General features: G+C 37.9%; 6 protein-coding genes, 1 long non-coding RNA gene and 1 other non-coding gene across 15 annotated transcripts; 4 read left to right on the top strand and 4 right to left on the bottom strand.

Moving 5' to 3' along the window:
* Nucleotides 1-67: 67 nt before the first annotated feature.
* LOC124628638 (uncharacterized) lies at nucleotides 68-3,267 on the bottom strand. The gene is made up of 3 exons (XR_006983231.2): nucleotides 3,180-3,267; nucleotides 447-2,956; nucleotides 68-334 (listed from the first exon to the last, which is right to left on the bottom strand). It is a non-coding gene; the product is annotated as an uncharacterized LOC124628638 (long non-coding RNA).
* A 21-nt stretch (nucleotides 3,268-3,288) lies between these two features.
* Nucleotides 3,289-11,179, top strand: serbp1a (SERPINE1 mRNA binding protein 1a). 4 transcript variants are annotated; one of them, XM_017479814.1, is made up of 8 exons: nucleotides 3,289-3,651; nucleotides 5,690-5,870; nucleotides 6,658-6,798; nucleotides 6,909-6,977; nucleotides 7,322-7,396; nucleotides 8,409-8,580; nucleotides 8,857-9,042; nucleotides 10,156-11,179. In XM_017479814.1, exons 1-8 carry the CDS (start codon nucleotides 3,396-3,398, stop codon nucleotides 10,213-10,215), a joined length of 1,140 nt encoding a protein of 379 aa, XP_017335303.1. In that variant the 5' UTR covers nucleotides 3,289-3,395; the 3' UTR covers nucleotides 10,216-11,179. The 4 variants fall into 4 exon arrangements, with proteins under 4 accessions (XP_017335303.1, XP_017335301.1, XP_017335302.1 ...); XM_017479812.1 differs by having other exon boundaries at nucleotides 8,409-8,625; XM_017479813.1 differs by having other exon boundaries at nucleotides 6,906-6,977.
* Nucleotides 11,180-14,897: 3,718 nt separating this feature from the next.
* il12rb2 (interleukin 12 receptor, beta 2a) lies at nucleotides 14,898-33,407 on the bottom strand. The gene is made up of 16 exons (XM_017479815.3): nucleotides 33,020-33,407; nucleotides 32,719-32,850; nucleotides 29,796-30,035; nucleotides 28,075-28,189; nucleotides 27,744-27,916; nucleotides 27,203-27,345; nucleotides 24,285-24,426; nucleotides 23,126-23,205; nucleotides 22,510-22,702; nucleotides 20,866-21,048; nucleotides 19,345-19,443; nucleotides 19,115-19,264; nucleotides 18,598-18,741; nucleotides 17,692-17,791; nucleotides 17,461-17,548; nucleotides 14,898-15,717 (listed from the first exon to the last, which is right to left on the bottom strand). The coding sequence occupies exons 2-16, from the start codon at nucleotides 32,786-32,788 to the stop codon at nucleotides 15,256-15,258; spliced, it is 2,382 nt and encodes a 793-aa protein (XP_017335304.1). The 5' UTR covers nucleotides 32,789-32,850; nucleotides 33,020-33,407; the 3' UTR covers nucleotides 14,898-15,255.
* Nucleotides 33,408-36,195: 2,788 nt separating this feature from the next.
* il23r (interleukin 23 receptor) lies at nucleotides 36,196-60,398 on the bottom strand. Its single transcript, XM_017480603.3, has 15 exons — nucleotides 60,277-60,398; nucleotides 59,323-59,379; nucleotides 58,383-58,492; nucleotides 58,208-58,296; nucleotides 57,849-58,121; nucleotides 55,739-55,878; nucleotides 55,444-55,606; nucleotides 54,206-54,282; nucleotides 51,361-51,565; nucleotides 49,310-49,498; nucleotides 48,984-49,079; nucleotides 45,467-45,538; nucleotides 42,220-42,304; nucleotides 41,500-41,590; nucleotides 36,196-40,317 (listed from the first exon to the last, which is right to left on the bottom strand). The coding sequence occupies exons 4-15, from the start codon at nucleotides 58,269-58,271 to the stop codon at nucleotides 39,724-39,726; spliced, it is 2,049 nt and encodes a 682-aa protein (XP_017336092.1). The 5' UTR covers nucleotides 58,272-58,296; nucleotides 58,383-58,492; nucleotides 59,323-59,379; nucleotides 60,277-60,398; the 3' UTR covers nucleotides 36,196-39,723.
* Nucleotides 60,399-65,337: 4,939 nt separating this feature from the next.
* LOC108271594 (uncharacterized) lies at nucleotides 65,338-73,531 on the top strand. 4 transcript variants are annotated; one of them, XM_017479260.3, is made up of 9 exons: nucleotides 65,338-65,433; nucleotides 65,632-65,722; nucleotides 65,828-65,985; nucleotides 66,148-66,287; nucleotides 67,452-67,552; nucleotides 68,994-69,111; nucleotides 69,212-69,320; nucleotides 69,406-69,511; nucleotides 71,736-73,531. In XM_017479260.3, exons 2-9 carry the CDS (start codon nucleotides 65,648-65,650, stop codon nucleotides 72,672-72,674), a joined length of 1,746 nt encoding a protein of 581 aa, XP_017334749.1. In that variant the 5' UTR covers nucleotides 65,338-65,433; nucleotides 65,632-65,647; the 3' UTR covers nucleotides 72,675-73,531. The 4 variants fall into 4 exon arrangements, with proteins under 4 accessions (XP_017334749.1, XP_017334748.1, XP_017334751.1 ...); XM_017479259.3 differs by having other exon boundaries at nucleotides 65,338-65,529; XM_017479262.3 differs by lacking the exon at nucleotides 65,338-65,433 and having other exon boundaries at nucleotides 65,643-65,722; nucleotides 65,878-65,985.
* Nucleotides 73,532-74,125: 594 nt separating this feature from the next.
* On the top strand, nucleotides 74,126-89,365 carry slc35d1a (solute carrier family 35 member D1a). Its single transcript, XM_017480176.3, has 12 exons — nucleotides 74,126-74,329; nucleotides 77,237-77,270; nucleotides 77,360-77,446; nucleotides 79,371-79,438; nucleotides 79,894-79,965; nucleotides 80,106-80,174; nucleotides 81,809-81,911; nucleotides 84,286-84,378; nucleotides 87,426-87,493; nucleotides 87,580-87,658; nucleotides 87,806-87,888; nucleotides 87,995-89,365. The coding sequence occupies exons 1-12, from the start codon at nucleotides 74,220-74,222 to the stop codon at nucleotides 88,101-88,103; spliced, it is 975 nt and encodes a 324-aa protein (XP_017335665.1). The 5' UTR covers nucleotides 74,126-74,219; the 3' UTR covers nucleotides 88,104-89,365.
* Nucleotides 89,366-93,810: 4,445 nt separating this feature from the next.
* Nucleotides 93,811-103,821, top strand: mier1a (mesoderm induction early response 1a, transcriptional regulator). 2 transcript variants are annotated; one of them, XM_017480413.3, is made up of 13 exons: nucleotides 93,811-93,882; nucleotides 95,910-95,937; nucleotides 96,190-96,329; nucleotides 96,582-96,731; nucleotides 96,823-96,931; nucleotides 97,028-97,083; nucleotides 97,171-97,243; nucleotides 98,577-98,728; nucleotides 98,820-98,901; nucleotides 99,087-99,181; nucleotides 100,593-100,636; nucleotides 101,451-101,581; nucleotides 102,749-103,821. In XM_017480413.3, the coding sequence occupies exons 1-13, from the start codon at nucleotides 93,874-93,876 to the stop codon at nucleotides 102,955-102,957; spliced, it is 1,278 nt and encodes a 425-aa protein (XP_017335902.1). In that variant the 5' UTR covers nucleotides 93,811-93,873; the 3' UTR covers nucleotides 102,958-103,821. The 2 variants fall into 2 exon arrangements, with proteins under 2 accessions (XP_017335902.1, XP_017335901.1); XM_017480412.3 differs by having other exon boundaries at nucleotides 96,820-96,931.
* Nucleotides 95,022-95,094, bottom strand: trnaf-gaa (transfer RNA phenylalanine (anticodon GAA)). Its single transcript has one exon. It is a non-coding gene; the product is annotated as a tRNA-Phe (tRNA).
* Nucleotides 103,822-110,000: the final 6,179 nt, after the last annotated feature.

Here is a 110,000-nt window from a genome sequence, read left to right as displayed (position 1 = left end):
TTTGGAGGTGGGAGGAAACCAAAGAACCCGGAAGGGCACATGGAGAACATGGGAGTAACCCGAGCTCATTCTATTATTGTCAAAGAAGTGATGTGTATTATAAGAATGAAGAGACACCTTACATTTAGCATTGATTTTTTTTACCACGATAGCCTTTCTATAACCAGTCAACAAAAGTACAAGGGACAGAACAAAGCGCAATTTGTAAAAAATATTGGCACACAACATTAAATGATACTATGAATACAACACTGAAGGAAGAGACGGATATCCACTAGTGATCTTTTGAGGTCCTGAATTTTGGCAAGTGTGATATTCGGAGAGGGTCTGCCACCTAGCGAAGTGACAAAATGAGAGGGAAAAAAACATGAAAATCCAAATAAATAGGTTAAATAAATAAAATAGAAATGCTAAATAGCAATACAGTCCCAAACATGGTGTCTTACCTCAGGAGTTACAGTATATTTGTCACTACTTCACATGAAATTGGGATAAATTGTTGAATTTGAAAGAAAGCGACAGTTAATCCACGTCATAAAAGTAATTAATATAGCCGCTGTAGGGCTGTATGTCCAGCATCACCGGGCGATCATGTGTACCACCTGGTGTGTATGCTCCACAGCCTCTCAGCTCTCCATGCCTCACACACAGCTCCAGTGAAACTCCGTCACTCTGTCCCGTCTCGCTCACGCACTCCAATGCGATGTCTTCCTCCTCTGCACCACTGAGTTTCGGGTTGCAGAACGCCCAGACCATACCACAGAAGTACACAAAAAACGTCGCCATCACCAAGATCATCAAGGCGTAGGACTCGATCATTGCTTCTCTAATTAGACTCGACATTTTAGACATTTTTATAGAGCGAATGTGATGAAGGTGAACTCTCCTTCAGGCTCCAGGGTGATATTAAAGGATAATGATTACGCTGGCAAAAAAATGTGCTATCTGAGCTGGCCTACTGCAAATACACCTCAGGAGAGTAATGGGTCTATATTCCTGGATTTACTGACATTTGAATTACTTTCATTGTTTTTCTTTTTATTCCTCTTGCTTTTCTTTCCTTCTCTTCCCAGAAAATTCACACGAGCAATTCACAGTTCATTTATTATACACGTTATCACATGTACTTTTTTATTTTCAAGACGTGATTTTCTGACACGATTCATTCTTTTCACATACCGTCACACATTTGCATGTCACGTTAAATTTGCACGTGCGGTAGTCAGTGTTTGCGTGTCCACTGGTTAATGTCGGTGCCTCCAGGATTTCGCGATTTTGCGACCGCAGAAATCAACGGAAAATCGAGCAAATTCCACAACGTTCGGAGGAGCTTGCAATTTTTCAAAATTACTGTGTGATTTCCTGAGAGGTTTGGGCCAAGACGTGTCATGTGACGTCGTTACAACACAAATTTGGTGCAAGTATAAACAAAATGGGAAGGTTATAAAATGAAAACATACGAATAGACCAAGGAAGACGCCAAAGCGTCAGGATAGAAAACTCAAAGTAATATTCCTTGAAAATAGAAAATGCACAACAAAACAAATGAAAAACAAATAGAAACAGGAGTGAGTCAGTACATTTACATGGACAACAATAATCTGATATTAACCTGATTAAGACGATACTCTGATTAATAAACTAGCATGTAAACAGCGAATATTGATGACCTTAATCCGACTAAAGTCATCCTCGAAGTAAACACAAATCGAATTAAGACTTGTGGAGTATTCCTGTTTTAGTGGCATTATCGACGTGTATTACAGACATGTACACACCTTAATCACACTATTAACGCCGTGTGGGAGTTTTCACTGCATTTTGCCACAGGACACGTACACACACGGCAGCGCTCAACCGTTTCATAGCAAACAAGAGAGCACGGCTGCGTCCCAAACCGCGTACTTACCTACTGTATAGTAGGTGAAATATGTGTATTTTGGCTTTCAATGTATTTCAAGCAGTCGTTTATTTGCACGTATAACATGACAAATAATTAACGCCACTTGAAGCTTTTAAAAAGGAAACACCCAAAACTGTATACGGAACCATAACGAAGACGAACTGTATGTCGATACGTGAAATTCTGGAGGAACGTCGGACGGCGCGGCGTGGTGACGTAATGACGTGTGCCGTTAATCGATCTATGTTCTATAACACGTAAAACAGGAACATGAAAAGAGTATTCTAAAAGCAACTCATGTAAACACCTTAATCAGAATATTGTCTTATTCAGAATAAGGTCAATAATTAGATTATTGCTGTTCATGTAAACGTAGTCAGTTGTTTGTGACGGAACTGTAAGCAATGGGCTGAATGAAATGGGATTTACGTATAGAAAAGCCAAACGAAAACCAGCACTAACACCTAAACAGAAGAAAACAAGGTTACAGTGGGCTAAAGAGAAGTAATCATGGAGCGTGGATGATCGGATGATAGTGATATTCAGTGATGAATCAGAAATCTGCATTGGCCAAGGAGATGATGCTGGAACTTTTGTCTGGTGTCGTTATAATAAAACATATAAAGATGACTTCCTGAAGAAAACAATCATATTTCCCCACTTGTTTATGATATGGGGTTGCACTGAAATTTTGGACACTTTTCTCCTTCCATCGAAAGAAAATATGTTTAGTGATGATGAAGCCATGTTTCAGGATGATAATGCATCTCGCAACAGAACAAAGAGTGTTAAAGCTTTTCTTCAGGAACGGCAGATCAACTCAATGACTCGGCCAGCAAACAGTCCGGATCTCAATCCGATGGTGGAAATGTAAATAAATGGGTCCATGACTAGGCTCCATCCTGCAAAGCTGATCCGCCAACATAAAAACCAGAAGAGGAGCAACAATGTACTAATTCTGATTGTTGTTGTTGTTGTTGTTGTTGTTGTTGAAGATTCCATAATTTTTTTTCTCAACATTGAGTGATTCCATAATTTTTTCCTCTACTTAATCTGGAAAAAATATGCCTTTAATTAAAACTATTTAATATAATTTTGTTTGAGGTATGTTTCATAAAGCCAAAATGTTCAGCTATTAAAACAAAAATTGTTTTGTGTCATATCTGTGATTTGTTTATTTGCTACAAAGTAAAACAAACAAATAAAAAACAAACAAATAAAAAATCTGGGTGAACATTCCTTAATTTTTTCCCCAGTTGTTATAGAAACCACTTACCTTGACTTTGGTGAATACTGTACAGAGAGAACATGACTTCCTTTAAGCCTGGTTATGACTACATAACCCATGAGCCTCCGCGCACCAGGCCCCGGATGTCTATCGCGCCGGAAGAGAAGCGAAGGTCCTTTCCAGCCATCTTGTGGCATCTAGCAGCGAGAAGTTCGCACCAAGCCTCGTAGAATCGGAGGAGAATCCTGCTGAAGGGGCGCCATCATGCCCGGACATCTGCAAGAAGGTTTCGGCTGTGTCGTAACCAATCGGTTCGACCAGCTATTTGATGATGAAGAGGATCCGTTCGAGGTGTTAAAGCAGGCCGAGACCAAGAAGAAGGACGCGGCCGTTCCGGGGGCCGCTAAGACCGCGGCGCAGGCTGCCAAACAGCCCAAGAAGGAGTCGCAGAAGGAAAGAAAAGTCACCGCTCCCGAGAAGAAGGAAGAGACCACGACGCCTGTTCCTCTCAAGAAGGAAGGTGAGAGGGTTTTGCTTGTGCAGTATATTTTATTTCTACTGTTTCTCTGTGCTTTTATCCCCTCCACACGGCTGCACGCTTCGAACACGCCATGAGGTGTTTTTTTTAACCCCCTGCACTTTCCTATTCACAACCAAACAACAGTTTTAAAAAAATACTCTCCTACATCTACATTCAAACTCCTAACCGAGTTAAAACTCATCGCCAGTATAAATTAACTATTTATAATGTTTTGACGCGAACCTGTTGCTAATAAACCTGTAAGTTCGGGCCTTCTTTATGTTGTCACGTTAGCCTTGTTTAGCCACTTTCCAGCTCGGGCCGTATCCTAAACGGATGCGTGTTTGTCCATGAAGTGCACTAGTCCCAGCGTCGAATCCTCTTTCCATGTCGTAGTGCACTTGTGTGGAAGGGGTCGCGCGCCATTTAGGAATCGACCTCAATTTCGTTGAAATGGGAAGCTAGCTTTGATAACACACACACGGAGAGAAAAGACGTTGACGTCCATTTTCTTTTCTGTCGACGCTGAAAACGCACTTTTAGGACTGTTAAGACGTACACGGGTTTATTTATGACGTTTTCGGACCAAAAAGGTGTAAAATTAATTTGTTTCGTTTTGGGTTTTTTTTTAAACAGAAAACCGTGCTAGCAGCACACACACTCAGACCTCGTGGCTGGAGGGAAAGCGTTCGAGTCAGCTCAGTTACCTTCTCACTTTGTTTATTTAATTGTGTTACATTTCAGACACCGTTAACAATTCAGTTTTGCACCCTGGAAGCTTTATTAGACTTTGTAGCTTTTTAATTCTGCTTTGTAACTGGTTTAATTCGTTTTTAAAATAAACAAAAGCATCATTTACCTCATTAATGAGAAGCCTTTAATGTTAGGTTAAAAATTCTCCCTGTTGATGATGATGATATTTGAAATTTAGAAGACAGGGCAAAATAGGAAGGTTTTCACCCTACAAGATGTACTGTATAAAGACTTTCTGGTCATACAAAGTGCAGCTGTGCATTTATCTATAAACATCTGTCTAGCTATAAATTGCACTTAAAGGGAGGGGGGGGGATGAACTTCTAGCTACAAAAGTACAAATTGAAATCTCCAATCAGCTCCTTGTCACTTTGATGAGCGTTAAAGATGTTGCTCGGATCATGTGTGAGGTCTCTGAAGTGGTAACTTTATTACAATATGAGTATTATCTTGTCCTAGTGCACAGCCTGTGTGTGTGTGCTGATATCTGCTTTTTTCTTCTTCTTTTCATTAAAAACTTTCTCGTCCAAGTTTTTCGGGTGTGACGAGTTTCCTGCCTCAAGCAGATCTTGTAAAGCGCACACACCCAAAACCTCGAACACGTGCTTGGCCCCGGTATAAACAAGTGCACACATGTAGTGCACACGCAGACAATGTGTTATAAAGTGGCTTGGTTTCATTTTTGGTCAAATGCCACAAAGCGAATGGTTCAGACATGCTGGGGGTCCGTGCGTTTCTCTACGTTTGTGCGGGGTCCGGTTTGATCAGTGTCAAACAGGTGCAGGGACGACGGACAGCTGCGTTGGCCGCACAAGCTATTTTAGTGTGTGGAGGAAACCTTTCCACCAACAAGCTCTTTTCCTGTGATCTAGCGCTGCACTATTGCATCACCGTCCCTGCGTCATGGGAGATGTTCAGCTTTTGAGACGGATCCACAGAAAGCTCAGTCGTTGAAGCGACTTAGTCACGCTTTCTTTATATTCTTCAATGAAGTATGCTAAACCCCTGTTCAAAAGCAGCTGTTTTTTCAGCTTCCTAGTTTACCTGGGTTTAAAAAAAAAAGGTTTGGTTAAGCCTGTTTTTATCTTGCAGAAAAAAAGTAGATAAAAGACCCACCTCTTCCATGAACTGACCCCTAACTAATCCTGTGCTTTGCTTCTCTAGAACTCTATTAAAGTGGCACTACTTGTATTAATCTCCACTTTGGATATCGTTTTGCTTGTATTTGTAAGTTGCCTTGGATAAAAGCATCTGCTAAATGAATAAATGTGAATGTTTGTTTCAGGCATGAGGAGGATGGGCCGGCGGCCGGAGCAGCAGGCTCAGCAAGGCTCGCAGCAGGGGGGTCAGGGCGAGGGTCGCCCCCAGGCAGAACGACGCACCGAGAGAAGGCCTCCACGCGAGCGCCGATCAGATAAACCCGCCGAGGACAAGCCAGCCGAGGGTGCAGAGTTCTCTGTGGACAAGTGAGACTTTCTTCTTATCGGTTTAACTGAGACGTACATCTGTTATTACAGATGGGATTACACAAGCATACCTGAGGTGTCATATAAATTGACTAATTTCTCAACATGGTTAACCACATGAGCAGTAGTGTGTACATAATAATGTATATTCTTGTAGCGTAGCCGTAAACTGGCGATATAGGAAATAACGTGATGCCTGTCATCGAGCCTAATCATCAAACTGAAACTTTGAAAATTTCCAATCTTTCTGTTTTACTGTCAAGATGCATAAAAACAGCTAAAAGACTTCTAACGTTTTTAGTGAAACCGTTAACACGGACGTTAACGATTGACTCTGCCTCCTCTGCTGTAATGTGATTTGGTTTGCCTTTTATGGGAAAGGATTAGAGAGGAGCAGCTGTATGCTGGCTGTGGGAGGAGCTACTTTCTGGGCCAGAAAAATGTAAATAGGAGTCTGAAACAACTAGTGTGGTCTATTACCACACGAACACTTCAAATATAAATAAAATAGACTATTCAGTCTAAAAACTTTGTAACGTTACAAACGGTCCCCTAAGGAGTTTGGGTATGTTCCCGCTGGTTTTCTTCGTCATTTTGAGTAACCCTCTTTTTGCTTTTTAAACCCAGTGCTGTCTGTAGTCAGTCAGAATGTTAAAACTCCTGCAGACGGATTGGTAAGGAGCTAAAGTCTAGAGGATATGTAAATAATCGAAACTGCTAGTGTTCCTCAGGACAAGCCGTATATTATTATTATTATTATTATTATTATTATAATTATTTTTTTCAGGTCTGTTGGCGAGCGGCCGTTCCGAGGCCGCGGTGGTGGCAGAGGAGCCCGCGGAGGTAGGGGCAGAGGCATGGGCCGCAGCGACGGATTTGACTCGCGTGGCAAACGTGACTTCGACAGGCACAGTGGCAGCGACCGATCGTAAGTGATACCAGCGCCTTTAAAACCTCTTTAAATCTGTCTCCTGTCACAAGTTGATTAACAAACAACTTCTTGGCCTCCAAGTTAAATCTGAGTGTTTGTTCCAGCAGCCTTAAACCAGAAGAAAAGCGAGGTGGAGGAGGACCTCATAACTGGGGCACTGTCAAGGATGAACTGAGGTCAGTGCAACCGCAGGAGAACATCACACTCGTACTCGGGGTGGAAATATTACTAATCTGGGACGAGTAATTGTGTGTGCGAGGTGTCAGGGCTATATGTAGTTGTCCTGTCGAGAGGTAGGTTGGTCCACTGATCAGAAAAATAAAAAAAATCACTATTAATTTCTTTTTGAAAATCGAGCTTGCACGGCGTGTACGTTTAAACAGAACACACTCCAGTGCAAGTCGTGCCGCTTGATTGATTACACACACCAAATGAATTTCAAAACTGTTAAGCATTAATGTGTGTACTGTGCATTATGCATCTTCGGTCGGTGGATTAAGCCTTTCCTCTTTTTTTGCAGCGAGCTAGACCAGTCGAACGTCACAGAGGAGTCCCCCGAGGGAGAGGAGCACCCGCCCGCCGATTCTGAGAACAAGTGCGTAGATGTCTTTTACGTTCATCCCGAGTGTATTATTCTATTAGGACTCAAATGACTGTGTGTGTCGGAATCTAGGAAATATTTCGCATTTTGAATGTCCTACTATTTGAACATTCAGCTATGCTGTATGGTAGGGCCACACGGTTATGGCAAAAATCATAATCACGATTATTTGACACCTCGATTATTAAACACGGTTACTCATTGACTTTGGAAACATCATGCATTTATTGATCTTTTAAACAAAACAAAAAATCAACTTTTAATTGTATTTTTGACGGTGGATTTCTATGAATATAATTGAACTGGAAAAATATGTAAAATAAATTTACACACACAAATATAAAAATTAATTGGATCACTATGCTTCGATGCACTAACGCTTGTTTTCTTCTCGCAAACAGTCTTTTTCTTATATACACATTTTCCTTACTTATTCAAGCTATGGTTAGCTGCGTACATTCGTGTGTGTGTGTGTTTTTTATGCTTTTGCACGAAATTTCTGCGTTTTCCGCATCTCTTTTTACTGTATCGATGTCTCTTGTAAGCTAGTGGAGCACGTCACGTGGCGTGTTTCGGCTACTCGCATCGCCAGAAATGAACTTTAAACCTCCTTAGCCAATGAAATTCTGTGTCCTAGTTTAGATCAGTCTGTAGTTTCAGCATGAGCTCTAGAAAGGAAATGACTGTATTCAGACCAGCTGTCATGATGCTAGAGGAAATGAGTTTTCCCTTTATACCAAACGTTATTTCTTTTTGCTCCATGTCGGACTCCTCGAAACCAGATTGTTTCCAAACGGCTGCAAAGAAAAATGTCGCGCGGTGTTTAAAAAGATGAAACGGGAACGTTGCGTGAGTTTGTAATATAGGTTAGGAGGTGTATGTAGCATAGATAGAATCGATTGTAATTTCTAATCCTGTAAGATCTGGATCGTTGTTGTGATCCATTCACCCGTTAATAATAAACTCACCAGAGGCACACTGACCTCCCGACATGATCGTGTTTCAGGGAGAACGAGGTCGAGGAGGTGAAAGAGGAAGGGCCTAAGGAGATGACATTGGATGAATGGAAAGCCCAGCAGGACAAAGAGAGAGCTAAGGTTGAGTTCAACCTTCGCAAGGCCAACGAGGGAGCTGACTGGAACAAAGGATACCTGCTGCACAAGTCCAAGACCAAGGATGTAAGTGCTGTGGCTGAACGGCACCTGTCCGACTCATCCTCCTTGGTAATGTTGTCTTTGTAAAAGTATCAGCAAAAAGCCTGCTAGAGGATAGTGTTTGATTTAATTTTATTTATTTGTGTGTGTTGCTTACTAAACAGACAAATATTTAAAGCATGGTAATCTGTAATGTGTCTCAACCTCAAACCGCTAATTGATTTGCTTTAAAGGTTTTTAAATGGTCTTGTTTAATGAAATGAAGTAAAGGGACGGACTGCTTTTTCTCATTCATATCAGGCTCAGTTAGACGACGCCTCTAGCGATCACCACTTCCGCAAGCCCGCCAACGACATCACGTCCCAGCTGGAGATTAACTTTGGGGACCTGGGCCGCCCTGGACGTGGCCGTGGAGGACCCCGCGGAGGAAGAGGAGCCCGTGGGGGCGGACCTACCAGACCGCCTCGCGAGCGCAGGCCTGATAAGGTGGGCGGAGTCATGGTTTGATAGCGAATTACACTGCATAGGCTTCGAACACTGGGATGTGTGGTAGAGTTCTGTGGTACAGGAAAGAAAACTCCAGAATAATCTTCCACATCTGTAGTCAAGTTTAGACACAGCTCTGCTCCTCGGTCTTCGTCTGTACTCCTGCTGTTTTCACATAATAATGGTGATCTGGGCAGTGACGTATGAAGTGAATAAGAAAATTGTTAAACAAATCAAAACTATTTTACACTTTAAATCCTGACTAGTATTTCTCTAGACATCATCTCAGCCGGCTTCATGACGGCGCGTCACGCTTTTATTAAAAGTCCTCAGATGGGCTGGACTTCTCACTGCTAGATTGTTGAAACCATTTTGTTTTAAGTAAAAACTTGTTCTGAAAGTGGCAGCTACGAATGTATATTTGATTCAGAAATACGTTTATATTTGTGTTTTAAGTTCACTTAACGTTAAACGTATTTCAACCCTAGGCTTTTATGAAAATATGTTTGACAGTTTCTCTGTACTGAGCAAAGAACCGGTTTACTCCGAACTCCCCTAAGGGAAACTTGTTGGGGCAGAAAGTATTTTCAATGGAATTACAATGCATATTTTCGTAGAACCAGTTTTTGACATAAAAAATAAACAGTACTGACTGTTACATGTAAATGTACTGTACTTTTTAAAATGAAATAAATATGAATATATTAACTATTAATAAATATTAAAGTAAGAAAGATGCATCAAAACTGAACCCAAAAGTAACACTCCAGATAACCAATAAAAATAGACATCCAACATGAATTGAAAAATGCTTCAAATAACAACAAAATTGGTCAGTGATGGTTTTCATTCTGCCTCTAGAGGCCGCTCTCGTGCTGTATAATGACAGCGGATCCTGCGACTGACACAGATGGTAACCTATAGTTCTAGCGATCGGTTATCTGTGCCGATTAAATCAGCAAAACCGATTGATTGGTCGACGTTTTATTCCTTGTAAGGTCACTTTTTCTAGGAAAGACCTATGTTGTGTCCTGTATCCAGACAGCTTGATGATTTGTGATTGAAATGTTTTGTGCTTCCGTGTAAACGTCTTCACGTCTCTTCCCTCTTTAGGCGGCCGGAGGATCTGCCCCCGACGTGGACGACCCGGAGGCTTTTCCAGCTCTGGCTTAAGCGTCCTGATTGGTAGCTTTGATCAGCCTGCCACTGAGCCCTGCTTCCCCGGGCCCTTCGCTACGAGGCTTGCATGCTAATGGATCCTTCAGCAGATGATATGATGGAAGACTGTCATCCATCCCACTCACCTCTCGTGGACTGAATTTTACTTGTTTTAGAAAAAAATGAGAAAATTGTACAAAAAAAATTGAAAGGACTTCTTGCTACTTGGAAGCAAATTATCGGTAGAGGTTTTGTATTCAGAAATAAAGTAGCAGGGATGTTTTCATACAGTGTTGGCTTTTTTTTTTTTCCAGACATTATGCATTCTCCATGAATACATTTTTTTTGTACTGCTGTACTTCTAATGTATGTGTGAAGAGTGTGTTAGGTTGTGGTGCCATTTGGCTTGCTTTCTATTTAAGCCTTAGATGCACTGCTAGGAATCACGCGACTGTTGTAGAGAGAGATTTTGGTTAAAGATTTTATCTTTAGCAGCTTCTGCTCTGAAATCCTCAGTGAAAGTAATATTTGATTTGTTGCTCAAGGCCAAAATAATCGATTTGTCTACCTTCAGCATCGCAAATGATAATCTGAGATGTTTCTTTTTTTTCCTTTTCCACCGGGTTTGACTGATTTGGCCATTGTGAGATTCAGTATGTTGTATTTGAGTTTCAGTAGCTTTGCTCTGAGGATGATCTTCACTCATCACAGCCTTTATTAGTTTTTCAGGTCGAGTTTACATCGCGCAATCTTTACCCGAACCAGTAGGAGAAATCCGTTCTGAATATTCAAAAAAAAAAAAAGTTTGGTTTCGATTTCATCTTTAGGTTTTCCTTCTGCCCCATTTGCTTTTTACAGCAGCACTACTGCATATTTGTTCTGAAAGAAATACCAGCTGTTCAGTGTGCTATGAAACTGTGTGAATTCTAACCCTGCTATTATTCAGACCTCTGTCCATAATTAAAAGACGGTCTATTCATATTGGGTCGTGTGTGCTTCTGACATAAATCCGTTGATGTCGTCCATACTTAAAACTAGAATAATCAGGATTTTTATTAATTAATTTCTTTTTTTAATTTATACGGCAGTGCTGCTGAATTGTCCTGAACCGATCGGTCAGATTAGGTGTCGATTTGTAAAAAAAAAAAAATTAGAAACGCAGTAGTACCAGCTTCAGTCGGTCTCTCCAGGATTTCAGTGTTGGTGGAAATTAACACAATCAAGCGAACTCTACAATTTTCGTAGGAGCTTGCCATTTTTGAAAAAAATTCCACAGATTTGAACAAACGTGACGGCATCAGGACGAGCATTCGTCGAAAGCTCTCTTCGAATCATGGGTTGAACATGAGTATAGCTAAAATGTCTCGTTTATCAACAGACAGCACGATCACTGTGATAGACCGTGCAAAACAATTTCGTGTCATTTTGATTTTGCCTGTTCCTCAAGAGAAGCACAAAGCTTTCTGCAAGTTGTCGTGATTTCTGAAAAAAGGAGCAAGCAAAATCAAGCCGTTTTGGCGTATATATATATATATATATATATATATATATATATATATATATATATATATATATATATATATATATATAAAGCCATGAAATCCTGTAAGGACTGTTGGAAGTTTTAGAATGATGTGCTAATTTAATGTGCAAGGACTTGTGTGGCCTATTTAGCATTTTTAGAAGGAGCCTCCAGTGTTGATCTATAACAGTCAAAAGTAGTTGTTTCTTCGTGATGGAGGACTTTGCAGTTTCTCTGTAACATAACGGGAACTAAATTGTATCGCAGGATTTTCCACAACGTAAAATGTCCCTAGATTGATTTTTTGTAATTGTCAGGATGATGTAGTGTCCGGCGGAATAATACACTTCGGAACGGCCGGTTAATGGGAAATATACTTTTGCCTATTAAAAGTAACTTCACATCATCATAGTACCCAGTCACTGATTATTTTCCTGTAACAGCGTGCCACCAGGTGTTTTATTCTCTCATTTGTCTGACTCGATGGCTCACGGAGATTATCTAAAAAAAAAAAAAAAAAAAAAAAAACCCCATTTATGAATTCTGTCTGAATCAGCATCTTATTCCGTACATACAGCACTATTTTGAGAGCTTTGCCATTTTGTAGCCATGTATGGAAATCCCATAATACACTGCTTACCATCTATTCAAAATGCAAGCAAGTTGTTTGGGGTGTATATCTGTTTTTAATCCCATCAGAAGCACCAGCAATCTCTTCAGTTTCTCTCTATGCGTTATTCTTTTTAAATGTCTCTGAACTCGCACAGAACCGTGGGATTATTGTTGAAGTCTCTTGCATAGTGCCTGTTGCATATCTGATTGGCTGCCCCCTGGTGATGCTATACCTCTCATTTGCATAAAGTTAAGATATTCTCACATGCGCATTTCTCACCCCATAGTTATTTTTTTATTTACACAAAAGCAATATCAGCTCTGGGTATCAGGCAATGTTTGATAGTGATGTCCTCTTAGTAACCCAGCAAAGTTATTGTGAAATGTCAGAGGCCTGATGGAGGCAAGCTTTAACTCCGTTTCGGTGGTATTTTATGTGCACAAAACAGATGGAAAGTGTTTCCATTCAGTATTGGATCATTGCTGCTTCACTGCAGTGTGAATGCACAGTTCGGCTTAGCATCTGAATGATTAGTTCACGGCGGGATCTTTAGCCCCACTGCTTCCACTGTCATGTCTTTGGCAGTTGAATCAGATGTGTTTTTGAGATCAGACCCCAAGAAACCCTTCCTTAGGTACTGACTCTTACGTGTTTTGCTATTTGTGGAAATGAGATCAGTAGTGTTTTGTCAGAATTTTTTTCATCTGGACTTAGTCGTGCGTCAAAGAAGTAAATTTATTCCTGTAATTTAATTTAAAAAGTGGAACTTTCATACATTCCAGCTTCATTACACATAAAGTGAAAAGTTTCAAGCTTTTTTTGTTTGTTTGTTTGTTTGTTTTATTCTCGATGATTACGGCTTACAGCTGACGGAAATCAAAAATCCAGTATCTCAACGTATTAGAATAAGGAATTTATAATACAGAAATGTCGAACTTATGAAAAGTGTTCATTTATGCACTCGGTACTTTATGTGTAATGAATCTAGAATATAGGAAAGTTCCACTTTTTGAATTAAATTACCGGGAAAAAATGAACTTTTCCACAATATTCTTATTTTTTGAGATACACCTATATTTACTCACCTTATTCACCCCCCACCCCCCCACCCCGGCATTTTAGTCTTATCTCAGTCAAAGAAAACACAAGTATTTTAGTCCAGTTTTACTCCATGAAAACTACTGACGTTTTCAGTCTAGTCTAGTCTAACCCAAATGGACGTTAGCTTGAAAGCTACTCCTCACTGTGTCATTTGTCCAAAACTACAAAAATCTTCTCCTCATGAACCGTAGGTCTGATGGACTTCAACTGTGGTACATATGTGTGGGATACATGTCTTTTTATAGGGCGATAAGCAATAAGGAATCAGATTGGTCGAACTGTTAACCTATTGGGGATTTGACAACTGTTGCACATATTTCTTGTGTCCATAAATCAATGGAACAATAACCAGTGGACTTGCCACACACAAAGACGACACTACAGTATGTTATCGTGTGCAATGGCAACCTCGTATCTCCAAAAACAATGACATTAAAAGCTAAAATAATGCTTTACACATCCGCTAGTCACAAAACGGATACTACGATTCAATCACCAGTTCGTAAGAAGACGCTTGACAATGTTGAGTAACAAATCTGAGAAACGGGTGAATGTAAGATGAAAAAGAGATTAATGCTCATGCTCAGCGAAATGCTAACGCACTCTACCAGTGGATGTCTCCGTTCCTCCGCACACGTGCTTCAAAATTCTCACTGACTCCTCAGGCCCTTTACACGTGTGCGAGCTTGGGGCCACGCACGTGGAAAGCGTGGGCCGACTGTCTATTAGGCAGACATTCTGTGGCTGATTCTTCCACCGCTAATGCTAACAGAAACAGTAAGTCTTCTTTTCAGAATCATGAAGCTTGGTCAATGTTCTACTGTGGCGCACTAAAACTAGAGATTAGACCTAAACTTCTGAGAAAGTATGGGTCTAATCAGTATAGGTGGCGCTACAGGCCACGCCTCAAAGTTGACACATTAAAAATGATGGCATTTCGACCCTGCCAGGCCGAAATGTCTGAAAGTTGGTATGCATGTCTCGTTGCTCATGGGGAACAAAAAAGTCTCAAGAACCCATGATGTGCGCACGAGGGATTTTTCTCTACGATGATCATTTGTGGAAAACTACAAAAATGAACTTAAAATCTGCCATTGATCCAAATGCACTGAAATGATCTGTCATTGGGATACATTTCTCTACCGTGTCAAGTTTAAAACGGTCCGCAGTCTCGAGGAGGAATCCGCCAGTGCTGCTTGCAGCTATATGTTTCATTTTACTTTCGATGGGAGATGACAGAAAAGAGCGATCGCTACTCCAGTTAGTAATGAATAATTTCATTACCCCACCACCACACGTAAAAGTAATCCAGACCGAATAGGGCTTTCGCGGACTAATTCACTGCAGTGTTAATCTTAACTGAGCAGGACTCGTAACAATCGATCACTGCTTGTCAGTCTTTCAAACATTTTCTGTTTCCCGACTAAAAGTTCTGCGCAAACTATATGACGAGGCATAAAATTATTTGGAAAGTCCATCATTTAATAATTACCCTTTTAGTCAGAAATTCACAAAATTATTATGTACAAAAGTATTTACACCTGCATAATAGCAAAAACTGAGGTAAGTTGTGAAGGCTTAAAAAAAAAACAACCTCGTATTAAAGCTCTGAAAACATGACGTAAGGAATCACATGACCTAAAATATCATTATGATCACATAATTGTATAACTGAGTGATGTTTTATAATTAACATGAACATACTGATTCAACTGTTAGTGTTAACTGGTTAAAAAAGGACAGTTTGCTTAAAAAACATCATGAGGATGACAAATTTATGCATCGTAACGATTTTCTTAACAGTCATTAACACAGAGGTTCATGCACAATCTAAGAAATCACTGCAGTCTATTTTCACTGAGTCCAGAGTCAATTTTCCTCCGATGGATATGAGCGGCTCCAGGAAGGGGCTCTTGGGGCAGGGGAAGAAGTCAAACGCCTCGTGCTCTTCGTCACCATCATCATCATTATCATCATCCTCTCCTCCACTCATCACTCCGTGAGTAGAAATGTAATCCACGGTAATGTCTGTGCTCCTGGAGGCCTGGGTGGCGTCCGAGCTGCTTGACTCGTTGGAGAAACTTTTGAGGTAAGAGCTGGTGATGTTATGTTGATACGGTGTCGATTCGTCCGGCGGGTTGACTGGGTGTAGTGTTTCCTCGGTGGAGACTGGCTCGTCTTCAGGTAATTTCTCCTGGGGAAATTCCTCCACCTCCACTGTATTCGGCTCCTCTTCACTCATGCTGGACTCGCTGAGGTGCAGCTGCAGTTTCATCTCACCCTGTGTGGAGAAGAGGAATGATAGTACAAGCCAGACCACGCTGAACACCTGCAAAGTCTATCATAAAGGTGAAATACTAACAGAAGTGACTATAATGCAGAGATGCCAACAGTAGGCAGGTAGAGGCAACCCCAACCCCCCCACAGAATTTTACCAAAAGTGTGTCGTTGGATGAGATTGGCACTATTTCGACTAATAGCAACTCCTCCATTTTTTACTTACAAAAAAGCCCACGGTCTCATCCACTTGTTCACCACAAAGTGAAAGCAACTACTGCCAGAAGCACATGTTCGTCTTTCACATCCTGCATTCTTTCCCTTTCAAAGAAGTGACATTTCCGCCGGGTGAATTTTGTTTGCGGTCTGACTTCTGCTCAAAAGCGTGGTTTTAAGTATCGTAGCAACGTGTCAAAAATTGTAAATGCTACTGCTGTGGATCAGGCGGTAGAGAGGGTTGTCCTCTAATCGTAGGGTCGGCGGTTCGATTCCCGGCCCATGTGACTCCACATACCGAAGTGTCCTTGGGCAAGACACTGAACCCCAAGATGCTCCCGATGGCCTTGCATGGCAGCTCTGCTACCGCTACCATTGGTGTGTGAGTGAATGAGACACAGTGTAAAGCACTTTGGAGAAAAGCACCATATAAGTGCAGACCTCTATCGCTGCCATAATTGCTACCTTCAGTCAGACCTCAAACCTCAGAGCGGTTCGTTATCAGTTTATCTAGACATGATGAATCATATCTAGCTGATAGTGACATAAAGCATTGTAGGTATTTTGACCAAATCCTTTGAGTACCAGGAACTAAAGATCAGCTGTGAAGTCAATATAGTAATACCTTTCATTTTTGAACAGAAAAATAAACAAACAAACAAACAAATAAATAAAGTGGTGGTCTGGGAAATCCTGTGCTTAAATTCATGCAAACAGCCCCCCCCAAAAAAAGATGATTTTTGAGCCCAACTGTTATAACAAATAATTAAATTTCACCAAAATGTCAATTTTTTAAAAAAAATGTACATCCTGCATATATCATGCTGTGTGAGCAGTGACTGTTAAGTGCGGTTTCCTCCTGGTAAATTTCGTGCTTCTATCATGTCGTTGGTTATCTACGTGTCATAACGAAACAGTTCAGTTTAAAACCAGACACCTACTGTCAAAATGTCTGTGATGCTCCTGCACCGTAACATCATCACAACAGTGAAGAGTGCTTACACATGATTTATTTATGATTATTTATCCTCATAATTAATACTATTGTGCTATGAAGACCTGACCCTGGTGCTGTAAATCAGTGGTTTTCAAAGTGGGGGCCACCAGGGGGCGCCCGCGGGGCCTCAACAATTTGGTGTGCCCATCCCTCCCACTAGTATGTTTTCTCTTTCTTTCTTTCTTTTTCTCTCAGACAACCACACACACACACACACACAATCAATTCCTAATGTAATGTAAAGATGTAAGATGTAATTATTAATAATAAAAAAAGGGGATATCTTCAGAAGTCTGTATTTTTAATGTGTTTTAAAGACATCTTGCGAAAGGGGGGCCTCGGTCAAATGTTAATGCCATTTGGGGGGACTCACCCTGGAAAAGTTTGGGAACCCCTGCTGTAAATGATGTACTAGAACTGTGTGTATTATAGAGGAATGTGTCAGAACAGAAAAATGTCTGCCTTCACCAATTACAAAATACGTAGTATTCATAGTATATACGTATAAATAAAGAGTATTCATTATGCCTGTACCTTCTCTCTTGTGCACTCTTTTGCCCATTTGCTGTTTGCAGGATCTGGGACGATGCTCGGCATTAGGCAGTGACAACATCTTGAAATTCTACAAGATGAAATAAACAACAACAAAGTGCTTCTTAAATCGAACGAGTGTGTTCTTTTATTATATACACTACATGGCCAAAAGTATGTGGACACCTGACTACATATGGTGTGTTTTTCGGTCATTGTTTCTTGCATTCTTACCTTCTGTGTACTGAAGAGAACTGACATAAGCACAGGAGACACAGACAGGTGAGGAAAACAGCACTTCCCACTGGGATGAGCTGAGCCAGGGGTTTCGTATCTGACAAAGAAAGACAATTAATGATGTGAGGACTGAAGTGGAACAGGTTGGTGAGACAGGTATAAAGCTGCCTTTTGTTGGTCAAGCAAATGGGTTGGAACGGCTTTGACCTGATATTACAGCATAAAAACTTTTCCTTTAAAAAAAATATGTGATTTAATCAAAATGTTCTCACTGCAGCACTCAGTATTGTTCCATATTCTAGGCTGTTTTTGACTAAAGGACAAAAATGAACACAAAGAGAAAACAATCAAGCTGACAAGAACGGGAATATGAGGTTCAACTGTCTGACTGTAGCCTCAGATTCCTGTATTTGGCTGAAAACAGTGGAACCCGATGTGGTCATCCGCTGTTGTTGCCCGTCCACCACAAGGTTTGATGTTCCGTGCATTCTGAGACACTCTTCTGTTGTAAAGAGTGGTTACTGAGTTACTGTAGGCAGCCTTCCTGTCAGCTCAAATCAGTCTGACCAGTGAATATATATAAATGGTCTGCACTTATATAGCACTTTTTTAACCCTAGTGGTTCCAAAGCGCTTTACACTGTGTCTCATTCACCCATTCACACACACACACCAATGGTAGTAGAGCTGCCATGCAAGGTGCTAACTTGTCATTGGGAGCAACTTGGGGTTCAGTGTCTTGCCCAAGGACACTTCAGTATGTGGAGTCATGTGGGCCGGGAATCGAACCAACCCTATGATTAATGGACAAACCGCTCTACCACCTTAGCCACAGCCGTCCATAATACACACACACACACACACACACACACACACATGGATTTAGGACATAATCTCTTCATACCTAATGTTTCTCTGGTGTGTTTGAACAGGTGCTCGTGTTCTACAGGACTTTCTCCTGCTGTAGTCCAGGCTGAGACCCACAGTGTGTATTTATGTCCCAGCATCAAGCCACTGATGGTGAACTCTCTCTGATTGTATGAGACACCTACAACACAGTGCTTCTGCAGTAACTTATACAAACAATAATAACTGCACATTATGCAAATGAACATGCCTGTGTCTGGGTATTAGGAAAACAATAGAATTAAGTTCAAAGCAAATACAATATTTAAAAAGGTGACAAGTGTTTCTTAACATAGCTTAATATTCATCTCGCCAACACTATTAGACAAAGGCTTCCTTAAGGGTTCTTCTTTGTTTTTAGCTTCCTAACATGATTCTTTTGTGAGAGAAAAACCCTTGAACCCTTTTCTTTAGAGTGTATGCCCCACAGGATGCTGCGTGCCTGATGAAATCACAATGCTAGCCAGACGATGACATTACACAGCATTATATACGATACACGTTTCGTTTCTTACTGTAATTCTGAATTTTGCTCGCCGAATCCTTCAGGTAGATGGTGTAGTGGTCCAGACAGCCTCCTCTCTTATTTGGTGGGATCTCACTCCATTTGACCTCCACGCTTTCACTCTTCACCACGACGCTAGGCACAGGACTCTGTTGTGGAGCTGTGGGATCAAAAAGAGTGTTATTTTCAGGCCTGTTTATCTCACGTAATGAGCAGTTCTTAAAGGAGTGACTCTCGCACCTGTCTGCCAGGTAGAGATCCTGTTGAAGATGGCTTTTTTTGCCCCAGATGAGTGTAGATAGACCACTGCACCTTCATAGCACTCTGCAGGCTGCAAACCTGAGCACACCACATATTTAAATACAGAGACAAACAGAGGGAGAGAAGAAACAAACAGACTTTAATAAAAACATGTGTCATGTCTGTTTTTTTGTTGTTGTTTTTTTTAAAACCAAATGCTACATATGGCAGGAGATTTAAAGTCCCATGACTCTGTGAGATTCATGTCTCTGTTATTCCACTAGGGGGCAAAATAGAGGAATAAAGTCATGGCTATAAACTCAGCTTACTGATAAATATGTGTTAATGATATGTATTTTTCATTAGCAAGGTACAAATTTGACACTGTAACCACATCTCTTTTCAAATTAAATAATTTAGGGGCTTCAGAGTAACAGGGGTGAATAGTTATGTAAGTACTTTTACATGCAAACTATATAGATTTTCCCGTCCAATTCTATATATTATTACGATTTTGTGTAGATTTGTTTTTGTAATGATTTGCAATCTGTTCTGTTTTGTAGAAGATACACACTACGTTCAATCCATTTGTGCATTCAGGATGTACCTTCATATCATATACGTCTACTAAATTGCTTTTTTTCTTTTCTTTTTTGTATCCAGCCCATCTGACATTGCACTAAATGTAATGTATCCCATTACCTAAAATAACAATATCTATTTCAGACTCATATAGTTTTATTCATGTAGGCTGAGGAGTTATGGAATATTTAAATTATTACAATTTTTCATCTTTTAAGAGCAGGCCGAAACATACAGCTTCACCAGAAGGTCACGCAAGCGAGAACGTGTAAGCGTAAACAGAACTTGGGTGAGAATCAGTGAGAGGTGCTATATAAACATCACGTAAACATCAGACTAACCACTTATTTACTGATATCCCAACAGCACTGATAGCATTGACTAGTCTGGATATACAATGATTATTTCAGTAGTAATTATTAAAATGTTTAACTTCTTTCTGAGTCACTTTTATTTCTGTTGATTTTTATGAGTTACGAATCCAGAGTAAACTATGGTGATTTTTTGTTGTTGTTAGGAGTGAAAGTTTTTTTTGCACCTGCTAATACATAATCCATTTCTGCTCCAATGTTGGACAACAACAGTTATTACATCCAATACCAATGGAAAACATTTTAGATCCTCTTTCCAAATTTACAGTGCATTAAAAAAAGTGCTGCGATGACCCCACGACTCTATACACTGTCAAACATGATTTACTGTGCAGGCTCATTTTTCTTCCCCCATGGTAGAAATGATGTAACAAATTCCTTTAAAGATAAATAATAATATTCCTATATGACTATATTCCCATAGTCCTTTGAGGGAAAGTCCTTTGTCCCAAGTCCCAAAGTCCTTTGAGGGAAGCACAGCGATAAGCATTTAAAACCACATTAAAAACAGTTTTAGTGCTTTTCTTTTTTGTAGATATTCTGAAGAACACCTACTAGACATACTGACCAGTAATATACGCTGTGTTCAGGTGCCGCTCCACTCTGGTCCACTGAGGTGAATGTTTCCGTCCCACAGGAAACCACTCTATCAAGAACTCTGTGACCGCATCTGCACTTCCAGGCGTCGGCCAGGTGAGGGCGACAGTGCGATTATTCACACGAGTGTGTGACACCTTGTAGGGAAGAAGAGCTGCAAAACCACAAGAGTACAACAACCTGCTCAGGTTTCTTTGAAATCCTGAAGCATTTACGTGTTCTAACCATCTTCAAAACATTTATACCACAGTGCTGTTAAGTTGTCAAATGGTTAGAAGGTGTTGAGTAATTTTCTATAACAGCAGCTTTCCCAATAGTTATTAGTATAACTATTGGGAACAGCTTTCCCAATAGTTATATAGTTATTCTTTTTCTATAGAAGTAGATCCTTAACAGGGACTTAAATGGCAAACACTCCACATAATCAAAAGGTTTACAGGCTGAGCTGTGCCATGCAATGTCACTACTGGTGTAAAATGGGCTTAAACTTGAGCTACCTGATTTGTGTCAGTTGTAGTCTATTTATTTAAGTTGTTTAGGAGTTGTACTGAGCGTTGTTGGAAATGCATTATCTTTCTTTAGGCCTACAAAATTTTTTACTGCCGCTTCGAGAGTAAAAAAACAACACTTTTTTAGTCCCATTGCACACGTCTAACTTGCACACCACTAGAGAGCCGATCTCGGGATCAAAAGTTCACCAGAAGTGGCTCTCTTTTTAATATTTTCTTATTGGCATCCTGTGAAGTTCGATGGCACCTAAATACTTACTCAACAATGCACAAATACAAATGGTGAAAAACTCATAACGCAAAACTCATTCGTTAAAAAATAGAAAGTTGTCATCATTATGTTAGACTGAATCACACTGCGGAGGCGGAGGCGGAGGCGTAGACGTGCGCCGATTTGTGAATGGAGGACAGAGCCGGAGAGTGGTAAGGAGTGCAGACCTGTGGGGAATTGTTACTAATGAATATTCTCTGTAGCAGTGAGGCGAGGATAAAAGAGGGAAAGGCACGCACCTCGAGAGAGGGAACATGACAACAAGCACAAGCTGAGCGTGCGTGTGTGCGCATCTGTGTCGCTGTGAGACCTGGAAGATAAAAGTAATAAAGCCTGCCTCTGTCTTCCTCCTCCTTCGTCGACTTCTAAGTCTGTCACACACAACAGCCCACTAGTGATTATTTTCCTATAGTGGCATGCATGCGACAGCTACCAAACAGGGAGACTGAAGGCTAACACCTGCTTCCTCCAAGACACATGTAGCCAGCCATCCGCATCCTTTCAAACTGCTGCTCATGCTGCGTCTCAGGGCAGTATAACACACTCAGAGGAAAGCGCTATCTGCCCTCTTCCACATACACGATCTTGCAGATGCTCACGATTGGTTAGTATTGCTGTGATTGACGGAGGAGAAACATTAACCGCTTTCCTCTCACCCTGCCATGCTTCCTGGCCACAGATGGCTATAGTAATGTTGGGATTTGAACTCGTGATCTAGAGAAAGCTTTTCTGTCACGTCACTCAGGAGTCCCCCCAAAGTGTTTCATTATATACTTAATCTACTTGCAGATATATACATGCATTAGCACTTGCAGGTGTAGTGGATGTGGCCTACCTATAGGCTTCAGCTGAATGAGTCGGGGAGGAGACTGGCCTTTTGAGTTCATAGCGGAAATGGACACATTGCAGGGAAAACAGGACACGTTGATTTTATTTCCAAGAAGAGCAGTCGTGTTTCTGGTTCCCTTTTCAATCACTGTCACAATATACTGCTGAATCTTTCCTCTGGCTTCTGATTTGTCCAGCTCCTAATCAAACAGTGACAGACAATAGATAGATCATGTTTTCGCACTGGTGGACCTCAATACATTTTCACTCTGCATATACTGATGCTTGCATAAACATTAAAGGCATAAAAGCAGCACTGGAAGACTTTAGTTGACGTCGTGATTTCCTCTAAAGCCTTTTTTTTTTTTGTAAGCAGAAACTTGAAAGCCTTTTAGGTTTTGCTTTAACAGAGCGGTTACGAGGATGCAGACGGCATGATACATGTCACTTCTCAGTAGTGGTTTGACCTTTATTCGTGTGATGTGATGGGCAGTGCGGCGTTCTGGAGCAAGTGAACAAATCAGTAACGGTATTTGCCGAGTACGGAAGCACAAAGCTTCTTCAATGTGCTCGAAAAATAAAGCGACTGCATTTAATATATGTATAAACTGTGTAATACTTGCCCTCCAAAATATCTGGAACGATCTGCTGCCCGTTTGTGAGGGTTCTTCAATATACCACGCATCAAGCATCGTTACAGGAGCTAAATTGAAAAGAAAAGAAAAAAAAAAACAAACAAACAAGATGTGATAAGTTTATTCTTGAATTTTGTCTGGGACTATGTAGGATTTTTAACATTTTTTAATATCAATCAACAGGACATGATTTAAAAGTAATTTAATGGAAAGTTCCAAGCTACAACATGTCAAATAAGAGATATTTCAGTGTGGAACACAAAGCATCCTCCTTGCCATCGTTATGCGAAATATTGATAAAACTAATGTATGTTGTTAATAAATCTAGATACATAATCTAGATAATTATCCAGCGCAAATAGAAAGGAGAAGTGGAACCGATGTTGCTTTGGTTACACTTTGTGTAAGCTGCTATTCTTCATCTCAAGAAGCCCTTTGTTAAGAACAACACTGATATACCTGCCAATGTGAGCATAAACCAGCTTTTTAGATGACCCTTTCTCATGGTTAGGGTCATGGTGGTGGATCCAGAGCCTATCAGGGGAACACTGGGTACAAAGTAGGAATACACCCTGGATGTGATGCCAGTCTATCGCAGAGGACCGTGCACACACGTTCACCCCTAAGGCCAATTTCACTTACTGCTATGTTTTTGGAAGGTGGGAGGAAACTAGAGAACTCAGAGGAAACCCGTGTGAGCATCTACATAGACAGTAACTAAAGCTCACGATTGAACCGGGGACACTGGAGCTATTGTACCAGAAACTAGAAAGTGGTGCCAATTGCTGACCATTTTACATTTAAACCATCAATGCATGTACCGATATTCTTTCTGATGTAATTGATCTAAAAAAAAAAAACAGAACAAGCAGCTTCACCTCCACCTTCATGCATGATGCTGACACTACACTTAGCTGTGCTTCTGACAAAAAAAAAAAATAAATCAACCAAAAACCTACGCCAGAACGTGCACTTATCTAACATGATCTAACACAATCTCTTGATCTGTTTCCATTACACTCCCCGGTCCTGAATTCACAGTGTATAACACTAAAACAGCTACGCTTTAAATGAGTCAAATAAATATAACCTTTGAGTTATAATCGGATGAACAGACTAAAAGACTCAGTATGGTTTTAATCACCACCTTCTTCATCGGTCTTGTTCTTGATCCGGGTCCACTCACTCCACAGACCTCTTGTTGGGCCCAGTTTCCATCTGACCTCAAATGTGTACGTGTGATACGGATTCAGTGATGTTATAGTCCAGTTCCTTGTCGATGGGGTGTTCTGAAGAGAGATAAAAATGCTTTCCATCATACAAAAACCACTCTCTAGACTTGTACATATCAATAATTACACTCAACTTACTCAAAGTACATCACATGACTATAGAATAAATAGGAATGTTTGCATAGGAAAATTCAACTATATTTCTTAACTGGAAGATGTTAAGTACTATGTTACTACTAGTTAAGTAAGTACTTTGTAATTTATATTATTTTTATTGGACAAAACGGGTGCAAACACTCATTTATTTTCGATTGGACTGGATTTGCAATACTTCTTCATTAAACCACAGATCTCTGAGGCCAGATTCAATTTAAAGTACGTCTGTATGCCAAACAATTCCTAAATTATTACGCAATACAAAGGAAAATAATCACAGGACAGGGTGGTGTGATGTGGCCTGATGTAAAGCAGAATTACTATTACTAACCTGACGTGGATCAATTTCCTATAACAGTACATTCTGAAATGCTAGCATATTAGAATGAGCACATTAATAAAGTATACCGACTTACAGCCAGCGTTACTATCAGAACCGCTATCAGCTTCTGACCAATCAGATTTGAGGATTCAACCGCGCTGTGGTATACATGCCTATAAATATTGCACCTCAGGTCTGCAACTAAAGTACATTAAACACACCTTTTCAGTTTGGTTTCAGTTTAGTTTTGAAACAGTTTCTCAGTCACATTTCCTCTTTGCTGCAGTTCTGCACTATTCAAGCACCACAGCTAAAAGATGTAACACCACTATTATTGTCAAGACTCTCTCTGCTTTATTTCCCCCCCTTCGATTACCGTTCAACTGTATAAATATTTTGGTCTATGAACTGACAGTGGAAATGTAGAACAGCGTTTGTCTTTTGAAGTTTGCATGGAAATGAAAAACAAACAGAAATGATGAAACAGCTCCCAATCATTTTCACAATGCAAAAGGTCTGGCAGTTGTGTCACACCATGAGGATTGCGAAAACCCCTTGACATTTATCTGTCTAGTTCTGAATCAGCCCACAAAGGTTTGCAATCTACAGACTCATCTGATCAGTAGGTTTGTGGACTGCCAGTAAGTCAGCGGTTTAATGCACTTTTCTCAGGATTTGTTTCAAGCCAGTAAATGCTTTCATGTGCTAGACTAAAAACACTAAAGATAGATCAAGAACGGCCAAAAAGTAAATAAAACTGGTAAAATTATCATTATTAAATATAGATAGGTTCATTTTTTTGCAAAACATTTTTTCTCTATAAAAGAATGTTTCTGTCATCATCAGTAAAGATAAATGAGCCCATTCCAGAAGCAGCCATGCGATGTCCAAGCCATGATTCATAGATGAGCTTGTATGTTTTGAATCATGAGCAGATCCTTTCTTTCTCCGCACTTCGCCCTTTCCATCACTTTGCTAGAGGTTTATTTTGGTTACAAAACTTTTGAAGCTCATCTCTGTATTTCTTTGCAGTTTCCAATGAGTGGTTTGCATCTAGCCTCTACATTTCTGCTCTCAAAGTCTTCTTCGAATGGTGGTTTGTGATATGTTCACCCCTGCCCTGTGTAGTCTGGTGGTCATGTCACTGACTGTTGTATTTGGGGTTTTCTTCACAGCTTTCACCACATTTCTGTCATTAACTGGTGGTGTTTTCCTTGGTTGACCCATTCGATGTCGATGTCAGTACACCCGTGATTTCTTTCTTTTTCAGGACATTCCAAATATGCTCAGTGCTTTTGCAATGGCTCTGATTGATATTCCCCATTTTCTCAGCTTCAAAATGGCTTGCTTTTTTTTTTCATCCATTGACAGCTCTCTAGTCTTCATATTGGTTAATCCTTTCTAAAAACAAATGCAGCCTTCACAGGTGAAACTGAAGGCTAAAACCAAGAGTTGATCTTCAGAGCTATTTATTGTTTATACAGTCAGTCGACACGACACGACAAACACGACACACCTGGGCAACAAGAAACACTCATCAGCCACGTGTTCCATTGGTTTTGCTTGCCTACAAATCAGGAGGTCTGATACAAAATGTGCTACGACGTTTAACGCATCTACATATAAATACCAGGAAATTCTAAACTCTCTTCTCATATTCATCTTTTGCTCTCAAACCCAAATGTCTTCACTGTATAGCAAAAGCATTGACATTGCCGTTCCAATACTTTCGGGAGGGGACCGTATATATCCAAAATTGTTCACTTAGTACTTATTTCAGTAGAAACTACATATCATTTAAAACCAAACCGTTTCATAGCTTTCCTACTTATCAAAAGACACTTTAATCAAAGAAAAATACAGCAACATCAACAACAAAAAAATGACTCCCACTCTGATAAGCAGGAAACTAATGCTGTAATAAATGCATTAATTGACTCACTCTTGACTTGTTATTATGCAACCCATTCACTAGAACATACATAACTCATATTACTTGAAAATCAAGTAATAAATAAACTGGTGGCATGATTTAAAAACATATCTCAAGCTGATATTTACATTACATGAAAATGGATATTTCTTTTGATATTCTGGTCCTCTGATTCTGGGCCCTTGACTATTTCATGGCCTGTCTTTATATTATTTCTTTTGTTTTAAGCAATACAGTGCACCGAGGTGCTGCAAGTGTACGTAAATTGAAGTAGATACACTATAAAGACCATCACAAATACCACACGCTAGTCACATTTAACATTCGGCCCTGGTTTACACATCAATAAGGTATGAATGAATCAACGAGAGTATGTTGTGTATCGTTTATAAATTGCAGCGGCGTGCTTCATGTGTACGTACGTTGAATGAGACGGTGTTCCAGCTATCCTGTTGTTCTTCATATCGGATCTCTACCAGCTGAATGTTTTGGGTGTTGTCCGGATAGAGCTGGCATTGTCTTGAAAAGCATTCCACCTTCGTGATCTTGGGGCTCAGCGGTTTCACTGTACATGAACAGAACACCAGAAGGAAGTGGGGTCAGCCTGGGAACATACTACATTTTCATCCCAGCTTACGATATCAGGTTACTTTTCTGGACATTACGGTTTGACGTTGAGGTTCTCGCCTTTTTCTCCTGAAAACTTTCCACACCTTTTCAATACATTGTCATGTGACGCTACACTTTTCAAAAATGTTGTCCTCTGGAATAGAGTGATTACCCATGAGAAATAAGCTAAAACACGTAACTACCCCAGAAATCTTGAACCCTTAAGTGTGTATGAACATCACCCTTCCCTAAAGTCTTACTCAATCCAAACGAGCTTGCTTTTTTCTTGTTTTCAAGCTGACACAACAATGAAAAATGTCATACGTACTCCAAACTATTTGAAAACTACTGCACCTATCTCATGAAGCGAAAAGATGAGGAGAGTGGAGTTCGCAGAGCCAAGGCTGTTATTCGCATGGACCCACACCGAGAAGTCGCTTTGTGTGCCTGAGACAGGAAATAAGGCCGAACGGGCCCCGTCATGGACTGCAACACTTCCATAACGTACAGGAGAGGCTCCTTGTACCCTGCAAAACAAGTAATGATATACACTAACGACTGAGAGGATTATAAAAGTGTGTGCATGTGACTGGATCAGTGGATCCGCTCAGTTTGAGTACATGCCGTGAATAATGTCATATTACTGACCCTAAGATCCTGGCGAGAAAAAGAGCTCTTTACTAACCACAGATGCGATGTGGTCTTGACGTGCGTTTCCCATCCTGTTTTCCATGTGCAGTTTACTTTGCCAAATTCTCCTTCCTGAATGCATGTGAGGTTCTGTGGAACGGCAGGTGGATCTGACAAATGAAGACAGAAAAAGTTCATGAGGTGTATTACACATGCATGTGTACCTGCATGTGCATGTCCTGTCCATGTGTATGTGTGTGCGCGTGTGTGTGTGTGTGTGCATGTATATGTATATGTGTAGGTGTATCTGTATGTGTATATACATGTCTATGTGTGTGTGTGTGTGTGTAAGCATGTGTATGTGTCTCTATGTGTATGTTTATGTGCATTTGGGTGTATGTGTATATACATGTCTATGTGTGTGTGGGTGCATGTGCATGTATCTGTACAGATCACACTTATTTTCACAGACGCCACCCTATAATCACACTCCTGCAGTGGCCTATTTTTAATCCTGAAATTCACCATCAAGTTTTCAGTTCATGTAGCACCTCTGTAATAATTAAAGCCTGGAAGTCTACTTTAATCAACATTTTCATTCTGTAACTCTTCACACTAATCTGGTAGCTACTGTATTACCAAAGTATTTAGCATAACAATACATCATATATACTTGACCAATTCTCTAGTCTCTGTATCAGCAACATTTTTTTTATTTTTATGTCTTACATAATACATTTATTATATTATGAGACAACTTCCCACCACTGGAGAAATGCAGCGAGAAGCGAGTTTTGTTTATTTATGCTTTCCCATACGTTTTGTGGCTTTCAAGTGCAATTAAAGCCATTCTATTACATAGTGTAACAGATAAGCACGAGCTGTTTTCTCTGAAAATGTAGGATGAAAGGATTCTTTCTTTTTTTTTTCTTTTTTTTTTTTTTACAGATTTAGAGCTAAATCCAATTCTGTCAATAGACATTTAATTATTATTTTTTAAAATATTTATTTTGAAAGAATTCACCGGTCAAAGTGAATTCTACAATAATATGTATCTCACATAAATGTCTACTGACAAAATTCAGTGGCCGGCCATGATAGTTTTAGATCTGGCAGATAGAGATGAGTTCAGTGTATTCCTTTAGCGTTTGATGTTAACCTTTCTCTTCAGTTTCTTGACAAAAGCCTTACTGAAACTGATTACAAAAGTACGCGAGATATTAGATGACTAAATATTTTACTAGCACCATTTCCACTTTGAAGCTTTAAGTGGTTGACTTCATTTTTAAGAGATCAGAGATTATGTTGAACAAGGGCAACAAAATCAACCAAAAACTGAAAATTAGTGAGTGACTGCGTGTTAAATTATTAAAAATAATAATAATAAATACCAACAAGAGCCATGCCCAAACCCCATTCCCACCAGTACTTTTTATATTGTGTATATTAAGTATAATACTGATAAGATAAAATGGGTGTCTTTACATGAATTTTACATTTATATGTGCTTTCAAATCTGAATAGATGGCTTGGGACAACCATGTAATTAATAAGTACAGCACAAGGTCAAATCTAGAACCCTAGTAATGTCCTTTGATGGTTCTATCTGAAAGGACTCCTAACAAGAACCCTTTTAAGATCCTAAGAAGCCTTAAATATAGAAAGAAAGTCTCTTTTGCTAAGAGTGTAGTAAACAGAATAGCAGGCTTGAAATCATTGTGATAAATATACTTTTATGAGCATTGCCATGCATTGAGTGAAGCGCTGCATACGTACACCCCGGAACGATGTCGGTGCCACAGGGTTCTGGCTCGTTTCGACATTTGCACGTGAAGGTGGTGGTCCGAGTTAGATTCACGATGCGCATAATCACCACAGTTGAGTTCAAGCTGCTGTAATTTAATAACACTTCATCTTGGTATATCAGTCTGCTGCATTCCTTCTTGAAGATGCAGTAGATATGGAAGCTCGAGCCCATGTGGACTTCGTGGTTCGAGAGCACGGAGCATATTTTCTCTAAGAAACATGAAAACACAGCGCAAATGATGCTGATGTGAGGTTGATGCATGATATTCTAGCAAACAGATTCATGAGCTCTTCATTCATGTGTTTACTTCATTAAATCTTTATGAAACTTTTTGCCACACCACAAACCACTATATCTTCATGCCAGCTGGATTATGTCACTGTGCGTGTGTGTGAGATACAGGAATGAGAGAAAGCATTAGTATTGCATAGCTTTGAACATTCGCGGGGGAGGGGGGGGGGGGGTTTAAATAGTGGTGTGAATATTCCAATACTTGGAAGACATTTTCACAATACACATTATGTATGACAATATTATTATAGGTTTAGTACAAAATGCCAGCAAAACAAACCTCTCTCACATATTTAGGATCTGTGTAAAACTATAGTTCCGATTATATTTTAGTAAACATCTAGATTTTAACATCTAATCGGCCAATCAGTGTAATTATTTAAAAAAAATATATAATACCTGTCCTATCTCGGAAAAGTGTACTTTGGTGCAGTTTAACACAATTTAGAGCTTATATAAAGAATAAACCACTTGGGGTTGTGCTGCTGTAGGAAAATAATTAACTATGAGATGGTGCGATGCAGCCTGATGCAAAGTAGAGTAATTGTTACCCCCACCACGTTGATTATTTTCCAATATCAGCATAACCCGTAGTGTATTATTATACTCTTAAACTACATCAATTAGTGAACACTACCAAAACAACACACTATACTTTTTATCTGTTTATAATTACATTAATGTTGAGGAACGTCTGCAAAGCAAGTTAGTTCCTCTTATCACCTTTATTATAGCAGCTTTAAGCATAAACAATGGTTCCCTTAACAAACTCTCTCTCACTCTCTCTCAGTGTTAATAATTAGGGAAAAAAAACACAGCTTGTCATATAACTGAGAAACCGCAAAGCCCTGTCCTGAAAGCTTTCCCACGCCAGAAAAAAAAGGAACTATTACTGGAACCGCTAACACTGCAGACTCCTTCCAGAAATGTTCGATAAACGTCTCCTTACAGAACACGTCACCATATCACGCCACGATTACACACGTAAAATCTGTTAATGTGGAGCGCCTGCCACAGAGAACCATGTGCACGTTGTTATTATACTGTAGAAGCGAGTGCATTAAGGTAAACCAGTGATTAAGTAAGTAAGTAAATTTTATTTATATAGCACGTTTCACACAGTTAAAATTATTGTTTTCACTACTTTGTTTTTAACCTTGAACGAGGGACATGCAAAAGAAACCTATCAGAAAATCTTAGATGAATGTTCGATGAATGTGGTGTAAGAAGATCCTTGAGATAGGAAGGAGCTTGATCATTAAGAGTTTTAAAAACAAACATCAGAATCTTAAACTGAATCCTAAAACGGACCGGGAGCCAATGGAGCGATGCTAAAATTGGGGTGACACGATCAAATTTCTTTGCCCTAGTCAACAGCCTTGCAGCTGCATTCTGAACCATCTGCAGAAGAGCCAAAGATGACCGAGGAAGACCCAAGTACAATGAATTACAGTAATCTAAGCACGATGTGATAAAAGAATGAATAACCTTCTCCAAATCTTGGAAAGACAAAAATGTTTTAAGTTTAGAAATAATCCGTAGTTGATAAAAAAACTATTCTTAACGACCGAATTTATTTGCTTGGTTAAGCATAATTCTGAGTCCAGAATGATGCCAAGGTTCCTAACCTGGGAAGAAATCGAGGGGAAATGGTTACGAAGCTCATTAATGAGACCATCTCTCAATCTCAGGGGGCCAAAAACAATTATTTCGGTTTTGTCTTCATTAATTTGGAGGAAATTATTTGTTAACCATTTTTTAATGCCGCCCAGACAGTCCAACAATGGCTAAATGGAGTCACCAGCTTTCAGTGGAATGTACAACTGGGTATCATCAGCATATAAATGAAAAGAGACATTGTGTGCCCTGATAATATTCCCCAATGGACTCATATATAAGTTAAAAAGAAGTGGGCCCCGAATGGAGCCTTGAGGTACACCACTAATAATAGGAGCGGAAGATGAGGAGAAATTACCCAACGCTACCGAGAAGGACCTGTCCTTAAGATATGAGCTGAACCATAGGGATAAGGTTTGTAACGTATTAGTAAGGAATGCATGAAAAACAATAAATTATTCAAATAAAATATTCCAAATGATGCTTTTCGATTTCATTATTGGCCAAATGGAGTCAAATTTCAACATCTTTGACTACAAACAGGGTCTATCGGGAAGACTTATTGAAACTCAGTGGCCCCTAGGACAGTACAGGGGTCCCAAAGGACACCTAGGCTAATACGTTTGCATATTTAAGAAGTAGGAAGGGGGCACTTATTAAAATCAAACTGCAAATTGGTAACCAGTAAAAAAAAGTACAGTAAATCTTTTTTTTTTTTTTTTTAAGTAATAACATCAATGTTCAGAACCTTAAGGCTTGCTGACTTAGAGAAAAAAAAACCTTTTCTTGCTTTTAGTATGTTTCTTATTACATTTGACATTTTTAAAGGTCCAATTATGTTCCTTTAATCTTGTCCAGGTGAAAGGTGGTATAGTAATGGTACAGTAGATAAATGACAGTGTAGTCACCGTAGTAAAATGTGGAATTGCCTCAGGACTTGACCCAAGTTTTGACCCAGGCTTTGACTCAGGAGTCGACTCTTACCTGCTGGCGCTCCGGTGGCCAGGAGCAGAAGGAACATGAAGGTGGTCCAGACGTTGCCTTCAGGAAACATCACATCCACTTCCTCCAACAGCTATTTAGATCTGCATCCATCAATCTTTACCTGACCACGAGCTGAAGAACATCACAAATAACTTCAGTCGTGTAAAGACTCAGTGACTGAAAGCTTATTGAACAACCGGACGCTACAGAAGAACAGAATGAGGCAAGGCGCTATCGAACAACTCTGTATTAATCCAGCCCAAAAGTCCACAAACTGCCCGTTTTTGTTGCAGTCACTTACCCGAAACATCTGTCCGGAGTGCTTGTGGTAGCCTTCAGGTGTGTTTACTCACACGTATGTGCTGAAAGACAGACAGCTTTTGTTAAACGAGTCCGTTTTACTACACGCGTCATTGTGAAGCGCGCGCCCTCACCGCATGCACGCGCAGCTGGGAAAGTCGTGCACGCGCCTCACAGGTGGCGCCCTCAGCATCTCGGTTCCCTTCACGGTAGGTTTGCATAGAGAGCTCCTGAAGAGAAACGCTAACTACAGTCTCATCCACACGGCTCAGACATCCAGGGCTAAACAAACAAAAAGCAAATGAGTGAACGCCGAGAGTGTCCAACATGGACACTGTAAAAGTCATCTCGGAGTGGTTGGTGGTGGATGATGTGATATGCTATGTGGGTGGATAGATAGATAGATAGATAGATAGACAGACAGACACAGACAGATAGAAAGATAGACAGACAGATAGATAGATAGATAGGCAGACAGACAGACAGATAGATAGACAGACAGACACAGACAGATAGATACATAGATAGAAAGATAGACAGACAGATAGATAGATAGATAGGCAGACAGACAGACAGATAGAAATATAGATAGACAGACAGACAGATAGATAGATAGACAGACAGATAGAGAGACAGACAGATAGATAGACAGACATATAGATAGAAAAATAGACAGACAGATAGATAGACAGACAGACAGATAGATAGATAGATAGACAGCTAGATAGATATACAGACAGATAGATAGACAGACAGATAGATAGAAAGATAGACAGATAGATAGATAGATAGGCAGACAGACAGACAGATAGAAATATAGATAGACAGACAGACAGATAGATAGATAGACAGACAGATAGAGAGACAGACAGATAGATAGACAGACATATAGATAGATAGAAAAATAGACAGACAGATAGATAGACAGACAGACAGATAGATAGATATACAGACAGACAGATAGATAGATAGACAGACAGATAGATAGATAGACAGACAGATAGATAGATAGAAAAATAGACAGACAGATAGATATACAGACAGATAGATAGAAAGATAGATAGACAGACAGACAGACATAGATAGATAGGCAGGCAGACAGATAGAAATATAGATACACAGACAGACAGATAGATAGATAGATAGACAGACAGAGAGACAGACAGATAGATAGACAGACAGATAGATAGACAGACAGACAGATAGATAGACAGACAGACAGATAGATATACAGACAGACAGACAGATAGATAGATAGTCAGTCAGACAGACAGACAGATAGAAATATAGATAGACAGACACACAGACAGATAGATAGATAGATAGAAATATAGATAGACAGACAGATAGATAGATAGATAGATAGATAGATAGACAGATAGAGAGACAGACAGATAGATAGACAGATAGATAGATAGACATAGATAGATAGAAAAATAGACAGACAGATAGATAGAGAGACAGACAGATAGATAGATAGATATACAGACAGACAGATAGATAGATAGATAGACAGACAGACAGACAGATAGATATACAGACAGACAGATAGATAGATAGATAGATAGATAGATAGATAGATAGATAGATAGACAGACAGACAGACAGATAGAAAGATAGATAGACAGACAGACAGATAGATAGATAGATAGACAGACAGATAGATAGATAGACAGATAGATAGATAGAAAGATAGACAGACAGACAGATAGATAGACAGACAGATATATAGATAGATAGATAGATAGATAGATAGATAGACAGATAGATAGATATAAAAATAGACAGACAGATAGGTAGATAGACAGACAGACAGATAGATAGACAGACAGCTAGATAGATATACAGACAGACAGATAGATAGATAGATAGATAGATAGATAGACAGACAGACAGATAGATAGATAGATAGATAGATAGATAGATAGATAGATAGATAGATAGATAGATATGCACTTTGCTTGCACAGGTGATGAAGGACATTTGTCTGAAACGCCCAGTTTCTCTGTAAACTATGATAGATAGAGGTATAGATAGACAGACAGACAGACAGATAGATAGAATTTGATAGATCAAATTAAGTGCAGTACACAAACTTTCCAGGTAAACAAATTCATTTTTGCTCATTATTTACTCATTATTTCTAGTCCCTAAATTTCCAGGTTGTTTTTTTTTTTTATTGTAAAAAAAAAAACAAAAAAAAAAACCCACATTGATTCAAATAATCATCAACAACAAAAACAACTGGAGAAGATGTTTACTTTTCTCTAACAAAAACTATCCTCACGTAAATTAAATTTATTTTGAATAGCATTTTGTCTTAAAAATATATGTGACGATTTTAACAATTTTCCTTTTCTTAACGTATGAGGGTAAGCACATGTAAAATCGTTTTGTCATTCATCCCCAAAGAGCTTTCGACACAAATGAGACAGATAGATGTTCACATAATAAAAAAGTTTCAGAAGCACTGTACACACTCATAGCCATGGAGAAAAAGAAGACCTAAAAACAGCAGTTTCAGAATTGCAAACTTAAGTCGATTCCTGAAGATGATTTTTTTTTTAATGAATATTTTTGATTAATATTTTTTAGAAAGGTTGCCAAAGCTTCTACATTAACCACTGGAGATCTAATCTGCTGCATTGTCAAATATACATAGATAGACACATATAGACTATTGGCATGTTATACCGATATGTAAAATTGAAGACAAAATCTTAAAGCCAACCATATTCATGGTATCAGTATCAATGCTTTCACTGAAGATTGGGAAAGAAACTGATCTGTACTACTGAGGATTTTTTATTTTTTTTAAATCAAAATCTGCCGCTTTTATGCCAACATCCATCACTACTAATACAAATTAATGTTCTTAATCTTCATAAGTTTTTTTTATTTTTTTTTTAATTTGACTCTTTCATTATATATCGATGCTTAATGTACAAATTTCATAGACAAAATGTTTTGGACTCATTGGGAATTTGTGAATTTGTGAATTTGCCGCTATAAACCAATAGCATGTATAATGCAAATAAAATGCACATTCTATAGTATGTTACACTTTCTCACATGCTTGGCGTGAGAATTTTCTCAGGAAGTTATAAAAACTGGCTTGTGGCCCATGTGGTTCTGCAAAGTGTGAACATGACTAAAAGTGAGTAGAGAAACAAGCCCTTAGAACAACAATCAACAAGTCTGTAATTAGTACAACAGCAGCGATTCAGTCTCACAAAAGAAACAAACAACATAAGCATGCTCAACATAAAAAAAAATTAATCAAAACACATTATACAATATCAGTCAATGTCTGGACCATTTCATTTCATTTCATCTGTCTATGGCAGATGACTGCGTCATCACATCTGTATGAATGCCTTTCACTTTCCATATCATTGTGTGAGGCAATTTTCGAGAAATTACACCATAAAACCCTAGAATGGCTAGAAAATTCAAATGTGTAAAAAAATTCACAAAGAATGAAGTAGAACGAGAACTCTTGTAGATCCTATGAGTAGATCATTATTGCCCTGCTTTTTAAACGTTACAATTGGGCATGTAAAAACTACACATACATAGAGGTTTATAAATACTCACACATACATAGAGGCTTATAAATACTCATTGAAACATACAGACGTTTCATCAAGGTAGGAATTGAGAAGAATCTGTTAGAAGAATCAGATTATGTGCGTCCATAGATTGATTACATTCAAAAGGATGACATGAGGAGTGTCAGGGCATTTTACATGAAAATGACCATTGTTTGATCCTTGATGTCTTCCAAAAGTTTTATTTTTGTGCTAAATTGAAAAAAAAAGAAAAGAAAAGAAATAATACATTGAAAATGAGTGTTATATGTGAAAATCATTCAATCAGGTCCAGTGACACAATGTTCGTAATTTTGCCTCTGTACACCACCACAATGGATTTCCAATGAAGCAATCAAGATGTGACTGAAGTGTAGACTTTCAGCGTTAATTCAATGGGTTTAACAAAACTATTGCATTAACCGTTTAGGAATTACAGCCATTTTTCACAGACTCCATCCATTTTCACAGGCCCAAAAGTAATTGGACAATTGACTGATAAGCAGTTTCATGGCCAGGTGTGGCCTGTTTCCTCATTATTTCATGACTGATTAAGGAGATGAAAGGTCTGGAGTTGATTCCACATGTTGAATTTGCCTTTGGTAGCTGTTCATAGGAACTCTCAATATGTGGTCCAAAGAGGTGATGATGCAATTGAAGGAGGCCATCATTAGGCTGAAAAAACATAACAGACCATAATCAGAGAGATAGCAGAAAGTTTAGGAGCGGCCACAACAATCTGGTACATTCTTAAACAGAAGGAATGCACTGGTGAGCTCAGCAACACCAAAAGGCCTGGAAGAAAACTAAAGCGGATGAATGCAGAATTCTTTCCTTGTTGAAGAAAAACCCTTCACAACAAGAACACTCTGGAGGAGGTAGGCGTATCATTGTCAAAGTCTACAATCAAGAGATACCTTTATGAATGTAAACACAGACGGTTTACCTCAAGATAAACCACTGATAACACTCAGGAACAGAAACGCTAGATTAGACTTTGAGAAAAGAAAACCTCTAAAAAAAAAAAAACCTGCCCAGTTCTGATGCAAGATTAACTTGTACCAGAATGATGGGAAGAGAAGAGTATGGAGAAGGGATCATGATCCAAAGCATACCACATCACCTGTCAAACATGTGGAGGAAGTGTTAGGGCATGGGCATGTACGGCTGCCAATGGAACTGGGTCACTGGAGATTATTGATGATGTGACTGCTAATGGAAGTAGCAGGATGAATCCTGAAGACTATATAGAGCTATACTTTGTGCTCCGACTCAGCCAAATGCTACAAAACTGATAGGACAGTGCTTTACAGTACAGATGTATAATGACCTAAAACGTACAGCTCAAGAAACCTAGGAGCTTCTTAAGGCAAATAAAGTTCTTAAATGTCTGATGACCTCAACCCAATTGAGCATGCTTTTCACTTACTAAGACAAACCTGAAGGCAGAAAGACCCACAAACAAACAGCAACCCAAGGCAGCTCTAGTAAAAGCCTGGCAAAGCATCTCCAGGGAGGAAACTCAGCATTTGGTGATGTCCATGGGTTCCAGACTTCAGGCAATCATTGACTGCAAAGGATTTGCATCCAAGCATTAAAAATACTCTTAGTAGCCTGCGAAAATGGAGGGACGATTTAAGGATGCAATTTTTTTTTGTTAAAAACTTGAATTCAAGCAGAAAGTCTACACTTCACTCACATGTTGATTGCGTCATTTCAATTCACTGTGCCGTTGTACAGAGGGGGGAAAAATTATGAAAATTGTGTCACTGTCCAAATACTTATATACCCAACTGTATAAATGAATTGCACTTGAAATGTTCTACAGATTCTGTAAAGAAAATTTTAAAAATACCAATATGGTATGGTATTACTCTTGCAAATCCATAACAATTCACACAATTCAATTCATTATATGATTTGTTTAGTATGAAACAGAATTCAATTCTACCACATTGTCCTCACTTCTTGGAATTCTTTTTTTTTTCATGAGATCAGGTTCTAAAATTGTAGGTTATGGCATCCTATTATCATTATCCTTTAATGCCTTATTTCAGAATTAAGTTATCTACAGAAGTGCATAAGAGATACAGTCTTATGTTTTTGGTGCACAATGAATGAACTGTGTTGATATGTGTGGTGAGGGAGGTCTGTCATTTAAGGAAGTCTCCAAGTCATAACCACCTCACTGGGTCATTGGTTAGCACTGCCTGATATTGTATTGTTATCTGATCTGTTTCTAGTCTCTGCACACCTCTCATGTCATTTCACTCTCAATGAATTCAGTAACAAAAGAACCAATTATTTAAAAAAAAACCAAAAAAAAAAACCCATACATTAATGCTGAAAATCAGTGCAACTCTTGTTTATACAAGTGACTCTATGGGGGTGGGGGCATTTCAGCCAGAGACTTTAAAAATACATTAAAATAAAATACAACGACTTCCTCAGCACAAATTTCTTTTAACCAACATAATCTGCAGTATCTATTCAAATATTAGACTCCTTATTATTATTTTTAGCTATTTGTTGGAGGTAAAGAGATTTTCATTCTTGAACGTTCCACACACACACACACACACACACACACACACACACACACACACACACACACAACACATTTCATCTAAGTTGTCATTATTTATAGGCCTACTTGTTTTTGAGTTATTGAGGTTTGGTTTATAACTCAGTAATCAATATACTATAACTTATGATGGGGGATTTTGATAGCCAACAAAAAAAAAAAACCTATGGAGGTCACTGAGTGCACTTTGAGAACCCCTGTCTTAAAGAACCTCATGATGACTATTTAGTTTGTGATGCACTTATACATAAGTCCAGGGCAGCGGTGACCGAGTGGTTAGGGCTCTAGACTTCTTATGGGAAGGTTGTAAGTTCAACTCCAGCAACCGTTGGGTGCTTTTAGCAAGTCCCTTATCCCTCATGTGCTCAGCTCAACTGTAAACTGCTTTGGATGAAAGGGTGTAGTAAATGTAAATGTTTTGCTCAGTTCCCATATAATTTGCATTTTGTTACACATGGCTGATGTAGGGGAACGTGCAATTTCGCACTCAAGGATTTTCATACAGATGTGAACCTTTTGTTGTAGAACGTTTTATAGCAATTGCTCATCAAACTGTAGAGTGTGCAGACTCTGGACTGAGAAAGGAGGTCTGTCATTAAAAAAAGGCTCTCTCAAGCATCTCATCAGGTCACTGGGTAACACTGTCTGGCATTGATGCTTATTCTGCTCACCATTTCCAGCTTCTGCAGGCCTATCGTTTGTCCACATGTTCCCATCGACCACAGTCGGAGTAAAAAAGGGGAAGCCATCAACAAGATCCATAGATACAGGTCTTCCATCCACAGTCAAGCAGCTTGGCAGAGGTGCACACATTCCTTGACTTGGAAGAAAATGTTGTTCAAACATATTGAAGACAGGTGAGGAGAAGTCCACCCAAGGAGACTCATCTTCTTCCTTCTCGTCTACCTCACACGCCGCCTCTGCTCCTTGAGAAATCATGATTTGAGGTTTATAAGAACAGACTGTCCAGTCCTGCACAACCATCGTCTGCTCTGTGGTTACTTCTTTGTGTGCAATGGGGTACGAGTCCTTCCTTTCCAAAGGCGGACTGTAGTCCTCAACTGGAGATAAGGGTGGGTCGTTGTCCATGGGTTGCCAGCACAGATCAGAACCACACCGCTCATCCTAAGAACAAAAACAAGCCTGAACATGTGTATAAACTAAATAACTTTTAACTTTTATAATTACAGTAAATAACTAAATAACTTTTAGGAAATACAAAAATAGTATTTTGGTACCCTATGGTATAAACAGTTGAGTCATATTCCAAGCTTTTTTTCTTTTTTCGGCCAAGCTGTAATTTATTTATTTATTTATTTATTTTACAAATTTAGGCTGCTTTCACATTAGACTTTTTTTTTTTTCTTTCCAGCTCACACTGTAAACATAACAATGTTCTTACCAATCCTAGCTAGTATTGGCTATCTAAGTAGTCTAGTTTGCTATCTAGATTAGATTTATTATTGACAAAAATAAAGGTTAAATAAAGATTGTTTTGATGATAAGGAGGATATTTGTGTTCAATTAAGAAAATCACGAGGAGTTGCTTTTACAATTTAATGGAAACCGTCACATAAATAAACAAGTTTCGTATCGTTCCGTAAATTGTTCTAAATCTCCTTATATTTCTTCACGGTGTAGACTCAGTTTTTCACCAGTACTCCGTACACCAGTACTAGTACTCCTTCATGTCTGTTTTTCTCATTCGCCCCCCAACATGTGACGGAGTGTTACTTCTGAAATGTTTGTACTTTTTTTTTCTTTGTAAGCTGCTCTCTGATTTGACACAGAACCCTGCAGTGGTCACATTCTGCTTGCCTTGCAACCTCTTTCCATAGGTTTTGCATGTAAAGCGGTCTCTGGTGGTTGAGAAAATACCAACTGTGAAAGCACCCTTACATAAGCTCCACACTGTTCTGTGTAAAAAAGATGAACCCCTCATCAAACACTGAATGAATTTAAACCAACAAGGCTTATATGGTTGGATTTTGTTCAATTTCAAATGACGTTGTAAGAAAAGGCACAACTGCTATCTCAAACTTTTGTACTTTTTTTTTATATGAATCACAGGAATTGTTACAAATTCAGTCGCATGAGATGTTGAAAATTGCAGAATTAAGCAAAGTTTGTGTATACATGAAAGTATTCAAGCAGATCCAGCATTTTTTTCCCCTTCTTATCCTACACAGGGTTGCGATGGAGCCTATCCCAGGGAACTTGGAGCACAGGGCAGGGGTGCCAACTCATTACAGGGCACAAGTGAAGTGAGATTACAGACATTCTAAAGCATGTAGAACATGTAGGTACCTTCAGTAATTTGATGGCATTGCTGTTTCCAAGTTTAGGTAAATTCTGAAAAAGCCAAGAGGGTCCCACTGACACAAACACCTTCCTTATTCTGCAAATAAATAAATAGATAGATAGATAGATAGATAGATAGATAGATAGATAGATAGATAGATAGATTTGAAAAAAAAAACAACCTTTAAGTAATTCCAAAGGCACAGTATAGAATTAATAAACAACGTATAAATACAATACTCTGCAGGCCGAAGAGTTTGGGGAAGTTTTGAAGTTGCATTTGATAATGTTTGGAAATGACCATTTTACTATGCAGAGACTATCTATGCAGATTATACAAGAGATTTTTCATAGCCAAATGCTTAATTCAGTAAAAGTACTGCCTTACAAACTCCTAGCAGGCCATTGATATGCCCCAAATGTTACCAATTTTATGAAATCCAGATTAAAAACATTGCTATTATCTTGTAGTTGTAACTAAGCTAGAAGCTAGCATCGCACTTTTAATCTCTCTTTTTATCATCACACTGTTAATTTGACTTTTAATCTATTTTATTTAACTTAATGATATTATTCTTAACGATATTAGTCTTTTATGATTACCTTTCATTTTTATATACTTGTCTTATACCTTTTATTTTCTTTCCTTTCTCTACGGAAAGCACTTTGAATGACCTCTGCGTTTGAATTATGCTATATGAATAAATTTCCCTTGCCTCGCCTTACCTTTGTCGTGTACATTTCAAGTACATTAGATTCACAATGATAATGATAGGAATCGCGGTTATGAGGCAAATCCCGACCAATCTATCTGAAAAAGAACACAGAGGTTTGCTTGACTTGGTAACAAGTATCTCTATGATGTATTTAACTGAGCTTGTAGTATTAAACTTATGTACATAAAGAAGAGTACTTTCAGCACATACTGTATCTGTAGCTGTTCAGATATGTGGTGCCACCACTACGTGGTTTCAGTACATAGATCTGAGTCTTAAATGACTTAATGTAAATAGGAACATATAACTGAAATCATGACCAATTTAGTTATTGCCAATTCACTTCCTGTATCTCTGTCACACAACAGCTACCAGTCGGGTAGTGTGAAAGATAAGGCTCGCTAGCAATAGTTTTCATAAAGGAGTAGTTAGTGTAATGCTAACTAGCTATTGAATTTGGCTACTGCTTTTTACAACATAACATTTAGCATATTGTTAACTAGCGTGCTTGGGCTAGTGGTGTAATGAAAATAATTTACTGCAATTTTAAATACTTTAGCAACTTTGGCTTCACTTATACAATATAATGATTATACTAATGTTACGTAGGACCTATCAAACTCGGCTGCTGGTTTGTACAATATCTTATCCCAAATACATCTAGTCTGCTAGTGCTAAATTTTATATTCAGTGGTGCTTGAAGGTTTGTGTTAGTATTGTCTATATTTCTGCATAAATATGACCTAAAACATCATCAGATTTTCAGACAAGTCCTAAAACTAGGCAAAGAGAACACAATTAAACAAATGGGACAAAAATATTATACTTGGTCATTTATGTATTGAGGAAAATGATCCAATATTACATGTCTGTGAGTGACAAAAGCATGTGAACCTCTAAGATTAGCAGTTTAATTTGAAGGTGAAATTAGAGACAGGTGTTTTCAATCAATAGGATGACAATCAGGTGTGAGTGAGCGAAAGAGTTTTTGACGCTCATCAGACTGGAAAAGGTTACAAAACCATCTCTAAAGAGTTTGGACTCCACCAATCCACAGTCAGACAGATTGTGTACAAATGGAGGAAAATCAAGACCATTGTTACCCTCCCCAGGAGTGGAGACCAGCAAAGATCACTCCAAGAGCAAGACGTGTAATAGTCCATGAGATCACAAAGGAACCCGGAGTAACTTCTAAACAACTAAAGGCCTCTCTCACATTGGCTAATGTTAATGTTCATGAGTCCACCATCAGGAGAACACTGAATAACAATGGTGTTCATAGCAGGGTTGCAAGGAGAAAGCCACTGCTCTCCAAAAAGAACCTTGCTGCCTGTCTGCAGTTTGATAAAGATCACGTGGACGAGCCAGAAGGATATTGGAAAAATGTTGTGTGGATGGATGAGGCCAAAATAGAACTTTTTGGTTTAAATGAGAAGCGTTATGGTTAGAGAAAGGAAAAATCACTGCATTCCAGCATAAGAATCTTATCCCATCTGTGAAACATGCTGGTGGTAGTATCATGGTTTGGGCCTGTTTTGCTGCATCTGGACCAGGACGACTTGCCATCATTGATGAAACAATGAATTCTGAATTATACCAGTTAATTCTAAAGTAAAATATCAGAACAATGAATTGAATCTCAAGAGAAAGTGGGTCATGCAGCAAGACAATGATCCTAAGCTCACACAAGTCGTTCTATTAAAGAACGGTTAAAGAAGAATAAATTTATTGTTTTGGAACGGCCAAGTCAAAGTCCTGACCTTAATCCAATAGAAATGTTGTGGAAGAACGTGAAGCAAGCAGTTCATGTGACGAAACCCAATAAAATCCCAGAGTTGAAGCTGTTCTGTACTGAGGAACAGGCTGAAATTCCTCCAAGCCGATGTGCAGGACTGATCAACAGTTACCGCAAACATTTAGTTGCAGTTGTTGCTGCACAAGGCGGTGACACCAGATACTGAAAGCAAAGGTTCTCATACTTTTGCCACTCACAGATATGTAATATTGGATCATTTTCCTATAAATAAATAAATGACCAAATATAATATTTTTGTCTCGTTTGTTTAATTGGGTTCTCTGTATCTACTTTTAGGACTTGTGTGAAAATCTGATGTTGTCATACAGTGCCCTCCACTAATATTGGCACCCTTGGTAAATATGAGCAAAGAAGGTTGTGACAAATTGTCGTTATTGTTTATCCTTTTAATATTTTGTTTAAAAAAATACTCTTCTCTCATGGATATCAAACAATTGCAAACACAACACAGGTTTATAAAAAAAATAAATAAATAAAATAAAAAAGCCACAATTATTGGCACCCCTATGAATTCATATGAGTAAAATACATTTAAAGTATATTCCCATTGATATCTTTTTTTTTTTTTAGTACACCTGGATGACTAGTAACAGGAAATTGTTCAACCATGACATCCTGTTTCACAGAGGCATAAATACAGAAATACAAATTCTAAAGGGTTCACAAACTTTCAACTGTACATAATATAGCTAACATTAGTGAATTTGGGTAGTAAAATCAAATAGCTACTGCTGGGTATGTAGGTTTTTATTCACCTAACCCTAACCCTAGGTGTTTGACTTGGACGCCTTCATGAAAGCTTGACTGCTCACACCATAAAGTGCTCTCTACTTTTCAGTGAGATTTGCTTTGGCTCAGTCATCAAATAGACACATTATGTGGTCACGTCTATAACCCTACGCATGCAGTTTGCTGTTTTGAGAAAGCAAATACATCAGAAATTTTAAAGATCATGTATATCCTAATATTAGCTGACTAGGTCTTTCAAAATGATTTTTTGCCATTTTGTATCTTAAATATACCAAGGTCAAAAATGACATAATTCCCTCTCCTGAGTAAAGTCTAAATCAGCATTACATTGATGCATAGCTATGTTTAGACAGCTCCCTGGCTGTTGCTAAATAATGGCATGTGAATTCTGTCATGTGCACTTCTGTTTTTTTGTTTTCTTCTGTTTTGGTGTACCAATGTTATTTTTTATCTCAAGATAATATCAAGAAGATGATTTATTACTGTGTATGTTGAATAAGGCACTGTAAACCATTAGTAATATATAAAACAGGGAATGGTTTAGAGTGAAGTTAAAAGCAAAAATATTGTGGTGATGGGCTGTATAAGTTTGTTTGCGCCCCCCCCGACAAATAAATGGATCTACACAAGGTGCCGAAATTTGTTGTTAAATCTCCACAAATCCCTCTAAAGTGACAAAATGCAGACTTACCTCTTGTTCTCCCTGGAGCAGGTTGCACTTTTAAGATCTCTGTAACAGGGACACTTTTATTCGTTTCCAAACCTGTTGGAATTGTGTCAGTGCGTGTAAATAGAGGAAAGGATGTTTAATGATTTTATATTGGTTTCAAATTATGACATATATTAAATGAGCAAATGATCATCAGTCATTTCAGTGCAACTATAGCCCTATTCGGACTGGATTAGTTTTACATGAGACGTAATGGTGTAATACTGGTCCATCTATGGGAGGTTCTGGTCCTAATCCGTCATGTCAGTCATTTTATTGGACTGTATATTACAGTGTCTGGAATACACTGTTTTAGCTAATATAGAATGACGTGTAGGAATAACCCCAGTTAATATATATGTTATATAGCCCATCTGATCTGATGCTGATATGTTGGTAAAAAATGTCATTATATTCTGTAGGAAAAGGGCTTCCCGATGAAACTAAACTGAAACCAGTACTGAGTTTAAAAGAAGAACATTAAAATATAGATGAAATTTAATAGGGCGTGTTGAGGAAGTGATATTTCTGGGCGTCTTTTGCAGGTATAGCTTACAAACATGTTAAGCTGTTAATATAACCTGTTAACGATCAGGCTTGGGGAGTAACGGAATACATCTAATGGCGTTACGTAATTAGGACACAAAAAACTGGTAACTGTAATCCTGTGAAAAAAACAAAGTAATTAGATTACAGGTACATTTAAAAAAAATAAATAAATAAAAATCGGAGTACTATCAGGATTACAATTTTTTCATTTAAAAATTTTGAAACCGATTTTTAGTGGGGGAAATAAGTATTGGATGTGTCAACATTTTTGTATATATGTATATATGTATACTATGCTAATACTGTGCTGTGTCTTTTTCAGTGTATTAAAGTCTGCATTCATAGTAAAACTGTTTTGAACGCTATCAAATGCAAATTCTTTCATGAAACAGTTGACATGTGATATATAATCATAATTACACATATACTGTAATACTGTATAATGTTTTACAATAAAATGATCCATAAACAAGTGCTTGTCCAACACATTAATGTTATACTTCTTATCTAACAAGTCTCCATTCTCCAATTATTACTTTTTGCTGAAGACACCAATATACAGCACTCACTTATTTTGCTTATTTACATACAGACTATCATGACTATCATGCTGCTTAGGAAGTGCGTACAGGAATTGAAAATACTGAGCTATTTAAGGGGAGCTTAATGCACTAGTAGTTAGAGCTCTGCACACAACATACCACAGGGAATATAGAGCCCAAGAGACACAAAACCGACACCTTCTAAAAGTACTCGAGCGTGACAGTTAGACTTTACTCTATGTTTCTACAGAATGAGTAAACAACAAAAGTCTTATAGAGGTTTTTTTTTTTTTTGGCAGTAGTGAGCTGCTAAAGTTTAACAGCTTGTTTGTAACAGTTCTTTTGTACAGAGTGACACATCACCCATTCGGTGCCTCTACTTCCTGTTACATGTTAAACCACATGCTTAAAAAAAGCATCTTATTGACATAGTCCACTCAAACGCCTGTACTGCAGTGAGGACACGCGCCTGTCCAACTGACTAAGAGTTTACTTTGTTCTATCACCTATGAAATCATACTGCTTGGAAAAGATTTGTATTAAACATATTAAACAAGTTAGGTTTGTGTCTAAGACCTTGATATTTTTTCTAACTGTGACAGAGATGATCTTCTGTTAGATGATGTTAGATGGAATGTTCTAGTAGTCTTTATACTAGCTGTTTTTTTCCCCCTCATACTCTTAAGCTGATATGAGACATAACTACTCAGTAAAGCCATCAGGCGGGTGATTCACACATTCAGGTTACTGGAAGTGGATGTAAACTTTCTCGGTATATGGTGGAAAAACCTGATGTCGCAATGTGGGTTTGAGTCTCTACACCAAAGTCAGGTAAACTCTTTCCATTATCCATGTGTGATTATTCCAGCTATAGATTTAATAGGAATTTGACAGGCAGCACAGGGGAGCAAATATTTATTTCATGATGTTAATAAGTTAAAGTGGTGTGATAAACATGCGTGTTTACATGCATGTTTGTTCAAACCATACACCACATCACACTTCCTCCCCCACAATCCTTTGCCCCCCTCCTCCACACACATTGCACGTGTGAAAGCACACAGAAGAACAGAGCCACAAAATGACATGTATAAATAACGAGGTCTATGTTTGGTAAGTCTTTCATAGAGAGTGTAGTCAGACCTTCATGACCCACGTTTTGAAGTCCACTACAGGCCAAGTTAAAAATTTTATCAATGAGATCATTTTGCCAACATCCAGTGCGACTGGGAGACGTTTTTAATGATGTATTTTAATTCTTCCATACAGTATTCATACACTTATTAACAGTACCTTACAATGATGACTTGTTTTTTAGCTCTTCACTCCAGTTTTAACACACCTGATTTAGCTAATCAAGCCTTCATAAGCATCAGACTCAAGTGTGTATGATTAGGTTTGCAATAAAACTCTACAGTTTAAAGTTGCTGGATATAAGATAAACTGTATATATCTCTCTTACACCCTCTCTGGTAGAAAACTGCTATTGCAAGCGATTTGTGGAGTGTGGGATGTGCTGCATGCTTCTCTACCACATGAATTAATCTGAGTAACAAATCAGTGCACATTAAAGCCCGAATCATGGCTATACCCCAAACCGCATAGTACGCACTGGTGTAATACGGACATATTTATCAGAATAAAACCTGTCTGTTACTGAGTACTAGATGAAAGAGTGAAACCTCTCTCCCACAAGAGCTCATCGAGAACCAACTAACTTGCCCTAACTTGCGCCTGTGTATTACTGACCTAGTTATCATAGTGTAACTGTATTTATAGAGCCAAGAGAGCCAGTTAATGACAACTACCTACCTAAAAAATAAGCTCTTGTTTTAAGGGAAACGGTTTGTTCTACAGTAATCTCTCAGCAAGATATTTGTGTCTGTAACTGGCAGTGGCAAGCTAGCTTGTTAACTTTAGTGAGTAAGAGTGTGGAGAACAAAACTCTCGGGTCATCTGTGGTGTGTATATTTTTTATGATATAATCCGTATTCTTATTTTGTTATTTGATCTGAATTGTGTTCTCTGGCCTGACCTTGTAGCAATCTAGTTAACATTAATGGGTTGCTCACTACTATGAGCTACTATGTATAAAGCCATGATTTATGGTGTATCTGGAATTGGATGTGATGTATCCATCGGAAAAAAATGTACCCAAATGCTTCGACTGTGAATTACTATTACTATAATATTTTATTTTATTTTTTTTTTATTTTAGTTTTTTTTTAAGTGATTTTAAACCCTTTTGTTCAGCGTTAATGTGAACATCACTAACAGTAATCTCATTTAAAAATAAACTTGAATAAAATGTGCACATTAATGTTGCTTAATACGTGAGACATAAAGAGTATGAAATTTCACAATACAGAGTAACACTGAAGTCTTTCTGTAAAATTGTATGAGCATACCTTTCTTGATCGTATGGATTTGTTTAAAAGAAGGACATGACACTCCGTCACTGCTCTCAACATAGAGTGAAATGTTGCACAGAGTTGGTTCTGGAGCTGAAATAAAATTATATATATAATTATAAATTATATATATAAATATATATATATATATAAAACCAGTTATTATTGAGTTCAGAATGTTTTTGATCAAGAATCATCAAGAATACATATGGTTGATTCTACATATGCATTAATATACCATACATACAGCTTGTCAGCTCAGTCAATACACATTTCAAGATGCTTGAAGGCACGACTGCTGGCTATGGAGGATTTACACTTACCATGAATGTATACTGAGTTGTAGCTTTTTTCATTTCTCTTCCACTGGACTTGAAACGGGGTGCATTGCCACTGAACTACAAAACCCAGCATTTGCTCTGAAGTCTTATCTGAGAAGTGAGGTGAATCCCACACAAGGTTTATGCCGCCCCCTGCTGCATGGCTTGACTTTATTTCTGGAGATGGTATACCTGCAGAATTTACAGAATTTGATTTTGCTTTCAATAAAAAAAGTAGCCTATAATTTGATTTAGATTCAATTCATGACAAAATAACACAGAACAGCTCCTTAAATACATAACCTTAATCACAAGATTATATCTCAATATTTGGACAAGCAAACAATTGACCCTCTTTGAAACAGTGCCTATTAATAAAGTTGATACACTCTATCAAATTACACATTAAATTGATTTTTTTTTTTTTTTTTTTTTTGGCTGCTGTAATTTTCACACGGAAAAGGAACTCTGGACTTCAGGTTCCAGCAGCCATTGCACCACTGCATCACTGTCACATGACCACCTGCATTCCCATTCCTGTTAATAAGCACCTGCGTCTATATATTCACAGTTTGCACTGTATTTGCTGTCTGGCTATGCGCTCCCGCCTCATATGTATGCCGTTGTCTTTTGTTTAGTTCCTTATTAAACTTTAAATCTGCACATGCATCCGCCTCGGACTCTCCAAATCGTGTCTGGCAAGGGATTTAAAAATATCTCCAAAGTATTTGAAATACATCATTCCACTGTAAGGAAAATCATCTACAAATGGCGCAGATTTCAAACGACTGACAATTTGTCCAGGACTGGCCATCCTGGCAAATTCACCCCAAGAGCAGACTGTCTGATGCAAAAAGAAGTCTCTAAGAAGCACAAAATTTCATCACAGGATCTGCTAGTAGGTCTTACAACTGTTAGTGTCAAGCTGCATGTTTCTACAATCAGAAACAGATTGCACAAATTTGACCTACATGGGAGGCATGCCAGGAAAAATCAGGACTACAGTTTGAAAATGAGCACATAGGCAAAGAGCAGGCCTTTTGGAATAATGTGCTCTGGACAGATGAATCAAAGATAGAGTTGTTTGGCTACAGTAACAGCAGACATATTTGGCACTGAAAAAAGTAAGCTTTTCAGGAGAAGCTCAGGAGAAGCACCTCATACCAACTGTGAAGCACAGTGGTGGAAATGTTATGGTTTGGGGTTGCTTCACTGTCTCAGGGACTGGACAGCTTGCATTCATTGATTCAACTATGAATTCTGCATCATTCTGCTTTAAAATAATGTGATGCCGTCTGTCCAAAAGCCGAAGTTGAACTGGACTTTTCAACAGGATAATGATCCCAAGCCCACTAGCAAATCCACCAAGGAATGGCTCAAAAAGAAGAAATGGAGGGTTATGGAATGGCCTAGTCAAAGCCCGGATGTGAAACCCATAGAAATGTTGTGGGGGGATTTGAAACAGGCAGGACATGCAAGAAAACCCTCAAACATCTCCCAACTGAAAGAATATTGCATGGAAGAGTGGTCAAAAATTCAAGCAAGCCTTGTGGACAATTATGCAAAACATCTACAAGAAGTTATTTCTGCTAAAAGGGGCAATACTAGCTTCTGAGGCCAAGAGGAATATCACATCTATTTATATTTCTGTTGAATAAATGATTAAAAATACCAATATATAAAACTTATGGTTGCATAAGTATTCACCCGCTTACATGGTTGCTTCTCTGAGTACTACTTTACCTGGTGGATGGCCTCATTTCTATACAGTTTCCATTTCCTTTTGAATTTGGGCACCTGCCAATTCCCACCCACCAGCCAGCTCTGCCCTATCATAAGACAGCTACCAACTGTGGAAAGTGAAGACTAACATGGGTTTCCTCTGAGGCATGTGAAACCAGCCAACCGCATCCTTTTAAACTGCTGCACATGCCAACAAACAAACAAACAAACAAACAAACAAAAAACAACTCTGTGCAAACCAGTCCAGGCTCTACAAATCTTAGGCTGTATGCATTCTATCCTATCATATCATTAAAAAAAAAAAGTCTCACCTGAACAGGTAAGTTTCACTGAAGCTGGTGGTGAACTTCCTGCTGATGTAACAGCACTGACATTCAGCTCTGTCACCTCCAGGGGCAGTTGAAGTGTGTACTGCGTAACAGCCCTTGAACAATTCAGAATGTGTGTCGTGCCCTTCTCTTGATAGACTATTTCATAATGGTGCAAGACTCCTTTATAGTCCTCGGTACCTAAAGGCTGGGGGATGAGTCAAGTATTAATAACCACAAGTCTCATGTTAATCATTTAAAAGACTAACATTTTTATGCTGCATATGCTTAGAAAAATTTTCTTAGTACTAGACATCATTTTTAATGAGGTCAGAGATTAACAGCTTCAAGTCTTTTTTTTTTTTTTTTTTTTTTTTTTTAAAAACACACACTGTGCTAATTAAAATGATGGAGAAGTAATACATACTAATGAAATGCTATAATGCACCTAACATTAGTTAGCTTGTTAGTGACCCTGGTTAGCTAGTAAAGACAATTCTAGTAAAGTCAAGCGGTAACATTAGCTAAAACTAAATACTTACTTGGCAAGTAGCAACTTCTAGCTTCACTATATATTGAATTGGCAAGTACTTATTCAGCATTAGCAAACCTAGCCTAAAAAAACACTGCAGTACGTTGTTTGGCTAATATTGTCTCTTTACTTGACTTTACTAGCTAGCCATGCTCACTAAGAAGCTAGCTAAAGTTAGGCTAATAACTGCCATGTAATTAAAACCAAACACAAGCAAGCTAGTTAAATAGTTTATTGGATAAACCAGTAGCTAAGTTTGATAGCAAGCTAACATTATGTAATTAAAATCATTGGCCCGCTTTAGTCTCAGATTAATTATATTGTGTAATTGACACTAGTAGCCAGGTTCTAGCAGTTTGCCTTCAGTGTAAATCGTAAGTAAGTATATAACGTTTTAGATGTAACAAATGCGTTATGTATCTGTGTGGGAGAGACTATCACGTACTTTAGAGATGTTATGAAGGTGATAATATGCTGTTTTACAAACATTGCTAATATGTTTTTTAAAACTGAGATCACTGTCAAACACGATCCTTAAATTCTTAACGCAGTCATTAGCCTTGACAGACAAGGAGTCTAGATATGACATAATTAACTTTCTCTGTGCATCATTTCTGATAATAAGTACCTCTGTCTTATCTTAATTTAGTTGCAGAATGTTCTGTGACATCCACAAGTTTATGCTCTCTATGCAGGTTACAAGGGTGCTAACTGACTTATGGACATCTTGTGCAACTGAGAGATAGAGTTGTATGTCATCTGCATACGATGGAAGGAGATGTTATATCGATTAATTACACCAGCTAATGGCAGGATATATAAGTTAAATAACAAAGGACCCAAAATTGAGCCTTGGGGAACACCACAGGATATTGCATGATGTCTGGAGGTGTGTGTACCCAGTGCAACATAGTAACCCCTGCCACTTGTGTAGGGTCTAAACCAATCTAGGACTAGGCCTGATAAGCCAACCCAGTTTTGCAGTCATTCAAGCATAATCCCATGGTCGACTGTGTCAAAGGCAGCACTGAGATCTAAAAGAACTAGAATTGGCAGATTACATGTCCTTATTTTGTTACAGCTCATTGAAAACGTTTAGAAGAGCAGTTTCTGTGCTATGGTTGGACCGAATGCCAGACTGAAATGTCTTATTAAGATTATTGATGTTGAGATTGTTATTGAGCTGTACGGACACAGCGTTTTCAATTATTTTGCCAAGAAATGGAAGATTAGAGATCGGTCTGTAGTTACTGAGCACAGAAGAATCAAGATTGTTTCTCTTTAGCAGAGGCCTAACAATAGCTGTGTGGAAGACTTCCTTGCTGGAGGGACAGATTATCAATGCTCAGGATGTCTGGTAATAATGAATTTAAAGCCAATTTAAGAAAGCTGGTGGGTAATGGTTCGAGAGAGCGGCTAGAAGAGTTCATAAGTGATATAACCAGGGCAAGCGTGTTAGGGCTGACCACTGAGAAAGAGGGTAGATTACATTTAACAGCAATAGGTGGAGAGTTGGAAAACATACCAGCAGGACAAGTGCTGACTTTGTTTTGGCTTATGGTAGTAATTTTATCACTGAAGAAAGCTGCAAACTCATTGCAATTTTCAGTTGTGCAAAGGTCTGATGATATTTGAGGTGAGGGGTTTACCAGCCTTTCTGTGGTGGAGAATAGGAATCTGTGGTTGTCTTTGTGGCTGTCAATTAAACTTGAAAAGCAAGATTTTCTAGCAGACCTCATTTCGTTATTAAGTATTTTCAAGTTGTTTTTAGAGAGAGCTTGGTGTGTTCCCATTGCCTTTCTGCTCTTCTGCAGTCTCTTTTTAGTCTTACAATGGAGGTACTATTTCTCGATTTAATTATCCCAGAGACAGTTTTTGTTTTTAAGGGGGCAATAGAGTTAATACATTTGGTCAGCCTGACACTAAAGCTGTCCACTAGAGTGTCTAAGGAAGGGAGGGAATGGGGGGGGGGGGGGGGGGGGGGGGGGGTGATATGAGCTCCATGAAGGTTGCAGCTGTATCAGCATTGAGATAATGCTTAGTGACAGTCCTCTTATCACTCACAGTGTTAGTACATGCTGAAATTTCAAAGAAGAAATGACAATGTCGACTATCTTTCGTTCATTAATAGCTAGACTACATGAGATCATATCAGAAATGGTGCTGTTTGTGGTTTTTGTCTATAGAGGGCGCAGTTTGACTTAAGCTTGCCGTTCCATATCTAGTTATGAATGAAGTGTGTGATGTGAAACTGTAGCTGTGGTATGCACATGGCTTCAGTCCCTCTTTTAATTACACCTCAGTGTAAATACCAACCTTCCACATGACTGTCACGTTCTGAGTGTCTTCATTTCGCATGATTACTCTCCACACATCGAGCTTGGTCGAGGGTGCTGTGAAAGAGCATTAAAATCAAATCAGTAGTCAAAGCAGATACAGATCATTTTCAAATAAATTTAGTAAAAAAAAAAAAAAAAAAAAAAAAAAAAAAGAAATGGAATAGGTTTAGAACAAGGAGAAAATGTGTAGTGATTCTACAGTTTTGTTGCCATTTGTGTCCCACTTATATTATTTACAAATGTATGCAAAGTATTGGTAAAAAGACATTTTAAACACATGTAAAGTGTCCTTCACAACAACCAACATGATCAACCATCAACCAATAACCATCAAAATAATTAATCAAACCTATTTACATCATTTTGGCCTTTTCCAGCCCACTATAACTACAATCTACTTCAGTCATTAGAATACTTTTAGAAATCGCATTATTTTTGCATTAATTTAAATCTGTTTAACATCTCATGCTTCAAACGTCCCTTTTCATGAATCATCCATTATAGATTATGAAAAAATGTGCATTTTAGTTCCACAACATTCACTCAACCCTGTAACCGTAATTAAATTCACTCCTATGAAATATTTGTAATATTCCACAAGTTGCATGTGGAAGTTCATTAAAATTTCCTGAACATCACGATAAAAAGGCAAGCAGTTCTCACATTCTTTCTAGTTCTTCTTCTTCTTTTTTTTATTTTTTTATTTTTAGTTATACTATTTAATGGTATTTTGACAGATAATTTCACTTTGGTGGAGCCCTGTTACTCAAATTATAGATTATAATTTATATAATTATATAATTATAGATAGTAAAAATGAAAAAGTTTAAGTAAATCATTGTCCTTAATGTTACTCATTTAAGAGCTAAAAACCATTCATATTTGAAATGAATAAATTAAAATCAAGCTGTTGCCTAAGATCAGAGATTGGGCATGTTTTCTTAGATTCAGTTTAATTTTTAAGTGTTACAAGGGCTAAACAATCGTGCATTCACAATTCCTTTCACAATTGTTACAGGTGGGGGCGTGATGATATCCCAGAATGACCGTATGCAAAGATAAAATCTCAAGTGGTTTACATGTTCCAAAACATATGATATGAAGAATTATATATATATATATATATATATATATATATATATATATATATATATATATATATATATATATATATATATATATCTCTGTTATGCAGGATCCTTGAACTGGCTTTACCTTTTCCAGGGCTGGTCATACTGAGCGGCTGACTCCACAAGCTGCAGTTATACTTCACTGATGCTGTGCAGACTCTCAGTTCAAACTGATATAATGTCAGTGGCTCCAAATTCCCCAGCAACACAAGTGTCCCTCTGTGAAGCTGAGTCACATTTCCCTCCATCTAATCAGATATAAACAGTAAATTTGCCTTCAGCTTTTTCCAGCTTCTAATGGATAAGCTGCTTTGAGATGTGATCATGTGTAGCAGTAATGGAGCAGTGACAATCGTCCGGTAAAACCATGCAGCTCTTACCCAGCGTGAAGTATCCTGTGTTCTAAACCTCAGACTAGCATTCAGATTCTCCATATTGTCTGAGCTGTGCCAGTGGATGGTGGGGGAAAGGGAGCCTTTCGTGAATGCAATCTCTTTAATTTGTGGAGGACTTGGAATCGCTATAAAGAGTAGAAAAGGGACATAAATAGTAACATTTTTTTGTTTAGTCTTGGAAACTCTTTACAATCCAGGTTTATTATCCAGCTATTTATCTTAAATCATGTTAAGTAATTATGAATCATTCTGTAACTATGGTCAGAATCAAATCAGTGTTTTAAGGGAATCAAAATTTAGAAACTGGTAATGCTTTACAGTAATGTTAGCTTACTACTCATTAACAAACTAAAACGTTAAGTATAACAAAGTAACAAGTTAAGGCAAACGATAGTTATTCTATTCATGAATAAAAATAAGTCTATACCAGTAACATAAATTAAATGGCAATATGTTACAAAGTGTTGATAATTGATTGAACTCAGACTTCCAAGTGTACATACTGGCACCCAGCTTTTAGTTTTCTCATTTAACCACTGTAATCATATTTAATCATTCATGTTGGTTATTGCAGAATTATTATTACTCACGGGTGGTATAAATGTTTATTACTGCAGGTGTTTTATTTGGTTTACTTGATTCATTATATTAAAAATACAGTCATGTGAAAAAATAAGTACACCCCATGTAAACAGTTTTGTTTTTTGTTTTTTTTTCCAAAGTTGAAGTTGAACTGAAAGTGGACCTTTCAACAGAATAATGATCCTAAGCACACTAGCAAATCCACCAAGAAATGGCTCAAAAAGAAGAAATGGAGAGTTATGGAATTGGATTTGAAACCCATTGAAATATTGTGGGGGGATGTGAAACCCTCAAACATCTTGCAACTAAAAGAATAAAGGGGGCAATACTTCTTCAAAGCCTTCTTCAATGGCTAAGGTTGTACTTACTTTTTCCACAGAATAATATCACATCTATTGATTTTTCTGTTGAATAAATGATTGAAAAAGTTAATTTTCTTTGTGGTTTTGTACAAGTATATCAACTTCATTAATGGGCACTAATCAAATGTTTGCTCGCCCAAATATGTCAAAAAAGCCAACAATTTCCATGGGGTGTACTTATTTTTTCACATGACTTTAAAACATTACAAACAACATAATCAAAATATTTTGTTAGTTACTTATCGTTCATTAATTCCGAAGTTTACTAAACGATTCATGTTAAATAATGAAGTAAATTACGTTTGTTAATGGAACCTTAATGTACAATGGTACACAGAATTGATTTGGTTTCTGTAGTACCTATATGTAAACTTGATACCAGTTTTACTCACTTGAAGAGAATGACACGTTTCTGACCTATTTCACTATTAAAATAGATTACATTATACCAGATGCTAATCTTATTCACAAAGAGCTGGTGTGGTTACATGTTTCTATTTCTGTACCAGTTGAGCTTTGTTGTCAGTCGACTATCAGGTCCTGCTTTGTTGGAATGAAAATCGGCAGCCACACCTTTTGCGGATTTATTTAAGCACAATCTACACCTCTATAAAGCTGTAAAATAGCCAAAGATGGTCAGATTGCAATTATCTACTGTGCTTTAACCATTCTCGTTATGATCTCGTTATAATCAGAACAAGGAGTCAAGAAAGCATAGCAACACTAACCTCATCAGTAATATACTTAATAGATTTTAGAGCCTACCAATCTGTTACATTATCTAATGTAAATAAATGAACAAGACAAACGCATGGTTGGACAAACACAAGATGAACAAATTAAACAAACACAAGGTTTTTCATCAGGTCATAATGGATGTTAATAATACCAAGGTTTTTTAAAAAAATTTTTTTATAAAGATAATGCTTAGAACTAAACTCTGTCAAATGCTAGATTGCAAACAGTTTGACTGTCTCCTACAGTAGATTAATTACTGCTATTTAACCTCCAGCCAAATTGAGAAAACCTATAAATTTGAACAAAAATATTCCAACAACTTAAAATTTTATAGTGTCCCGAAGGTCACCATGATTCAGAGAATTAATTAAAAAAAAAAAAAAAAAAAAGGGAAAAAAAAAAGATAAACATACGGTTAGCCACGATGTCCCGACCACACACAATGCGAGATATCCTTCCCTGTTTCTCAGAACAGATGATTGAGAATTTCGGTTCGTTCACAAACACTTGTGCTGTCACATTGGAACAGCTGGTCTTCCTTAGAATTTCCTTATTGTTAAACTTCATGATGAAGATCCTGCCACATTTCTCAGTGTTGGATCGGCAGTGTACGGTCAGGTTGGAGCCAATAGTTATGACGTCTTGGTCTACTGTCAGCTCACCAGTACAAGCCACAGTATAACAGACTAAGAGATGAGAGACAGAGGGTCTAATAACAGAATGTACAATAACTTAAAATGATTATACAGACAATCATGAGAAGCTCACTGACCTCTTAGTTTGCAGTTGAACAGTAAAAGAAGGACAAGTCGCAAGGCTTCGGTGAAGATATCCATGTCATGATTTTCTTTCGCTGGCTCTCTTTAACACATCATATAGAACATCAGAAATCTCCACGTGTTTACTCTTCGCAACCATGTAAAGCTATACACATCACTGTGACTTACCATAGCTCTGCTTTTCTTCCTCCTCTGATAAAGCAATTATCTCAGACTTTCCTCCATTTGACTGACCCATAGGGGAACTCAAAAACCGCTTGTGTCTTGGATTGTCACTGCTGATAAAAAAGTAGAACCAGAATACTTTAAGCAAGACGATGAGGTTTTTCAACCGTTGTGTATAGTCCTCTGATGTCATTTCGCTCGGTGGCAAAATGTTTAGCATTTTCACACAGTCTGTGTTCTCTTTTTAGGGGAGATGACCTAGTTTTGTGGTTTTATACTCATGTTTGAGCTTCAAGAGTCTGTCTTCGCACACAGGTGTCCCACTTTATCAACCTCCATGTGCAGTAGTCTACATATTATTTTCAGGGTGAGAACTGACTAAATTAAAGTCACTGGAGGACTATTTAGCTTTGAACATTTTAACACCCACACCATTTTCTGATGTTTTGCAAATTCTGTGACCACACAATAATGTCTTAGAGGGCACTCATCACCATAGGTTCTAACAGTAACATTTCCATCGCACTCTTATGTTTCCCCTCAGCGGATCTTAGGAAGAGTCAAATTAAACTAAATACATTTAGCAGGCTTAGAATCATAAAGGAAAATAATATTTGTAAATACTATTAATGAAAAAAAAAAAGAAAGAACAAAATATTAAAAAATATGTTATGCAAACTATGTCCTACACAAATTAGGAATTTATTGTAAGTTGCCTTATCGATGGAGTTATCAAAAAGTAGTATTATTTAGCAAAAGTCAGTAGTCTTGATTAGACTCTAGTGAAGACACTCTGTGTTTAAATCATTAGCATTTTTTCCCATATCTTCATAAAAACTTTTTCATAAACAGTCATTCCTTCACTTTATCTAGAAGTTAATAAGACAAACGTTGCAACCTGTTACTGACAAACTGCAAAACGCAATATCCTTTGCAGCTTTACCTCTGACTGCTGACACTGGAGACTCCTTCCATATAATCCCAAATTATCCATTTTTTTCTTTGTTAAACAGCAACATGTTCAAAGAAAAAACAAACAAACAAAAAACACTTTCATTATTAGTGAAATGAAGTCAGTTGGGTTTTATTCTCATTCCTTTACATGATGTGTACAAATTGAATTGAATGGAATGTCATCACTTCAAGACTGTGGTGCAGCATATAACAATTCAGCAGCAACAGCACACAGGGCCACATATAGTGTAAATACTCAACTGTGTGAGACAAAAAATATAATAAATACACCGGATTATACATATACATGGCAGTGCATGCTGACTAGACAGGACAGTATTTATTGGATTACCAGTGCAAACTATTTTCTGTAAATTCTGACTCTATCCTATCATACAATTAGACACGATCATAAAAAATCAATTCAACTGATGAAATTAATATAATTTCATATGAATATTATTTATTTATTATTTACTCAAAAAAAAAAAAAAAAGCTGTGCAGCACGTGGTCTTGAAATTTGAAGTTAAGTCAACTTTTCTTTTTTTTTTTTACACTGCACATTTTATTTTAAATAAAAGAAAAGAAAATGATTTGCCTTTTTTTTTATAGATAGCACTATTGAGCTGCTTTTATAGATATTTAATCAACATCTTCTGACCAATTCAATTTGAGGCTTGAACAATACTGTGGTATAAGACTTTTTATTTTATTTTATCTTTTTTTTTTTTTATCTTTATAAATAAATAAATCAAATCTTTTTCTTTTATATCTTTAAATACTGACTCACACCTAGTGTGGACATGCAGTCTGAGTAAGCACCAATTACACTGCATCCAACGATAAGCATTCGATCACTTTCCCATTCATTTTCACACCTTTAAAATATGACAGCAGTTATAAAAGTGACAATTGTGAGTGTAAAGAAGAGAGTTACTGTACCATGCCTTCACGTGTTCGCCGCCGTTAGTGTGTAAATGTGGCGAATGAGTGAAGAAGAATCAGCTTACACCAGATTTATGTTTCATTTTCATCACCATCTTCAAAGAACCTGTGGGAAAACCCCATCAGCCATGTAGATATAGAACGTCACCATGACATCATCTAATAGTGTAATTTATGCAAAAAAAAAAAAGAAAAACCCAAAAGCATCGCTAAATGGAAATCAGAGAGCAAAAGTAAACAGAGCTGATGTTTGTATTGTAATGTATAGTACAAGTGCAGTGAGATGTGTTTGTGAACAGCTTGTGTGAAAGTCACGACTCTAAACCTCAGGAACGTGATAACCACAGTTCTAAATAAAATGAAAGGGGAAAAAAGTGAAGCAACCACAAACCTGTTAATGATGTCAACACCTTTTTCTCTACTGAAGACCACTGATTTAGTGACTTGAAATACAAAATGAATCCCAAATTTGTCCAATGCATAGACAAAAGTTTGCATTTTTCACACCTGACTTTTTACTTTCCTGTTTTTAAGGAGCTCTGTTTCCTCTAAAATGTTTCCTCTTAAAGATCTGAATTATTTTATCCTAATCTCTTAGCAACTTTATACTTACTTAGTTTTCACCGGTGTGTGCCTGTGTAAGATCTTGGGTAATACCCAGGAGTACAATTGCTTCTTTTTTGCTCATACAAATATCTTTAAAGATGTTATGGCTAATAATTACTCATAGCTAGTTCAAAGGAAGTAATCATATTTATCTTGAGGCTTGCTGACGTGCTTATCGGGTCTTTCCTTGAACAAGCTTTGCAAGTTGATAACTATTAACTATTAACATTCTGGTTAAAGCATTTTATAAGGTTTGTCTTACCGTTAACTTATTAATACTATTCACTGTAATAATGAATTTCTGTTCTTTGAGTATATGGATGTACAATGATTTGTTGAGAAGGCCACTTAATTAGCCAAACTAATAACATCATAATGTCAGTGATTCATTAAGCAGTTCATTTCCATTTGCATATTTAGATCTTTATCAACGAAGCACAACAATGCATGTTTGAGTATAAATCTTAATAAAGAGACTTAATCTTTAAAGCTCATTAACTGTCTTTTCACCAGTGACACATCATCATGTATTGTTATTGGTATCTTAAGTATTGAATATACAACAAGTCAAGGCAAATATACAACCACAATTCAGAAAGAATTGGGACAGTATGGACCTTTTTTTTGGAACATGTTGCATGCTTCAATTTCAAAATAAATGTTTAAAAAAAAAAACTATGCACTTTATTAGGTTAAACATCAAACACCTTGTCTTTATACGTTTTTTTTTCTTTTGTTTTGTTTAAATACAAGTCCAAGTACATTTACAAGTCACTCCTCTTTGTTTTTATTTATTCCCTTACAGTGGAATGATGTATTTCCAAAAATTTGGAGATCTTTTTAAATCCCTTGCCAGACTCTTAGGCCCTGAAGGCCTTATAGAACTCTTTAGATCTTGGCATGATGACACCACACACTTCAATAACAAAGGGAACTCCAGACCCTAGATATGAGAGTGGTATACAGAAGATAGGTTCCACCTGCACTCCTTAAGCAGGTTCTAATCACTGGCACCCAATCTTCAACACCTGATTCAAATTTTATGGATTTGAAGGTGTGATAAATGTCGGGGTGTACTTACTTTTTCCATGTGACTGGTCTGGTTTTTGTTCATTTAAATTGTAAAAATTACTACAACAGGTCAATTTTATGTGTCGCTTGAATGTGTCAACTTTATTAATAGCCACTGAGGATCAAATGTTTGCTCGTCCAAATATGGCAAAACAAAGAATGATTGTACCCAGAGGTAACAGATACAAAGAAAAGAGCAATGGGCATAGAACAGGGCCTTGTGGAACGCCAAACACTTAGTATGCAAATACTAAATCAGTCAAATAAGACATGAGATAGGAAAGAGCTGCACCCTTATCTCCATCGACATTTTCTAGACTACCTAAAAGAATATTATGGTCTATGGTATCAGAAACTGCACTAAAGCAAACTATTACAGAGCTCAAATGGAAAGCCAATAAAAAGAAGTTGAAATGTAAAATAAAAAATTAAGAAAATGTTAAAAATGAGGGCAATGAAAATATGCAGCAGAAATAATTTGCTATGAGCTTAAAGGTAGGCACACACAAAAAAAAAGATGTTTCAACATGGATTTAAAAATAACTAAATATTAGACACACCTAAGATCTTCTGGGAGCTGGTTCCAGTAGTATCTAACATAAAAGTAAAATGGTGCTTCAGTCCCTCTTTAAAAAAGACATGTAATGCTTGTTCAGAAAAATATTCTTTCAGCAAACGAAGAAATAAGCATTGTTATTTATCTACAATATAAAATGCCTCCTTGCACAAAGCTCTTTATAGCAAAGAGTAGGTTATGTGGTCTATTGACCCCAATTCTCTAACGGAAAACCAGAATCTGTACTCACTTTGAAGTCAAGCTAGTTCACAGTCTTCAAAACATAAGCTCCAGATAAACATATTTTGAGGTTGCTTGATAAGGCTTTAAACGCACAAATCACGTACTGTAACTCACAGCTAAACTCTTTAATGGTTTAACACACATGAGATCGGGTGCAAGATCAGGCCTGCAATTTGAAAGAAAGGTTCATCCAAGCTTCTTGGATAGCTTGCTGAAGAGGTTTTTACTTGGATCCCTCTCTGATAGGGGTTGAACTCTCTGTTGTAGGGGTCTGCATCAAACCTTTAAGGTTTAGTCATATGACTATAACATACTGCATTGCTTATAAGTGCTGAATTTCAGATCACTAAATAAGCACGTGTAGGAAAGTGTTAGTTACGCTTTGGTTATGCTGTCATCGCTAGTCTTGCGATGTAGTACCTGCTTGCACACAATATACATCCTCTTATAGGACAAGCGCATACACAGAATCTGTTCTCACTCTCTCTCTCTCACTCTCTCTCTCTCTCTCTCTCTCTCTCTCTCTCTCTCTCCCCTCTCTCTCTCTATTTCTGTCTCTCCCTCTCTGTAACCTGACCCTGACTCCTTCTGCCCTCCAAACCTGCCTGATCCATCCTGAAGCTCTACTTCTGCTTGGAGCTTCCTTCACCTGAGAATCACGCACTGCCGCTGAGGACGGTAATGATTGAAATGATTACTGTGGATGGTGTCACTTGGATAGAATAATGACTGAAAACAGTTTATGTCCAAGTCTCATTCCTTATTCAATGGATATCATCATTTAGATACTATAGATTTAAAGCTAAAAGCTATAATAAAATCCAAAAAGGCACTCCTGCTTGTATGGAAGTTTCTTTCAACACATTCAGTAGTACTGTTTGACATTATAGCATATAGTTGTGGAAAAATAATGACTCATGATCACACTATCTGGTGTCAGTTAGAAGAGGATAGGTTTTCTTTTGAAAACCTTATCTCGTCTAAGGGAGTATTTTTTCTTGCCACCGTCTCTTCTGGCTTGCTCAATCAGGATCTAAATCTGCGTCTGGATTTCTGTAAAAATGCTTTGTGACAATGCCTACTGGTAAAAGTGCTAGATAAATACAGTAGAACTGACAGGTAATTCAGTCAACACTTGAGAATTCTTATAGGAATATAGGATACTGAATCATTATGGATATATTGGACAATCTGTAAAGAACAATGAAAACTTTCTACATGGGACTGAAAAATACTGTTCTCTGTAATAGAGATAATATTCTGGCATTTTAATTACAACCTAGGGGTGCTTTATAGAAAATAATTCACCTAGTATGTACAATCAGTATCTTGGAGAAAGCACCAAAGTTAGTCTGTTAGACTGTTTTTTATTTGACAAGTGGTCTATTACTTAATATGCATATTACTTTCTTGAAGGACAGAAAATGGTCTCTGTAAAATAATTAATTGACATGCAAATGCGGAAAAGGCGTTTTTCCATGAAGCTTTTAGGAAAAAAAAATCAAGAAGTTAAACAAACAAACAAACAAAATAAGTGTGTGTGTGTGTGTGTGTGTGTGTGTGTGTGTGTGTGTGTGTGTGTGTGTGTGTGTGTGTGTGTGTTTGATCATTTGGGACACATACTGTATTTGATCATATGGGACAGCATGTTTGGTCATATGGGCCACATAATGTATTTGGTTATTTGGGACGCATACTGTATTTGATCATTTGGGACAGCATGTTTGGTCATTTGGGACACATACTGTATTTGGTTATTTGGGACAGCATGTTTGGTCATATGGCGCACATAATGTATTTGGTTATTTGGGACGCATACTGTATTTGATCATTTGGGACAGCATGTTTGGTCATTTGGGACACACACTCTATTTGGTTATTTGGGACACATACTGTATTTGATCATTTGGGACACCATGTTTGGTCATTTGGGACACATACTGTATTTGGTTATTTGGGACAGCATGTTTGGTCATTTGGGGCACATAATGTGTATTTGGTCATTTGGGTCATTAGGGACACATAATGTATTTGGTCATTTGGTACAGCGTTTGGTCATTAGGGGCACATAATGTATTTGGTCATTTGGTACAGCGTTTGGTCATTAGGGGCACATAATGTATTTGGTCATTTGGTACAGCGTTTGGTCATTAGGGGCACATAATGTATTTGGTCATTTGGGCACATAATGCATTTGATAATTTAATGTTTGGATAATTTGTGTAATTTCATTGGTTAAAAACAGAAAATTAATGCTGTGTATCAATGTACCTGATGCCCCAATATACCTGTATTCACCCTGTTTAACTGTTAATATTTTTAACATATACTACTTGACCATTATTGTTACTTGTGCTAATGAAGGAACAAATCGCCATATTGTGATTTTTTTCATATTACGAAATATGAATACTTTGTTTCTCGAATATTGCTAGAGAGAGAGGGGGGGGGAGGGGGGGAAAGAGAGAGAGAGAGAGAGAGAGAGAGAGAGAGAGAGAGAGAGAGAGAGATACGCTCGCGCCGCTGTTGCTATGGTTACAACACGGCGACGCGCTGTATACTTTCAGCGCAGCTCAGGGAGACACCGGAAGTGTCAGCAGCTTAAATTCAGTCTCTGACTGCTGAACAAAAACCAACAACACTGAATGGGAACTTAAAACGTAAACTCAGAGAGTGAAGTGAGTAGTGAATCCAGCTGAGTGAGCTAAACAACTAGCTGAAAAGTGACTTAACGGACTATCTTGGTATCTTTATATAGAGGCTCTAAAGTTTGTGTAAGTTATTCCTGCATGCTTGTATATATTTATGCATGTATATATGTCTGTATGCATGTACATATGTATATACAGTATGTGTGTATGTATGTGTTATATAAGGGTTGAAACATGAAACATGACAACAAGAGTGCTCCAGGCTTTTGACACCTTGGACAATCACTCCAAGAGCACACTGGATAGACTTGCAAAGGTAATATAACTCTGACAATAATCCACTGTAGTGTTCATAGCATTATATGTGTATGAACAAGTTAAAATAGTGTAAATACATTTAAAATCTCGTCCCTTTTTTCAGAAAAATCGACAGCTGACACAAATGTCAACACAGTGCTTTGCCCATGGTAGGTCTTTTACAGGACTGGGTCTTCATCGTGAATTCAGTGCCAGAAAAAAGCCCAAAGCAAACGAGGAAATTGTCAGTGATGAACAAGATCTTCTTTATAAACGACTAAGGTAAGGTTTATCACAGATGACCTGGGTACCTTGATTGTTCCAACATACAATTCCTATTAACATTACTGTCACCATACTAGGAAAGAACTTAGCATTCTGTCAATCTGAACTGAACATGAAGTGCCAGGAATCACTTTGTTCAGGCTGATGTGTCCCGTTTAGGAAGTCTTTAGCTGTGGCAGCAAGCATGAAAGGCAGTTCCTGCAGCAAATCAGTCGAAGCTGGCAGTACCAGAGTTATCATACGTCCCGAAAAACATACATCTCACGTTAAGTCATCAACAGGACATGCAACGTGCGGAGGTAAAATGTGCCCTTAGCTAAGGAATGGATGACTTAAAAGGGTTAAAACTCCTGTATGGAAATACTAGTCAAAGAAGAGTTGAAGAGCAGAGGTTTAGCAGTTTAGTACTTTAGAACTTGTCTTAATAATATATTTTTTTTTACCCCGTAAACATGTTTAGGAAAAAAATAACAAGATAAAAGAGCCCTAATGTCACATAATACCTATGAATATGTATAAATATACTCCGCAACAAAAGAAACGTCCTCTCACATTCGACTGCTTTTATTTCCAGCAAATTTCTTAAATTTGTGTAAAATGTAAATATTTGTGTTAACATAACAAGAATCAACAACCGAGACTTAAACTGAAAAAGATTCACAGACATTTGATGAACAGAAATGGAATAATGAGTCCCTGAACAAAGTGGGGGTCAATATTAAAGTAACAGTCCATACTACAGTCCATCTCATCCTCATGGACTGCACCAGTTTGTCAGTTCTTGCTGTGAGATGTTACTCCACTCTTCCACCAAGGCACCAAGGTCTGGGGGGACACATGTTTACATATAATTTTCCACTGCAAGGACGATCAGCTGTCCTTACTGTCTCCCTGTAGCACCGTCTTAGGCGTCTTACATTACAGACATTGCAGTTTATTGCTCTGGACACATCTGCAGTCCTCATGCCTCCCTGCAGCAGGACTATGGCATGTTCACCTACTGCCTGTAGACTGTTCCACAGGTGCATGTGCAATAATTGTCTATGGTGTACAAACATCAAAAAACATTGTTTAAACCCTTTCGAATAAAGATCTGTAAAGCTTGTTTGGAATGGACACAGTTATCTTTAAAGTCCAGTCTTCTGAAAAAGGGACGTTTCTCTTTTTTTGCCTATTATATTAATAATGTTCAGTAATATAAAGAGTGTTTGGATAAAAGAAAAAAGAAAAAAGTCTGGACTTTGAGCCCAAAGTATTTTATGTCCAGTATATTTTATGCCAAATATTTGGTCCCATTTGTGTTATGTCTGTTGTCTTGATTTACTTATATTTATTTATTACAGTTAAATATTCACTCAAATTAAGTAGTTAATGAAACGATACATTTAATCAAGCTCAATAAATGTGGTTTGGCAGTGTACTTTTGACTCGACGTGTTTGCACCATGTTCTTTTTTTTTAAAGGCAAAGAAGATGTAGGAATAAGTTTCTCGATCATGCCGAAGAAGCCACAGACTCTCAAGCCAGAAAGTCGATCTCCACACAAAATGGCGTGGTCGAGAGAGGTGCTGAGAAACGAAATAATTCAGTCTCTACTCCTGCATTCTTAATTTTGCTCTATACTGTACTCTTTATGCAGAATTACAGTCCCTATAGAAATGTTTCTTTTTTTATTCCCGTCAAAGCATATACTCAGTGGTCATTTTACCAGGTTACCCAGTCCCACAGATACACCGACCCTACTATAACACCGCTACTGACCAGATATTAGATCACTAGAGATTGCTGAGAAACAGTCCGCCATCTAATAATCTCACGGTCTTTATCTGTCACACACATATTACATACGTGTGATGTAATCTAGTGAAATGTTTTTCCAACTGGAGATCCTATAGAGCTCCTTTTTAATTGGTATACAGGGTAGAGGAGAGTTAACAAAAGATTCATAGCAACAGAAGGGATACAGTCAGTAATTATACAGTATACCTATAATCATATAAGTGCACCTTTGTAAGTGCACTTCACTCAGACACTTTGTTCATACTGTTGTGTAATAGAGTTTAATATTTACTATATTGTTTATTGCATAGTTTGTGTGTGTGTGTGTGTGTGTGTGTGTGTGTGTGTAAGTGATAGTTTGTCGAACACCATTTGTATTATGCCATTAATGAAACGTTGTGATATAATGCATGGCTCAAATCTAATGTTTTAATTATTGAGCAAATTTTAGATATTAGATGTTAGCCTCACATCTAATATCATGGCCAGGCATCATTGTGTATACCTTATAACCTCAACTATGATTTTAATTTCAATAGGTGATAGACAGGACAGGTGTATCTAATAAAGTGGCCAGTGAGTGTGTATACCTTTGGAACAATGTTATCTGCTCACTTATTTCTTGCCTGTTGCGAGGCACTACGCAGTCCATCCAGGATATTGCGATCGCAGAAATTCACGCAAAATCAAGCAAACCGCGCAAAATTCGGAGGCGCTTGCAATTTTTCAAAATTACCACCGATTTTCCGCAGATTTGGGCCAAGATGCGTCATGTGTCGTCATCACAAAGCGCGTTCAGCCAAAGCCCTCTTTGATTCACACGAGTACAGCTAAAAGGTCTCATTTAAACGAAAGACCGTGCAGAACCATTTCGTGCGATTGCAATTTTGCCAATTCAAGTAGTTTTCTGCAAAAAAAAAGAAAAGCACGAAAAACTCCACGAATCCGCATTGTAAATTTTGAAAAAATCCGCAGCAAAATCAAGCATTTTTGGCCACAACCATCACAACAAAAAAATCCTCTGCGAAATCCTGATTACGTATTATGTTCGTTCAGTGTACCATATTAGATAGTTACAGAAAATATTCTTCAAATATTTAGGACACACACACACACACCCACACCCACACACACACACACACATATATATATATATATATATAAAATGGATGAACTTTGATTGGAAAGCCAGCGATGTGATTAGCTAAAAGTATTCTTTGCTTTCAGGTGGAGAAGGTTCCCTCTTTGCATGAACTAACCAAGGTGAACAGGAGCAAATCCTTAGTAGGCACCAGTCTTGGAAACACAGACATTTATCACTGGTGCTCCACCTCAGTTCATAGTGGTATGACTCACAGCAGTACTGTTCTCTGAAGAAATGTGGTCTAAGCAATTCACTTGAAGTGAACTGACCTCCTAACATGGTTGATGTGTATGTTTTCCAGAAGTGGATGCATCGTTTAAATCACCAGTGCCAGATGGATGGATGAATACTCAGCAACTTCAAGAGAACACTGATAATATTAGTATTGGCGCCAGTACACTTCACAACAAGTATGTTTATCCTTTTAAGAAGTGTTCAAAAAAGAATCAGTATTGATGGAATATCAGAGCTCAATCCTCTCGTTTCTTTTAATAGGACTGAAAAAGAAGTCTGCGTTGAGCCTGTTCCTCTTAGTTTTGATGATTTACTTATGAGGAATGATGTGAAAGTGCTCGCTCCTCGTCTGCATAAAGACTTCCTGGTAAACACCTTCTGTATCAAGTTCATGACTAAAACCTGGTTAAACGGTAAAGCAAATGATTTTTATACAGTCATGTGGAAAAATCTGTATCCTTATGGGTTTGAAAGGAAAAATGAAAGTGTGTATCTATTTTTACAAATTATCCACAAAGATATACTCCAAGAGGTTAACAACCAGATAACAATCCAAAACCAAGTGAAAACTGTACACCAAGAACTTAAAGGAGGTTTTGTCATAAACCAAAGGCCTGATCTGTTATGTGGCAGAGTAGAGAGGATGAATATTACAACTTAGAGGACATACAAAAGTAAAGGCAAAACGGTAGGCTCTCCTGATCTCCATCGATCTTCACACACAGTAATCTCTAGAGTTCATACACACTGATGCGAAAAACAGAATGAAAAACGTCTGAGAATGGCGAGACTGGTTCGAGCTGACAGGAAGTTTACTACAATGGTAAGCACAAAAGTATCTCAGAATGCACAAGACATCAACACCATCAGGCAGACCGGTTACAACGGCGGAAGACCACATCAGGTTCCAGTCCTGTCAACCAAAAACAAGAATCGGAGGCTACGATGCGGACAAACTCAGCCAAATTTGATAGTTGGAAGATTGAAGAAATGTCGCCTGGTCTTTTTTTCAATCTCCAACTGAGCAGTTACTGTGAGCCGGGACTGAATTATATATATATAATGTTCTGTGCAAACTTTTGCACTTGTTTTCCTGCCTAGTTTGTGAGTCTCATTTATCTGTCCTCAGATATGCATGAAATCAGCCACCTCCTGACATTTTACTGACCATAATCTATAAATCATAGTTTGAACTCAATCCTACATTCTTGTGTCAGTAAGAGAGGAAGGGTATATAGCTAACTGTGTACAAGGGCTTCATTTATAAAAACACGCGTGCTATAATATAAAAGTTAATATGCGCAACCTATAAAACATCAATGTGGATGAAAAAATAGTCCTAGATTTCTCCCACATATGAAGGAACACAATGTACTTCTTGTAAAAAATGGCTTCTTCTCAGATGGTGCAAAACCAACAATGTAAAAGGCTGGTTAAGTACCTAGTGGTAGCGATTTATTGATAAAAAATGGTCCAAATAGTGACTCATAAAGCAGTCATGACTGTCTTATCATTAAAAAGTCTTATCAGTCTTGGAAAATGCTTTCTGAGTAAAAGTCCCATATATACAGTTAAATCAAAACTCTAATTGGTGATAACTAGACCCGTGAAGTGAAAATCACATACCACATTTTGGAAATATAAGATAATAAGATAAAGGTGCTTACACACTTAATGGTTTTAACCACCAGCAAAATCAATCAATCAATCAACAAGTAAAAAACGCTACATTTTCTGCAAAGGAAAGTGATTTGAAGTGATTTTCTTTTAACCTCCTGATCAATTAGGTTGCAAATTGTGGTGCAAGTAAGAAAAATAAACACGGTGGTGAAATGATTAGTTAGTGAGGAGATTTACGACATGTCAATAGTTCAATGTTGCTACATACTGTAACTAAAAAATAACAGTGGATCTATTTTTTGGGACGTTTGAGGTCATACTCGATTAGTCTTGATGTGCTGCCTCCAAAGCTACCGTGCAGGAAAACACCCACCTCCTCTCCAGAGTTAAACCAAGCTTCGTTTTAGTCATTTAATCATTTAGTACTGATAACCCTATCATAGATAGCAAGCTGGGCAAACTGTTATCTGTCATTCTAGCTATGAGTGTTGTTATATTTGTGCGTATGATGCCTGAGCCATTTTTTTCCTATCGGTACAAATTTTTTTTTTATGACGAAAGCGCCCTAAATATGGGAGATTTAGCAGAGAAAACTATATATATATATATATTCCACTGGCATATTTGATGTGTATACTGCTTCTTCAGTTTTCAGAATCAAGTAACACTGGCACTGCATAAGGAAATAGTACATGTACACACTAGCATATCAGTGCATCAGTACAAACAGGTTTGCACGCATATTTCTGTAAGAACATTTTCAGTTTAATTTCAGGTTTCAATCCAGACGTATGCATGAAAGTATGAATTGTGTGAATATTTTATAAATGAGGTTCCTGGTTTCTGTCAACTGTAGCATGTGCCGTAAGGTTTTCTTCTGTCACACCGCATGATTATGAAAGAATTCTTTAGGTTTAGTATTTCATGTTGTCTATTTGTTTTTTTTTTTGTTTGTTTTTTTAATGTCCCAGTCTCAACAGAAAGCCAGTGAAACGTTCCCTGTGGTGTGCAGCCCTCAGCAGTGTGAATATGAGCCTTTCAGCAGCCCAGGATTCCACTCTCTGGATCCCGCACCACAGATCAGAAAGAGGAGCATGCGCTCAGCTATCATTCTCTACACGGAGTCCATTCAGGCAAAGTACATGATTCGCAGTATGAAGGGAAGACAGACAGCTGAAGGCCTTCGCAGTCACAGGCCATACACCCAGCCTGAGCTCAAGGGGAATAGGACAGCTGTTAATGGTGTCAACGTGCGTGTGCTCAAAGCTGATGGAAAGGTGATAAGATCTCCAGATCTTGCCCAACTTCCTCTCCATTATCAAGATAAAACACCTTCAGTATGTGCGTCTACAACCAACAACAAAATCTCGCTCATACCTAAAAAAGACGTTTTAGCACCTCGTGTCGGCCCTGTGATTAATGGATTGAACCCCAGTCAAACCTGTGACTCTGGAGAAATTTCTCCAGCCTGCTGTAAAGCACTGCCTTCTTCTGCGAGGAGAGGGTTAAGCAGCAGTGCTCACACTTCAACTCTAAAATCTTGCTGGAGCAGCTCGAGAAACAAAATGGAGTTCCTGTCAATCTCCAGACCACTAACGTGCAATCCGAATGGCATGGACCGCATTATCAGAGAGAAACAGCCTCATAATAGAGACTGGCACAAGGAAGCAAAAGAGCCATACAAAAACACCATGGCTGAAGTTACGGACTGCGAGACGTTTAGTGTGCATGAAATGAGCTTTTCCAGATGCAACAGTGGTGCAGACATGACGCCATCACTCCAGGAGACTGTGGTTGGTGATATGATCTCTGCCTGCTCAAATACCGATAGTGAGAAAACTCACAACTGCAATGCGTCCACATGTCAGCCAGAGACAATAAACATTCCAACTGTTGACTATCTGGATTAAAGCATCTTTCATAACTTTTCTGCATTTGTACGAAGCCCTGTACATGACGTGGCTAAAAAACTACAACAATATATCGTGACCACGAATTAAGAATTCGTTCCCACCTCGTGTTAAGTCGTTCCCTTGTTTTTAGGTAAATTGTTGCCATGTTTTGCCAATTCACAAATCCATCATCCTTTTATGATGATTTTAGCTGCTGTTATGGATAGAGACAATTTGATTGAGTTTTATTTTGAGTTGGGAATGAGTTAGAGAGATATTCTCAAAAGCTTTGCATTGTATGGAACCATTTTTAAGTGGGAGGCACCTACATTGCATATTGAGAGCCAGGGGGCTTTACCAGTGATGATATCATGACCTGGGGACTGGGTTCAAGAGTCTGCTCTGGCGAGCCTGGGAGTTAACGGTGTCAAGCATAGAGAGATTCTTACTTCTTTTCTGACACAAATACCTTCTTGCAAACACTGTATACACCAAATGATATCCATGATCTTTTCCAGGGTCTTGCAGCTGATCAACAATGAAATCAATACCAGCCCCCAAGTCACCATGTCATCACCAATATGCGATGCAGGCATGAATTGGGAAAAGGTGGCCACGGTCGACCTAAAATGAGGGAATGAATTAATAAAATGTGCTCATGTGTTAATAAGTTATGAGAACAAATTTTTTAATTCGTGGACACATTACAGGTGCATCTCAACAAATTAGAATATTGTGGGAGAAGTTTATTTTCCCCCCATCATTTTATTCAAAAAGTGGAACTTTCATATGTTCTAGATTCATTACACATAATGTGAAATATTTCGAGCCTTTTTTTTTGTTTGTTTTAATCTCGATGATTACGGCTTACAGCTCACGGAAATCAAAAATATCTCAAAATATTATAATAAAAGATGTATAATACATACAATCTCCAGGAGAAAGGTTCCTTTTATAGTAAAAATCTATTATATATATATATATATATATATATATATATATATATATATATATATATATATATATATATATGTATGTATGTATATTAATCTTAATAACTTCAAGACAAAGTGAGGGAACGAGTGCTTGCAGTTTTCAGACAGTTCCACATCATCATATGTAACTGTAAAGGGATAAAAAGTTGTTCTTTAATTATTTAAAAATGATCACATGACACACCACTGTGGTATAAGAGGAACAAAACACTTCAGTTTGTGCTCTGACTGGAAATCTATTTTAGTTTCACACTGTATCCTCTAGGTGGCGACAGAGAACAGACGCGCCATCTATTTTAGTAGCGTGTGGCCGAATCTCAAATGCCTTCCTGGTTTTCTGTCGAAGTGCACTACTCATGTTGCAATACAGTCTTTCATGCACCCTACGTAGTGTACTGTTTTTAGTTGGGGCCTAGTGAGCGGTCGTCACGCGACGCGAAGGGAGCGGGGGCGGAAATATGCCGGAAGTTGAGAGACGTCAGCGTGGAGAGAAATAGGGGTAAGAGAAGCGGTACGCGGAGTGACGGGATGTGAGGAAAGACTGAGAGAGAGAGAGAACGACTCCGGGATGGCGGCTGAAACCCTGACGCTGTTAATTAAGCTGCTCGCTGCGGTTTTTTACGGCGTGAGTTCTTTCTTCATAGTTGTGATCAACAAAAGCGTGCTGACCAACTACAGGTAAGAAGACTCACTTGTCTCAGGTGGGATTAGGACTGCTAGTGGGAGTGGGACTGAGAGGAACTTTTAGATTACATCCGAATTCTCCTAATAGTGCACTTCATGTTAAAACGATATAATCCACCATCTCTAGCAGCTCCACTGGATTTGGACGTGGCCCAAGTTGTAAGTATAATTTAATTGGGGATGAAGTAAGTATCAGATGTGCCTCTGCTGTATCCTCGTGGCACTCTCATGGGGAAAGGAGAAAAAAGAAAAAAAAAAAACTTTATGAAATGAAGTGTGACATGTTTATGGAGCCAAGACACATACATCACGTCTCTCATTTACAAAAAGCCTATTCATGCCTCTGCTGAGATTGAGATTGAACCAAAATAAATAAATCACACTTCACTGTTATTTATTACAAATCCATGGAATACAGGTTCCCAATCCTGGTCCTGGAGAACCCTGCATACCCTGGACAGAGTTTTCACACCCACTGCTGAGGAGCTTCACACCTCCAGGGTTGTGGGTTCGATTCCCGTCTCCACACTGTGTGTGCGGAGTTTGCATGTTCTCCCTGTGCTTCAGGGGTTTCCTCTAGGTACTCCGGTTTCCTCCCCCAGTCCAAAGACGTGCGTTGTAGGCTGGTTGGCATTTCCAAAAATTTCCAAAATCCGGAGCGCGCGTGTGTGTGTGTGTGTAAGAGAGAGAGATCGTGCCACCCAAGTTCCCTGGGATTGGCTCCTGGGCCGGATTCATGCGAATCCTTTTAAGAAAGCAGTTAAAAAGGTTCCTTAAGAAGTTCTCTTAATGTTCGTCTTAATGTTTTTTTTCTTAAGAATAAAACGACAGTTGTGTAATAGCTACAACAAATTCAATACCGCCATTTTTTTTAAATGCATCGATTCATCTTTTTTTTTTTTTCTTCTTTTTTTTTTTTTTAAGCAGTCACCTGCCGATCATTTATTCAAACATAAAGGGCGTGAGAACATTAACCAACATTTACCATCATAGGAGAATTTCCTTGCTGGAAAGTGGAAACCATTAAGCAGTATTGGTATGCTAGTTTATATAAATAATATATGGTAGTAGTTATACAGTATTTTATTACATCTTGCAAATTTTTATCATTTTGTTTTTAATTTTTAATATTTGAAACAACCCAAATACTTCATTACAAATCTTAAACGTTAGGGCTCTATGACAAGTTGGCAGTTATCCTAATTTTAACAAATTTACTTTGATTTTTTATTTTTATTGTATTTTTTTTAAAGAATTTGAATTTTTCTTATGTTTTGTCTTAGGAACAATCGTAAAGGGAGGGAGAGAATAGTCAAGAAGAATCTTTGGGAAAACTAATTTCTTAAGTTAGAAAATAAGAAGAAAATGGCAGTTAAGAAGAATTAATTTTTATTATTTATTTATTTTTTTAAACAAATGTTTCATGAATCAGGTTCCCTGGGAACTGTACACAAACTGTGCATCTGTACATCCAAGTATACAAACCGCAAACTCCCCAGTGCTGAATTAACAACTAGAGTGTTTACTGAGCTATTTCTTGTGTTTGGTTATGCCCAGTGTCCCAGTATGCTAGTGTGCAAAGACTGTAGGTGTTAACTCAACACTCTGGATATTACTGTGCCGTACTGTGCAGAAAGTCCTGGGCACTGTATTTTGTTGCACACAATGTTTTTTTTTTTTTTTTTTTATGTCTTCTGAGTTAGAGGCAGTACAGAAAGATTTTAGATTTCCAAGCATTACTTTTCCACCAAAAAATTTAATATTGCAGAAAAATGTTTGTCAGTAAAATCAAGCAACGTATTGCATAACAAACCAGTTTTTTCAGGTAGAAAAACAAAATGAAGGCTGCTGGGTTTTGCTGCCAAAAAAAAAAAGCCAGTTTCCATATAAAGCAGCACAAATTCTACCTGAGAAAGCAAAGTGTTGTCACACCAAATACTTTGAGTTTGTTCAGTTTATTATGGTTTACTGCTCTTTCGAGTATTCTTTGTTGATGTAGAAATGTTTCATTTGATTTTTATTGAAGGCTTCTTTGCTCTGTACCGAAGATTTTTGCACAGTAGTATGTTGTATGTTTGAATGAACTTGGCAGACACGAGAACAGTGTGTGGCTTTGTTGAGAAAATCATGAAGAGACGTAGGTGAGATTCAACGGGCGCATTGTTTTTTTTTTTGTTTTTTTTAAATAAAGTCATCAAAAATCTGGAGTAACACACATGGAACTATGTTGTGATGAAAAAAATCCAAAATAATTCAGTATTTTAGCATCTTCAAAGTAGACATTTTCGCTTAGGATTTCCAGAAATGTATTCTTGGCGTTTTCTCAACGGATTTCTTGAGGAATTTCCCTGAGATGCTTTTTTAAACAGTATTAAAGGAGTTCACACCGACGCCGGACTCTTATCGGCTGCTTTTCAGAACATTTCGCTCCGAGTCGTCCGTTTAAAATAATATTTTTTTTTGTAAATAAAATGTTAGTTTTCTAATGAAAGAAATGAATATGTCGGCACGATTATTTTTTTTGTCTACAACACCGATTTCAAACATTTAATCACACACCTTCAGATCAAAATGTTTTTAAGACCATGAGAAACAGTTCAGTCGAGTGTCCACAAACTTTTGACAGGTAGTGTATATATCATGAAACTAGTTTTTCAGACATAAAGGACATGATGTCATTGTGCTGAGTACGTGGGGCTTAAGCCTTCATCAGAGTTGCTAAGTTTCAAATAATACAACGAGCATGAGTGTACACAAACAGCGAATCAAACACATTATTACAACAGTTTAAGAAAAGACATGTTATAGATGTGATATATTCAACAATCTGACAAAATTATTTACATAACCAAAATGGCCATTTCTACCTGTAGTGACTTAAAACATTTCTGTCATTTACAGGTTTCCTTCATCGATATGTCTCGGCATTGGGCAGGTAAGACACATTTCCTATAGTAGCTCTTTTCTCCTGTGGTTGGTGGTGTAGTGAAACGTCCTGTTTCTGTGTTGCCGTGTTAATGACAGATGTTGGCCACAGTGTTGGTGCTGTGGTCTGGAAAAGCTCTGCGGGTGATCACCTTCCCCGGGTGGGAGCTCAACATCCTAAGCAAGGTGAGCACACCTCTATCTCATGCACACACACACACACAGTGCTTGTTCACACTGTCTACGTACTCCGCATTAACGTAAGGGATAACGGTCAGGCTTCACTGTTCTCTCATTCGTTATTTTCCAGTGACGTTCACTGTCATGTTTTGGGGCTCAAAGTGCGACGCAGTCGCACTTAACTACAAGATCATGAGCACGATGGCGCTGATGATGGGATTAGCATGAAATTGAACTAAAGGCTAGTTAGCGCTGATGTAAAGCCTAAATCCGAATGCACAAAGGCAGGTAAATATACAGCATTGTGGGTAATGTAGGAAACCGCTAACCAAAGTGAAAACAGACCACAAAAGAAGTTTAATCTAAAAACAAAACAAAACAAAGTCATTTCAGAATTTCATTACAAAATAAATATATGCTTAATATTGTTCATCGGGACTTTTATATTCGGTGCACAGCAGGAAGTTGTACCCAGTTCATTAAATAGATTTATTAGGTACCTGAGAGATTAATATTGACAGCAGTCATTTCATTTGATGGCAAGTCAATTGTGTGAACCTTTTCTTGCTGTAAGAAAGGCCGCATTCGGACCGGTGTAGTAGAGACGATACGAAAATCAGAGTACGTCTCAATAAAAGCGTGTGTATTACAAGCCAGAAAATACGAGTTTTTGTCAAACATCTCGTCTAAGACTTTACTATCAAGAGGGTTTTTTTTTTTTTTATTCATAAGTCGCATCAAAGTCGGAGTTGTGGTTGGAGTTTTTTATGGCATGACTGAAAAATATTGCAGTTCGTGTATCACAGTATTAATGTCCAGTTTAAAAACGCACAACACACGCCAGGTTTGAAAATTAAAGGAACAATTTATTACGAAATCTTTTTTTCAAAAGCTATTAAAAAGCACATCTGTGTCTGTGTATGTATGTTTGTGTGTGTGTATGTATATATGTGTATGTATATGTGTGTGTGTATATATATAATATATATATATATATATATATATATATATATATATATATATATATATATATATATATATATATATATATATATATATATATAAATTACACACACACACAAAGGAAGCAAGATCAATTAATTGTTTCTTAGAAAGGTATTTTTGGGTATGCCCTTTCCTTAAAATCTCTTACATTGTCAGTATTTATCACGTTGTTGTCATTAGCTGAAAGAAAGAAAGACAGGGAGGGAGGCTGTGAGGAAAAGTGTTGTGCTAAGTAAAATAAAATATAAAAAATGTAAATAGTGCGGCAGTGTGCTTAGCCAAAAATACATAGTGGTTTTGTTTAGTTCCAGTCAGCAGTGCCATGGTCTTCCGTGGGTTTGATAGCTGTACGATAAAGTTACGAACATACCAGGAGTGACAGCTGAGGTGACACTACAATGTGTTTATAACAGCAGCGGATTACACAACTAAGAGGCTTACAGTGCAGCCGTGTCCCCTACACCAACAAACTCAAGTTATTTTAGTATGATTTCAGGGAAGTGTAAACCGAGAGAGTTGCAACATTTTTGTGAAACCAGTGAAGTAATGACCCTTTAGGGGATTAAAAAACAAACGGGTGGATGTTAACTTCGCCACCAGCTTGCTCAATAGGGATTAATTCACACACTTAAAATCTGTATACCATGTTTGTGTTTCTGTAAAGCTGCTTTGAGACAATGTCCATTGTAAAAAGCGCTATACAAATATAACTGAATAAACGCGGTCTGTATTTTGAAGTCAACAGTGGGGTAATCATCTGATCATATACCATGACTAACCATGTCTGGAACTAGAACAACCGCACTGGCACGGCGTGTATCATTTCAGACATTTTGAGATCAAGAACTTCAATGTTGATATTATACTCCTAGGAGGTTCTTGATATTAATGAACAAAACTGATTTTTATTTTTTTTCTGTTTCAGACCTTTCCTCTACCTCTTCTATATGTAGGCAATCAAGTAACCGGACTCTTTGGAACAAAAAGGCTAAAGTATGATATTTTTTTTTTTTTAACACCACAAACGCACCCCAAGGCTGTGTTCACATTAGGATTTTTAATAAGAGTGTGAACACACAAATCCAGTCTTTTCAGATCATATTACAGCCACATTCCTGTGTGGTGTTCGATAAGATCCTCATTATCTCTGCGATTAAAAGCTTGTGTTTTGTTTATTGTGGAAGAGTGACGTTTCATTTCTCGTTCATGACGTGCGTGAATCATGCATGTTGACTTGTGCACATGCGGGTCGCTTCAGCGTAGAGGTCTGTTTACACTTACAAATCCAAATATGAGTCGTTAAGGCAATAAGATCAGACCTGGGAAAATAAAATCCGACTAAACAATGCAAATGTTACTGTGAGAATCAGGACTCTGTGAAGTATTGTGTTGTGTATTGTAGCGTCCTGGATTTAATTAATGATTACATTTTATTTCTCCATCTCCAGTTTGCCAATGTTTACAGTGTTGAGGAGGTTCTCCATTCTCTTCACAATGCTTGCTGAGGGCTTCTTGTTAAAGTGAGTGAACAAGCAGTGTAAATAATAGACAGTGAATAACTGTAGCAATACTGTTTCAGTAAAGATGTCATGTATGTTTTCTCCCTGTGATGATGATGATGATGATGATTGTGATCATGATTTTTTTTCTGTTCTTTTAGGAAGACATTCTCATGGCCAGTTCAGCTCACTGTATTCACAATGATCTTTGGGGCTTTTGTCGCTGCAAGGTAAATCTCTCAGCTGAGCTGAAATAATTACACCATACATTACTATTGGGACAATAATATCAAATAATTACAGTATGATCCCATGACCCTGAAAAGGATAAGCGGTATAGAAGATGGATGGATGGAATTATAGTATGATAAATGAACAGGAGGCAGAGCATGAGAGAGATGACTTTGGCTATTGTGGCAAAGGCACAGAAAAGCACAACATACAGCAACCTCATCAAGATATCATTTAGGCAATATCAGTCTCACACTGAAAATATGGAACTAAACATTCAATAAAACCCGTTAATTGAGTAAAAATAAATATAAGAAAATATTAAACAATTAAACAACAGCTTTTCTTCTCACACTACACTGCCATTCCAGTATGTTGTCACTTGTCTAATTAATGTTATAAATATTTGTGGGTGAGTATAAAGATGTTGAGGTTATATTGTTGTTAGGCCGGTCACGATAATGACGTTATCGACTTATCGTACGATATATGGGCGTGACCTCGATCATTTTGCCGACCTCGATATCGCCCGTAGTGTTTACATAAGAATGAACGTCACAGACGTTTAAGCCGCTCGCTTGGCTTCTGTCCTCTCGACTGCTGTAGGGCTGTCAAATTAAAATTCGAAGTTAAGATAAAAACGCACATTCGAATGCAAAAACTGTGCGTTCGAATTTAAGATTTTTACCTAGCGTTAGATTTTAATTAAAACATACTGTCGAAAACAAATGACACGCAAGATATTAACAACGCAATGTTTTTTGAAGAAGAAAAATGTAGAAAGGAAAGTTCTAGTGTTTTGAAATAAAGTAAAGTAAATGAAGTAAAGTCGGGGATCGAGCCGCTTAAGCTGCGTGAGCTGAAGCTGAAGAGTGAACGAACGGCGGTAAACTGAAGCGCTTTACTAGCGGGTTAATTAACTCACCCGAACACTTCCTATACACGTATGAGATTAATCAGACCTTTACACACAACATAAACACAGTATCACAACTCGCTTCCGCACCACAGAATGATGCGAACACACAGGTGAACATGAAGTTAAGTAAGACGCTCGGTAGAACGGTAAGTCACGCTGTGAGTACGCTGGTTCTGTAACAACGCACTAAAACACAGATAATGAAGAACTAAAGCGTAAAGAATCCACAATATTGTATTACAGTCCATTTTATTTGTTCTTTTGGTTGTGTGGTTTTATTTAATTTATTTAGTGAATATTCTTAATTAAAAGTTCATTTCTCTTTGAGAGAGTGTACTTGCATTATTATGCTGTTATATTATCATTATATCGGAGGCATAAAATGGTTTTAAAATGACAGTAATATCGTTTAATCGCAATTATTTCTGCGACAATATATCGTCCAACAAATGTAGTTGTCGTGACGGGTCTAAATGTTCTTGGCACGCGTGAGTTTTATTAGCTAGTTAACTCAAACAATACTGCATTCAGTAGAAAACATTTGCACTATGTAGATGACTGCAGTACCGAAAGGGTTTTTGAATCACTGATTGCGTGCCTCAAACGCATTCAAGGTTTGTAGTACAGTGTGTCACTGTCATTTTGATGTTGTGGAAATACTCTACTCTAACCTTAATTAATGCCTCTTGTGTGTCCCACTTCTGTTTCGTCCAGTGCCGACCTGTCCTTTGACCTTCAGGGCTATGTATTCATCTTAATGAATGATATCTTAACTGCTGCTAATGGAGCCTTTGTTAAACAGAAGCTGGACTCTAAGGTAAGGTGTTGTCATGCCACTAAGTGAATACAGGCTTCTACAGAAAAGCTGAAGTTTACGTAGATTTCATGCTTAAGATAAGGGTGATTTCGCGAGAACTTTATTTTATATACGATTATGTGCTTGAACAAATGGCATACTGTGAAGCTAATGCTAAACATTTGCTACTAGGTTCGAAGCCGGACTGTTTCTGTCGTGTAGAACAACTTTCAAATACCAACTGTTTTGTATTTTACATCACAAGTTCTGAATAAACAATAGTGCAGGGTTACAATTAGTGCTACCTGATGTTCGCTACCTACACAGTGTAACACAGTAGTCAGTTTTATATATACGATACACTCCAGTACTTAACATCGTCTAGAATAGTACATGAGTATGCGATTTTTGGACAATTATACACACAGAGTACATACCACAGCACTGGTGAATTCTTGAATTTGATTGGTCGGAAGGTGTTAGTTAATTTTCTAACACGGCTGCTCCGAGAGTAGTGCCAGCTCCAAGGCAAATCACAGGTTTATAATCATGCATGTTAATGTGTATTCATTATATTAATACACAGGGACTTGTATGGTGGATGCTACTCAAAATCTTAACCTAATAATAAATGCTAGTAATGCCGGTATAGGAAAATAATCACCTTTGGAGTGGTGAAAGTATCCCTGTGTTGGGTCGGTTCGCCTCACATCACTCCGTCATTGATTTATTTTTCTATAACAGCACACCGCCGATTTATTCCTTACTTACAGCGTTTAAGTTAACAGCACTGGAGTGAAGTAAGGTATATTACTCAGTCAATTGTGTGCTGTACTAGTAGTAATGTTAGTAGTAAAAGCACACTGAAACTGTAATGTGGCCTTTTTACATGCTCAGTCAAATGGAATAAATTTATACAATTGGGCTAAAAAAAAAATTGTATTTCTAATAAACTTCATTGAATCATTTATCAAAACGTGTGTTCAACCTCCAGTATGCATAACAAATTGGCATTTAAAACACCTGTATGCACAGCTGTACTTAATAGATGTTGGGAAAACGTCACTCATTCTGCAGGCCACACTCATTTGCATAAAGAAAGCCCCCCCCCCCCTATACACACACACACCATATATGGTAAACAACTTCCCTTGATTATAAAAAGATCTTCATCAACAACGAGGTACAGATCCTGTTACACTACGTAAGAATGGTTTGTCTTTTACAGCAATATGTGCACATTCAACTGCCCCAGTTACATTTAGAAACCCTTCAATGGCATGAAAATCCATCATTATCGTAGTCTTTTCAGGTTTTATACTCAGAAATGTCATGCATTTTGGCATTAGCGATATGACAGTGAGTATTTGGCTTATAGTTGTTTGGGAAATGCCGGACCAGCCACTAATTTCTCATTGTAACGTGCCCATGGCTAAAAACCCTAGAATAAATTTTACATTTATGGAATTTGGCGGACGCCCTTATCCAGAGCAACTTACATATATCTCATTTATACAACTGAGCAGTTGAGGGTTAAGGGTCTTGCTCAAGATCCCAACAGTGGCAGCTTGGCAGTGCTGGGGCTTGAACTCCTGACCTTCTGATCAGTAACCCAGAGCCTTGCGTGTGCCAAAACTTTAAGCAAGGCATAATCTCAGTCAATCTTGAGATGTGCCAAATGATTTTACTGTACATTTCATGTGTGTCACCTGCAGTGAACAATAGAGGTTCCTGCATACGCATGGTCAGGAGTGGGCGTAAATATGCGCACATCCTCATGCAAAATAGGAACTTGATAAATCATAGTCTATGCTGTATAAACTGTCACGGTTTACACACCAAACTATAAGCATGGTTTATATGCTTTACCTTCATATCAAGTATTAATTTGCAAGTAAAGCACAGTAATAATGATTAGACTGATTCATTTAACCTCAATTGATTTAAAAAAAAAAAAAAAAAAATTCTTTAATGAACAGGACAGTAACAACTCCAATATAAATACTCCCGTATCAGGACATGTCTAGTTGGAGCAGCTACAAAATGACAACAAAAATGTATTTTATTCATAGATCCAAACGCCACGATCCGTTTATCTGGAGTGTTTTGGATTGAATGTTGTAAAGTATGCCGTTTTTATACAGTGAGAGATTTCAGATATTGAGATCTTGAGATAAGATCCAGCGTGGAGAATAAGAGAGTCATCGACAGAAGGGTTTGCGCTTTTATTCTGGGTAGAAAAGTTGATCCGTAAGTCAGATGTCCTGCACTGCGTATTTTTAGTTTTGGGAGCGTTCGAAAAAGAGACCGAGATGTGAGGAATGCATTCATGACATCTGCACGCGGGAATGTACCATAAATAACCCTGTCTGTTTCCCTGTCTCCCCCTCCTCAGGAGCTGGGAAAGTATGGTCTACTCTATTACAACGCTTTATTTATGATCCTGCCTACACTCCTTTTGGCACACGTCACTGGAGAAATGGATAAGGTAAGCAGTCCGTAATATAGAGCGAACATCGAGACACGTGCGACAGTTGATGTTTGAACTTTTTAAAGGTCAAAATGTAGAATAGTTTCTCTTGAAGGACTTCCATTATAACATGAAATGACTGTTTGATGGACATCCATCAACAATCCCTCATCACCAGAGCTATCTGGCGGCTTCGGTCAGACCATCTGCTCCCCTGCTTAGAGGTTTTCTCTTTCAGCGCTGCTTCAGTTTTACATTGACTGATAGTCAGAAATTCCCTTCAGGATTGTTTTGTTTGCCACGAAGAGCAAAAACTACATTGCTGAGAGATTTTATTCCGTTTTAACTTTTCACTTTGAACGCATGTTTCACGACTAGCTGCTCCTTTTCAGGACTCAAATCATGATAAACGCCCCATGAATGGCTCATTTTATGCAGCGCTGTGTGTTCACAGCAAGGCCTCAGTTTATTCAGCACGCTTTCCCTCAGAGGAGCGCGAGCTGCTCATGCACAAAGCCACCATTATACCCACTTGGATAAACAGGTTGAATATAGTGGCTCATGGGGATGTGCATGAAATGAAAGCAAGGTATTCTGCAATATATATTCAAATCATGGTCGTGCTTTACATAACGATTTCCTTACTTAACATTGTTTAGTTAATATTAACAAAGCGTCAACTGCAGAATTAATAAACTGTAGGTCGTTTTAACAAGAAAAGGAATAAAATTGATAAAAACCCAAATAGTCACACAAACATTTGTTAAAATGTTAATTAAATACACCCTCGTTGACTGTTTATTCAATCCATGACTAAACATAAATCCATGTAAATTAGCAAAACTATTTATCAAATAAAATGAAAACATTTCTCATATTAGCTAATATAAGATAACAATACAGCAAATATAATATTATTAAACCTATTTCTAGATGATTGTTACTAATTTCAAGCCTGAAATAGTCGTCTTTTGTTGGCAGATAATTTAGCTAATATTAAGCACTTATCACTAGAAAGAAGCAAAGTTATCTGGAGATGGACTAAGAATATGTAAAGTTTGACATTAGTTTAAAAAAAAAAAAAAAAGCCTAGAAATAAGTTGAATAATCTTATTTGGTTTATAGTAATCTTATAATAGGAAATACTGGATAAATAAATTTGACTAAATTCAAGATATTTTCAAAAGTATTCTTATTTATTATTCATAATAATAATAATAATAATAAGAAGAAGAAGAAGAAGAAGAGGTGTTGTGGTGGCTTAGTGGTTAGCATGTTTGCCTCACACCTCCAGGGCTGGGTGTTTGATTCCCATCTCTGCTATGTGTGCACAGAGTTTGCATGTTCTCCCTGTGCTTCAGGGGTTTGGTCCAGGAACTCTGGTTTCCGCCCTCAGTCCAAACACATGCATTGTAGGCTGATTGGCATTTCCAAATTGTCTGTAGTGTGTGAATGTGTGTGCGATTGTGCCCTTTGATGGTCTGGCACCCCATCAAGGGTGTCCCCCGCCTCATGCCCCGAGTCCCCTAGGATAAGCTCCAGGCTCCCTGCGACCCTTTTATAGGATAAGCGGTACAGAGAATGGATGGAGGATGATGATGATGATGATGATGATGATGATGATGATGATGATAATAATGAAGCCTTTTAATGCTCTGTAAACATTTATTTATTTATTTATTTGTGGTGTAATTTACTGAACTGTTGGTAGTGGATTGTCTTGAATTTTATTCACATTACAAAAGGAATAGCCAGTTTTATCCACACCTGACACACAGGTATTCATTCCAACCAAGTAGGGACATGCAGTTCAATAGCTGTATCAGGTTCGCCTCTGAAGCAGCGGCAGCCGATATTCTGCGGACGAGATTCATCTCTGCGTAACATCATTGTTTTGTTATTCTAACCGTGATATTGAGACAGTTTTGCTTTTACTCTTTTTGGTGGTGCCCAAACACGGAAGTGCAAACTAATTCCAAGCACTTCCTTATTAATAGCTGTTTTTCCTCTTATTCCACATCCTCTAATCTCCCATCATAACGTGTTGAAGTTTACCGAAGAAGTGTGTACTGTTGGTTTGTATGTCTACTTCAAGGTCTTCATTTAAAAAGTCTTCATTTAAAATCTAACGCGATTTATCCCACAAATTCAAGGCTTTCAGTATTAAATTGTCCCAAAATGTGTAGTCCTCACTCGCACCACAAAGGAAGCGTGCGTTAAAAGTCGAGCTGATCGGTTCCACCGGGATTTTGCGATCGCTGAAATGAACGCAAAACCAAGCGGACTCCGCTTGCAGTTTTTAAAACCGATCGCAGATTTGGGCCAAGACGCATCATGTGGACGCCGTCACAGTGCGCATTCAGCCAAAGCCCTTTGTGATTCACGTGCATCGAATATGAGTACAGCTAAAAGTTCTCATTTAATCATTTACAAACTTCACCGTGAAAGACCGAGGAAAAATGCGAAAAATTTAGTGCAACTGCAATATCAGCAAATTCAAGAGGTTTTCTGCGGGAAAAAAAAAAAAAAAAAGCACAAATAACTCCAAGTTGCATCGCAAATTATGAAGGAAAAAAAAGCTGCAGCAAAATCGAGCATTTTTGCATGAAACAATGACAAAATAACTGCGAAATCCTGTACGGACCGTCTAATGTTACCTGCTGCCGAGCTGAGCTAGCATACACTGTAATGCTGACAAGTGAAATATCAATTCAACCAAAAGTATCAGGAGAGCAGAAAGCACTCTCCCAGATTAAAGCCTGTCTGCTGTTTTTTACCTTCCGTAATTCTTCTCCGTAGTGTTAGATTTTTCTCGCTGTAAAACACACATAACTAGACCGTTTCCCTTCCCATTTCAGCTGTCAGGACATGTTTTGATATTTGGTATACCGCTTCAAATGTAGTCTTGTATAAAAATCTTTAAAATGATTCAATTTACCCTTAGGAAAGCAGTGGAAACCCTGAAAGTGACATGTTTTGCCTGTATTTCCTCATTTCTAAGTCGCTTTGGATAAAAGCGTCTGCTAAATGAGGAAATGTAAATGTTTTGTCTCTCTTCTGTCTAGGCCCTGGATTACGAGGGCTGGTCAGATAGACTCTTTGTCGGACAGTTCATCATGTCTTGCATAATGGGGTAAATTAATATAAAGAAATAAAGGTTGATAAAACGTGCAGTTTTATGAACGTGACGTTTAATGCTTCGGCGATTCTGGATTTTAGGTTTATCTTGATGTACTCCACCGTGCTCTGCACTCAGTACAACTCTGCATTAACGACGACCATAGTTGGCTGTCTGAAAGTAAGCTTGTTTAATTATTTTATTATTATTTTTTTTTTTAAATAAAAATTTGGGGGGCGGGGCGGCAGCTGGATGGCTGACATCATTTGGATTTTGCATTTTGTCATTTATTGCTTTTTTTTTTTTTTTTCTACCTTGGGTTTACAGAATATATTAGTGACTTATATCGGAATGGTGTTTGGAGGGGATTATATTTTCTCCTGGACTAACTTCATAGGTCTGAACATCAGGTACGCTATGAAACTTTATCGACGATTTCTGTCGTCCCGTTAGAAAAGGTGTCAACTGTACCAGTGTGCTAATTGTGTGTACGTGTTTGTATGCGTGTTTCCTCAGTATTGCTGGTAGTCTGGTGTACTCGTACATAACGTTCACGGAGGAACAGAGCAGCAAACAGGGCGAGAGCATCAACAAGCTGGAGGTGAAGGGGAAAGTGGCTGTATGAGCAGCGCTTCAGCTCAAGGCTTCGAGGAAACCGTATCCTGTAGTGTTTGGGCTTCGGGTGACCCAGAATGTGAAGGGCAAAACACGTCAGGGCCGATGTAAAAACATCGCTTATGAACTGAGCAAGATAAGACATGTGTGGTATGATGTCATTGCGAAATGAAAGAAAACTTTGTATGTGTTTGATTATTTATCCTCTGGCTTTTTTTTTTTTTTTTTTTTTTTTAATTAAAAAAAAAACATATATGTTTATGGGAGATTGAGACTGTATTTTGAAATGATTTTGGCATGTTTTTTGGGTACTCTCAACTTGAATTTCTATATTTTCTTATCAAACTAAACAGTATAACTTGTCATTCATGGCAATATTATGCCATTTTTGTTTTTGCTTCCATGAACGTGCCATATTCTTGCTATTTTATGTTAGTATTGTATATTAGTAGAAGGCTTATATTGTTAAGTTTTATGTTGTTGGTTTTTTTTTTCTTTCTTCAGTATTAGAAATGTCTGTGTAGACATTCCACATAGGATCATGTAGTAACTTGTTTTTTTGTACCCTGCTGTGCTGTTTTCTTGCACTTTATAGAGGTCACAGGTACTTTTTATTTCGTAACGAACAATGAGGAAACGTTTACTGTAGGTTAGTGAAAACTAAACTCAAATTTTTTCCATTGTTTTTAGAACTGCATTTGGGTGATGAGAGGACAAAGAAAAGATGTATGTCCTGCATACATCAGTGTTAATATCGTTGGTACTTTTTGACCAAGTCAAAATGTGAAGACAAGTTCAGTCAGTGCTATCTAGATGTTATACATCTGGAATCCTCTGTAATTTGGCTGTATCCAGTCTGAATATTTTTGCCTGCATGCAATACACAAAGAGATTAAAACATTTATCATACAGTTGAATTATTATTATTTTTTTTTCCTCAGATGAATGCTCAGCTTTCAAGCTTAAGGATGTTCTAGCTATAGATGACTTTTGTTTATCTTGTGTTGCTTTTTGGTTATGGTTATTTTAAAAGATCCTCACCGAGCACTGAAGCATTAAGACATGGAAACAGCTTGTATTTACCATTTAGTATTTTTCCATTGGACATTGTTTGTAGGAATTGTTTTCTTTTCTTTTTTTTTTTAAATTTTATTTATTTTTTTAAAACTTTTTTTTTATTTTTATTTTGTTCATATCAACAAAAGCTCTGTGGTTTTAGAAGTGCAAAACCGAGCTTGCATGTATGTTATTAAAATACCTCAGTTTTCCATTGGTTGGATTTACTCTTTTTTTTCTTCTTCTTTTTTTTCCTTTCTCCAGACAGCCAGATTCTTTTTCTGTTTTATTTATTATGGAGTTTCCTGGAGTAACGAATGTGAAATTAGTCATTTAGTCATTTGCAGTATTCTGTTTAGTGTGTACTTGTGTAACTGGTGCTGGTGTATATATTAATTTGTTCATGTAAAAACAGTAGGGAAATGTGCAATATGAAATGCTGCATCATCTCATATTGCCGATGTGTTTGTCTACCCCCCCCCCCCCCTAAATGGCCCATTAATGGTCTTGACAATAAATCATTGGTCAGGAAATTAGATAGTGACTAGAATGGGATAGCTTTTCCCTTTGATTTCTTTAAAAGTTTAAAGCCTTGTGGATAAACTTGCAGACAGATTTTTATTTTTATTTTAGTTTAGTTTTTAGCATTATTTGTCATTTATTTTAATTTTGTCCACCCAGACACGTGTTAGTTTGCAGTTTACCTCAAACATTTGAAGCATTATCATGATTTTACCTTTGCCTACAAGAAGACTATATAAGTGAACTTCCCTGTTTCTAGCTTTTCCCCTAAACAGTTCACAGACCAGGGTCTGTTTTTCTTTCTTTTTTTTATGTTCTCCCCATGTCTTTGTGGGTTTCCTTTGAGTTCTCTGGTTTCCTTGCATGCCTGTAGGTGGATTGCCTATGTTAAATTCACAAGGAGTGAATGAGGGTGCTCTATCCAGGGTGGATTCCTGCTTCATACCCAGCCTTCCCAGGATAGGCTCCAGATCCACTGTGACCAGGATAAAGTGCTTTCTGAAGACGGATGTTCAAATGATTCATTTTATGTTGAGCGCTAGCTGTTCATTTGAATTTCAGTAGTTTAATCCGTCACCTGTTAATTTATAATCCGTGTCCAGTGTTATTTGTTAATTTCAGGTCAAGTGTTTTCCATGTAAAAGGACAGCTCACCTTCATGCTTCATCCATTAAAAATAATTAGTCTTGTACCACCTTTTTTATAATAATAATTATAGCTGTAAATGTAATTGACGTGGCCAAGTCCACTACCTTTACTTTTGACATGCTGTCAACATGTAAAATTGAAAGTTCGACTTTTTTTTCCCTTGATAATTATTTATAATTAGACCACAGAGTATCATGTAGCACTTTGTTGATATTTGGCTAAAAACCCAGGACTATCGTTCGCAAAAGTAGGTTTTTAACATTGGTGTCCAGCTTGACGGACACCAACGGTTCTCCAGGCAAAGTTGTTTCAAATGAGAACAGCTATCATTTGATATACGTTACTTGTGTATTTTGACAACACTGCATTATATATAATGCATATATACTTTGTATATTGTATCTATATAACCGGGCGCTGCCAGGCTGCAGATCCAGCGCTTCTCTGCGTGTGTTTGTCTAAGTTGTTTTCAATAAGTTTAAGTTGTACATGTGGTTGATCACTTGATGGGATTGCGAAAAAGATAATTGAGTTCACTTGAATATATGTATTCAGGAGTATTTTGATTTTCTCCTTAATTTTGGACAACCTGTCGACACCTGGAGGGTGTGGGCAACAGAGCAGCGGCAAAGTCAATTGGTGATGGACTCTGCGTATATTTGAACAGTAACTGGGCAACGCAATATGAAATATTGGACAAAGGTTGCACCTGCGATTATGAGGCTATCTCGGTTGCTATAAGACCCTTCTATGAGGAAACGATTTAACTCATACATACATTCAAACATACATACATATGAGTTTGGTGAAAATATCTCATTCCTTTCAAGAGTTATAGCCATTTAAGCAAAAGTGGCCACGCCCACTTCAACCTTTTGATATGCGCTTGCTAGGCTAAATCAAAACCTCAACTTTTTTAAAAAAAAATAATTTATTTATTTATAGATATATATAACTATTGATCTAAGGTGTCCAAAGAATTGTCATGGAATAGTTTTATTTCAGCTGAGCGAAAGACTTAGGACTAGTTCGCAAAATGTTTTTTTAAATATTTAACGAACGATTTGATCGACAGCAGTGATCCTAGAGGCAAATTTGTTTAGAATCAGGAGACCTAATATAGTTTACAAAGAACATGTGTATCTCTGAAAAATCAGATAAAATACAATCATATACACAGCATTTATACAGCCATTTAAAAGTTTTTTTTTTTTTACTATTATAGCGCCACCAAGTGGCCAAACTCCGCAATTTGTGTCAAGTGAGCTCAGAGTGAGGCCTTGCATAAGAAAGCATACCAAGTTTGATGAAAAGTGCTCATTCTCTTTAAGAGTTATTACTAGTAACTTATGTGGCCAAAATTGTTCAAAATTGGGGGGCAGTGTAGGCTTGGCAGTTAAGGCTCTGGGTTACTGATCAGAAGGTCGCAGGTTCAAATCCTAGCACTACCAAGCTACCACCGCTGGGCCCCTGAGCAAGGCCCTCAACCCTCTCTGCCCCAGGGGTGCTGCATCATATCTTTTATTCAGGGAAATACTGTGGGAGTTAAAGACAAAGAGAAGGAATTTAGAAGTAAAGTACGGATAGCCTAAATGAATTTTAAGAATAGAGTTGAACAGAAATTTTACTTAGGAAATGTAAAACAAGCATGGGAAGGATTGCATGTAATGATGGGGAGAGAGGGGGCACAACAAGAAGTGCAACTTGAAGACTTGTTAATGAATGCAATCATTTTATGGTAGCATTGATCTTTTGGATGCTAAAATGAAGAGTGAAGAGGTTCTTCAGCAAATTCCGTTAGGTCCACCCTTGTTGTTAGAACAGGACATGGCTGCATGTTTAGCTTGTATTAATATTAATAAAGCCCCAGGCCCTGATGGCTTAAGAGGGAGGGTTTTAAAAGCTTGTTCAGAACAACTCAAAGGGCCTCTTACACAGTTATTTCAGATATTACTAAATGAGCAGTATCACAGTATCACATATGTGGAAAATATCTACAATAATACCTATCCATTAAGCATCAGGGGAAACACTACTTGAGAATTTTAGACCAGTTGCATTGACTTCTGTCCTGGCAAAATGTATGGAAAGAATTGTAAGTAAACATGTTATGTCTTCAGTGACTAAGATTTTAGATTCATTGCAGTTTGCATATAGACCACACAAGGGGACAGAAGATGCCACAATTACTTTAATTGATTTTATTTTAAAGCATGTCCAGGACTCTAAATCTTATGCACGGACACTTTGTATTTATTTCTCCTCAGCTTTTAATACAATGCAGGTTCATTTCTTTCTATCACGTCTGTATAATGTGAATATAAATTCTGCTTTGGTGCATTGGATCAGAGAGTTTTTATGAATGGCATATTTTCAAATGGATTGGTTTTAAATACCACAGGGTTGTGTGTTGTCACCACTCTTATTCTCCATATACACCAATAAGCTACAAATTAAGAGTAATTCAGCTGGTCTGTTTAAGTATGCTGATGATATGGTTCTGGTGCAACTTTGTTCTAAAAAATCAAGTAATGAGCAAGCAAACATATCTTAAAAATGTGCTTGTTCTTGAAGACTGGTGTACACTGAGTGCCTTGCACATAAATGCAAGGAAAACAAAAAAGATGATTTTCAATGTTAATTCTGGTGAACAACATGTGTTAGGGAAACTGAAGTTAAATGATCAGGTTGTTGAGATTGTGGAAAGTTTTTAATATTTAGGAACGTATTTGGATACAAGTTTTAGTTGTTTTTTTTTTTTTTTTGAGAAGGTAGACAATATTTTAAGGAAAGCAAGTCAAAGGTTATTTCTTCTGTGTAAACTTAAGAGTTTTGATGTTAGTCAGTCCGTTTTTGGAAATGGTATAGAAAAGTCATGTTGAGAGTATTTTAATGTTTAATATTACAGCCTGGTTTGGTAACTTAGGAGTGAGGAATTAAAATAAGTTGCAGAGGATAGTGAGAACTGCAGGAAAAATAATAGGATGCCAGCAGCAGCTTGATAAGCTGTATTTGCTGGCAATACACAGAAGAGCAACAAGGGTTGTATTTGACTCCACACACACACTTAACTCAGAATTTGTAATACTTCCATCTGGAATCAGGTATAAGGTCCCCAAATATCTTAGAAATGTGTATAAACATTCCTTTATACTAATGGTAATTAGAATATTAAAGGGTTAGTAACTCCTTTTGAGAATAATTTTTATATTGATCTATTCGCTTGAACCCTTAATAATAAAGTTTACAGGTAATTATTGTACTAAATGTACACCTGGGTTTGGTCTCCCTTTGTAAATCACAGCCTGGCTTCTGAATAACGTGTGTTATTCAGATGTATAATACAAGACAAGACGTGTACCTCAGGTTTAAACACCAGGAGATATAATGCACCATTTATTTGGTTCTGAACGAGTCTTGCTTTGGTTTCAGACGTATTTCTTATTTATTTATTTATTTATTTATTGAACCAGACTTTTATTTTGAATAGCTATCCCGCGCGCGCGCTGCTGTGGCTGCTGCGTCCTTCACTGGTTCACGCACAATAATCAATAATGGCGGAGGTAAGAAAGAAATCACGCTTATAAAAAATAAAAATAAAAAAAATAAACAAACAAACACTTTACAAAGCAAGTAGACCTGCAGAACTGTTGACAGTGGCAATAGCTTTCTGAGCTGTTTGTTTGTCTCGGAGTTAATATATACTTCCACTTCGAATGCAAACGTATTCAGTCGGGTCGCTTTATTAGCAAACTTTTTTTTTTCCTTTCCCTCCCATAGTTAGCCAGATAGCTTTTATAAAACACCATCACTACTACTGTACTAAACAGTACGCTGAAATAGTGCGAACCAATCAACACTAATGGGTGCGCGTGCATGATTGTAGTATACTATCTTGTGGGTTAGTATGCAACGTTAGATTTTTTTTTTTTTTTTTTTAAATAACCGTTAATACTGACTGAATCAGCTAGGGTTAGCTGGCTAACTGTAAACACCGCGCAAATGAACGGGTTGTGTTGAACCTGTTGCACTGCAGATCTACTTTAATTCGCTTTCATTTAAATGTAATTTATTTAGCTGTAAATAACAGTTTTAAAGTTTAAAAAGAAACAAAACCAAAACACGAGCATTAGGATGTTTTCTGCGTGTTTGGCTGTAGCTAGCGTTAGCCGCTAGTTGTGACTGCAACCATAGACATTAAAAAGAAAAAAACACTGTGTAAGAAAATTAAACACGGTTACCTTGCTCGTTATGTTTGAAATAAAAACAAACAAACCAAGAAGAAAAAAAACGCAAAAAACGTTTTCGTGGATTATTTCAGATCGTGATTCCGCATCATGTCACTAGTCAATGTTGATATATAAATAAATCACGTGTGTTTACATTCACACCTAGTTTATTTTCAGGATTGAATCCCAAATTTTTTGCTGCACATGGAGTTGTTTAATTTCACCCCATATAGTGCATGACAAGCCATTTGAGATTAGACCGCAGTCTGATCCAATATAAATAGTCCTGTCCGCTATCTGAGAACTAAACGCGCTTCATCCATGTGAACACCAGACCATTTCCCTAGCTCGCATATAGTATAATTTATACACACACAGTCGTTATACGGATTATAAATTATTCTCTCGAGAATATGTTCAACCCTGAACTTTAATTATACCCGTGTTTAAAATTAAAAGTGTTCCCCTTCAGCTGCCGAAACCCGGGATCGAACCAGGGACCTTCAGATCTTCAGTCTAACGCTCTCCCAACTGAGCTATTTCGGCGCTTTTAGTTAAAGTAGTGAGAAATAACAAGCTCAGTCATTTATTAGACCTACGATATTTACGATCTCTCTCTGTGTGTATGTACATAAAAGTAACCTTCCCTTGTCAGTAATATTTAGCCCCTCAATTCTTCACCTTTCATCAAATCAAAGGCATCCATTTAGTACCATTTAATTTGTAAGTATTTAAAAAACATTTTAAAAATTTCATCATACTAACAATATGTCAGAAAAATGTATCATGTAATCATTTATAATGATATTGATATTACATCGAGATATATATATATATATCGCTCAGCCCTACCATATACAGTATTTGAGCACAGTGTATTACATGTAGATTATGTTTATGATCAAATGTAGTGAATTAACAGATGACGTGCATCTGTTACCACCCTGATACTCGAAAATGGATTCTTTTCAAGTAACCCACTAACACCTTGAAGTCTTTTATTCCTCTTACACTACTGCGCATTTTCTTAACCCTGAATTTTTCTGGGCTTAAAGGCAAGTGCTTGTGTTTAAAGTCAGTGAGCTAGATGCTTTTGAAAAACACGGTCTCCTGCTGTTCTACTCAAGGAAAATCGAGAAATTTGACTTAAGCACACTCTTAACCCATAACTTTCACCAGGTAAATATCAAAAAGCCAACTCTGAATACTTTGGGTACTAGTAAAGTGAGTATGTACAAAGTGAGTGATTGGCACCACCTAGTGCACGGGAATGTATCTGAATGCTGTTCAATGCTGATTACTGAAAGACAGATTATCTGTACTTTATCAGCAGTTAACATTTTGGGTTTATTCTTTTCCAGCTCTCAATAAGTGGAGCAAGTACCAAAGGTAACGATCCACAGTCCTAATTATTTACAGTAATCAGCCAAATAATTTCATATTCCTTCAATAAGATCTCACTCATATAGTCCATGTTTTAACTTGACGATTGAATTCACTTTCTGTTTTGAATGACCTAATAATAGTCAGTTAATAATAAGCACTTCATAATTTCTCATTAGGCTAAATAATTACTAACAAATAGATGTTTTATACAGAATGCCATCCAGAACCATCTTGTTAAACCTGACTGTGTTTCAGGCGTGCAGGATGAGGACGGGGATTTTGAGCCCACCGCGGACATGCTGGTCCATGACTTTGATGACGAGCAGACGATGGAGGAGGAGGAGATGCTGGAAGGAGAGACCAACTTCAGCTCAGAGATAGACGACCTCACTCGAGTGAGTTGCGTAGCGTTTAATAGACGCGATTCTGAACCTGACTGCAATGTAGAGGCTTTGGGTTTGACTGGTTCTGAACAGGAAGTATGACCATGAACCTTGAAGGGTGGATCTTCTGTAATGCTTAAAGAAATTTACAGTGATTAGAAATGAGATTTATAATAAACTAACATAAACCATCATAAAAATTTATATGACGTCATTCTCAATTGAGTATTTTTCTTCTTCCTGTATGTGCCTGGTTTGTTTCAGGAAGGCGAGATGCCCCTTCAGGAGCTGTTAAAAATGTATGGGTACGGTGCGGCAGATTCAGCAGACTCAGAGGATGAAGCACCTGAAGAACAGGATGTTTCAGAGAATGACCAGAGCAGCAGTGCCCATGGGAATGTAAAGACAAACAAGGTTAGAACCTAAATGAAGCATCTTGACGTCATGTACCAGTGTGAAGGTCATCACTAGTTTTCCTCTTCTGTGTGCTTGTTTACATAAGGAGGACAGAGACGACGAGGACCAGAGATTGTCCAGTGAGGAGTCTCCTGACCCCAGCAGGACATACGGCACCACTCAGCTCCTCTGCTCTGAACCGTGCAGCTACTTTGATGGTATGTTTAGTTCACATTTCATTACCTGAAGCAAATACACATCAGGCTTCTAACGAACACTACACCGTGTGTTAAATGGCCGTTTTTGATTCCCAGGTGATGCCGACGAATCCGAGGATGAAGATTACGTTCCATCTGAAGAGTGGAAGAAGGTGATGTTTCAAACTTCCTAAACTTACAACTGAATATTAATTATAGTCATGTAGTCAAACGAATAGGAATTATTTTTGGATAAACAGGAAGTGAAGGTTGGGCCAATGTACCAGGCTGAGACACCGACTGAGCTGTGCAAATATAAAGACAATGAAAAAGGTAAGAGAGCAATGCTAAATTGAACAGGAATCATTCGAGACTGTTTAAAGTTTCAAACTGTTTCAAGAATTTCCTTTTAGCAGTTAAAACCTTAAATATGGACCGTAATATTTCTCATTTTGAGATTCATTTCAAGAAGGAAAGGAACCTCGAGTCCAGTGCCTTCGACTGTTCAACTGTACTGACATTCAATTTGAGATTATTTAGACGTTACTATATGACGTGTGTATCTAAAAAAAAAAAATTCACCTTATTTTTATTCAGCTTATCCAGTGAAAATAAAAAACAGACATTTTTATTATAATCTATTAAGTAAGGTCATACTTAAAAAAAAAAAAAAAAAATCAGTTTCTAGTTAGATTTAATGTTGTGGAATGTCTGCAAAACAAGTTAGTTCTGTCATGTACATTTTATACACACTACCCGTCAAACGTTTGTGGACACTCGACTGAAATGTTTCACATGATCTTAAAAACATTTTTATCTGAAGGTGTGTGATTAAAGGTTTTCAATCGGTGTTGTAGACAAAAATATAACCGTGCCGACATATTCATTTCTTTCATCAGAAAACTAACATTTTATTTACAAAAAAATATTATTTTAAACGGACGACTCGGAGCGAAATATCCCGAAAAGCAGCCGATAAGAGTCCGGCGTCGGTGTGAACGCCTTTAATACTGTTTAAAAAGCATCTCGGGGAAATTCCTCAAGAAATCGGTCGAGAAAATGCCAAGAATACATTTCTGGAAATTCTTGGCAAAAAGGGCGTCTACTTTGAAGATGCTAAAATACTAAATTATTTTGATTTATTTTGGATTTTTTTTTTATCACAACATAATTCCCATAGGACTGAAAATGCAACTTAGTGTTCTTGATAAATAAAAAAAAAAATTCAATTCAATTCAATTCAGATAACCACAATAAATCAGAAACCTCAAAGCCTTCCATCCTGAATTCTTTCCCTTGTTGGAAAACGTAACATTACAGCTTTATCTCCGTCTGTTTTAAAGTGCTGACACTGGAGACTCCTTACCAGAAACGTTAAATAAAAAGCCTCTTCACAGAAACCTTCACCATATCAACAGCTGCACATTTTAAAAATCCATTTACATGACGCATCCAACACACAAGTCCCTGTGAATGAGCCGTTATTATAGAAGCGTATTATAACAAGCACAGATTATTATTATTATTATTATTATTATTATTATTATTATTCAGGATATTTCTGCTTGCTAAGACCTTATTTTTTGTTTGCAGTGTACTTGAAGATCACAGAACGTTCCTATCGCTTCGTGCACTTTTTTTTTTTTTTTTTTTTTTGCAATCCTAGTATACGAGAACGAGGATCAGCTTCTGTGGAATCCGGAGTTGCTGCCAGAAAACGAAGTGGTTGAATTTTTAGCTGAAGCTTCCAAGCGGGTCGGAGAGCAGACCGGAGTGGATGCCGTCCCAGAGATGCCTGTAATCAAAGACGACGAGGAGGTGACTCCGTGTCAAATCGTATACTCGTATAAGGAAACTGTCCGTCCATATGCTCTGTTGCTGAAACTGTTGATTACTGTCTGTATTACAGGCTCTCTACGAGTTGATCAAATGCAATTTTAATAAAGAAGAAGCTTTAAAAAGACTGGAGTTTAACCCCAAGCCTGTTAAAGGTAAGCGTCTAAGGTTTTACTTTCATGTGTGGAACTGAAATGGTTAGGATTGAAGACATTAAGCAGGACAGCTGTATTAGAGTGTCACTGTGTCCACTCTGTTTGTTATTAAAGTGAACGGGAGCAGCGATGCACTCAGGAAACATTATACACAGGATTTTATTAATGACTCTCTTTCACTTCAGATGAGCTGCCAGTGTGGACAGAAGAGGAAAGACATGAATTTGAGCAAGGGGATGATGTTTATGGAAACGACTGTAACTCCATGCAAGCCGATAAGGTGAGTTTGCAAAGCTTTCTATAGTTGGCATACGGTGATGCCACTTCAGAGCGGCACAGCGGGTAGTGCTGACGGTTCACAGCTTCACAATCCTGAGCTCAGGTTACTGTCTCTGTGGCGGTTCTCTGGTGTCATCCCACCTTCCAAAAACATGCCAGTAGGTGAACCGGCTACTCTAGGTATGAGTGTGTGTGTGTGCACAATGTCCTGCAATGGACTGGCATGTTTCAACAAGGAATGGACCACAGTAAGTGATAGACCAATTTTATGGCAAAAAAAAAATCATCAAGGTGCTCTGGGATTTAATCTTCCACGTCAAAAGAACTGTAGTAAGTTCTCCAAGAAGGCTGAAGCAACCTACCCGTGTATTTGAGAGAATATATTTTGTTTTAAATGCCAAGGAAAATTATGATTTGACTCCATTTTTTTTAATTGGCTGTTCTGCACTTTACTGTTCAATATATAGATATTTTACTAATGAATAAATTGACAAAAAAAATTACGTTAAACAAAAAAATGTGTATACACTACCAGTCAAAAGTTTAGACACATTCATTCTTTATGTTTTATAATCCCCCTTCCCACACGATATTTTAGAATAATAATAAAGTCACAAATGGATCTATGGGAATTATGTTGTGATAAAAAAAATCAAAAATAAATCAAAATAATTTAATCATAAATTTTAGCATCTTCAAAGTAGACACCCTTATTGCCTAGAATTTCCAGAAATGTATTCTTGCCGTTTTCTCACCCGATTTCTTGTGGAATTTCCCTGAGATGTTTTTTAAACAGCATTAAAGGAGTTCACACCGACGCTGCACTCTTATGGACTGCTTTTCAGAATATTTCACTCCAAGTCGTCGGTTTAAAATAATATTTTAATTAGTTTTGTAATGCAGGAAATGAATATGTCGGCACAACTATATTTTTGTCTACAACACCGATTTCAAACATTTAATCACACACCTTCAGATCAAAAGGTTTTCAAGACCACGAGGAACACTTTGACTGGTAGTGTATATAAAGTAAATATTAAATATTTTCAGTTTACAATTTTTTTGTGATCACTAGGTACCCAAGACCTCTTCACAGCACTGTATTTTGACAGAACATTTTGGTTTAAATGAGAAATGCACTTCATTTCTTTGTTAATTATTTTTGCAGTAAAAGTAACGTAAATGCAGTTACAATTTCAATTCATAAAAAAAATAAATAAATAAAGTTTATGTGCCGTACATGTCTGAACCTGACACTTAGTTTGAGACGATTACAGTTGTTGTTCTTGTTTTACATATTATATTAAACCAGTCCAGAAGAGAACTAGATCTGTTTGCTGAATTTTGTATATTAAAGATCGAACTGTTATCAGTAAAGGTGCATCTCAGCTTATTATTTCTGTGTACAACAGATAAAACTCTGGAGGAGAAAACCTGATCTCCACCCCTGTGTCGCGTAAGTCTCCCTTCTGTACTGTCCATAAAATACATTTTAGTGAAATCTCAAAATAAATCAATTAGTTAAACGAATAAAAGCAAACAGTAAAAAAAAAAAAAAGGTATATGATACAAGGATATAGGCGAATTTAACATATTTTACTAGACCTCGGGATTGTTTTGTGATACCATTGTATTTTTATTCAAGAATGTCAAAAGTCATTTCATCTGCTATTTTATTCATTTCTTTTTACTTCAGTTTCCTTCGTTATTCCATTTCCTTTCCAGCGCAGTAATTGTGTATGATTTATTTATAGTGTAGATTTCACACGCAAACAGAATTACCGTCGAATCGTTAAACTTTCAGATGATAAAGCAAATGGAAACTCTTCTAGCCGTAATAGACATATCTACACAATGTTTGACACACTTCTTTTTGACTAGTATGTTCATTTCTGTTCTAATGAGATGTGCTTGGCTTTTGCTAAGCTTCTCTGAGCTATAAGGAATTATTTGTGGTATCTTTGCTTTACGAATGCGTTTGTTCCTGTAAACACTGCCTTAGCACAGAAGTCTCACTAATAGAAGTGATCCAGGTTTTATATGCTAATTTAGAACAAACAGTATATATATATATTTTTTTAATGTATTTCCATCTTCTGCACAAAGCAGCATACAGTCGAAGCACATTTGATTATTTTGCATACGTACAAACTCGGCTAAAGAGTTTGATGATGAGTGTGGATATCAGTCACTGCTTAATACAGTTGCTTTTCACAGCATGTCCAGACTGTACAGTTGATGTGTGTGTGTGTGTGTGTGTCTGTGTTCAGGGACTCCACAGAGCAGACGCTGGCTGAGACGGAGAGCACAGCGCTCAGCCGAGCAGACGCTGCTCCTGCAGGAGCTTCCAACTGCAGCGGCCGCCAGTTAGATAGTAAAGGCAGTAGAACGACACACAACGGTTAGACTGATGTTTAACTTTTCTTATACAACAGAGCTATTGCATTCTCATTTCTGATTGGTCAGTTGGTGTTGATTAAAACGGTGTTGGCTGTAAGGCGAATCGCAGGTTTATGTGTATAACGTACTCGTTCGTATGCGTTTCTATAGTAATAATTTATACAGGGACCGGTAAGGCTCCACATAATCTAATTTAACACAGAAAACGTATGCTCTTTGTTATGGTGAAGTCTTCTGTAAGCAGACCGTTATTTAACGTTTATGGAAGGAGACTCCAGCGTCAGCACCTCGTAACATTCAGCAAAATTTCCACCACGGGAAAGTGTTCAGGACCGAGGAATTTGCTCTTTCCTGTTTCTCTGTAACAAGCAGGGGTTTTTTCCCCGTCTCATTCATTTCTAAAGAGAGGTAAAAGACAGGCTGGTGAGGGAATTATACGTAGGAACAACAGATGAAAAGTATGACACGTTGTCAAACAGTTACTAAAAAATATGTTTTTATCGCTGGTAAATTGCTGAGGTAGAGGAGGAATGAAATACCACTGTACGTGCTGTTGTATGAAAACGATCAACTTCTGGGTGGTTATAATAACTGCTTCATGTTGCTCCACATCACACCAACCTGACACGGATTATTTTCACATAACAGCACGTCCCCGAGTGTTTTATTTGTAATATACTGCACAAATAATGCAAAATTACTCGCCTAGGACATTTTCACATGTGCAGTATAACTGTTTAAATTCAATCAGAGTAAACTTTTTTTGGTCCACAATTTGCACATTACAAACCCAAATGAAGTCAAATTCATATAGACTCTGCAAAATGACTAATAGGTACGAACGAGTGTTGTAGAAACTATACTTTCCTCTCCTGTTCGTCTGTTTCCCAAAGACTGAATCGGAGAGAAATGGATTCAGTTTCAAACTGCACAAATAACACTCTCTTACTGAAATGCTACGTGTCACTTTAAAGTAGACTGAAAACACAGTGGTTTCTCTCACTGGCTCTCTTTCTCTCTCTCTCACTCTCTCTCTTGCATTCTCGCTCGCTCTCTCTCACGCTCTCTTGCTCTTTCTCTCTCTCTCTCTCTCTCTCTCTCTCTCTCTATCTATCTCTTCAGACGATTAGACATCCTTGACCGTGTTTTATTTGTGTCCACACTACAGGTGCAGATTCCCGCCCTGTCGATCTCGCGTCCTCGTGTGGCTCGGATCGTAGCACATCAGACACACAGGTCCATTCCAGCCCCGATCCCAACGTCAGCAGCTCGAACACGGACACAGTTAGACGACAGAGGGAGGGCGAGGAGGATTTGGAGAGACCGGCGAAAAAGCCGAAGACCGAGGTGGAGTTTCTCACGGCAGCGGCTGTTTAAGGCATTCAGAGAAGGAGAGCAGAAGTTGCAGATAGGTTTAGCTGCATTTCAGGGATTTATTTAGAAGAAATCAATGCTTTTGGTTGCTATTCTGATCTAATTCATACCCCAAAGCAACATACTATAAGCAGCCCAAAGTTTCATGTAAGCTGTCTTTGTAATGATTGTGTTCCTCGGTGTAGGATCAGGATCCTAGATAACAGTGAGACACAAATTCATTTCATATTGCTCAGTCAAATCCAGACACACAGGAAAATTCCTGTCCGTGATATTAGTGGCCAGTGATCTCAGACTGCTTTAACAGAGCTATTTAAATACCTAATTCCTTTTATCGTTCTTGCGTAATACAATATTTTTTAGTTCTTTAAGTTAAAGTCTGTAAACAAACTAAATCTGTCACGTTCTACTACAAGCTGTTTGACGCTGCATCTTTTTCCACATGAGTTAATTGGGAAAACTTCCTTTTTTCGTATTATTCCAAAAAAAACAAAAAAGTTCTTTGTAAGAAAATTTGTGCTTATTTTTGTATTTGATAGCTATTTATATTTTGTATACGGTTCCGGTTGAGCACACGCTTCAAGGGGAAATGTAAGACTGATTTATTTATTTCTAATGTACTCTCTGTATCTGTGTAAACACTATTACACTATCATTTCAGTTTTCTAAAGTTTATACACCGCATCCATGATGTCTGAAGGACCTTATTTGAGAGATTGTTTTGTGCTTTCAATATGTTGTAAGTAGTATAAAACATTTGAACGTCTTTAAAAAAAAAAAAAAAAAAAAAAAATTTCCTTATTTATCACATTTCTTTTTTTTTTTTTTAACCAAATAAAGTTCTTAATTATTTCTCTGTAAGCAGAAGGGGTTTGTCTCCTTGATTTAACCAGGTAAACAGTGTGCATCAGCTGAATATTTTAAATCCTGATCCTGTGAATGGATTTACTCTATATTCACTCTGGTACTGCAGCAAACGTATAAACAATGATTGTTACAGTTTAAGAGTGGGACAAATCATCAGCATGGGCACCTGGGACAAACAGATTTTGTGTCTGGGTTATTAGCTTTTTATTGTCCGTTTAACAATCAGGAAAAGGGGAATCCTACTACAAAAAATATTTATGTCCTAGTTTCAAATTGAAAGGTTATTACTAGATTACTAATGGTAAATGGTCTGTACTTATACAGCACCTTTTAACCCTAGTGGCTCTATAAAGCACTTTACACTGTTTCTCATTCTCTCTCACACACACAGAGCAGCCCGGGAGCAACTTGTCTTGCCCAAGGACATTTCAGCATGTGGGCACAGAATCGAACCACCAACCCTACCCCCTGAGCCTCCATATATACGAACATCTGAATGAGTTTCTTCACTCCTTGAGCCTGCGCCCTGTTCCTGCCCACAGCTTTTATATCACTATAAACACACAAAATAGCGCATACTTATTTGAAAAGGTGCTGGAGAGAGTCTATGAAATAACTGACATGACACCCGTCCAAATACAAAAAAAGCACTCCAGACCATGGTTTTCTCAGCCACATAGTACACTTGTGCTGAGGACATGGCTTAAACATTTTTTTAACATGTTATACATATTTTCAAGTTTTACAAGTTATTTGTACATGGAAGAAATAATAATAATATTAATAAAAAAAAAAAAACAACAACGGACTATTGCCCCTTTAAAATACTTAAGCTTGCACCCCAGTGCTGTTACTACAGCATGAAAGAAAGTATGGCTGTATGCACGTACAGATCCTGCTTCATTATATTTGTAAATGTTTATCCACGGGACATATTTGCCTGGAAAACAAGCCTACTTTGTTTATCACAGCTGGGTTACTGAGCTAATAAGCAGTTAATAAGATACTGAATAACAAATAATGAGACTGTACTACCTGCAGTCTTTGGGTAGAATGTTGACCAACCACCAGGTGTCAGTGTTACTCTCCAAAAATTCCTCAGTACAGAACAGCTTCAACTCTGGGATATTGGTGGGTTTCCTCACATGAACTGCTTGCTTCAGGTTCTTCCACAACATTTCTATTGGATTAAGATCAGGACTTTGACTTGGCCATTCTAAAACAATAAATTTATTCTTCTTTAACCGTTCTTTGGTAGAACGACTTGTGTGAGCTTAGGATCATTGTCTTGCTGCATGACCCACTTTCTCTTGAGATTCAATTTTCCTTTAGAATTAACTGGTATAATTCAGAATTCATTGTTCCATCAATGATGGCAAGTCGTCCTGGTCCAGATGCAGCAAAACAGGCTCAAACCATGATACTACCACCAGCATGTTTCACAGATGGGATAAGGTTCTTATGCTGAAGTGCAGTGTTTTCCTTTCTCCAAACATAACGCTTCTCATTTAAACCAAAAAGTTCTATTTTGGACTCATCTATCACAAAACATTTTCCCAATATCCTTCTGGCTTGTCCACGTGATCTTTATCAAACTGCAGAGGGGCAGCAATGTTCTTTTTGGAGAGCAGTGGCTTTCTCCTTGTAACCCTGCTATGAACACCATTGTTATTCAGTGTTCTCCTGATGGTGGACTCATGAACATTAACATTAGCCAATGTGAGAGAGGCCTTTAGTTGTTTAGAAGTTACTCCGGGTTCCTTTGTGATCTCATGGACTATTACACGTCTTGCTCTTGGTGTGATCTTTGTTGCTCAACCACTCCTGGGAAGGGTAACAATGGTCTTGATTTTCCTCCATTTGTACACAATCTGTCTGACTGTGGATTGGTGGAGTCCAAACTCTTTAGAGATGGTTTTGTAACCTTTTCCAGCCTGATGAGCGTCAACAATTCTTTTTATGAGGTCCTCAGAAATCTCCATTGTTCCTGCCATGATACACTTCCACAAACATGTGTTGTGAAGATCAGACTCTGATAGATCCCTGTTCTTTAAATTAAACAGGACGCTCATTCCTGATTATCATCCCAATGATTGAAATCACATGACTCTAATTTCACCTTCAAATTAACTGCTAGTCCTAGAGGTTCACATACTTTTGCCACTCACAGATATGTAATATTGGCCCATTTTCCTCAATAAATAAATGACCAAGTATAATATTTTTGTCTCATTTGTTTAATTGGGTTCTCTTTATCATCTTCTAGGACTTGTGTGAAAATCTGATGATGTTTCAGGCCATATTTATGCAGATATATAAAAAATTCGAAAGGGTTCACAAACTTTCAAGCACCATTGTAGATACATGAGCTAGAGTGAGCTAAGCCCCACATCATTCAAAAATTAAATCCATCCATTTCCCATACCACTTATTTTACACAGGGGATCACACAGGCGAGCCTGGAGCGTATCCCAGGGAACTCGGAGCACAAGGCGAGGGACATCCTGGACGAGGTGCCTATTTGGAAATGTCAATCAACCTACAACACGTGTCATTGGACTAGGGAAGGAAAGCAGATTGGAGCAGAGGGGAACATGCAAACTCCACGTACACAGGGGATTTGAACTCCGAACCTAGGAGGTGCGTGGCAAACGTGCTAACCAAAATGCCACTGTATCCCCTTTATTATTATTATTATTATTACTGAGACTCTGGGATATAACCTTTTGATAGCTTAGCCCTCCCATCTAATATCTCCCCGGCTGCCAGTGATGGAACTGTGTCAATATAAACCATAGGTTCATTTATAATGCCAGTTTGCCTTGCACAGTTAAATCACCTGTGTACTGCTTTGCTTGTATATTTGACACTAGCTGTGCGCTAATGTTACCTGCTTACATTAAGCTACGTGGCCAGTCACCAGACTGCAAACATTACATTAAGTAAGCAAATCTAATGTGTGAAGATAATTCACTCCTGCACTGTATTATGCAGCTCGCAACCCGGTGCAGTTACTGTGGGGGAAAAACCTGGCACATGCGAATGCCATTGCATACTTTTCATTCTGACTGAAATGTTCATTTCCATCAGCACCACATTTAAACTTTTAAGAGCAATAAAAGAAACGTCGTCCCTCCAGATCAGTGTTTCTCATTCCTCGCCCCAGAGGACCTTCATATCATACTTCACGTTGGAATATTCAACTCATCAGCTAACTAATAAATGGTGTTGCCAACGTTTTTGTTTTTTTTTTCTCCCCGAGAGTAAATTAACTAATGAAAGCATAAAAAGTTACTAGACGTCGTTGTTGTAGATTGAGCTAATTTGCATATTCAGTGGATCATCATGCTCATTTGCATATCAAAAAATATACGAAGGAGGAAGATTTTCTGAAGACAAAATAGAGTCAAATTTTTATATTCACAAAATACTGTAATATCTACCAAGAACGTAGACTGGAGAGCCAGAACTGGAGGTTCTCCAGAACCAGACTTGAGAAACACTGCTCTAGATTATGGAGACCTAAATCCTAACGGAAATAAAACAGAAAGTAAAACAACGTCCTCTTTGGAACATGATCTTCAGATCCTGTTCAGGACTGAAGTTAGCAAACCTCGACAAGGCTAAACGTAAAAATCTGTTGCATTGTTCTAAGTTAAAAGCCTTTCTGAAACCTGTACAGACGTGTCAGCGCCTCTGAAAAGCAAACACACTTCTCTCTGAGAACACACACTGAGTAATGAAGGTCTTACTTCATTATCTATATGGCACATTGAATAATAGACAGTGGCTTGTGGTCATGTAGATTATCAGGCAACACGGTAATAATGGAATAATTGGAGTATAATAATTGGCTTCTTAACACCAAGCAGTGCAAGGTAGTGTGTAATCTGCGTGCTCCCCACTGCTTAAAATTCAATTCAATTCAATTCAGTTTGATTTGTATAGCACTTTTACCGGTGGACACTGTCTCAAAGCAGCTTTAAAGAAACATAAAAAGACAGGATAGAGATTTTAAGCGTGTGAATTTATCCCTATTGAGCGAGCCGGTGGTGACGGTGCTGAGGAAAAGATGATATGATGGAAGAAACCTTGAGAGGAACCGGACTCAGAAGGGAACCCGTCCTCATCCGGGTCACAAAAGATAGTGTGAACGTAAAAGAAAGTTCATTACGGTTTTACCATGGAGTCTGTTTGTCGAACTAGTCCACTGTTCACTAAAGGAGACCTGAGTGCAAAACTGCAGGTGGTAAAGCAACCGTAGTCCCAGCAACCACAGTGAGAATGTCCATGTGGGACTGAGGTCCAAAACCTTTTCCGTTGTACTTCAAGCGGGTACATCCTCAGCAATCTCCAGCCTGTAGCCTCCAGTTGATGAGAGCTCCATCCAGAGGTAGGGCATCAGGATGGATCTGGCAGAAAAACAAAACATTTCTAACAGCATTTAACTCTTAAAAGTGTTACAGTACCTACGTTTCACCAATGCTTTCTCACTCTCATCAGTGTGTAACAACTCAGTGTGTCCTCAGAGGGGGTGGAGAACTAAATGTCACCCATCAGCCTGAAAGGAACAAATTACAAGAGGGAACACGGGTAACGTTAAAATATTCCATCCTACTCCAAGGCCATGGATGAAAGGAACGTGATATTTCAATAGGACAAAGATGAACGCACTGGTGAATGACACTCTGGCGTAGTCGGATGGATGTGTGATGACATTAAGTCCCCTGGGGGCAGAAAGGGGGTGCATTCATGTCCTAAACCTACAGTAAAGTAACAGATCTCCAGGTCCTTATTTGACATTGTTCTTTAAATATATCCACAACCTTTAACATAAGCATCAAACTGACATTTTAATCATGACACAACAAAAATCATCTCACCTATATTTACATTTACATTTATTCATTTAGCGGACGCTTTTATCCAGAGCGACTTACAAATGAGAAGATACAAGCAAAGCGATATGTCAAGCAGAGAACAATACGAGTAGTGCTACCGTGCAAGATCCGTTAACTGAGTTCCAGAAGAAGCAAAGTGCGCAGAGTAGAGGTGTGAGTGCCAGAGTAATCTATTTATTTATTTATTTATTATGGGTTGGTTAGGTGTTGACGGAAGAGGTGGGTCTTTAGCTGTTTTTTGAAGATGGTGAGATTCTGCGGTCCGGATTGAGGTTGGAAGTTCATTCCACCACTGAGGAATACACACACACACACACACACACACACATACATATATATACATATATACCCATGCAGTGGGTTCAGAATGTATTCAGACTTTCACAGTTTATTGTGTTATATAGTACATTCAGGGACTGTAAATGTCCTTGAGTGACCCAGTCAAAGCCCAGATTTAAACTCCATAGAATTTCGATGGAGAGACATGAAGCTAGCAGTTTACAGACACTTCACATCCAATCTGTACAAGCTTGAGAGGATCTGCCGGGAAAAATGGTAGAAACCGGCCACACCCAGGTGTGCAAGGCTTGTAAAGACGCACCCAAGAACACTCTTAAAAATAAAAAGTTCCAGTTAGAAATAAAAGGGGGTTTCGTCAACCTGATGCCATAGGAGAACCCTTTTACGCTGCACAAAGAACCTTTTACTCTCAAGTTCTTTAAAGAACCATCTATATACTGGTGCTTTAAAAACCCTACAAATGGGTTTTCACAGCAGTGCCACAAGGAACCATGTTATCATAAATTCTCTAAAAAACCCTTCGTTAGTGCTTTAAGGAACCAAGGTACGGTTCTTAAGAGTGATGCCAGGAGAACCTTTTCCAGTCCCACAAAGAATATAGGGTTCACTTGAACCTGTTAAAGGATGATACCCCGAAGAACCAATACACTGCCCTGAAGAACCTATAATGAAACATGAAGAACTTCTTTAATCTCTAAAGAAACATATACAGTGCCCACTAATATTGGCACCCTTGGAAAATATGAGTAAAGAAGGCTGTGAAAAATTGTCTTTATTGTTGAACCTTTTGATCTTTTGTTAAAAAAAAAAATAATTAAAAATCACACAAATATATCAAACAATTGCAAACAAAACACAGGTTTATGTATATCAAAAAATCTTTGTTAAACATAGGTGTGCAACAATTATTGGTTTTTTAACAATAAAGACAATTATTCACAGCCTTCTTTGCTCATATTTACCAAGGGTGCCAATATT

Source organism: Ictalurus punctatus, chromosome 11, assembly GCF_001660625.3.
Source record: "Ictalurus punctatus breed USDA103 chromosome 11, Coco_2.0, whole genome shotgun sequence".
NCBI lineage: Eukaryota > Metazoa > Chordata > Actinopteri > Siluriformes > Ictaluridae > Ictalurus > Ictalurus punctatus.
Note: the sequence above shows the minus strand (reverse complement) of the source record. Positions and strands in the feature narration are given on the sequence as shown.

Coding starts and splice junctions, on each gene's coding strand:
- il23r (XM_017480603.3), bottom strand. CDS start 58,271: ATGGATATCTTCACCGAAGCCTTGCGACTTGTCCTTCTTTTACTGTTC. Junction 55,879..57,848: donor TCGGGACATCGTGGCTAACC/GTATGTTTATCT, acceptor TACTCTTTATAG/CGATTCCAAGTCCTCCACAA. Junction 45,539..48,983: donor AATCCATACGATCAAGAAAG/GTATGCTCATAC, acceptor CAATTCCAACAG/GTTTGGAAACGAATAAAAGT.
- slc35d1a (XM_017480176.3), top strand. CDS start 74,220: ATGGCGGCTGAAACCCTGACGCTGTTAATTAAGCTGCTCGCTGCGGTT. Junction 77,271..77,359: donor TATGTCTCGGCATTGGGCAG/GTAAGACACATT, acceptor TGTTAATGACAG/ATGTTGGCCACAGTGTTGGT. Junction 81,912..84,285: donor AACAGAAGCTGGACTCTAAG/GTAAGGTGTTGT, acceptor CCCCCTCCTCAG/GAGCTGGGAAAGTATGGTCT.
- mier1a (XM_017480412.3), top strand. Junction 96,330..96,581: donor AGATAGACGACCTCACTCGA/GTGAGTTGCGTA, acceptor GGTTTGTTTCAG/GAAGGCGAGATGCCCCTTCA. Junction 99,182..100,592: donor ACTCCATGCAAGCCGATAAG/GTGAGTTTGCAA, acceptor TGTGTACAACAG/ATAAAACTCTGGAGGAGAAA.
- LOC108271594 (XM_017479260.3), top strand. CDS start 65,648: ATGACAACAAGAGTGCTCCAGGCTTTTGACACCTTGGACAATCACTCC. Junction 66,288..67,451: donor AGGACATGCAACGTGCGGAG/GTAAAATGTGCC, acceptor TTTTTTTTAAAG/GCAAAGAAGATGTAGGAATA. Junction 69,321..69,405: donor GCCAGTACACTTCACAACAA/GTATGTTTATCC, acceptor TTCTTTTAATAG/GACTGAAAAAGAAGTCTGCG.
- serbp1a (XM_017479811.1), top strand. CDS start 3,396: ATGCCCGGACATCTGCAAGAAGGTTTCGGCTGTGTCGTAACCAATCGG. Junction 8,626..8,856: donor TGTCCGACTCATCCTCCTTG/GTAATGTTGTCT, acceptor CATTCATATCAG/GCTCAGTTAGACGACGCCTC. Junction 9,043..10,155: donor GCGAGCGCAGGCCTGATAAG/GTGGGCGGAGTC, acceptor TTCCCTCTTTAG/GCGGCCGGAGGATCTGCCCC.
- il12rb2 (XM_017479815.3), bottom strand. CDS start 32,788: ATGTTTCCTGAAGGCAACGTCTGGACCACCTTCATGTTCCTTCTGCTC. Junction 27,346..27,743: donor CTTTTCGCTTCATGAGATAG/GTGCAGTAGTTT, acceptor GTTCATGTACAG/TGAAACCGCTGAGCCCCAAG. Junction 22,703..23,125: donor CGTTCCAGATATTTTGGAGG/GCAAGTATTACA, acceptor CTGTTTGATTAG/GAGCTGGACAAATCAGAAGC.